Raw genomic sequence first — 116,372 nt, 5'->3', positions numbered from 1 at the left:
TAAACTCTAGCAAGCTATTACTCGGGTATAATACAAAATGAACGCAACCGTGCTGGCGTCGGAGTAGTTCATTTGTTACTTCAACAACACTGGAGAGGATCAGGCTCCAGCTAACCCACCAATTAGGAAAATCTGATTCATTGTAACAATACAGATACGTAAACTCTAGTAAGCTGTTACTAGGGTGTAATACAACTTGGAGGCAACCGTGCTGGCGTCGGAGTAGTTCATTTGTTACTTCAACAACACTGGAGAGGATCAGGCTCTAGCTAATACGCCAATTATTAACAATTGATTCACTGTAACAATACAGATACGTAAACTCTAGCAAACTGTTACTAGGGTATAATACAACTTGGAGGCAACCGTGCTGGCGTCGGGGTAGTTCAGACAACAAGGAAAACTCAACTATGGAACCGGAAATATCTTGCACTGGGGTAGGTCTTCTATATGAAACTAAATATTTATATATTTTATTGATCAGAGCAAGAAAATAAAATTAAAATGTGGCTTAAAATTCATTCAATCAGAAATGGTCGTATATTATTAAAACCGTTTTTTTAACCACGAGCAACATCTTAAATAACGTGTGCCGCATAATATGTCTACGTTCGTTTGAAAAAGATTACAGGAAATAATACATGATAAGTGTTATCACTAATAAGGCTATGAACTTAAATCTTGAAAATTGCTTACTTAGCCGTGAGTAATGTGCTAGTCTCATATAAAAACATTGGATTAGTAAAAGAAGCTGCAAAACAGTGCTATTGTATTTTAGGAGCTAATTCTATATGAAAATAAAGAGATAATAACAATGATTATAAAACTCCAGGTCACCGTATACAATTTTCATGGCGTTTAACTACTTCAAAATGTATGTACTTACATCGTAAGGATTCTTATTTTGTAATATGCACTGAAAGTAAATATTTATTTGTGACTTATTATAATAAAACCATTGTTTTTGAAAAAAATTGTTTCAAAATTTAAAAAAGTAATGTATATATACGTGCATTAATAAATATTGCCTGTAAGAGTTAAACGTTAAAGCTCCAAAGAGATTTCTTTCCCAGATAACTATTTCCAGGAAAGGCGTTACAGGAGTATATTTTATTATGAATTGTGAACGAGAACAACAGCTAAGAACGTTAACTTCTATCTATATATATATAAATGAAAACTGTTCGTGTGTAACAGCATCACTCACAAACGGCTGGACGGATTCGCCTAATTTTTTTTTTAATTTGTTCGTCTTGATCTGTAGAAGGTTATAGGATACTTTTTATCCCTTTCCCGATTCAGGATTCCGCCCCACTGGTTACAGAAATACCCGTAAGAAATGCATTGCAGCAAACATATGTTATTAAGTGAAAGAGTCTTTTCAAATTTTTAATCAGCTGTTCTTTGTAAACATATATAATGCGACAAAAAATATATTTATATATAAATTTCTTTACACTTATAGTTTTAAAGCATAGAGTAAGCTTAAGAGAAACGACAAATTTTGTTTAAACTGTTTCTGCAATCATAATATATAAAAATGAATGTTTGTGTGTTTGTCCTTTATAGACTCAGAAACTATTGGACCGATCACTATGAAAATTTGTATTTTTCTATGTAGAAGGTTTATACGCAATGCCCATTGATGTAACTAACCACCAGGATGTACTGCAAGATATAAAAGTTATCAAAGCGCCTGCACATTATAAACTGCAATTACAACACAGTAGTTACTTATATTAAAATATCCAAACACTATTTGAAGGCAAAGAAATATACGGGCAAAGCTTAAGAGACGCGTGCGAAGCCGCGGGAAACAGCTAGTTGAATATATAACAACACCTCGTTAACAACACCATAGCTATTGTAAATGATAAAATTACGTTTAATTCAACGCACAATATTTGCCTAGTCTTGTGAAAGTTGAGAAGATGATATTGCTTGGTCTTTTTGTTCGCGCTTCGTATGGCAAAGTCGATCGCTGACAGGATGTGCATACAAAATATTACTATAGTATTCTGAACACTGGCGATGTCTATGGCTGACAGGAGGAGCATTTTAAAATATTTCTTGGCTATTGTGAGCATCATTTAGCGATGTCATGGATGACAGGATGTGTACAAAAATATTTATTAGCTATTGTGAGCATTGTTTGGCGATGTCTATGGATAACAGGATGTGCACAAAAATATGTATTAACTATATTGTGATCATTGTTTGGCGATGTCTATTGATGACAGGAGGGTACATATAAAATATTTATTGGTTTTTGTGAGCATCATTTAGCGATGTCATGGATGACAGGATGTGTACAAAAATATTTATTAGCTATTGTGAGCATTGTTTGGCGATGTCTATGGATAACAGGATGTGCACAAAAATATGTATTAGCTATATTGTGATCATTGTTTGGCGATGTCTGTTGATGACAGGAGGGTACATATAAAATATTTCTTGGCTTTTGTGAGCATCATTTGGAGATATCTATGGATGGCAGGATGTGCACAAACTATATCTATGAGCTATTGTGAGCATTGTTTGGCGATGTATATTGATGGCAGGATGTGTACAAAAATATTTATTAGCTATTGTGAGCATCGTTTGGCGATGTCTATGACTGACAATGCGTGCAAACAAAATATTAGTTGGCTATTGTGAGTATCGTTTGTCGATGTCTATGCCTGACAGGATGTGCACAAAAATATTAGCTATTGTAATCATTGTTTGGCGATGTATATTGATGGCAGGAGGTGCATACGAAATACTGCTTGGCTATCGTGAGCATCATTTGGAGATATCTATGGATGGCAGGATGTGCACAAACAATATCTACGAGCTATTGTGAGCATTGTTTGGCGATGTCTATGGATGACAGGATGTACACAAACAATATCTATGAGCTATTGTGAGCATTGTTTGGCGATGTCTATGGATGACAGGATGTGCACAAACAATATTTATAAGCTATTATGAGCATTGTTTGACGATGTCTATGACTAGTAATATGTGCAAATAAAATATAAGTTGGTTATTGTGAGTATCGTTTATCGTTGTCTATGGCTGACAGAAGGTGCATACAAAGTATTTCTTGGCTATTGTAAGCGTCATTTGGTATTTTACTCTGGCTGACAGGATGTGCATACAAATAGTCTTTGAATTTCATCGTCTTAAGATGTTGGTCAGATAGCAATCGACAAAATTCACGAAAATTCTATTAAAATATATGACTTAGACTCAAAGACGTTATGTTGTTATTGGTCCAATTTTACTCTATTCGGAATATATTAACTGCACAAAATATTTGAAATACTCACTGAAAGTAAACTTTAATGGAACATGTTTAAGACTAAATTAATTTTCAAAAGAATGATCAATCACTACTTACCTATCGCTACACTAATGTAGAGCCAGGTTTGGTTCGGTTTTTGTCGATCTCTGATGCAGTTGTCTGAAGTGCTTCCTGCCAAGATACTGCACTCGTCCATGTTAGTATCTCTTCTCAGTCTAGTCCTTTGAAATACAAAATTCGTAAAGTGTATACTATATATATATCAAGGAGATAAGCTTGAAACAACATGACCGGTTCATCATACGATTCCTACGTTGGGGGGGGGGGGGGAGGGTGAGGCGGCACCGCGGCGCTTGTGTTTATACATACATGCCAGTGAACATTGCGCAACGGTGGGATTAACTCGTTCATGTTGTTAAAATAAAATGTGCAACATTGCTATTTTTGTCTACTTTGTAGGTTTTGTTTATATAAGTGATATTCATTCACAGTTAATTTTGAATGAATTAACTATTGAATTAATCCCAGCCCTGCACCCTCATGGAGTTTCCTCTGATATCTGTTACTATTGTAATGCAAATCAATATTTACAAAGAAAGTAATTGAAAAGAATTTGCTATGACTATTAGGCTGTACTAGTAGAATCTTCAGTGCCGCTGTTGCCATCCTCTGTATGTGAAATGATTATTCCAAAAAGTGTACTAAAACAAGCAGAAATTGTGATTAAAAGCTTTAATCACGGATATAAAACTGTTTTAAATATGAGTATGTGGAAAAGGCATCAAAGAAAATGCTGCAACCCCAACAAAGAACTAAATCTGATCTCTTTACAAATACCAGAGGCCAGATACCTTTCCTTTTTTCAAAAAATATAATATTTAATTTTTTATAAAACATGTGGCGTATTGTATTTTAAAAACCTCTTCCGTACAAAATATCACTCTAAGATCAACTTACCATCTGGTTACAGTTAGGAACCAAAAATTGAAGATCACACTCTAGTAAAAATCAAGACACAGATATATAATCAATTTTCAAAATCCTACACAAATGATCTGAATATTCTCAAAATGTTTATCATAGTATGGTTTGTCGCCAGCGAAATCACTGCGAAGTATGTATTGACAAACCCGCTACCTTTCGTCTCTACAGATTAGCTGATTTAGCATCTTGTGTTTTAAATTTTTTCATTTGTAAAATCTGTTTAAGTAGCCTGAGAATTGAATACATTCGAAGTTAACTGTAATCACATACAAATCAATAACCAAAGTGCGTATAATACCTTTTCCTCACGACAAATCAAGTAACTAACGGTAAAATGCTCAAAGGTTAAACAAGAGCGACAACCGTGTCTAGATATTAGGTTGTCGTTAAAATAAGTGATTATACTAAGGCATACCCAGTAAAGAAACTGGGCAAAATGAGCAAATATCAAGAAGTGCTCATTCATAGAAATGTTTTGAAATTATTACTCCTCTATTTCGTAACTTTGACGAACATAGATTTTGCGGTTTATAACTAGTTCTCCGCAAGTAGTGAGTGAGGCAGTTGCTCTGACACGATCGTGCAAGAAGAGTGAGGACACTTGTTTTTGTTAAACATTATTAAGAAGAATTACACTTCTGTCAAATTAACATTTATGTTGTCTTCTTATAAATAAAAATTAGGCTCTAAATGTGTTGCTAAGAGCTGAATTCGTAAGGGGATTTTACCAATTTGGCTACTTTTCAAATATTCGGTGAAGTACGAATTCTTATAAAAACAATTAAAAACTGTATCGATATACTTTTTAATTCGGAAAAATAATATATTATTGAAGAAAAATAATTCCTTCTTTAACTGAAACTAAACGGCTGAAGTTCACGGAAGAGGCAGAAAGATTTATTTTTATTTTAGAGTCTTAAAAGTAAACAGTTCTTCTTATTTCAACCTTTTCTGTAGCTGAGTTCATTCGTACAAGAAAAATAGGATATTTATTATAAAAATAAACGTTTTACTTCAAGAAAATATTAGGAACACAGTTAATCAGTAGTGTCTAAACTTTAACCACAGGTGACGGATTCAAACAGTTTAAACACTGCTGTACTGTAAACTCAGATATGCTTTTTGTCCTAACTAGGCTTCTTCGTTTAGTCCTAATTGCCCTTATATCAAATCAAATCAGATTTGTATTGCCACATTCTATAACGCATTATAAAAGTCAACTTTTACTATCTAAAGTTTTTTTCATACACCCCACAATAGATCTCACTCAAACATACAATTTGCAAATTGACATACATACATTCATGCATTCGCCAATAATTCCCACTTCCGGTGACGGATTCAGTCAGCCTTATTAATTGATGGTCTCCCAATCATATGCTTAAAACTCGTCTAAATTATAAAAGTTTTGTCACACTAAAAAGCGTTTCAAACTAGTTTTTAGTACATTGGGCTTTGGAGCGTTTTTTTATTGATTGTGGTAAGTGTTCATAAACCACCGTTCTGTGTTTACCAGTTCGTTAGTTATCCCTGCCTCTAGTCTCATACTCTTGAATGTCTCGGACATTCGTCATGGCATATTTAGACATACAAAACAGAGTTGTTTCCAAGATGTAGAGACTGGGCAGCGTCAACACAGGCAAAGTTTTAAGGCTTCCTTCCACGACTCTCTATATTTCAACTGAGCGATAATGCGGATCGCCTGTTTTTGTACTTGAACACTCTCAGGAATTGATTGCACAAGCTCCTCACAACACCAGACTGTAAGTGAGATGTGAGTAAATCAAGCCATAATACGCCATCATCGGAATCTGACTAAAGCAGTATTCGGCTAGAGACCTCAAAACATAAATGCCTGAGGCCAATCTGAAGAAAACGTGATCGATGTGATTATTCCAAGCCAACTCTCGATCTAGGTATATTACCGGGAATTTCGAGCAGTAGACTTCTCCCAGCATTGTGTCAGCGAACATAACATCTGGCTCGTCATGCCTGTCCACTTATCGCAAAGCAAAATTTAGAATGGATTTTGCAGATTGAGGCTGTTCAAACGTTGGACGCAATTTTTGACCTCAACAAAACTCTGCTGTTCCAGAATCAATTTTGATTTGCTAGTGAAACAGAAAATCGTGTCATTAGCATACTGTACAAGTCTTCCGTGCAGAAGTGCTGAACCTATGTCATTGACCATAGCATCAACTATAATGACTGAAAGTAGATGTTTTTTGGTCGAATAGGGTTCTGAGAACTTCATATGTGCTGTATATATTATTCATCGAGCAAAAAGGCAAACTACTTTTACACCGTAAATACTATAGGCAAGTAATAAATGTAAACAGACAAAATAGACACATTTGAAAGTAGCGGCCTCGGATATATATATATATATATATATATATATATATATATATATATATATATATAGAATATATATTTTGTACTTCAAAAAAACAAACTTTAAACGAAGTATTTCCAATTCAATAGATGTTTTCGACTCGTAAATAGCCCAATTATGAAAAAAAGTTATAGGGGATTTTTGTCTGAGTTTTCTGCATTCCAGTACTGATCAAGCAATGTGCACTTAATGTTGTATTAAATTAAAATGTTAACCAAAATTTCCGTCTCTGTGACGAACTTCAGCTGAAACATCAAAGAAGGTTTAAAAGTGTGAACAGCTGCTTCATCAGTTAAATGTTTATTGAAAAACATAAATATTAACATTATTTTTACAAATTATAGTGTTCTGAGAAATGTTTCTGAATTTTCTCTTCCAATAAATCTTCCTTGGACTTTAAATAATATTTCGCAACATATTGTGAGAATATTCGTAGGTGTTAAAGTAGTATGTATTATGGTACGGCGGCGGTACATGGAACACAATGTGGGCCTGGAAAGCTACTGAGCTGACGTCATTAGTTCATCAACCAAGTGAGGTTGCGTAGAATGACTTTCTTTCAACGCAATGAGCAGTGTTGGAAAACTATCCAAGGTCATTGTTCCCTGCGAGTTTACACAGCTGTTACACTGAATATAATATTTTTGAAAAATACAATGAGCTCATTTGAACTAAATATTAAACTTTCACTCACCGCACTTGCTGACGAACCACCTACCAAGACTGTGAGCGCTTTATGGAAGATAAACCGATAGCACTGATCAGTACAGCCATCGAGTACAATATTTATGTACGCATCACATGCTCATTGATAAGATATGCAGGACACTTGTACGTTCTGGAATAGAAAAAATATTGCAATGACACAGCGTAGGAGGAGATAATTCAATCATTTTAATATCGTATCCGGATTTAACCGCTTTTCACGCTGTTGGTTTATATAATACGTTCACAAACATAAGATTTTCCAGGCTCCCCGCCTTATCTCGTATATGAGCTGTTGTCGCAGGTTCGGTTCCACTTGGTCTCTGTGACGCAAACGGAAACTTTACTGACATAAATTCGCTGCAGTACAGACCAGTATTTATTAGCAGGGACTAAGACTACTCAGTAATACTAATACAATGTTGTTATGTTCAGGTCTTAATGTGACGACAACATTAATATTTAATAATTTCAGAATTAGAAAAATTCATGGACAGTTTACAGGGTTTACTTTGAGAACATTACACATCAATATCGAACATAAATTTACTAAAATGCATTCAAAAGTAAGACAGGTTAGGTAATCAAAGATCTAAGTGAGATGAGGATTAAATACTTGCACAGTGAAATGAACACAGAACTGTGGACATTTTTTGTTGTTCAAACTATGTTATATTAAATAAGATACAGCAAATTAAAAATCCATTTATTAAAATAAGAGTAAAACCCGGTTCATGTTCAATATGTTATATAAATCATGGGGTCTCTGTATCTTAAATATTAAATAGCTAAGTCTTATAAATATTTGAATTTTTTTTTCTTTAGATCCATAAATAATGGAGTCATAAATTTAAAATAAATGTTTAATGGCAGGAAAATTAAAAGAACTGGCGGATCGAGCTGGGCAATACACTTTCGTACAAAGTTTCAACTTAAATAAACTTTATATATATATATATATATATATTTATTATTGGACGAGGCGGTTTTTAAAGCTGGAAGTAATGTTCCGTGAAATTGTGTACTACAAAATATCTTTCTACAAGGATATTTGCAATGGGCCTATCTTGTGTAATACATCTACTTACAAATAAGTAACTAATTAAATTGAGTGTCTGGGTCAGATGACATTATGACACACTCTAAGCCCAGTGACTCCTCTGCACTATGTATTATGTAACGTACAACTTTATCCATCTAATCTTAGCCGTGTCTCTTATGGTTAACAAAATCCTTCAGTGTGATTAGATTTGGAACACGCTGCATAAATATTCAACTTTAGATTATTTTGGTTAATTTTCGATTTTATTGCTTTAAATTAATTTGATGTATTTTTCGTAATTAATTAAACGCAAGATTATAATTCTACAAGGTAAAGATTTTTTGAAGATAAAAATTATTATTATTTATTTAACCTGAAGATATGTCAGCGGAATAACATGTTTTTACTCCAATATTGTTATCTAAACTTTGAAAACCGCGCTTTTTGTGGTTCGCCAACCCTCATTGACACCAATTGATAGGCGTTACCAATTAATAAATTCTGTTACGAAAAATCTTTCACAAGGGACAGGTACAAAATAAATGAAGACCCAAACAATGTATAAGGTTGTATAAATAATTCTTATTTATTTGATTTACAATTGTTTAATTATAGATAAAATACAATATAAACACACTTTATATATATGTATATATATATATATATACACATATATATATATATACATATACATATATATATATACATATATATATACATATGTAATGGTAGCACATTCACCCGGCAAGTGAGAGATCCGGGTTCGACTCCCGGCGGAGCAAGTACTTTTTGCGATTCAATGTTTATTGAAATTATATATACATATATATATATATATATATATATATATATATATATATATATATATATATATGTCCATATGACATAAAAATGTCCATATATATATATATGGACATTTTTAGGATCCCTGGGATAAATATAGGTCTATTATTATTTCGAACGTCCCTATGGGATAGACCAAACTGGTCTCTAAAGTAGCGGAATATCCCTTTTTGATCTTTAAAATTGTAGAATTTTAATTGAAAGATAAGTAATCATTAGTTTTATGTAGACATTGTTTTATGACAGTACAACCACATGTTAAATTATTTAATGTTGACGACTATGTTAATAATAGTAGGCCTATATATGTTTCACGATCAAAATGCAACTGACACTAAACAGCAGTTGACACTTTCAAACTTTCTTTGATGTTTCAGCAGATGTACGTCAAAGATACTGACACATTTCTTAATTTTACATTATACGGGCTTGATAAGTTGTAATGAAGATAAAAAAACAATGATACTTTACAATTTTTCCAGACTAAAAGATGTCAAATTAACTGTAAATACTTGGTTTAAATTTTCTATTTTTAAATGATATTAAAACACTATTAAAATTACTCTATAATGAGGAATCTATGAATGTGTACGTGCAAGAATCGCAAGACCAGACACTAAGCAGTGTTTTTAACAAATATGTTTGAGACCTATGTATAGATTTTATTGATCGCTGTTATAATATGTTCTTCTTGATTACAGACTGGAAAGCCTTTAACCCATTGAGCAGGAATAGCCAAAATCCTACACGGTGAGAAAGTTTTAATGTTCTTTCTTGATCCCAGACTGGAAAGCCTTTAGCCCATTGAGCAGGAATAGCCAAAATCCTACACAGTGAGAAAGTTTTAATGTTCTTTCTTGATCCCAGACTGGAAAGCCTTTAGCCCATTGAGCAGGAATAGCCAAAATCCTACACGGTGAGAAAGTTTTAATGTTCTTTCTTGATCCCAGACTGGAAAGCCTTTAGCCCATTGAGCAGGAATAGCCAAAATCCTACACGGTGAGAAAGTTTTAATGTTCTTTATTGATCCCAGACTGGAAAGCCTACAGCCCATTGAGCAGGAATAGCCAAAATCCTACACGGTGAGAAAGTTTTAATGTTCTTTCTTGATCCCAGACTGGAAAGACTTTAGCCCATTGAGCAGGAATAGCCAAAATCCTACACGGTGAGAAAGTTTTAATGTTCTTTCTTGATCCCAGACTGGAAAGACTTTAGCCCATTGAGCAGGAATAGCCAAAATCCTAGACGGTGAGAAAGTTTTAATGTTCTTTCTTGATCCCAGACTGGAAAGCCTTTAGCCCATTGAGCAGGAATAGCCAAAATCCTACACGGTGAGAAAGTTTTAATGTTCTTTCTTGATCCCAGACTGGAAAGCCTTTAGCCCATTGAGCAGGAATATCGGCAATTCTACACCCTGGGCTAGTCTTTATGTTCTTACTTGATAACAGACTGGAAAGCCTTTAACCCATTACTCAGGAATAGCCCAAATCCTACATGCTGAGAAAGTATTAATATTATTTCTTAGTGTCAGACTGAAAAACCTTTAAACCGAAAGTGCAGGAATACCATCAATCCTATACGATGAGAAAGTTTTCATATTTTTTCTCGATTGCAATACTGGACAGACTATGCCGGTGGTTATCTATTCGCCTAGATAATTTTGGCACCATGATCGACAGTTGTATAGATTCTCCCTCTTTTGGTTATCTGCATCCCATGTTGCTGGTCAAGTAACGGAAAAGAAAATTTACAAAAAGTACGATGTACATTTTAGTTCAGAATCGTTCATGTATCCTAAATTGTGACAGGTTCCTTAATTCTTTCGAACCCGTTGACAGGGAAACAGTTTTATGCATGTGCAATGCCACTTATGATTTCATTTATAAAATCATACATTTCGATGTTTTGAGAATTCTATTTTTAAGTATCCCTTGTACGCAGCGTGAAAAATGAAAAGCAGGAAACCCTCAAGAAAACAATGAACTGTTTTCATATTAATGTTTAATGCTAAGGTAATTTTAAAATCAATACTTAGCTAGGGCCGGTTTAATTTGTATCTGTCTCTGAATCAGTTGTCAGAAGTTCTTTCTGCCAAAATACTGCAATCGTCCATGATATCCTTTCGTCAGTATAGTAATTTAGAAAATAAAGTTAATGCAGTCTATACTATAGGAAATAAGCTTGGATATAACACGACATGTACGCGACACCGCAACGCTCTGATCTTACATTCACACATGCTCAACAGTAAACATTGCTCAAAGTGAGATACATTGAGTTACTTGTTCGTGATGTTAAAATACATCATTGTTTCTTTATCTACTTCTCTACGTATCTTGGTAAATAAAAGTGGTAAATATTCACACTTAATTTCAGTGAATGAAACTTTGAATGAATTCTACCTTTCCTCCCGCATTTAGATATTATGTTATTCACCATGTTCAAATTTTTTATTTGTTTTAAATATTTATACCTTTCATATACCTTATCCAGCCTAAAGTCTGTTGCCACTCGAAACGTTGTAATCGCTCGCCACTTAGCTGGCAGACAATGTAGCCTCTATTCCAGTTGATGTGGCCGTTATTGCTGTTTAATATTTATAGGCTACCTTTGATGTACATTATCCAGCCTAAAGTCTGTTGCCATTCTAAACGTTGTAATCGCTCGACACTTAGCTGGCAGACAATGTAGCCTCTATTCCAGATGATGTGGCCGTTATTATTGTTTAATATTTATACTACCTTTGATGTACATTATCCAGCCTAAAGTCTGTTGCCACTCGAAACGTAGTAATCGCTCGCCACTTAGCTGGCAGACAATGTAGCCTCTATTCCAGTTGATGTGGCCGTTATTACTGTTCAATATTTATAGGCTACCTTTGATGTACATTATCCAGCCTAAAGTCTGTTGCCATTCTAAACGTTGTAATCGCTCGACACTTAGCTGGCAGACAATGTAGCCTCTATTCCAGCTGATGTGGCCGTTATTGCTGTTTAATATTTATACCTTTGATGTACATTATCCAGCCTAAAGTCTGTTGCCACTCGAAACGTTGTAATCGCTCGCCACTTAGCTGGCAGACAATGTAGCCTCTATTCCAGTTGATGTGGCCGTTATTACTGTTTAATATTTATAGGCTACCTTTGATGTACATTATCCAGCCTAAAGTCTGTTGCCATTCTAAACGTTGTAATCGCTCAACACTTAGCTGGCAGACAATGTAGCCTCTATTCCAGCTGATGTGGCCGTTATTGCTGTTTAATATTTATAGACTACCTTTGATGTACATTATCCAGCCTAAAGTCTGTTGCCATTCTAAACGTTGTAATCGCTCAACACTTAGCTGGCAGACAATGTAACCTCTATTCCAGCTGATGTGGCCGTTATTGCTGTTTAATATTTATACCTTTGATGTACATTATCCAGCCTAAAGTCTGTTGCCATTCTAAACGTTGTAATCGCTCGACACTTAGCTGGCAGACAATGTAGCCTCTATTCCAGCTGATGTGGCCGTTATTGCTGTTTAAAATTTATAGGCTACCTTTGATGTACATTATCCAGCCTAAAGTTTGTTGCCATTCTAAACGTTGTAATCGCTCGACACTTAGCTGGCAGACAATGTAGCCTCTATTCCAGCTGATGTGGCCGTTATTGCTGTTTAAAATTTATAGGCTACCTTTGATGTACATTATCCAGCCTAAAGTCTGTTGCCATTCTAAAAGTTGTAATCGCTCGACACTTAGCTGGCAGACAATGTAGCCTCTATTCCAGCTGATGTGGCCGTTATTGCTGTTTAATATTTATACCTTTGATGTACATTATCCAGCCTAAAGTCTGTTGCCATTCTAAACGTTGTAATCGCTCAACACTTAGCTGGCAGACAATGTAGCCTCTATTCCAGTTGATGTGGCCGTTATTGCTGTTTAATATTTATAGACTACCTTTGATGTACATTATCCAGCCTAAAGTCTGTTGCCATTCTAAACGTTGTAATCGCTCAACACTTAGCTGGCAGACAATGTAACCTCTATTCCAGCTGATGTGGCCGTTATTGCTGTTTAATATTTATAGACTACCTTTGATGTACATTATCCAGCCTAAAGTCTGTTGCCATTCTAAACGTTGTAATCGCTCGACACTTAGCTGGCAGACAATTTAGCCTCTATTCCAGCTGATGTGGCCGTTATTGCTGTTTAATATTTATAGACTACCTTTGATGTACATTATCCAGCCTAAAGTCTGTTGCCATTCTAAACGTTGTAATCGCTCAACACTTAGCTGGCAGACAACGTAGCCTCTATTCCAGCTGATGTGGCCGTTATTGCTGTTTAATATTTATAGGCTACCTTTGATGTACATTATCCAGACAATGTAGCCTCTATTCCAGCTGATGCGGCCGTCAGTGCTATTTTTTCTTTCCTTAGGCTTGCGAGCAATAAATTAACTAAATACTATTAGCAAGTAATTGTGAGAATTAATCAGTTTTTCACCTTCAAGTATACTGTGCACAGTAAAATTTCAAAAAATTTTCTGTGCACAGAAATCATGGAAAATGTAAAAAGCTTGAGTGTGGAATCACATATAGAGTTGACAGGTGTATCAATCTCTTTTCTTAGAATTAATGTAGTTGTTATCTACAGACCTCCAACTGGTAATTTTTCAATTTTTATAAATAGACTAAATGAATTATTTTCTTTATCTTGAGTCTTCTAGTTATAGCACAATTTTATGTGGAGATTTTAATATACCCTTTCACAATCTGACTAATCAAGAGTGTGTAACAGTTAATGACCTGTTTTTCATTTATATAGATTTGTAGCTCTTATAAAAGATTTCACAAGAATAACATCCACTGGTAGCAGTATTATTGACAATATTGTGACTAATATGGACTCTAATCAAATCTTGCTGATAAAAAATCTTGACATATCTTTTTCAGACCATAGAGCTCAAGTAGTATATTTTAATATTTCACCAGGTGTGCCATTTAAAAAACACATTCAAATAAAAAAAACGTTATTTTACAGACAATGCTTTTTGCTACATTTACAAAATTTAATGCAGTGGAGAGATGGGACCAAGTTTTATAATGCTACTGACACAAATGAAAAAATTTGCTACATTCTTCAAGAATTTTTTAAGTATTATTTTGATATAGCTTTCCCGCTTAAAACAAAAAAAATCAATGTTAGAAAGAAACAGCCACAGAGATGGATAACTCCGGATTTAAAACGTGACCATGAGAACATTCGTTTTTTACTCTCCTTATCACGAACACCTGAAATCGAACAAACAATTAAATGAGAGGAAACGTGAGTTACAAATTGAGTTGACAAAGCAAAGCGATCTTTTCATGATAATCGAATCATAGATTCAAAAAATCGTTCAAAATCAATTTGGAAAACAGTCCAATGATACCTTGAAATTGAGGGCCACAAAAAGATAAGAAAAATATTGAACTAAGTGTCAATGACAAACGAATAAGGAATTGCAATGATGTTGCAGAGTATTTTAACAGTTTTTTTTCAGGACTGGGGCGGCAATCCCTATCACAGCCTAGTGGGGCTTACAACCCTGTGGATGGTAATCACCGCACGCTTGAATAGTATGTATCTTTCTGAGGTGTCAGTTTTTCAGAGGTTGAGACGGCGGTGAGACGGCTGAGGAGTACAAAATGCCGCTGGAGTGGATGAGATTCCTTGCACAGTGTTAAAGAAAATTTTTCCTTCTATAAGTGTTGTATTCTCTCACATTTGTAATTCCAGTTTATCTTCAGGTATATTTTCCAAACCTCTTAAAAAATCAGTAAAATCATTCCAGTCTACAAATTTCACAGTAAACAACTACCAGAAAACTATAGACCGATTTCAATTATATCGTCCTTCTCAAAAAATTCTTGAATCAATAGTCTGTCAAAAACTTGTGGCTTTCCTAGAAATCAACAACATTCTCTCTACTCAGCAGCATGGCTTCCGCCAAGGGAAATCCACTACATCAGCCATCTTCAATTTTATAAACGAAACTATCGCTTTCTTTGGACAATAGACTTCATTCCCTTGGTGTTTTCTGTGATTTAAGCAAAGCGTTTGATTCCGTTGATCATATATATTCTCCTTGGAAAACTAGAAAAATATGGAGTTAGAGGTCACTCTTTTCAATTCATGAAGTCGTATTTGTCTGATAGGAATCAAACCGTCCAAATCCATGATGGCCAAAATAAAGTTTTTCTCATCATATAGAGCTGTTACTTGTGGTGTTCCTCAAGGCTCTATTCTTGGTCCTGTATTATTTCTCATTTATGTAAACGATCTTCCAAAAATTTCAACAGACCTCAAAGTTACGATGTTTGCTGATGATTGTTCTTTTCTTGTTTCCAATAAATCCCCACATTTGGCTATATCGAATTCAAACATCCAGTTGCAAAGTTTAAATCAGTGGTTCAATAAACTTAAATTAAACATCAGCAAAAGTAATATCATCCAGTTTCATCTAGGGAACACAAACCAGTTTAATATCCAGGGTCTTATCAAACTAGGAAGCGAGGAAGCCAACCAAAAATCTCAGTTAAATTTCTGGGTTTATATATCGATAATAGGCTCACATGGGGCGGCCACGTGGAACAATGTCTGCAAAAAGGCTTCGAACCATGGGATTTGCTCTCAGCCGTCTCGCCAAGGTCTGTAGCCAAGAGGTTCTACGAAACAGTATATTTTTCTCACGTTCAATCGATTTTGAGGTACGGGTTAATGTTCTGGGGTCCATCCAGTGTAGTTAAATTTTAATAGAGTATTTGTCCTCCAAAAATGGTGTTTGCGAATCATCTCAGGACGTAGGAGATTCGAAACTTGTAAACCTCTTTTCGGTGAATTAAAAATACTTACTCTGGCGGGTCTGGTGGGGTACGAGCTATGCTCTTTTTGTTAAGGGCAATCCAAAGCTTTTTGTAAGCAATGGACACTACCATCAGTATCCGACCAGATCAAGAGGGCTGATATCTGTGGCTGAACATAGTACTAGCGCATTTGAGAGGGGTCCATACCACTTGGGTGCAAAAACTTTCAATGCATTGCCATTGAATATTAAAAATGAGCAAAATCTACGTTTATTTAAAAAAAACTAAAGACACACTTTCTTGATAAAATGTTTTTACTGTGTAAAGAGATTTGTTAAGTTAGATATAGTTTTAGTATTTTTGACGTGTAATGTAAAAATGTATTTTGCATTTACGAATAAAGATCTTGAATCTTGAATCTTGAACTGTTATAACTCATTTACGACCATATAAATAATTAAGCACCGCGGTTACATTTCTGATGGGAGCGTTTGCTCTTATAAACCCCGTGCGTTTCTTGGGTTATTGAGGATAATTAATTTTTAATCATCTCTCAAATACAAAAGTTATATTCTATATTGAAATTTGAAGAAGGTTTTTTTAATGTTTTAAGAGGGAGGAATTTTGTAAAGAGTATTGATGCTGCAACTCTGCCCCGTAAACGCTATTCGTGGATAATATTTTGAGCTATGGTAGGTCAGCCCGTCAACTTTGTGGTTTGATATTTAACATATTTACAGTCCGAACACTCAAAACTCCTTTCTTAGTACGCATCTAGAATCTATAATGGTCATTCACTCAGTCAGTCAGTCAGTCAGTCACACAGTTAATGATAGTCACAGCGTTACGGTAGGTCATGATGAGTCGCGCGATTCCCACGCCAGACTTTACATTAGGTTTCTGGAAAGTTACTGAAGAGATAAAATCAGTTCATGACCTTGCGAATCAACATTGTTATCACAGTATTTCTGCCACAATGATTAACGCTGAATAAATTACCGGGACCGTTTTCTAAAGCTGTTCTCGCAGCGAATGGACAGTTTTTACATGAACTATAATTTTATATAACTACTATTTTATCTTCCTGTGAATAAAAATTAATCACGAAATGTGTTGCTAACAGCAAATGTCGCGAACAGTTGGAACAATTCACCTAATTATTTTTGTAACTTAATAATACATTAATGGTGAAATCCGAGGAAGGTTTATATGAAGAGAACAATTGGAAAAGTTACCTGGAATATGTGTGAGTTCTGAAAAACTGTAATATTATGTTTCATGGTCCAATTTTAGCTGACACTAAATAGCTATTAATTGCCACTTTCAGCTGTTCTTCAAAATAACTGAAACACTTTTTTTACGATTAAATAAAAAAAAAATTAAATATACAGAGTTTATCAGAAGCACCTTGGAAGTATAATGCCAATATTGAAAACTAATTTAATGTATATTTTTTACTTCAGATACATGTAGTCCGAAATATTTATTTCGTTCAAAAAGCGTCTACTTCCTGCTCTTGAAATGTACTTTCGGTTTAAGATATTTTTCGTGCCATTGTCGAATTCGCCTTTTTGTCCCGATGCAGACAATATACATACAAGAGGAGGACTTAGAAGCCTAATACCGTCTGGGGAAAACCTACCATTCTGATATATATTCATAGGGAGAATCCTCATTAAATCTATGTCACATTTCAAAATAATCGTTTATATGGTTTTGATTTATAAAAGTCCTGTTATATTTCAGACTGTAGTCTGGAAAAGAATGAACCATTTCTCTGTTTTCCTTACGTCACAGTTAAAATGCCATATCACAACATAAAGGAATACCACTAGTTTTAGTACCATGCGTGAAAACATCACAGCTTCGATCATAGGGTTGGTTTTACAACGATTTACAATGCGTTAAATTGTTTTAATTTATCACTGGCACAATCTAAAGTAATAATTTTATATTCAATTAATGTTTTATATCGGCGTATATAAATATATATTTATAAGATATATATATATATAAATATATATATATATATATATATATATATATATATATATATATATATATTGCTTATGCTTATGCTATATACTGTATATAGCTTTCAACTTTAAGCTTATGTTTACAGGGCAAAAAAAAAGAACAATTACGTTATTGGTATATCGAAATATACCTTGGGTTCAATAAACCTGTTGTTTTAATTTATCACTGGCACAATCTAAAGTAATCCAATATTATATAAAAAAGTCTATTCCAAAACGTTTATCTATACGAGCCAAGAAGCTATGCAGCAATGATATAGATTCCTAAAGTAATTGAAAAATTATGCAACACTTTTATACATTTTTAAATTACCCACAGAAAAAATTTTAAAAATCAAATAAACAAACCATAAAACTTCCAGCAAGCTCAATTATAAAAAACATAAACTAAAGATTATTACCACAGTTTTGTTCCTCGGACTAACAAAATTATCAGTATTATGGAAAATTGCCCTAATGTCATACTTTCCCTCTCAGATACCAAACTTTTATGGCTAAAGCACCTAGGTAATATTCGAAAACCTCCAAATTTGAAAATATAAACTTGTCCAACCTAAAGTACCTTAAGTTATACCTAACCAGTATGGCGTTACTCCAATGGAATGTGAGCCGTGCAACAAACACAGTTGCTTTCTTGCAAAAATTATGAAAAAACTCTAGGGGAATTCAAAAGTCACGTAAACAGGTTTAACTTATCCCATCATTGGAAAGTAAACCTGTGACTCTAAGAATGTAATTATTACCAAAAGTTAATTGTAAATTTTGTGACACAACATACATTTGGGACCAAACCATCTTACCACGTAGAGTCAGAATAACAAGGGCAACAGAGATTTGAGATTATTCACTTAAAGACAAGGAAAAAGCATAAAGACAAGGGATAAGCATTGGCGCCAAACATGCTCGCTGAGCACAAAAAAAAGACAAAATTGAAGAATGTTATAACCTTAAAGGGAATTAATAAGGTCTTCCTTGTCATGAAGAAAATTTCAAATAGATTAAAATTAAAAAAATCTGGAACAAGCACATTCAATTACTTTTAAAAATCAAAATACCAAATGGTCTAAATTTAAGGATTTAGATTTTAACTTTTCCAAATTTCCATCTGTGCCATTTAATGATATATCAGCTGGGTTTTTGAAGATGTTTTAGTTGCGTATTTACATTTTTGCGTTATTTTATTTATTTGTTGTGTTTCTTGTTTCTTGTTTTTCTTCATTTATATTATGCTTCCTGAAGATCGTGGGTAGTTTAAATCCCACGAAATATATAGAAGCCTTTAATCTTAGTTTTTCATTTTCAATAAATGAAATAGTATATATATATATATATATATATATATATATATATATATATTGCTTATGCTTATGCTATATACTGTATATAGCTTTCAACTTTAAGCTTATGTTTACAGGGCAAAAAAAAGAACAATTACGTTATTGGTATATCGAAATATACCTTGGGTTCAATAAACCTCATACTATAGTAATAATAATAAATTATGTCAGGGTTTGTATTCACTTTAAAATAATCAACCACTTATCTTCTTAAGAGATTACTAATTTGTTTTACTTTCGATTATTTATCAATGTATTTTTAACAAATAAAAATGGCTGAGCTGTCAGCAACAGATCTGGACCGTTTGAGCCAAACACGGCCACGAGCGACGAACTTTAAAGATTTAAGTTAGAAAATGAAATAAAGTTTGGAAACATAATTCAAAAGAAATAAACAAAACTGACTCTGATTTATTATCGCACTACATTTAGTAAATATTTTTTTGGCTGTTCATAGTTACTAAAATAGTTACTAGATCTTGAAATATTTCGGTCTCCACCTCGAGACCGACATATTTCAAGATCTTCATTTGTTTAAAAGAATTTTTAACGTTAATTGAACTGAAAAAGCATACATGTATTTAATATCTAACTTTCAAACAATGAAGCTATCGTGTAAAGGGTTGATCCAATGCGAATGTCGGGTTTAGTTCCATTTCACTTTCCGCTTTGTGCAGAACCTTAAATATGACACTATAACAGATTTGAGCAACACCTCTTTATCTAGACTACACTGTACGGGTTACCAAACAGACCTCTTTTGTAGTCTAGGTGTGTCTGATGTAGAAACGTTGCAAGGAATTAATCTTGAATTTTTTGAATCTTGATTTCAGACGCTGCACGAAACTGAATTTCAAATGGAGCAAAAAATAAACATTCGAACTATTCAATCTTTGTATAACTATACGATATTGGTTACGTAAGCCTACAAATTTAGAAGGCTATAAATATCATTCAGCAGTGATGGGGTCCCCATTCACTACAAGAAGGAATTTGTAAGTTGCAGACCAACCAACTTGGACTTAAATGATTCTCATTTCTCGAAGTAAATCTAAGCATTATCGAAAACTATACAATGTATACGGCTTGGGACGAACGACCAGTCGAAGACAGCTTTCCAGAAATGTAGAAAAAAATTTTGAAGTCTACAACTATAAACTTCTGAAAATACTAAGTAATATTAGGAAGATTCTACCTGAGCGCCATATATCAATATTTATGGAAGTGTTGTTTCTAAATAAAGTTCTTGCCATTCCTGCTATTTAAAATAACATTACAACTTTTTCAACGTGTAGTATTGGTATTCCTTATTTCACTGTCTGATATTTATGCTAGTATGTTCGTATCAGTATGTTGAAAGGAGTAAATTTAATTATGATAGACACATATACATACATATCATCACATTTACATATTTATCACTCTACGTATATACAACTCTTTATTCAGAACCTTAATTTTATACATATCATACTAGCAACAGACCATTTAGCCATACTAACATCCAATGATTCTCTTATATTGTAGGTTCGGCTGAAAATAACCAAATTATTATTTTTTTCACTCAGGAAGGAAGCTGAGGAAACCTCTTACTTATTGCATTGTTCTAAAAAGGTCCTTTGTTCTTGCTTCCGGAGTGACAAGATATTCAGGATTGGTCGGGGGGCAGGGAGCACTTCCTCTCGAGTTCCTATAAGGATAACAGACAATTTAACTCAGTCATGTCACCTTGGAAGTAAGGGAGGACGGCTCTATACAATCCTCTCCAGTGAAAGCGATCAGGTGACTCTTCCTCTCGAGATTCTATGAGGATAACGGACACTTTATCTCGGTTATGTCACCTTGGAAGTAAGGGAGGACGTATTTATACAAGCCTCTCCAGTGAAAGCGATCAGGTGACTCTTCCTCTCTCTTTCTATGAGCATAACGGACACTTTATCTCAGGCATGACACCTTGGAAGTAAGGGAGGACGGCTCTATACAAGCCTCTCCAGTGAAAGCGATCAGGTGACTCTTCCTCTCGAGATTCTATGAGGATAACGGACACTATATCTCAGGCATGTTACCTTGGAAGTAAGGGAGGACGGCTCTATACAAGCCTCTCCAGTGAAAGCGATCAGGTGACTCTTCCTCTCTCTTTCTATGAGCATAACGGACACTTTATCTCGGTTATGTCACGTTGGAAGTAAGGGAGGACGGCTCTATACAAGCCTCTCCAGTGAATGCGTACAGGGGGCAGCACTCCCTCGTGTAGATTTAACTGGTAAGTTTGCACCGAACGACCACAACCACTTACTCAGACCAGAGTCCGGTAGTATATAGCGATCGTCACACCACAAACAAGATGGTGGTAAACAATAACAATGTGATTGTTGGATGGTGACATTTTCCACAGTTATGTGTTACAAAATGTATAACACTACGTGCAATGATTGAAATCTATCTTATTCGCCAGGTGTGAAGACAATTATTACATATCCATGTACTTACTTACTTACTTTTTCAATCTAGATAATTTCAATACTATTCGCACTGTTTTATTAGATATAGGCTATCTGTTTTGTTCGGTTCTTTAGACTTAAGTTTTTCACTTTCCAGAATTAGGAATCAAAACCTGTGTAAATATAAGTATAAAATGTAGTTCTAACAGAGAATGTATAGGCGAGATAAATTACTATTCCAATTTAAAGTGAACGAATAATTTAATAATTGAATCGAAAATAACACAAGAAATTGTGCTAAAAGAAAAACCGTCAAAAAATTGTACACTATTTTTAGTTCAAGGGTATAAAGAGGAACGAAGCTACGAGGAACAGTACATCGCGGGATTATCACTTTTTGAAAGGACATTAATCGCAGATGATTACATAAAATCTGTCAGCTCTCGGTTGACATCAAGCATTATGGTTGCCGATTACTGATTTCTCGTAACGATGAGCCGTGGCCAATGTACGAATATCTCCTGTTAAATTAATGTTTTTAAATTCAAAACGTAGCGTCTAGACGAACTGTTGTGCAATATTTACAAGTCTGTGTGCATATGTCGCGCCACCTCAGCTTGTCGCCACCACTAGTCTGAACAGCAACTGGTTCACATCGGATAGTTTTTACCACCATTTATATATCTCTCTTTTTTAAGTGTTGTCATTACGTTTATTCCATGATATCTCTTGGCATGTGTTTAGAATAACCCATTAGAAATCGTGTCTGCTTCTGAACAATCAATACTTAAGTTTATCAGTATGCCATATAATTATAGGTAATAAATTAATACTTGTTTATTTGGCCGAACCGTTTTCTATCTGTATTTAATAGCATGGATTTGCAAATGGGCGAATGTGAGTGCACAGTGAAATACAAATATTGACAGTAACATTCCATAAATCATGGACTTGTAAACTTTCACCGGTGACAGAAATCGTCACTCTAGGCTTGCGATGACCATGGACTTACAGATGATATGCACATATAGTATTAGATAGACTCTCAACTACTCACTTTGATGAGAGCTTTACGAATCTTGAAGGAAGTTTTGGAATATTCGAGTTCCTTTCATTTTCATTGTTCAATCCAATTGATAACCCCATTCGCTATTTAAAGTTTGTTATTGACAGTGGGGGATTTTAAAGGATTAGGATTTTGGACACTAGACATATGCCGTATGTTAAAATATAAATATTTACTTTTGTAACATGTGATGATGACAAATGTTCGAAATACTACTATCCTCAAATTCTCTAAGTATATTACTTTATAATCTTTAATTTTTTATTTTGATGAACTATACATAATCATAATAGATTTATTTCAGTTCTAGTTGATTCAATATTATATTTAGGAAACACCAGATTTTTGTCAGAATCGTACTTTAATTTGATAATTACTTCAGTGTCTGTCTTGTGACAACTCCCAATGACTCTAGACCAACCGAATTCAGAGAAGTGACAGTTGAGTGACTACCCTAAAGCTCAGATGGAAGTGGTTCTCTCTTTGCTCTGATTTCACTCTTCCGTCCCTTTAAAATTTCTTGGATTTCATGAAATGACAGACCGCTCGTCTCTTCCACACAGATCGCTACTAAAACCACGGTGAAGAGGCTGAAACCCGAGCATGACAGGAATACCACGTCCAGTCCTAGGAGATCAGCCAAGTGAGGGAAGAACTTGGTCACGAGGAAAGAGGCTAAGCCGCAAGTTGACGCTACAACTGTGGAAGCGTAGGACTTGACGTTACTAGGGAAATATTCTCCAGATAAGGCCCACGGTATGATAGAGAAACCTGTAAAACACACATTTCTGTGAGAGCGGTAATGATTGTATAACCACTCACGCCACAAAACTGTGGAAGTGTAGGACTTGACGTTACTAGGGAAATATTCTCCAGGTAAGGCCCACGGTATGATAGAGAAACCTGTAAAACATACATTTCTGTGAGAGCGGTAATGATTGCAGGGCCGGATCTATCATTTCTTCTAGGGGGGGCAAGCTTGACTTTTGGTTCTCCCCCCCCCGATACCAAACTATTTACCATAAGTTTTACTACTATATGCTTTGTATATGGGGTTGAAATAAAATAAAACTTAGGTTGAATAAGAAAGTGTTATTTTAATGAAATAGAAATGTCTATTTTACAATTTTACATGAATCCAAAACAATACAATTGTTTTAGAAAAAAACAATAATAACAATTATAGAATCTTTATCTTCCGAGCCTTCTTTGCTGCAAATGTGTTTAATTATCTGATCAAAATAAATCAAAGAAGCCCTTTCATGTTCAATTGATACAATGCTTAAATTAGTTAGTCTTTGCTGTTTCATAGAATTTCTTAAATAGGTTTTTTATAAGCTTCAATTTGCTGAAACTTCTCTCTCCAGATGCTACAGAGACTGGAAGCGTTAGAAAGATTTTAAGAGCTACATATATGTTTGGATAACCCTCTTTCAACTTGCTCTTATGCAATATTTTGAGCAAAGATTGCTGCTGTTGAGTCTTCCAATCCATCTTCCATATTTAAGGCATGAAATTTAAAACTCTCTATTTCATTCACAAGCTCTTCTTCATTTAAGTCACTGGCATATGTTGTAGCTAATTCTTTTTGCTTTACTTTTCAAAGTTTTAACATCCATTTTTTTTATTTGATCCCCACACAAAAAATTAAACTTATCAGCAACGATTTTTAACGCATCATATCTGTTAGTTAGCTCACTAATAATTCTATCACATATTTGAAAAAGTGATCTTTTTGAAAAGCTCTTCTTCTTCTTCAGTAAAATTTGGCCCATCATCTTCATGTGTGTCTCCTGTCATTTTCTTTTTCTTTTCTCTTTCTTGTTTCCTTGTACTCTGCTGTTATGCCCATATTATTAGCTAAAAATGTTGCCTCATCAATTGCCTCTGAAACAGTTAAATCCCTAGTTGAAGATAATACATTTAGAAGACCTTGTATGTTTCTTGCAGCATTGTCTACTGTTGTGTCCTCTCTTTGTAGAAACTTGCTAACTCTATCCATTTTTCTTGAGGACTGAATACCAAAAGCATGTCATAATAACATATTCAAACCTTTTCATGTTTTTAAGTAGCGATTTAGCTTCAGCTCTTGTTTCAGGAGATGAGAACTCATGGGTAGTTAAGTCTTCAAGAGAAGAGAGCACTTTGTCCATATGTTTATAAATAACCTCCACAGAATCAATCCTTGCTGACCATCTTGTTTTACTTTCTGATTTTAACGAAAAGGGGAACATGTTGTTTTAAAACTTCCCACCTTGATGTAGAGCCATGAAAGAAGTTGTAGAGGCTGTTTATAATACCAAAATACGATTGTGCTTCAACACAGGCCTCTGCTGAATGAACCCCAACTAAATTTAAGGAATGGGCTGAGCATGGGACAAAGTAGGCCAGTTTGTTCTCTTGCACAATCCTTGACTGGACACCCTTGTATTTCCCAGCCATGTTTGCTCCGTTGTCATACGACTGGCCCCTGCAAAACATCAAGTCTAGACCATCTTCTTTGAGCTTTTTAGCAATGCTTTCAAAAAGCCCCTTGCCTGTTTTTTCACTCACAGTAAAAAAATCTAAAAAGCTTTCACATACCTCTGGCCCTTCGTCAGTATATTTAATGTAACGAACGACTTCAGTCATTTGTTCATTTTTACTTACATCAGGGGTACAGTCGAAAATCAATGAAAAATATTTAGCTTTTTTATGTCCTGAATTATGTCTTCTCTAATTGCATTTGCAATGAGATCAAGAAACTCATCTTGTACTGTGTGAGAAAAATAGCTGAGCTGCCCTTTCTTATGGCGACCAATATGCTCACGCAAGGTCTCATTATAGTGGGAAATTAAATCTATAGTGTTGAGAAATTTTCCACTATTTGGATCTGCAAAGTTACAAGTTTCGTTGTCCCTCTGAATGCACTACCCTGTTTTTGCCAAAAATAAGACAGCATCTAGTATACAGCGTAGTACTTCTCTCCAGTGGGATTCCTGCTTTTTTTATCTGATCCTGCAACTCCTTGTCGATCCCTCCTTTACCAAGTGACGTTTCTAATGCTTTCCATGAAACAAAGGTTTTCTTATGGTACTGGGAGTTTTCATGTTCTGGCAATTTGTCACTGAGTTTTTTCCAATTTGTGAATCCCTCCTTTCTTGCTAAAAAAACGAAATTTTTGATTCATTTTATGTGTTCAAATGACGAAAAAGCCTGCATGGAACACAGTACAAAGCATTCATTGTCTCGCTGTAAGCCAAATAAGATCTTTTGACCTTTGAAACCATTTTTCAAAATTTTGTAAAACCAATCTTTTGTAAGGTTTCGGCCCTCCCTACCGCTTTTACTCAAATCAGGATTATGATCATCGTTTTCACATCTCCTTTGTATGATGTAACATCTTTGTTTGTCACTAAGCTGAGTTGGCCAAGTTCCAGGGTCATTAAAATTAAAATTGTACTCACATTCACTCTCCTGTTCTTCATGGTTAGGCCCTTTTGAGTCTGAAACTGAAACGGCTTCTGAAATGACGTAGAAGAGGCCCAAAAATCAGTAGCATGCGAAGTATGTGGTTTTTTCACAAATAAAGTCATTGTTGTCTTCTTCCTCTGCACAAACGTCCATGAGATCTTCTCCTCCAGCGTTTTCTTCTCCCACCGCATCCTCTTTGAACAGACGGTTTATTTCTCGTTGCTTCAGGTTCGGCTTCGTCTGTAAGCAACAGACATAAATGCACACATGACCAAACATTTTAATTTTTTAAGTAGGTTACATGTACAACATAAACAAATTATTACATTGTGTAACGTTTTATAAATCATGTAGGCCTAACTAAAAACGTTACAAAAATATAATGTTGTTAAATAGTGCCAATAATGCTAAAAAACATGCTATCTTAATTGGGATACTATTACAGTACTAGCCTACAGCCTTTTCGATATATTAATTGTTTTAGTAGTAAGGGCCAAGGGGATATTATTACAATCAATGTAATGTTAACATTTTAGTACGTATGTTACCGTATTAAAACTATCGTTTAATAAGAAGCATTTTATGTATATGTTTTTTAATGTATTAGTTCTGAATATTTAAATGTGTTTATGCTACGCAAGGTGTGGTGGGCGTCGGCCGACGAATGTGAACGGGAGAGGATTTTCATTCAGGCAACGAATCTATAAAATATCTATAAACTAAAACTATATTTACAATTAATGATCTATAACCACTATTTTTAACATTAAAACTGAAGTTTGTTGTTATTATGCCGCTATGGCCTATAACTGTTTTGTACTCAAAATGAATCTTAACAAATTAAAATACAACAAAATTAGTTACCTTGGTCCTTGATATTTTGCAACCATGATGACATTAAAGTTGACGATTTCGCGGCCTCTTGTTGTCTTGCTTTAGCTTTCTTTCTGTGGAAACACCCTGATGGGTTTTTTTTCGACATGTTGATCTATGTTAGTCACAGGTAGAATATTCATACAACTGCGACATGAAATCTAACCTAAAACTCATCAAAAGTTCACGCTCACGTCAAGCGGGAACACTCACGAGTCACTAGTCAGGGGCGGGAGCGGGGAGACTTGCGCTTGGCGCTTTCTAGTCCTAGTCAAGCCGTAGACAATGTTGCCAACCCACAGCCTTAGTTATGAAAATACCCTGCCGCTTTAAAGATATTTCTTACTAGGGCCTATATTCTTTTGGTTTGCGCAAATATAGTTTACTGAAGTAAGAAATTGTATGTACGTAGACTATATTGTGCTATTGACACTTGACAGTAGAAATGGTAAATGTTTTTTTTTTTTATGGTGGCCTCATCCCATCATTTGGCGCCCCGGCGAGGCGCCCCCCCTAACTCGGCGCCCGGGTCACATGCCGCCCCCTGCCCTCCCTGGATCCGGCCCTGAATGATTGTAACAACCACTCACGCCACAACTGTGGAAGTGTAGGACTTAACGTTACTAGGGAAATATTCTGCAGGTAAGGCCCCACGGTATGATAGAGAAACCTGTAAAACATACATTTCTGTGAGAGCGGTAATGATTGTACAATCACTCACGCCACAACTGTGGAAGTGTAGGACTGACGTTACTAGGGAAAATATTCTCCAGGTAAGGCCCACGGTATGATAGAGAAACCTGTAAAACATACATTTCTGTGAGAGCGGTAATGATTGTACAATCACTCACGCCACAACTGTGGAAGTGTAGGACTTGACGTTAATATGGAAATATTCTCCAGGTAAGGCCCACGGTATGATAGAGAAACCTGTAAAACATACATTTCTGTGAGAGCGGTAATGATGTACAACCACTCACGCCACAACTGTGGAAGTGTAGGACTTGACGTTAATAGGGAAATATTCTCCAGGTAAGGCCCACGGTATGATAGAGAAACCTGTAAAACATACATTTCTGTGAGAGCGGTAATGATTGTACAACCACTCACGTCCACAACTGTGGAAGTGTGTAAGACTTGACGTTACTAGGGAAATATTCTGCAGGTAAGGCCCACGGTATGATAGAGAAACCTGTAAAACATACATTTCTGTGAGAGCTGTAATGAATTGTACAATCACTCACGCCCACAACTGTGGAAGCGTAGGACTTGACGTTACTAGGGAAATATTCTCCAGGTAAGGCCCCACGGTATGATAGAGAAACCTGTAAAACATACATTTCTGTGAGAGCGGTAATGATTGTACAATCACTCACGCCACAACTGTGGAAGTGTAGGACTTGACGTTACTAGGGAAATATTCTCCAGACAAGTCCCACGGTATGATAGAGAAACCTGTAAAACATACATTTCTGTGAGAGCGGTAATGATTGTATAACCACTCACGCCACAAACTGTGGAAGTGTAGGACTTGACGTTACTAGGGAAATATTCTCCAAATAAGGCCCACGGTATGATAGAGAAACCTGTAAAACACACATTTCTGTGAGAGCGGTAATGATTGTATAACCACTCATGCCACAACTGTGGAAGCGTAGGACTTGACGTTACTAGGGAAATATTCTCCAGATAAGGCCCACGGTATGATAGAGAAACCTGTAAAACACACATTTCTGTGAGAGCGGTAATGATTGTATAACCACTCACGCCACAACTGTGGAAGCGTAGGACTTGACGTTACTAGGGAAATATTCTCCAGGTAAGGCCCACGGTATGATAGAGAAACCTGTAAAACATACATTTCTGTGAGAGCGGTAATGATTGTATAACCACTCACGCCACAACTGTGGAAGCGTAGGACTTGACGTTACTAGGGAAATATTCTCCAGGTAAGGCCCACGGTATGATAGAGAAACCTGTAAAACATACATTTCTGTGAGAGCGGTAATGATTGTACAATCACTCACGCCACAACTGTGGAAGCGTAGGACTTGACGTTACTAGGGAAATATTCTCCAGGTAAGGCCCACGGTATGATAGAGAAACCTGTAAAACATACATTTCTGTGAGAGCGGTAATCAACCACATGTTACCTCTGCTTATACTGTATGTCAGGTACAGTACGTTAAGTAGCTAGTCGTTACATTCAATAATTATCCTGTAATTCGATAGGCTTAATATTGTGGGGGAATGAATTTTTAATTGACGCTTTAATGATTACGTAAACAGTATAATATGTTTCGATAGCATACATGATGTTTCACTATCGGAAAATATGAATTATTTAGTAATTTTTCTAGTTGTTTTATTTTTCACCCTAGGGCCTGGTATCAGACCACGACAAGTATAGTCAATAATGTTTACACGATTTCATTTTTCCGTGCCCACACTCGGTTTATTATTTCTGAATGAGCAATTTCTTTTGTCGAACCAAGCAAGAAGTTGGCCGACTGAAAGCCCGTCCTCTTCCCTATTGTCCTTGGACCATTTTCCCAAAAAAAAAAATATATATTTTCTTCAAATGGGTTTCTGTTTGAAATGTCAGTTTAATTAAATCTAACATTTTTGTTCTTGTTTTATTGCAGTAACCTATTTATATTTCCCTTTTCTGGCATACTTCGATTTTCATTAAACACTGCGGTTTGATTTTTACATAGTTCCATTTTCTTGAAGTGTCCGTAATAATGTTTTCTTGTTTGTCATTCTTGACAATATTTCATGTTAACTTTTCTGTTTAAACGTAAAATCCCAGCCTCATAACAAATTCTAACTTAGTAAACGTGGAGTATAAAATGTTGGTAATAAATGTGGTATGTATTTTATATACTTTGAACCATAGTTTAAACGCTCTATTTATTGTTCCGTGTTTTGTGTTTATATATTTTAGCTATGGGCGGGGAATGGATTTTGGTATTAGATATACCTAGCTTTAAGATTTTTCCAAATTATTTTCTATTTAATTTTTTTTATTAATCCTAAATTAATTTTTCAGAACGCAGTTAAATCGTAAGAGTAACTTGTCTCCTTGTCGAATTTCCATAAACCTTCTTACGATTTAGTGTCAGTTATTTCCCTTATTTAGTGGACAATGCTAGGATTTCGAGGTCAGTCCACATATAAAATATAGAATACACGGTAAGTTGTATTTAATTGTTCTGTCGAATCTTAACAAGTAAATCATGCGGTTAATCCGCAGTGTGCACACCCCACAATTGACAGTTATGTTTAACGTATCATTTTTTAGTTATAAATATTTACAAAGTAAAATCTTTTAATATAAAACTGTACAAATTCCTAAACTAAACTTTGTAAAAAGTTATCAATATTAATAAAATTTAAAAGCCAACTTTTCAATTTATTCTCAAATTTGTTTCTATTTTTACAATTTGTTATTTAAAAAAGTAATAGATTAAAAAGTTTTGGACCCAAAATAGAAAAAATATTTTTGAAAATTGATTTATTTATCCTTTTCCTTATCAGTCAAAATTTATAAACTATGTCTTAGAGGCATTCAAGAACATTCTATTATTTTCACACCATTTTCTGATTTTTATCAAATCTTCTCTAATATGATTCCAGATGTTTTCCTATTGTTTTTCAGAACATGTAATCGCAATATCATCGGCAAACCCCATGATTTTCCCATTTAATGGTAATCTCAGCAAGTAATTTATGAAAATTAGAAACAACGTTGGACCAACAACCGAGCCTTGAGGGACTCCTATATTAACAATCTTCGCGTCACTGAATGCATTTGATATTTTAACTGTCTGTTCTCGGTTTTCAAGGTAAGCTGCATACCATTTCAGAGTTCTATATATTACCATTTCAGAGGGACTCCTATATTAACAATCTTCGCGTCACTGAATGCATTTGATATTTTAACTGTCTGTTCTCGGTTTTCAAGGTAAGCTGCATACCATTTCAGAGTTCTATATATTACCATTTCAGAGGGACTCCTATATTAAAAATCTTCGCGTCACTGAATGCATTTGATATTTTAACTGTCTGTTCTCGGTTTTCAAGGTAAGCTGCATACCATTTCAGAGTGTTACCTCTTATTCCTATGAGTTCTAATTTTTTAATAAAATCTTATGGTTAACCAGGTCAAAGGCCTTACAAAAATCAATAAAAACTGCAGCTGCTTTATAGTTATTATTAAAACTAACGTATATTTGTTCTAAAAATGTTAATATGGCTCCTTGTGTGTTTTTCTCTTTGATAAAACCATACTGATTAGGGATAAAGGACTGTTTATTGTTTAAAAAATCAATCAACCTCTCTTTCATGCATTTCCCTATAATATTGGATATTACAAATAAAAGAGTAATAGGTCTGTAATGTTGAATCAGGTCTTTCGAGCCTTTCTTATGAATGGGCACAAAAATTGAGACTTTCAGTTTACTTGGGAAAACACCACTGCTAAAGCTCAAATTTATAATTGCTGCTATAACAAATCCAACCCTTTTTATACGTTGTACAGAAAGAAAATCGCATTCAGTTGACTTTTTATTTTTTAAATTAATAGCTATTTGTAACACTTCTTCCCTAAAAACTGGCTTTAAGAGTAAAGAATTGTGGCAATTTTAAAAACCAGAAGTATTAAGACATTGCCCCCAGATAGGCCTGACTCGACTTTGCCCGGTGCAGACACGAAGTATTCATTGAACATCTGTGCCATTGTATTGTATCAGATACTGTGTTTCTCTGTTCATCTCTTATCTGGGCTATCGCTTATTGATCCTTCTTATCTGTAAAACTATGTATCATTATACAATGTTCAGTGTGTTCAAGTTACAATCAATTAGCTCAGACCGATACTTCGAGAGAAAATATAACTATCGCTCGCGTGAACGTTGTCACAGAAAGACAGAACTGATGATAATCGTTGCATCAGACAAGCAACAAGCTGCATCGTGATGTTTGTTACAGTACATTCGATGTGGATTTGTTTGATGCTGATTGTACAGTAGCAAATAAATAAAAGACGCTGTAAGCTTCGTAACTTTTATAAAGAGAAGAGGCCAGGTGTACGTTGAAAAACTAACTAAACACAATAGAACAATAACTGACGCTGAATGCTTCAACTTCAAACGCGGCTTAGAATCTCTTTTTGTTGTTCACGTTCATTCCATGTGGACTCTAGTCAAATGAAAGTATAAATAAGACAAATTGATCAATTTCAACTTTTAATCGCGGATTCGAATTAAATTATTCCCAACGTTCTTCGTAACACGACGACGGAAAATTTCTAAAACTATTTCATTATCCGTTTAAACTTACGTCACGATCCCATCGTAATCGACGTTTACGTCCATCCAACTAAGAAGAATAAAAGTGCATTAAGGTTTTCCTTTTATACAAGCACATTTAATAGTTATTAATTGCGATTTTATATCTTACCGGAGTTCATGAAGAGAATGTAGACAACAAGGCTCAGTAAAGGGAGCCAGTTCACAGTGCTCAAGTCGACTCCGTTGTTCTTCACCCACAGAAACACGCCAAGGCTTCCCTTAAAACAACAGCAGTGCTACATCTGAGAAGGGGTAGGGTACGATAAGCGGGCCCGGTTTTTTATATCGAAATTGGCAAACGATATTACTTAATCATAACCATCGATACAATCAATCGATAATGATTAATTATTTTGAACAATTAACTTAAATAATCTATATCAGCACTTTATAAATACTTAAAAAAATACAAGTAAGGTAATATTTCAATTTTATAGTCTATAAGTAACATTTGATTATTAAAAATGACAGTCAATTTTATAAAACTACACGTCATTGCTTTGGAAGATGATAAGACATGTTTTTCATGACTTCAACATGTTGGATTCGTGCGGAAAAATCCATTATGTGAAATTTGTGGGAAAGAAGCAACTGTAACTGTGAGAGGAGCAATTAATATGACCGTCTTCAGTTTTCCCAATTCTGGTTATAATAATTTGTTTGATCACTGTAAATATTAGATCCATATTTTAATTTAACACATATGATTGTTATTGAGAAATATAGATACTTTATATGGATTAATAGTCTAGGATTTGAGATGCGAATATTAGGTATCGATGATTGCATTCTTCGATATAAAAAAAATCGCGTCCGCTTATCGTACCCTACCCCTGAGAAGTATTTTAAAACCCTCATTTATGGAAATTGCAGTCGAACAAATAGAAGAAATGTTTTTTAAAACTTGCACTAATGTAACTTTCAAAGTTTAATTGTGACCAAATTACTATTCAATGTTGTATCATTTCTCCTTATTTATATTAACATGATGTAAAACAACATTTTCCCAACGTTTATGAATATTTACCGTTCCGAGGACCGCGCCCAGTGCGGACACAATGAGGGTCTTCTTGTAGCCGAAGGTCCTGACGGCAACCGGACAACAGAACGCAGCTACTGTCATGATGACGCCGATCGCTATAGAGCAGATGCTGCTGGGCAGATCAGTCCCCGTCATTTGGAAGATCTGTTCTGTGTAGAAGAAGACAGCAGTTATACCGGAGAGCTGCTGGAGGATGAGAAGGCCACAGCAGATGACGAGGGCTCTGCGGTTAGCTCTGGAAGTGACCAGATCTCGGATAGATCCTGACTCGACTGTGCTGTCCTGGACTGTTTTCTGCAATAGTGAGGTCATGAACTACCTTAAAATGTGGTGACATTATTACCAAAACGTTGTCTGAAGCATTCGTTACCAGAATCTGATCAAGATTGCAGATTATTGGAAGTTAACCGTATACTCAAGATTTTTGAACATGCAACTTTATCTTTATTTTGCATTTTAAACTTAAGCTACATTTCATTCATTATCCATTTATTCAGTATAATAAGTTATGATATTTTTATGTTTAATTCAAAATGTTGTCTATGTCAATAATAATAAATTATTACCAGAAAAAACGTGTTCACGCCAAGTATGGATTTTGGTGTATCCGACAGTTAGGGGGTGCTCCCCAGACTTACCTAACTCTGAAATTATTACCAGAAAGAAAAAGGTCACGCCAAGTATGGATTTTGTGTGGTATTGTGCATCCGACAGTTAGGGGGTGCTCCCGAGCCTTACCTAACTCTGAAATTATTACCAGAAAGAAAAAGGTCACGCAAAGTATGGATTTTGTGTGGTATTGTGCATCCGACAGTTAGGGGGTGCTCCCCAGACTTACCTAACTCTGAAATTATTACCAGAAAGAAAAAGGTCACGCAAAGTATGGATTTTGTGTGGTATTGTGCATCCGACAGTTAGGGGGTGCTCCCCAGACTTACCTAACTCTGAAATTATTACCAGAAAGAAAAAGGTCACGCCAAGTATGGATTTTGGGTGGTATTGTGCATCCGACAGTTAGGGGGTGCTCCCGAGCCTTACCTAACTCTGAAATTATTACCAGAAAAAAAAAGGTCACGCAAAGTATGGATTTTATGTGGTATTGTGCATCCGACAGTTAGGGGGTGCTCCCCAGACTTACCTAACTCTGAAATTATTACCAGAAAGAAAAAGGTCACGCAAAGTATGGATTTTGTGTGGTATTGTGCATCCGACAGTTAGGGGGTGCTCCCCAGACTTACCTAACTCTGAAATTATTACCAGAAAGAAAAAAAAGGTCACGCCAAGTATGGATTTTGTGTGGTATTGTGCATCCGACAGTTAGGGGGTGCTCCCCAGACTTACCTAACTCTGAAATTATTACCAGAAAGAAAAAGGTCACGCAAAGTATGGATTTTGTGTGGTATTGTGCATCCGACAGTTAGGGGGTGCTCCCCAGACTTACCTAACTCTGAAATTATTACCAGAAAGAAAAAGGTCACGCAAAGTATGGATTTTGTGTGTTATTGTGCATTCGACAGTTAGGGGGTGCTCCCCAGACTTACCTAACTCTGAAATTATTACCAGAAAGAAAAAGATCACGCCAAGTATGGATTTTGTGTGGTATTGTGCATCCGACAGTTAGGGGGTGCTCCCGAGCCTTACCTAACTCTGAAATTATTACCAGAAAGAAAAAGGTCACGCAAAGTATGGATTTTGTGTGGTATTGTGCATCCGACAGTTAGGGGGTGCTCCCCAGACTTACCTAACTCTGAAATTATTACCAGAAAGAAAAAGGTCACGCAAAGTATGGATTTTGTGTGGTATTGTGCATCCGACAGTTAGGGGGTGCTCCCCAGACTTACCTAACTCTGAAATTATTACCAGAAAGAAAAAGGTCACGCAAAGTATGGATTTTGTGTGGTATTGTGCATCCGACAGTTAGGGGGTACTCCCGAGCCTTACCTAACTCTGAAATTATTACCAGAAAGAACGTGGTCACGCCAAGTATGGATTTTGTGTGGTATTGTGTATCCGACAGTTAGGGGGTACTCCTGAGACTTACCTAACTCTGAAATTATTACCAGAAAGAACGTGGTCACGCAAAGTATGGATTTTGTGTGGTATTGTGCATCCGACAGTTAGGGGGTGCTCCCGAGCCTTACCTAACTCTGAAATTATTACCAGAAAGAACGTGGTCACGCCAAGTATGGATTTTGTGTGGTATTGTGTATCCGACAGTTAGGGGGTGCTCCCGAGCCTTACCTAACTCTGAAATTATTACCAGAAAGAACGTGGTCACGCCAAGTATGGATTTTGTGTGGTATTGTGTATCCGACAGTTAGGGGGTGCTCCCGAGACTTACCTAACTCTGAAATTATTACCAGAAAGAACGTGGTCACGCCAAGTATGGATTTTGTGTGGTATTGTGTATCCGACAGTTAGGGGGTGCTCCCGAGCCTTACCTAACTCTGAAATTATTACCAGAAAGAACGTGGTCACGCCAAGTATGGATTTTGTGTGGTATTGTGTATCCGACAGTTAGGGGGTACTCCTGAGACTTACCTAACTCTGAAATTTAAATGTAAATGGGTCTGATGACCACGAATAACCTCAGGAAACATTTAGTTATATTATTTTTATCGTAGTTAACTTTTCTTACTTTTTTATTCTGCCTATATTAGTTGTAATATTGATTATACAATGATTTATTTTGGAGGTTTGAACTAAAAAATATATTTACTTACCGACCTCTTTAGTCTTTTTGTTTTAGAAGGTTTTCTTGTATTTGTTTAAAAAATAAGACTTACATACAGTTAAAAAATACACACTTTCTATTTGTTATTCGAGCACATACATAATTATCTACGAGCAAAGAATTGAATAGAAGTCACCACTAACAAGCCTTGCAGTACCTGTAGGTTCTGGAGTTCCTCAGAAACAAAAGACATTGGTCTGTTTTCTCGGAGCCAGATGAGCGTTTTCCGCGCGTGGTTGACCCGGTTCCTCATAATCAGAAAATACGGAGATTCAGGCAGAAGAGGGAACAACAGGAAGAAGAAGGCGCAGAGCCCGAGCATTATGTAGTGAAGGGTGGAGTAACCGACAAACGGCCCAACAGAAAACATCAACAGGCTCCCGAAACACAAAAATATTTGGCTTAAGGTATTCAACACTCCACGAACAGAATCCTGTAACATAGAAGACAAATGTTGCTAATAAAAGTGAAATACACTCCGCATGTGTTAGTTTACTGTACGAACTGACACTAAAGTTTCACTAAGTTGTTTCTTACACTTACCAACATATGCTTACACTTAGTGTACTCTTATACAATGTTATACTTAATTGCGAGTTCTGTATGTACTGTAGCATGTGAATACAGCAATCTCAAATAACTTAAAAACCAATTGAAATGGATTATACAAAGAGGATAAATAACGGTTTTGTAATGCTTGACATATTATGATCAGAATAGAGAATTTATAACTCATTTAGGCAAACACCAAATAGTTATGAAGATGGAAGTAGTCAATCTCAGTCTTATCTAGAAATGACAAGTAGGTATTTTGTCGTTTAGTATCAATGTGATATATTTAATAAAAGAAACGATAAAGAAATCATACAAAGGCAACTATGGTGAGGAAGGTGCAGTGACAGACCTCGGATATTTCGGCGATGTACACGGGCAGGACAGAGAAGGCGACCCCACAAGTGGTGCCGCAGAAGAACCTCCCGACAGACAGAAGTGTGACGTCACTGACCACGGTCAGCAGGAGGTAAGACCCTGTCATGATGGCCATGCCGAGCCCTACAGTGCCCTTGCGACCCAGGAGGTTCAACAAGGTCCCGGAGACGAAGGGCCCGAAGGCCATTCCCAGGGACACCATGGAGGCTACAGTACTTCCCTCGTGGCTAGTTAGCTCGAGTTTCATCAGCACCGGGGAAGACCACGCGAACACTGTCCCGCAGATGAAGAATACCACATTCACTGAAAAATGGGCAAGACAAGCATTGATTACTATCCAAGCGACTTTCATGGTTTACTGTTCATAAATTATTAGACAATCTCTGTAGGAGATGGAACCTCTGTCAATTAAATTCAGTGTATTATATACGTGTCTAACTGTAACAAAACAGAGTGACAAAATACTCAGTACGGGCTTAACTGAGGATATTATGCTCGCGTCCTTCTCACATACAGTTATTTAAACAGAAATCGTAGCATCTTCGGAAGATGGGAAACAGCTCTATCGTAGTGTAAAGGATACATACATCACATACGTTTCAACAGAATGACATTTACAGTTGAATCCGATGGCCAACCATTGCCATCCGAGTTCCGAGTACAACCACTAACTTGAGCCCAACATAGCGAATTCTAAGACTTTGGTTCACTGAGAAAAGTCAAATATTTGATTGCTTCTAAGATAATCTAATCGATTTTTGTTTTTGAAAATATTTTTTACCATTACTTTTTTCACAGCTTTTCAAGATAACTTCTCTGGATATATAAAAAATATAAATTTACTGACCACTCTGTGAAAAATTACACACACTTAAAATTGTAAAATGAGGCATTTTGTAATCAGGTCCAAATAAAATCGGCTGTTAAATTTTACCATCATGTTAAAAAGTTTTAAAAACTATCGTGTTTTTATTGGTAAAATATTTAAGTTTGCTAAGAAAAAATTTTAGAAATTTATAGAATTACATATCACTCCTTAAAGATCTAACTCTGGCACATACTTTAAATATTTCACATTTTTACGTCCAGCCGTTTTTATTTGGGCCTGAGTATAATACTGCCTACATTTCCTGCTTGAGATTCCTTTAATTTCATTTGGATTGATAAAACAGTTTTTTCTTTTTTTTTCTTCCTTTTCTATCAGAGAAATTATCTTAATAAGCTATAAAATTAACATAAATCAAAGTTTTACGAACAAAAGATCGATTGAACCGCCTTAAATCAGTGTGTTTAAATAATTATTTTTATTGCATAATTTTATTTAATAATAATAAATACAAAGTACAGTTCCAAAGACTACGCAGAATTGAATATGATGTAATGATTAAAATAGCACATTTCATTGTATTTGCAGTCCCTGAGTTCTGAAGTATGGTTTCTATTGTTATTTTGTTACTTCTTATTTTGTTACAAGTTAACTCCGGATAAAAATTGTATACATTAGATAATCTAAGAAATGATAACAAATGTTAAACTTACAGATCAAAACGCTGAGGTAGAGGTGAACCCTTCTGGCCTTTGGGCCCACAATCCTAGTATCGATCTCATTCCCTTCACCCAAAAATCTTAGTTTTGCTTTCTCCATGATTATTACACACCAAAACTGTTCAAGTTAGGTCAGGTTCAAATATAAAACTAGAAAAAAAGAAAGAAGATTTCTATAAGGCTAGTGATATCATTGATATTAAAGATAGAACACATTTTAACTTTATGAAATGATCAAATTATGTACGACAGAATTTTTTTATTTAAACTATATTTTAACAGTAAAATGTGAAGTTGACTCTTACACAAACACTATAAGACTGAGTTACTTATGTATTCTCAGACACGTTGTGTAATAGTTTTCTGAAGAATAGTTCCACACGCGGTTATATATTCAAAGTGCGTCAGTAGAGATTTAAAGTATACGAGTAAGAGTACGAGAACATATCATTTAGTGTACTGAAGACGTTTTACTAGTCAAGGTATCTGTGTCACCGGTGATGTCAACTAAATTTTTATACGAAAATTTAAAAGGAGAACTTCACATATTATTGCTTAAAGTTAAAATTATTACTGCCATCACCTATTTATAAATATCTAAGAATATGACCACTAAAATATTTATTTTTATTCAAAGTATCAAACATTTTCTATGAGAAAAGTGGAAACAGGAACGACAGAGTTTACCAAAGAACAAGAGGTGAGACACTACGGCTGTTCCTGAGACCGAAGATAAATAAGTCAATTTTCAAAAAAAGTTTTTTCGTTTTTGAGTTAAAAATGTTTTAATCTTTTGCCTTTTCAAATAATAAATTGTAAAGTTGGCTTTTAAATTTTGTTAATATTGATAACTTTTTTCAAATTTTAGTTTAGGAATTTTTGCAGTTTTATATTAAAAAAGATTTTAATTTTTAAATTTATAACTAAAAAATGTTATGTTTAAATAAATGTTAATTGTGGGGCACACTGCAGATTACTCGCACGATACTTGTTAAGATTCGACTGAACATTATACAATTAAGTACAACTTGTGTAATAATGAACAGTGTGCTAATACGACTTAAGAAATAATCTTACTCTGATGGACAATAGAGAGATTTTTTTAATATAAAGTTTTGAGTGACTTATTTTAATTAAAATTGTAAACGACTTTTTTGAGATGGACAATAATTTCTCTGATGATTTTTTTTAAATATAAACTTTTGAGTGACTTATTTTAATTAAAACTGTAAACGACTTATTTGAGATGGACAATAATTTCTTTGATGGACAATAGAGTGATATTTGTTATATCTAAACTTTTGATTAACTTGTAAGGTCCCAAATTTTGAAGTGTTTTTTTTTTTGGGTCAGAACAGTGAAATACTATATTGTTTTACATTAAATTGTATCAAGTGGAAGCGAGAAGATAGTTTTAATGTCCTGGCTGTAGTAAAACTCGCACGGCGCGCTACCGTCGCGGACGAGATTGCCGTAGAATCCGCGGGGGGCGCTGTTAAAGATTGTAGCTGCCGCCACCTAGAGCGCGGTAGTCGACTGATAAAGGGACTGGCGAGGGCCGGCGAGAGGGTTTTCGATACGGAGAAGCGTGATTATCGAGGTGAAGGACAGTACAGCGAGCAGAGGACATTTTCAGACAACTTCAATTTCATTTGACAGGTAACTATTATTCCGAGTTTAATTAGTTATTTCATTATTCATGGTGCAATAGTTGTAGTAAATTTCTGTTTGTTTTGCTTAGCTTGGCTTGCAATATTTAACGTAAATTTTCTTTGCACGTTTTTCACTCTGCATGTGCAAGAATTTTCATGCATATTTTCATTGAATTTGTACGCATATAGAATTAAGTACATTGTAGTAATATTTAGTTATCTTCACCATTAGTAACGGGTCATAACGATTAAACGCGATTAAATTAAATTGTTTTTCGATTAAATAAAAACTTTCGTTTATTATTAGGCTCTCGGACTGCTGTGAAAATCGGTCCTGTCTAAAATTAATTTAGGTTTCCCTAAATTTCCGATCTGCTGTCACAAGCGGGTCATAACGATTAAACGCGATTAAATTAAATTGTTTTCGAGTAAATAAAACTTTCGTTTATTATTAGGCTCTCGGACTGCTGTGAAAATCGGTCCTGTCTAAAATTAATTTAGGTTTCCCTAAATTTCCGATCTGCTGTCACAAGCGGGTCATAACGATTAAACGCGATTAAATTAAATTGTTTTTCGATTAAATAAAACTTTCGTTTATTATTAGGCTCTCGGACTGCTGTGAAAATCGGTCCTGTCTAAAATAAATCTAGGTTTCCCTAAATTTTCCGATCTGCTGTCACAAGCGGGTCATAACGATTAAACGCGATTAAATTAAATTGTTTTTCGATTAAATAAAACTTTCGTTTATTATTAGGCTCTCGGACTGCTGTGAAAATCGGTCCTGTCTAAAATAAATCTAGGTTTCCCTAAATTTCCGATCTGCTGTCACAAGCGGGTCATAACGATTAAACGCGATTAAATTAAATTGTTTTTCGATTAAATAAAACTTTCGTTTATTATTAGGCTCTCGGACTGCTGTGAAAATCGGTCCTGTCTAAAATCAATCTAGGTTTCCCTAAATTTCCGATCTGCTGTCACAAGCGGGTCATAACGATTAAACGCAATTAAATTAAATTGTTTTTCGATTAAATAAAATGTTCGTTTATTATTAGGCTCTCGGACTGCTGTGAAAATCGGTCCTGTCTAAAATAAATTTAGGTTTCCCTAAATTTCCGATCTGCTGTCATAAGCGTTTCATAACGGTTAAATGCGATTAAATTAAATTGTTTTTCGATTAAATAAAATGTTCGTTTATTATTAGGCTCTCGGACTGCTGTGAAAATCGGTCCTGTCTAAAATAAATTTAGGTTTCCCTAAATTTCCGATCTGCTGTCATAAGCGTTTCATAACGGTTAAATGCGATTAAATTAAACTGTTTTTCGATTAAATAAAATTTTCGTTTATTATTAGGCTCTCGGACTGCTGTGAAAATCGGTCTTGTCTGAAATAAATTTAGGTTTCCCTAAATTTACGATCTGCTGTCATAAGCGGGATATACGAGCGGTCGCTATTAAGATAAATATATAGACATAGCCTTAAATGATTGCACATCTTATTACGATCATTTTATTTAGCGATTTATAACCCGATTGTACTGAATTCTCGTGGGGTAAGCTTAGGTTGTCCCGCAGTGACGGAATACCAATTGAGCGTGGGTTGGTTACTTGTATACCATGTTTCTGTTTCCGTATACGTAATTTTAAAATCAAATCGGTTCTTTGCCCCTTAAAGTGTTGGCGATGATGAGCTTGTGGCTCTAACCACTTTAACAGATCTTTTGAGATCTACTTGCTTTCTGAGTCAACACTTTATATCCGAAATACACAACTCTCCAGACCCCTGGGAAATACCCAGCTAACTGCAACTATCCGCGTAGGCTACAAAACGGTTGAAGTTTTTGCACCCTACTAAAAACTAACGTTACAAAATGGCGCCCGAACAGGGACGGGTATAGTGATTGTACGAGTGTAATATTCTTCGAACGTAAAAGATAAACTTTTAGTAAGAGGTTTAGCGAGATAGTGTTTATAAAATGCTTCGACCAACGGGGTTTTGGCGACTGTGCGAATACTTTTTCGCTCAAATGCACGTTCTACCAAAGGGTGGAAACACGAATAGGCCCGAAAAGTCAACAACAGACTCAGAACACCAAAAACAAATACCTACGATTGTGACTACTAGTTCCTCTGAAAATACTAGCGAATCACAAATTAAAGGTATCGAAAAACGAGATTTGGGTTTGCCACTGTTGACTTCGAAGGACCAAACAACAAAGGCGTTTTCCACGACTAGTTATTCCCCTTCTGAGTTAGATCCAGTCGTGGGGTGGATATACAGACTCACGAAAGCCCAGTTAATAACTGAAATGCTAAAACACGACTTGGACACCGAGGGTAGGACGACAGATTATCTAAGAAAATCTTTCGTACAGTTTCTTCGCTCACAGCCGGACAGACGAGATGAGGCTGTAGGCGGAAGAGAATCCTTTGGCAACGACCCAGTTGGGCCGAATACCAGTGAAGCAGAGACTGATAAAAGAAGCCGAGAGTTAAACCTGAGGGAGATACTCGAGGTTCCACCCGATACTAGTGACGACGAAGTAAAGAGGCTTTTAGTTTCACTGAAGACGCGGAGTAAGGCCAAGTCCAACTGGGATACTGGACACGACTATGCGAGTTATGCACCTTACGATGGCGCAACAAGATCTGTGTATACCGATGCTTTTAAACTTCCAGCTCTGGCGACAAGTCAATACATTGCACCTGGGATTTCTCACGATTCTCTTAGGCGGCATGTAACGCACTATTCTAACGAAAATCAAAGATTGAGAGATGAGCACCTTTCCCGACAGCCACATGTCAATTCCGCTGAGATATGCAACACAATTAGAAAGTGGAATTTACATTTCGACGGAGAGCGAAATCCAGTGTCTTTTCTTGAAAGACTTGATGAGCTGATGGAGGCTTATAATGTATCCGGGGGCGATCTGATAAAAGCACTCCCTGAATTGCTAAAGGGTACCGCTTTACTGTGGTATCGAAATAATAGAGAGTTTTGGGACAGTTTTGAAGATTTTCGTCAAGATTTCGAGCTAAACTTCCTTCCGGTAGGCTATAAGACGAACATGGACGATGAAATAAAACGTAGAACACAAGGTGACAGTGAACCCATCAGGACGTTTGTAGTGGCCTTGAATACGTTGATGCGGACGAAGAGGCGGTATGACGCCCGTAGATAAGCTTGATAGGTTATATGCAAATATGCACCCGAAGTACAAGCTGAGTTTAAAGAGGCAAGACATACGAACGATTAGTGAACTCATTTCTTCGGCAGAACACTACGAGATGTATATCCGAGAAACTCACTTATATCGGCCACCGCCAGGTCCAGCTCAGTCCCTGGTGCCTGAAACCGCATATAGCCCCAAAAATAAGAATTTAAAAACGTTTGGTGTTTCAAATGTCACCAATAAGGCAGCGGCTGATACACTCAGATCACACAATGAACATCCCAATCGAGATCAACGGGAACATCCTCGGAAATCAATAAATAACGAAGAAAATAAAGTGTTTGAGAGGACGAATAAATTATCTGGTAGGCCGGAAATGGATACTAGGGAAGGACAAAAAGTTGTAAGAAGAGAAAGTATAGCCTCTCAGAGAAAACACAACTATCCCGAAGAATACTTCTAGTTTTGTATGTTGGAACTGTGAGAAACCCGGTCACATTTTTAGGAATTGTCGCTTCCCGAAAACCCTAAAATGTTACTTTTGCAAAGACCCCTGGTTTTAAAACTACGGATTGCAAATGCAACTTGGGAAACGGAGTGAGGGCTCAGGCGAAAGGAGGTCACCTGGAGCCCCGCAAACGAATTTAAGAACCTCCGCTGAATGGCAGCAGTGGGTAAAATATATAGCCGAATTCACCAAAACCTGTCCTGCCGAAGTTCGGAATAAAGGACATAAGACCGTACGTACCCGTATTGTTCTGTGGGATGTTAGTATGGGCCCTGGTCGACACGGGGGCAATGATCTCCCTTGTGAACGATACAACGTATGATATGCTAATGAGTAAAGGAGCGCGGATTACGACTGAAAAACTTCAGATTCAAATGGCCGATGGGACAAAAACCGAAGCAAGGAGAGGGATCGAATTTGAAGGAAGTATCGAAAACATACAACACGCGTTTAAGTTGATTAACGTCTCAGGTCTTACTTCTCCGATTATTTTAGGCATGGACGTAATAGCGCCATTAAAACTAATTGACTTTAAAAAGAAAAACTATTTCCAGAGAAGAGTACGGCGTAAATAACTGTGAGGGGACAGCTATAAATGCTATTGTCACGCTAAGCGAGGAGGAAGAAGAGGAGCTTAGAGAGTTTTTGGAAAACGAATTAGCGGAGTTTAAGGATTCCCCTGGTCTTACCCACATAGTAGAACATGTGATTAAATTAAAGAACGACGAACCGATTAAACAGAGATTTTATCCACGTAACCCCGCAATGCAGAAAAGTGATCAACGATGAAGTTGATTCAATGTTGGCGGACGGGATAATCGAGAAATCGAATAGTCCCTGGAGTTCTCCAGTTGTATTAGTCAAGAAACCTTCCGGAAAATTTAGGTTTTGTGTGGACTTCCGAAAGGTAAATGCAAAAACCGAGAAAGATGCTTATCCCCTACCTCAAATCAACTCTATCCTAGAAAAACTCAAGGAAGCCAAATTTATTTCCACGCTCGACTTAAAATCAGGGTATTGGCAGGTGGGTTTATCGAAGGAAAGTCGCGCCATAACCGCTTTTACAGTACCAGGAAAAGGACTCTACCAATTTACGAGGATGCCGTTTGGTTTGCACTCAGCGGGAGCAACGTTTCAACGACTTCTCGATACCATAATAGGCCCGGAATTGGAACCCAAAGCTTTCGCCTATCTAGATGACTTGATTATTATTTCATCGAATTTCAAGGAACATTTAGAATCTCTGAGAGAAGTATTTCAACGTCTTCGACGAGCTGGCCTAAAGCTTAACCCGGAGAAGTGCAAGTTTTGCCAGACACGCTTAAAATATTTGGGACACGTTATAAACGATCAAGGAATATCCACAGATCCAGATAAGGTGTCCGCTATCTTAGACTTTCCAACGCCGAGGAATATAAGAAACCTCCGAAGCTTCTTGGGTCTTGCGAGTTGGTATCGCCGATTCATATCAGGTTTCGCGACTCTGACGGCGCCACTTACTAAACTGCTGAGAAAAGCGGTTAAGTGGGATTGGACAGCGACTCATGAAGAGGCTTTCGTCGAACTGAAACGCCGCCTAACAAACACCCCTATTCTAGCATGCCCAGACTTCAGCGAACAATTTGTCCTACAGGTAGATGCGTCTCAAATAGGGTTAGGCGCCACCTTGAGCCAGAAGCGAAAGGGTAAAGAGGTGGTTATAGCGTATGCCAGTAGACTGTTAACGGACGGGGAAAAGAAGTTTACGGTCACTGAACAAGAGTGTTTTAGCTTTGGTATGGGCGGTAAAAAAATTTAGACCTTATATCGAAGGGTACCATTTCCTCGCAATCACCGATCACCAAGCACTGCAATGGTTAATGAAGATACAACAACCAACCGGTCGGTTGGCCCGCTGGATCCTCGAGTTGCAGCAACACGATTTTTCAGTCCAGTACCGTAAAGGTGCTTTAAATAGAGTAGCCGATGCTCTTTCGAGAAACCCTCCTGAAAGGACTGATCAAACAACCGAAAACGACGAAGTTAGTGATCATTCTCTGAAGGTGTTTGTAATAGAAAGCTCAGAGAAGGAAAGTAATTCAAATTGCGGCGACTATCTCCCAATGTCATGGTATGATAACCTAATACACAAAGTTAAGAAAAATCCCCGTAGTTTCCCTCGGTTTACCATAAGAGGAGGAAAACTATACAGATATATTCCCTACAGAGGCCCAGGAGAGGGGCGTCAGAAGAGTTTGGATTGGAAGATGTGTGTTCCCGAGGAGGAGAAAAATCGAGTACTTGAGGAAACTCATGATAAGGAAACGGCTGGGCACTTCGGCTATCGAAAGACAGCCAAAACGAATTGCAGAAAGATACTACTGGCCGAGATGGCGGCAAGAAGTCCGAAATTATGTCGCTTCATGTGAGACGTGCCAGAAATTCAAGAGTGAACAAAAGAAACCCGCCGGAATAATGAAATTTAGACGACCAAAGGGGCCTTGGTTCGCAGTTTCGGCGGATTTGATTGGGCCGTTACCTAGATCAAAAAGAGGTAACACTTATGCGGTGGTTTTCCAAGACTGTTTTAGCAAATGGGTAGAAATAGCACCCATAAGACTTGCCAACGCTCGCCAAGTATGCAATCAATTTAAGGAATTGATATTACTTAGGTACGGATCACCTGAGGTACTTATAGTAGACAACGGAACACAATTCACGTCGAAGATTTTTAAGGAACTAGCTGAGGATTGGGGAATCGAGGTCAATTATACTGCTCCATTTTCACCTCAGTCGAACCCGGTAGAGAGATATAACCGCGTTGCTGGGAACGATGATTGCCCAATACGTTAAGAATGACCATCGAGAGTGGGACGTGAACATTTCAGCGTTCAGATACGCGATGAATACAGCGGTACATGGCAGTACAAAGTTCACTCCCGCTATGCTTAACTTTGGCAGAGAGCTGAAGCCACCGAAATCCCTATCCGGGTTTTTTCGAAGAAGGGAATGATAAACGACCCCTCTCAACAGGCCGATATCCATGAGGAAAGGTATGATCGATTTCAACGTTTATACGAGAGATGTCATCTGAACCTAAGGGCAGCTTATAACAATCAAGCAAGGGTATATAATTTAAGACGACGAGAAGTAACGTATAACGTGGGCGATAGAGTCCTAAAAAAGAAATCACGCTCTTTCTTCAGCCGCTAACGCTTTTGCCGCAAAATTAGCTCCAAAGTACATAGGACCCTTTAAAAATCGATTCTAAAGTAGGTTATAACATATACCGTATAACCGATGAGGTCACGGGTAAAAATAGTAATGCCCACGTAAAAGACTTAAAAAACGTTCATTCGTTAATGTTACTGGTGGTGAAGGTACTGGCTAGCTGGTTAGTAAACTGCTTTGCATGATGCTTGTTTTGTGTGGCTTTCAGGTAATACCTGTGGTTAAGAATGAAGGGTCTGAGGAAAACTAATCACGGTTAACCAAACCGAAATCGATGTTTTAGCGGCGAAAGACACATTGATGAACGACGTCGTCATTGAGGGCCCTACTTACGAATTATAGAGAGACGGAATTGGTACCACAAAGTGTGTCTTCCATCGATCTATATGTTCGATACGTTCTTCTTCAAGGACTGGAAGGAGAAAAGATACCAGGCGGTCAATAACCGGTTTAAGAAAGAAGATATCTTTTCAAAACGATATGTTATTCGTTCCCGTACACCTCCCAGACCGTGGTAGCAGGGGACACTGGATCTTAATCGTGGTGATGGTCGAAGAAAATACAATCACCGCGTACGACTCTTGCGGATGGAATAAACGAAGCGGAGAGAGGGACAGTGCGAGATTTCCTGACATACGAGGCCACGAGAAGGAACCGGAAGGTAGAGGCATGGAAAACGGTAGACGCACCCAAGGATATCCCTCGACAAGAGAAACTCGTACGATTGCGGCGCCTTCGTGTGTATGTATGCGGAGGTGCTGTCAAGGAAGGCACGATTAGAAGGAAAAAAAGCGAGTGGAAAATCGATCCGGAAGAACATCGCTTCGGTCCTCCGAGCGGGGCGTGTTGGCGTCGAGGGACTTTCGTTACGCCGAGCCGGGCGATATAGCGGATATGTTTCCTACGGTTCGAGGACAAACTAGCCTCTCCCCAAAAGAAACAGCGACCTCACTCCAGGGAGAAGCGAGTGGGTCAGTAAAATGATCCAGTACTGGAGGATCTGCTTCGAGCGGCCGAACTCGGATATCCATCCATGCGGCACGTTGATCTGTTCGGCCCTCTTTAATCGACCTGGACCGTCTCACCCGGCCCCGATGGAGGTCGACGTGGAGGAAGATTCCGCAGCAACGGATGACCTCATTGCCCTTATCGACGAGGCAGTAAGGGACCTAGACGTGGAGCCAGGGAACCAACGGACGAATGACCATGAAAGAGAAATGAAAGTCGAGTCCGATAGGCCGGTTTTCTCCATGTCTATCAATCGCGGCTTCGGACTCTTGGGAAATGATTGATTGAAAGGACTGTGCGAAGAACGAGGAGACGATACGGTGAAAGATATCGAACCGAGGGAGAGTATTGAAATGGAAGCCGAGACTTCGTCCCTGAAACAGAGTGGAACACCGCGAGGAGAATACGACGGTGAAACACGCAATACAAAGGCGACCGAAAAATGTAAAAGGAAAAAGAGACATCCGAAGAGAATAAGAATATATTCCGAAGATGGGAAGTTCAAGAGGGTAAACGTAAAGTACCTACATTAAAAGGATGCGATGAAGGCATCCGTATAAAGTTTTTCTGATTGCGAAGAAGCAAGATAAATTTTTAGTTACCTTTTGTTTTTGTTATTTGTCAAGGTTGACAAAACATACTATAGGAAATAAGTTTAAATTTGGAGCTGAAGGAATACTTATTTTAGTTTAGAAGTTTTATTTATGTTATTAAAGTAAAAAGAAAGTTCATTTTGAGTAAAACAGAGTTCTTTTTCTTTTTCCGTTTCTTTTTTTTTTGACCGAACTAAGTGGGGGGTGTAAGGTCCCAAATTTTGAAGTGTTTTTTTTTTGGGTCAGAACAGTGAAATACTATATTGTTTTACATTAAAATTGTATCATAGTGGAAGCGAGAAGATAGTTTTAATGTCCTGGCTGTAGTAAAACTCGCACGGCGCGCTACCGTCGCGGACGAGATTGCCGTAGAATCCGCGGGGGGCGCTGTTAAAGATTGTAGCTGCCGCCACCTAGAGCGCGGTAGGTAGTCGACTGATAAAGGGACTGGCGAGGGCCGGCGAGAGGGTTTTCGATACGGAGAAGCGTGATTATCGAGGTGGAAGGATCAGTACAGCGAGCAGAGGACATTTTCAGACAACTTCAATTTCATTTGACAGGTAACTATTATTCCGAGTTTAATTAGTTATTTCAATTATTCATGGTGCAATAGTTGTAGTAAATTTCTGTTTGTTTTTGCTTAGCTTGGCTTGCAATATTTAACGTAAATTTTCTTTGCACGTTTTTCACTCTGCATGTGCAAGAATTTTCATGCATATTTTCATTGAATTTGTACGCATATAGAATTAAGTATATTGTAGTAATATTTAGTTATCTTCACCATTAGTAACGGGTCATAACGATTAAACGCGATTAAATTAAATTGTTTTTCGATTAAATAAAAACTTTCGTTTATTATTAGGCTCTCGGACTGCTGTGAAAAATCGGTCCTGTCTAAAATTAATTTAGGTTTCCCTAAATTTCCGATCTGCTGTCACAAGCGGGTCATAACGATTAAACGCGATTAAATTAAATTGTTTTCGAGTAAATAAAACTTTCGTTTATTATTAGGCTCTCGGACTGCTGTGAAAATCGGTCCTGTCTAAAATTAATTTAGGTTTCCCTAAATTTCCGATCTGCTGTCACAAGCGGGTCATAACGATTAAACGCGATTAAATTAAATTGTTTTTTCGATTAAATAAAACTTTCGTTTATTATTAGGCTCTCGGACTGCTGTGAAAATCGGTCCTGTCTAAAATAAATCTAGGTTTCCCTAAATTTCCGATCTGCTGTCACAAGCGGGTCATAACGATTAAACGCGATTAAATTAAATTGTTTTTCGATTAAATAAAACTTTCGTTTATTATTAGGCTCTCGGACTGCTGTGAAAATTCGGTCCTGTCTAAAATAAATCTAGGTTTCCCTAAATTTCCGATCTGCTGTCACAAGCGGGTCATAACGATTAAACGCGATTAAATTAAATTGTTTTTCGATTAAATAAAACTTTCGTTTATTATTAGGCTCTCGGAACTGCTGTGAAAATCGGTCCTGTCTAAAATCAATCTAGGTTTCCCTAAATTTCCGATCTGCTGTCACAAGCGGGTCATAACGATTAAACGCAATTAAATTAAAATTGTTTTTTCGATTAAATAAAATGTTCGTTTATTATTAGGCTCTCGGACTGCTGTGAAAATCGGTCCTGTCTAAAATAAATTTAGGTTTCCCTAAATTTCCGATCTGCTGTCATAAAGCGTTTCATTAACGGTTAAATGCGATTAAATTAAATTGTTTTTCGATTAAATAAAAAAGTTCGTTGGGGTGGGGGGGGGGGGGGGTGGGGGGGGGGGGGGGTGGGGGGGGGGGGGGGTGGGGGGGGGGGGGGGTGGGGGGGGGGGGGGGTGGGGGGGGGGGGGGAAGACAAAAATTGATGACACTTGATTTTAACTGGTTTGTTGTCAAGTTCTGTGAAATATTGAATGCATGCATGCGTTTCAATCCCACAAAAGATTTGATTTCCAGGTCTTGTTTTGAATTGCTTTTGAAACAGAGAGTCAATATGATTGCACTCAGCATGTTTCAAAGTTAATGCATTTTACCATTTCCTCGTTGTCATCATGGTTTCCTCTTAAGAACAATGTTAAAATATTTGCTAACACTCAGCTAAATCCCTTAAAGTGGCATGCACTATTATCTAGCTCTGTGTTTGCGTATATGGAAATGAAGCGTCATGCGAAATTTCAACTTTAAAGGATGTTCGTTTACGAGGTTATCGTGCAGACAGATAAACAGAAGGACAGAAGTTTTTTCAAGCCCTTCAAGTGATAGGCTTCGTTAGACCCTAACCAATTATTTTTTACAGTATGCAGCTGTAAGAAGATAACTTCCTCAAATTAATTAAACGCCTTTGCGTTTATATAACTACTAGATAAATTCAATCAAATACACATATTTAGATTAAAACGTTAATCGTGCGTTGTCAATTAACTGACTTCAACTCTCGTTTTAGACAGTTTCTGTAACATCATAATAAGTTAAGCTAAATATAATTACAAAATGGAAAAGTTCAACATTAAAACCGTACAGTTAAAATTAAATGAAGAGAATATCAACCATTTGAAAACTTCGAGGTAGTATTATAATAGGTCTATGTGCAAAACTAAGATGTCAGGGCGCGTTTAAAGGATGACAATAGGGGAAACCACGTCGCTGTTTGTTATGACTTGAATATGGATACATGACTGGAAAGACTGGTAATAACGACCTTCCCATATACTTTCGTAAATGTAGGAACCAGAGAGATAGGTTGATAATTTGATATCTAAGACTGATCATATTTTTGTGTAGAGGATGTACTGTAGTATACATCAACTTCGAAGAAAAATGTCCCGATTTCAAACACTGGTTTATGAGAATTGACGAAGGAGAAGCCAGAGCATTCACACAGAACTTCAGCAGAGAAGCTGGGACACATGCCGTCCCAGCCACTAGAGCTTTTTCTTTTGAGGCAGAGAGAACCCTACTCTCTACAAGTTTTGTACATATAATGTCTACTACTTGTTATCACGTGATATAAGTAGGTTTAGATTAGGTTTTCGTGAATATTTTTATAGTATTATGAAGGTTAAAGATAGCCTTAACGACCTCACGTGATCTGAGCTTGGTTTTGGGGGGAATTTCGAGGGACTTTTGTTAATTCTCGCCAGAAACCCGCACTTAAGATCATTGAAATTTCCGATAGGAACTTTCCCAAACTCAGACCACTTCCCAGATCGTACAAATTTTTCTGTCACTTCTAGTAAAAAAAGAAAAATATCCCTCGAGATAGTATCTAAATTTAGCTCAGCACACGTGGGCTCTCCTCAAATTTTATATTTATGATACTTACGTACCTACTTAAAATGGTCTAATAACAATAATACAAGAGATAAAAAATAGATAGAGACAAAATGGCCTCCTTACTTGTTTGACGAGGCAGACAACAAGAACCGATCATCATAATGAGTAAGTAAAACCAAGTGTGTTCTTTTAATAATGCAGTTATTTAGGTCTCCGGCAAGAAAACTCTTCCGAAAATAATGACCTTCGGATAAAAGCAAAGTACCGTCACCGCTTTCTACTATCTAAGTTACTGACTTAGCACTTTAGAATTCTGATATGTTGTGTTTATGTATTCTTGTGATCCTCCTGTAGTTTTGTGACTGTGTCAACTAAAAGAAGGAATTAATACTTAGCTGCTTCTAACTTAGTTCTTTAATGGAGTGCCTTAGACATTTTGTTAAAATATTGATACTATAAATTATTGCAGGATAAAACAAATTCTTACGCTTCAATTGACAAATATCAAGTAAATAAGTTTAATTACTACTCTAGAATTTGTATGAATATGTATGAAAATACTATTGTCTTTATGACTAATGTTTTCTAGTGAGACCAGAAAATTTTACTTTCTCAACTCTCCTTTCGTTGTATAAATGTGTTCTTGTTTTTGTTGAAGCCTAGAACTTACTAAGAACACATTTAAATATATAACAAAACAAACTCACAGATGAACACACTGAGGTACAGGTGAGTGCGACTGGGTGGGGACTCCCAGGTCTCTGTCGTGTGAACGTCTCCTCCTAAGAAGCTGCGGTGTTCTCCATCATCGGTATCTTTTCCTCCTCTTCCTTTCTTAGCCGTGTCACCGTCTGACATAACGATTTATTTAATACAAAACTACACCAGGTATCTGAATAAGTAATTTTAAATAGTCCTGAAATGGTAGTTAACTTACAATAAATCAATTTGGGGTTTAAAGGTGCTCGTACTGTGGTGATGCTACACGTGACTTTCTTTGTTTGTTTCGTACTTTGATTCCATATACTTTGTACTGTATTATTTCAGTAAACGACTATGACTATGTTCAGTAAAAAAGAGGTTTCTCATCTGTTTCACAACACATTCACTTCAATAAAAACTAAATGAAAATGTGTCGTGATATTGATTAATGGATTACGTATCTGAACCTAATCAATATAAATCTTCTATCCATTAAAATGCCAAAAAGTTTTCATTTGCTAAAATGTAAATGGTATTTTGAACGAGAGATTGTTATATCAGTAGAATCCTTTGAAACATTTTCGGAGCACTGAAAGATTGGTAGGAACTTTTGCTTAACTTCAAACTTATATTAACTCGAAGGTACTTTAGATCAAATGTTCAATTACTTTCTACAATATAAATTGGACGTAAAAATAAATGTGGCCAGAAAATGCCCGTGTGTATGTGTGCATATGAAATAAATTGAGTGTGAAGTATGTGGTTGCAACGGGATGCAGCATGTAAATATTCCACAAAACTGCGGAATGTCCAGAATATTGTTTCATTTTACCTTTTAACTAAAAACCATGTTTTAGCTGGGAACCAAAAATGTAGTAATGTTTGTGATATTGAATAGAGAAGAGGAATATTATTGCGAGTAATTTGAAACAACCTATTTATATTTCAGTTACTATTAGTGTTATTAATGACACGTGTGTACCCCATTTTGAGTTTGTATCGAATATCCGTTTTTGTTTAATCTCGTTTGTTAAATAAAATAAAATTTTAATAATTCAAATTTGGTTTGAATTAAATAGCCGCACTTGGTATATTTTATCAAACTAATTAAACTAATGTTATTTTAATTTAATTGTTTTATTACTTGTTATAACCACTTTTAATGCTAAATATCTTTACTTACTCTCAGGCATGGTCTATTCTGTACACACAAATCACATTAGCAGGTTGGCACTTTAAGAATGTCGACGTCGTACAGAAGATAAGAACCGGCAACTAGAACTACAGCAAAAGTCACACAAGTATCGTTACGTGTTCGGAAAGCTGTAGAATGAAACACGGACAGTCTGACAATAAAACGTGTTTGCTGGCGATAGACTCCCATTAACAACGCAAATATACAACTGTAACTGATAATGCGATAATGGTAACTAGTAACCTTCATACAGAAGATAACTGTGCCACCCTCCAAGAGGTCATCGTGAAGATAGAAACCGTGTCAGGAGAACTGCATGGCTGTCAAAGTCAATAAGAGTTTCGTTGTGTATTTTAGGTCGAGGAAAATTGGCCTTGATTTCCAGTACAAGTTTCTGGATAGCGCGATCAAAAAGGTTGACACCTTTCGTGACCTTCGTGTGCTTTTCACGTCTATTTTCCCAGGAACACAAATCGATGGTGTGTGTGATATATATATATATATATATATATATATATATATATATATACCATGTGTTACAAATGTAATGCATACTGAAGGCATTTTGGAAACTATGATAAATTTATATAAAAACTAGATTGTAAACATTTAATGGAAAAACTCTGACAGTAATTCAATGAAAAATTACTTACATTTTTGTAATTGGTTAGCCAAATAGCATGTTAGTTTCAAATCAATAATTATTTATCATATAAAATAATTAGACACCCTATTTAAATTTGACTTTAAATTTCATTAAGACTTTGGAAAATCGAGAAAGTCGTTCTCAATCCCCACAACATTCTTCATGTTGTATGCAGAAAGTAAGGCGTTGGAAGACAGGCAGGTCACCACATCAGATGTGTAGATATTGAACAAATGGGACCTAGATGAGAACCTTGTGGCACTCCAGATGTTAACATGTCGGAAAGGGACACTGTCGAGCCTTGTACCAGTAAGGTACGAGGAGTAAGTACCACTCCAGGAGAGACCCTTGGACTCCATCTCCATATCCTCTTAGCTTGTTTAGAAGAACTCTATGGTACTCTTTGTCAAAGGTCTTCGAGAAGTCATTAGAGATGATGTCGACCTAGTTATCTCTCCCAAAGCCTTCCTGGATGTCGTCTTGAAAAACACAAGATTGGTCGTTACCAACCGCCCAGGGAAAAGAAAACCATGCTGAGAATCTGGAACTATTGACATGGGATTTTAGATCTGACAAGGATTGGATTTTGGATTGACATGGGATCTGGAACTATTGACATGGGATTTTGGAACTATTATAAGGATTTTGACACTCCTGGAATCTTTATACCGCTTCGATCCTATTAAAACTACGCCACACCACGTGTTGCTTTAGTTGCAGGCATATACACAGACACAATCATACAGGTCAGATATTCTCACAATATTTACGCTCAGCCCAATTCCATGGTTGGACATGCACCATCATAGATAATGTTCTGCAAATACAGAAATGCAATTTCAATCACTCTTTATAGGATACAAATGAAATATTTTTATACATATCTTGCTCAATGGAAAATTCATATTTTTAAAATTACGATAAGTTTCATCAGTCCTTCAAAACACGCTCGAGGAGCGAATGCTGATAAATACAAAATACAGTTCAGGAGTTGATTGAGAAGCAGTTTTCAGGATTTACCGCCTGCTTCATTCCCTATAACTTGTCCGTGTGCGTCACTGACAAGCTCACCTAAAACACTGCTAATATTAATAATGTTTGTTACGTTTAGACTGTACAGAATTGAGTCTCAATCATCCATACCAAACTATACTGAAAAGTATTATTGTTTGTATTAGCTATCCTAATCATTCACCATAAATTGAATATTCTCTCTACTTTAGATCCGGATTAAACTTCCAACTATGTGTCCCAGTGACTTTAATAAACTTCTCAGCCGAATTTTGTTTTTTACGATAGATAATTGTGAAGAAAACAGGATTTTTCTGAATATTTGCCATCATTTAGTGATACGATACAACCAGTAACACTACGTTCCGAGATCTTCAATCTACCCGAAGAAGAGATATCTTCTTCGGGTAAACGAAAAAACGAATGCGTGATTACAATATCTAGGTTAAATTTTTTAAAAATACCAGAGCGTTGTGACACACCTGTCAGGAATGACAGCGGCTGTGTTCTGTGTCTATTACATGCACACTAACTCTAAAAGATGCACTTATTACACTGATTATTAAAACCGAACTTCAGAATTCAGGTCTCAATAGGTCCGCACTCACCGGCCAACCAAATAGAACTGAGTAGTGCACTTTATTCACCAAGAGATGTTCAAACCGTTGTATATTTTTCGCCCGTTTAATACCATCGTGTAGCCTATTATCGGCTTGAAACCAAATTATGACGGTATATGCTTAAAAGCTACATGTTGGATATTTCTTGGCAACAATTAAAGTACTACGTTAGTTACAGAAGTAGAAATAACAGTTAGTAAAGTAAACGTTAACTAAGGGGCAAATATATTCCAGAAGCTGGCCGGATAATTTTGTCATAGTTAACGACGACACTGATGTCTAGTGCGAATGTGCCACCTTCATTGAGAACGGCACATTCAAACTTAGGAAGTTTCATTAGTTCTACAGTTTTCTATAAATTACTTGGACTGGACTAATGCTCAGTGGAACCAAGTTTTGCGGCCAATTCATCTGCGTCCTTCAGATGGGTGTGAATGAGTGTATGGGCAAGAGATTCATACACAGTATAACATCTTCTAGAGATAACTCTATCGTTGTATGCGGTAAGAGTGGAATAGAACAGAAATGTCTTTATTGAAAAGTTAGGGCCTCATGGCCTTTCTTGGTGGTTTTTGCTGTATTTACAGACCAAACGGTCATATTCATACACAATAGTACTCGGTCAAGCACTCCTGGCATTATTTCATTGAGGCTGGAATCACTGCCTTGGATTTTCCTTCACGCTGTCCAGTTTCAGTCCCTCGACCACGTCAGGGAGACCGTTACAAGAACAGTCAAGGATCGTGCGATTCCAAATTATTAGAATTTTGACTTTAAGAAGTGTTTTATTGTTTATAATTTATATAAGAGGCCAAGGTTATAATTTGGTCTTTGGGAACGTAGTTTAAGTTCTTAAAATTGTCAATATAAAACTATCAATAGTTAACCATTTTGTATCATTTCTAGTGGCACGTTATTTAACAAAAAATATCCAGGGATCACGATTAGGATAAATTATTGTTCTAATCTTCTTGCCAAAAAAAATATAAGCAAAAAATGTTAATGATATGTCAAATTTGAAGTATTTCAGATGTTTATAATTAAGATATAAAATTTCAAATGAAGGAAATATGATTTTCCGGACATTTGCATCAAATCAGTAGCACTAATTTTCGAAATTGAGATTCCTGACTTGTGCGTGTCACAACGCTCTCATTTAGCAGATCTCGAAAGTAGTGTTACTGATTATTTGTATCATTGAACGATGGCAAATGTCCGGAAAACTCATGTTTTTTCCACAATCCTCTCGATTCCATAACGGTCTGTTGTTCATCAACTTCTCAGCTTTTATGTTATTGTGCTATCGTGGTAACTGTCAATATTAATTAATGCAAACGATTTACGTCAGTTAATATCGGATTTGTAATGTAGTGTAATCTGGCAATAGATGTGGTGGAAATTTTATTAAATGTGATATATTTCTGATTCAAATTACTTTGTTGTGTAATGTGATTTATTTGCATTAACAAACTTCACTATTAAAGATGGTAGGAAATAATGTTGACTCAACTGAGGAAATGTAATTTAATCGTAAACGATAGTGATGAACGACTAAAATGTGAATTTTTTTGCGCAAATTGGTTCCATACTGCTTGTGTGAATCTAACCAGTGATGGATATAAGAAGAACAATGACCCAGCCCAAGTTGTCAGGTGGTTTTGTGAACCTTGTGCTACAAAGCTCGACATGTTTTAGGTAGGCTGACGAATCCTGAGAACATTCTAAACTTACATGCACCAGTCGATAAATTAGAAACGATATTAAAATGCGATATAAATGACATTGTAGGATGAAATAAAAGAATTGATTTAGTTTCGGATGAAAAGGATCGCTTAAATCATAATTTAAGGCTTGGAACTCAAAATGGAATATGCTACTGCTCGTGTGGGGATGTTGAGACCGGGCTCTCAACCTATAAATTCTTTTAAATAGGAGTGAGTAACGAAGACAAAGTGGAAGTGCTTGACCGAGAATTCTGGGTTGAGGGAGAGTTACTTAAGGAGTTTGTCCGTAGAAGACGTAATATCAATAACAGGCATTTTTTGTCAGTGAAATAAGCTTAGGTCCTAGTGAAGTTATATCTAACCAAAATTTTCGTGACTGTGATGTTAGTATCTTATGCTGGAATGCACGAGGGCCCCTTACGAAGTTGGATATTGTCGATTCGCTTATGAGTAAATTAGCCATACAGGTTTTATGTTTAACTGAGCATTGGTTGGCTGCTGATAAGATGCTACCATAAATATAAGTGGTTTTAACCTTGCTGCTAGCTTTTGTAGGCTGCCAAATTGACGTGGCGGTTCTGCTATGTATTTTGAAAATGACATTATGGGTAACCTTTTTTTAATACTCAACTAATCGCAAGTCAATGAGTTTGAATTTTTTTGTATTTTATTTCATGTTATAAAACTGTGATAATTAGCTTATATAGAGTACTCGATAAAAGGAAAGAAGTCTTTGATTTTGTGTGTTTGTGTTTTTTTTTTTTAATAGACTGCATGACTTTGTATTTGAAGTGACTGTAGCCTAGCTATGTGCATATACTCATGGCCGATGACAACAACATTAACATAAGTTCAGATGTATTGACAAAATGGTACACAAATGAGTTCTATTCTAGAACAAAAGTTGGTATGCCTAGATTGTTACTTGTAAGAATGTAGACTGCATTGAACTGAAAATTAAGTATTCTGCATTAAAACGTTTGTATAAGCATAAACTGCAAGAAGCAAAACATAGCTTTCATTCTAACATAATTGAATGCTCTACCAATAAGTCTAAAACAACTTGGTCTGTGGTAAAAAGCATTTCTAGTGTACAATTTCAGCCCAAGGTTACTCGTACGTATACTAATCTAAACAATCACGATTTAATGACCATTTTATAGATAAAGTCAAGGAAGCAATTAGCAACATACCAGCTAAGTAATACAAGTTTTCCTTCTTTTTTACATTCTGCATATCAACTAAACTGTTTTTTTAATTCTCAATTGTTTCTGTAGAACACATTTTCTCTGTGATCCATAAACTTAGTAATAGTAAGTCACTTGATGTCGATGGCCAACTCACGTATTCTTAAAGAAGCTGCCTATTATCTTTGTGAACCATTAGCTTATGTAATAAATTCTTGCATTAACTATTATATATTTTCTGCATGTTTCAGGTATGTAAAGATTGTACCTGTCCATAAAAAAATCCAAGTTCTGACTATGGTAACTATAGGCCTGTAAGCATTATTAGTGTGGTATGCAAGATTTTCGAGATCATACTTAATCGTCAGATTGTAGCATATCTTGAGTCTAACTCTTTGTTCAGTAGCTGTAAATATGGCTTTAGATCTAACCATAGGAGAATTGAAGTTATATTATCTTTTATTTAAGTTGTTGATTAGAAAGTTGCCTCAGTGTGGGTGGCCGACTTTGTGTTCTTACGAGAGCCTTTGACACATGTACTCACATATTACTTCAAAAGCTCGATTACTATGACTTCTGTGGTTCTGGTGTCTCTCTCATCAAGTTCTACCTGAACGAACGTTATCAAGCAGTTTGTATTAATAGTGTCTTGCCTGATTTTTGTCCTTATGGCTTGGTTGAGAATGGTGCCCCACAGGGCTCCGGCCTATCATTAGTTATCGTGATTCACCTTTCAGGGAATTGTCTAAAGTCCTTTTGGACATTTTAATACCATCGGAGAAACTAGTAAGTTTTGATATTGAAAGTCTTTTCCCAAATGTAGCAGTTCCAGAAACTCTCGAAATCGTTGAATCAAAGAAACAAAAATTAAAGGAAAGAACTAAACTTCCCATGCCAGTAATTATGGAACTGTTAGAACTATGTATTCAATGCAATTATTTTGAGTTAGAGGGTAAAATTTACCGTCTAGGTGAGGGAATGGCAATGGGTTCTTCACAGTCTCCTATTTTAGCCAATATCTTTATGGAGGAATTTGAGCAAAAAGCCTTGGCTTTTAGCTCAGTTCAAACCGAATATTTGGTACAGGTATGTAGATTATGCCTTTGTTGTTTTTCCTCATAGAGACACTGAATTGAATGAGTTTTTTAATCACATTAATGGTATTTCTCCTTCCATACGTCTCACAATTGAATTAGAAGTTCAAAACAAGCTACCTTTTTTGGATGTGTGTTTATTAAGAGATAATAATGTCCTTAAGATAACTGTATTACGAAAACACGAACTCAAATTTACTGGTCAATTTTCTATAAACAGCTATACTAATCAAATGTTATACAACTCGTATTTGAGTTTATAACCTTTTACAATATTAATAGTTAAGTTCTTATAGCTACATACTTATATGCTCATTGTCAACCTTTTTCGTTAGTCAGAAACTCCGCAATACCGTTAGTGTTTCTTGACAAAAAAGTTTCCTTAATCCCTTCCCCGCTCTCCTGCCTCAGCCGCTCCGGCAATGAATTGTAAAAACCTAACTCCATTATAACGAGCTCATTTCCGAAAAACGTGATCCTATCTTTTGGATTTCTAAGATTTAGTTCATTACGGATGTTGGTGCTCACTATAGACGGTAGTGTCAGAAAGATTAATATTCTTTCGAACAAACAAGCTATATGTAAAACGTATTCGGCGGGGAATGTTAAGAAATTTCTCTCTCTAAATAGCTCTCTGCATGAAACAGTCTGCTTTTATTGAATATGGTTCTTAAAGCTTTTTTGTAATTTAAATACATATTTTGTTTTTGTATGTTCTTGGCCGCCTCAGAACGAAAATTCCAGAATTAACTTTTTTAAAGACTTTTTCGACGTGGGCTTCAAACTTTAGATGCTTTTCGAGAACAATTCCAATGAGTTTGTTCTCTACAACTGGCGTCAATTATTGATTTTCAACAATAAAAGATATGGAGCCACTATATTTTTTCATTCGGTTATGCAAAACTCAATTGCTTGTTTTGCCTCTATATTCAAAAGCAGACATATACATTAACTTCCATGTCAGATTTGTTTTTGGCCGATATATGTAAAGAGATGTCATCTGCAAATAAACACACGCCCTATTTGAAATGCTATTTGGCAAGTTATTTATAAATATCAGTAAAATTAGGGGTCCAAGTTCCGAGCCCTGAGGAAACCCCCTGTCACAATCTCAGTCTCTAAGAAATTATTATTCCCAACCTTAGACAACCCTTATTGTCATGGAAGGGAACTTGGACACGTTGGTACCTTTCTTTGGGATAAGAAGCAATCCGCGATTATGTTACAACCCCTCAGACCAATATGATGTAGCTTGTGTAGAAGAAGTCTGTGGTCGACCATATGAATGGCAATTGATGACAAGAGCTGATTGATGGCCTCCACTGTAGATTTTCCTTTGATAAATCCAATCAGATTTTAAGACAGGATTTGATTCTTATGAAGAAATGCAGTTTCAGAAATATGTTTTCCATTGCCTTAGATAAAAAGGATACCAAAGAGATCTGTCTAAAATTCTCACTCTCAACGTTACTCTTTCTCTCTTTTGTAAAGAGTTTGCACTATCGAGTGTTTTAAAGACCAAGCTGGAAAAAGATGTTAATAAGATAAACCATAGTACTGGAAACCAAGTCACTTGTCTGTTTCAGGATGTTTGAGGAGATTCCATAGGCGCCAGCGGAGTTTTTGTTCCTAAGAATAAAACCTCCTGCCTAACTTTTGTCTCAGAGGTTTGCAACAAGAGCAATGTGGCACTGCATAACGCCAGGTTCTTCTCGTAGCCACTTGAAGTTACAGTTGATGCTTGTACGAGTATGTCCAGCCCTTTTCCAATTTAATATGACTTAATCATATTCTCGACAACGTAGAGATCATTTACAATCCCTCCATCAGTTTTTTTTAGACAGATGTCATTGTTAGTTTGGGCTAACGATTGTGGTTCTTATCTTTTATTATGTTCCTTATGTTTTCGTTTTATTTAGGAAAGTTTTATTTTATTTTTTATAAATTCGGATTTGGCTTTATTTATTTCTTGTTTGTACTCTTTATATTTTACTTTATACTCTAAACAAAGGGAATGTGAAGATTCAAGATTTTTGTTTTTGTATACAGGTCTTGTAAACGACCTTTGAACTGTGCAATAGTTCTACTCAAGGGAACTCTTAACAATGAATCTTGATATTTTTTTTCCATTTAATAAGAGGGAAGCATATCTCATAATAGTACCTTATTGTGTTTAAAAAAATATTAAATCTTGAATTAAAGTCATGTTTACTAAACAACTCCTCCCAAGTCTCTTTCCTGAGATAGTATCTGAAGGTTTGAATGTTATTGGGGGAAAATCTACGAATTTCTCGAAACTTTGAGGTGGTTTTATAGTCATTTTTTAGCAGCTGGATTACAGGCTCCTGTCCGAAAAAGCCGTATCAACGATTCCTACCATAGCTATTTTATGTGTAATGAAACTCGGTTGCTCCACCGTGCTTAGAGATCGTGTCTATCGCATCGTAATGCACTCAATTGTACACCCGATGAGACAATGAGACTCTGATGTCGAAACTATGTAAATTTTTCGTTTTGAGCCTTTTCGTCGTTGACTTGGATCTCTTCGGGTGAACATGACTCCAGATTCCAGAAGTCAAGTCTGAGACAGCGTCAGAGACCAGAAGCTTCAATAAAATGAAAAAGATCTGGAGCTAAAATAAAAATTCAATTTGAAGACAATAGTATAACTTTAGAAACCCAGGATAAAGTGTTTAGCTTTAAAAAGGATTTTTGTTATCTTATTATTATGGCCCAGGGCGGTGTTGCCCCGGTAGTCTGGCGGGCTAAGAGCAGGACTAGCCGCACTACTTAACAAAATTCTGTTCAATAAATTCTGTGACACTAAACGCTTTAAATTGGCCTTAAAAGCCCAAGATTATAACTTTAAGATCTACATTTATTGATCAATCCCGCCGACTTTTTTCAACCGTCTGGTCAAGAGTAAAAGTTAAGATGGTAATTTATAAATAAATTTACAGTTACCTGCCAGATAGTAACCTTCTACATATGTTGAATAGAACTTTGGTCGTGATCGGATTTAAAGTTTCCGAGTTGTGAATATTTGGAAGTTTCCGTTGGGTTAAAATTAACTCCCATAATTGTGATTCTGCTAGTTATTTTGTTATTAACGTTCAAGCACGAGTATGTGTACTTTTTGATCCGATAGTAAAGCGATTCACGCGGAGACTGGCTAAATTATGCGTAAACATTAGTTGTACCGCAACGACTCGACCTTCTACAATTTTGCTGCCCTTGGCAAACGACCCCCCTTTCACCGTCGAACTGCGACTCTGAAAATTATACTAGTTTCAATGTAAATGTATAATCACGTTTTATTTATAAAAAACAATTATTTTTGCGGTTTTTTGTAGTACCAACATAGTACAACAGTTGGAGAAATCAAAACAACTAAAGATAAAAATAGGCTGATTTGTTATACAAAATCTACTTAATAAACATTTAATCGATTAATTTATGAGAAGTAATTTGTCGCCTAATGGTACACGAGATCGCGTTATATCGTTTGGCTGCGCAGCACCTCTTTCCTCTTGCGGCTGTTCATGGTGGCCTGGATCTCCTCGAAAGACATGCCGCTGGTGTCCTGCACTACCAGCAAGACGAACACCACGACCAGGAAACAGAAGAACGAACACGCCAAGAACAGGAACTCTATGCCGATGAGCACGGTTAAGGTCGGGAACAACTTGGAGCTGATGAAAGCTGTGACACCTCCAGTTGAGGTGACGAGTGTAGAGGCGTAAGGTTTCATGTTGTTGGGGAACAGCTCTCCTGACAGAGCCCATGGCACTGTGGCAAACCCTGTGGCAATAATAACCCTGGGATTTTTAAATAAGAATAGACTTATATTCATACCAGAGGCCATAAGAATGCTGTCGTGTAAAAATTGGATACAATTGGTTGAATAGTTTACAAATAAACCAACAAAGGCACTTTCGCATTTATAATATCACAGGATATATTATGTTAAGATGAACATTAATTAGGTAGGTAGACTATAGCAGACCGCACAAAAATGAGCGTGTCACCCACGAGTGTGGATAACGTATTTGAATCCCCCATCTACCCCCGCAGCAAACAATGTTCCCAGTCTGAAGTGTATGGAAAATTATTTTACGGTCTCAACATCTGTTAAATAAACAAGTATTATATCATCTCTTTCGTATAGACTTGTGATGAAGCTCCGGTAAAATTGGCCGAAACAACTGGTCTGGGTACGCGCCTGAGTATCATTACCTGTAGCCGTAAACAAATAAACGTACATTTGACAGATGGAGGTCAGCATCGATTTGGTAACCCTGCTACAAACGACATTGGACTGCTTTGGTGCGGACTGCTATAGTTATTTTACAACAATGCATGAGTTTAGTTTCTCACTCAAAAGGAAAGATAGATGAGTACTAATAGGCTTTTCTAAACTATAAGCATTGAAACTCTTATAAAACTACAACAATAGTGTATGCATAATAATGTAAACAAATGAGTACAATCAAATTACCTGCATTAAAGAACAGGATATAAGTTACGACGCTTAAAAGAGGCAGCCAGCTGACAGAGTCAACGTTGAAGTGGTTGGCTTTGAGCAAGAAAAATATCCCAAGTGATCCCTAAACATTCAGACAAGAGATGCGTATTATGATTACTAATAACACTACTAAGGGATTATAGCTTTAAATTCATGTTATCTCTTCTCTGAAAAATAATAATTTTACAATAAAGCTGTTCAATGTTTCTTTTCAATGTATTATTCTTGTTCAGCCTCATTCTATTATTTAATAGAAAATTAAATTAAACTATTGTGGCAAAACTGACAATTAGTTTTATTGTTAGAAAAGACAAAATATGAAATATTATAAAACTTTTTTATAAATATTGTGAAAATATGTTTTTCCATAATTGTTTAGGCGTATGAACATAAACAAATATGTATAAGAGTGTCTATAAAACCCTTTAAAGGAATTTAAACAAACATTTAGTCAAACGCCAACAAGGCAGAAAACAATACAATATGCACTGGCAAGTTACAAGCCGAAAACCTTCCTTCTCTAATCAATACAAGCACGGAAGCAGGACAGCATACAGTAGTAAGGTACAAGTCTAAAACCTACCTTGTCTAAACAAAACTAGCACAGAAGCAGGACAGTATACAGAAGTATGGTACAAGTCTAAAACCTCTAAAACGCAAACATAGCACAGAAGTATACATTAGTATGGTACAAGTCTAAAACCTACCTTGTCTAAACAAAACTAGCACAGAAGCAGGACAGTATACAGTAGTAAGGTACAAGTCTAAAACCTACCTTGTCTAAACAAAACTAGCACAGAAGCAGGACAGTATACAGTAGTAAGGTACAAGTCTAAAACCTACCTTGTCTAAACAAAACTAGCACAGAAGCAGGACAGTATACAGTAGTAAGGTACAAGTCTAAAACCTACCTTGTCTAAACAAAACTAGCACAGAAGCAGGACAGCATACAGTAGTAAGGTACAAGTCTAAAACCTACCTTGTCTAAACAAAACTAGCACAGAAGCAGGACAGCATACAGTAGGTAAGGTACAAGTCTAAAACCTACCTTGTCTAAACAAAACTAGCACAGAAGCAGGACAGCATACAGTAGTAAGGTACAAGTCTAAAACCTACCTTGTCTAAACAAAACTAGCACAGAAGCAGGACAGCATACAGTAGTAAGGTACAAGTCTAAAACCTACCTTGTCTAAACAAAATTAGCACGGAAGCAGGACAGCATACAGTAGTAAGGTACAAGTCTAAAACCTTTCTTGTCTAAACAAAACTAGCACAGAAGCAGGACAGTATACAGTTAGTATGGTACAAGTCTAAAACCTTTCTTGTCTAAACAAAACTAGCACAGAAGCAGGACAGTATACAGTAGTAAGGTACAAGTCTAAAACCTTTCTTGTCTAAACAAAACTAGCACAGAAGCAGGACAGTATACAGTAGTAAGTTACAAAACCTTTCTTGTCTAAACAAAACTAGCACAGAAGCAGGACAGTATACAGTAGTAAGGTTACAAGTCTAAAACCTTTCTTGCCTAAACAAAACTAGCACAGAAGCAGGACAGTATACAGTAGTAAGGTACAAGTCTAAAACCTTTCTTGTCTAAACAAAACTAGCACAGAAGCAGGACAGTATACAGTAGTAAGGTACAAGTCTAAAACCTTTCTTGCCTAAACAAAACTAGCACAGAAGCAGGACAGTATACAGTAGTAAGGTACAAGTCTAAAACCTTTCTTGTCTGAACAAAACTAGCACAGAAGCAGGACAGTATACAGTAGTAAGGTACAAGTCTAAAACCTTTCTTGTCTAAACAAAACTAGCACAGAAGCAGGACAGTATACATTAGTATGGTACAAGTCTAAAACCTTTCTTGTCTAAACAAAACTAGCACAGAAGCAGGTACTATACAGTAGTAAGGTACAAGTCTAAAACCTTTCTTGTCTAAACAAAACTAGCACAGAAGCAGGACAGTATACAGTAGTAAGGTACAAGTCTAAAACCTTTCTTGTCTAAACAAAACTAGCACAGAAGGACAGCAGTATACAGTAGTATGGTACAAGTCTAAAACCTTTCTTGTCTAAACAAAACTAGCACAGAAGCAGGACAGTATACAGTAGTATGGTACAAGTCTAAAACCTTTCTTGTCTAAACAAAACTAGCACAGAAGCAGGACAGTATACATTAGTATGGTACAAGTCTAAAACCTTTCTTGTCTAAACAAAACTAGCACAGAAGCAGGACAGTATACATTAGTATGGTACAAGTCTAAAACCTTTCTTGCCTAAACAAAACTAGCACAGAAGCAGGACAGTATACATTAGTATGGTACAAGTCTAAAACCTTTCTTTCCTAAACAAAACTAGCACAGAAGCAGGACAGTATACAGTAGTAAGGTACAAGTCTAAAACCTTTCTTGTCTAAACAAAATTAGCACAGAAGCAGGACAGTATACAGTAGTAAGGTACAAGTCTAAAACCTTTCTTGTCTAAACAAAATTAGCACAGAAGCAGGACAGTATACAGTAGTAAGGTACAAGTCTAAAACCTTTCTTGCCTAAACAAAACTAGCACAGAAGCAGGACAGTATACAGTAGTAAGGTACTACAAGTCTAAAACCTTTCTTGCCTAAACAAAACTAGCACAGAAGAAGGACAGTATACAGTAGTAAGGTACAAGTCTAAAACCTTCCTTGTCTAAACAAAATTAGCACAGAAGCAGGACAGTATACATTAGTAAGGTACAAGTCTAAAACCTTTCTTGCCTAAACAAAATTAGCACAAAAGCAGGACAGTATACAGTAGTAAGGTACAAGTCTAAAACCTTCCTTGTCTAAACAAAATTAGCACAGAAGCAGGACAGTATACAGTGGCAAATTACAACTCTACAACCTTACTTCTCTAAACACCAACAAGCCCGGAAATAGTACAGTATGCAGTGGTAAGTGCAAGCTACGACCTATTTAGTTCAGCTTTAGGAAACGTGTATCACCTTACCGCTTCTCTTACGTCAGATGACCACAAGGAACTCTTCTTGTCTAAACACTACTAGTCTGCTCCAAGTGTCGTTTCTAGTTCAGTTGCTTTCTTGCAGTATATCATTCTTGTAAGGCAATGTACGCTAAAGTGTTTTTTTTTTACTTTAAATATGTAACAATCACTCATTTAAGTGAGTCAACAAAGAAGTTGTGCTGTTCCTTAAGTGTAATTCGTAATAATTAATATGAGTTTTATTACTGTTTGAAGGGTAGGAATTGTTTGCTATGTATAGCACTAATATTACGCCAATTAAAACTAAAAACATCTAGCATTGATCAAGATAATGCAGCCGTTGGAAGAGCTTAGAGTCCTGTAAATGCAGTTACAGCATTACGACAAAAGTTAAACTATCGTGAATATGTATCCCCAACAGTATTTAAGGCTCGAAATATGTTACAATACTGTGTTAAACATTTGTCAGGTGTTTTTAATCAACCATTTCGCAACATGTAATGAACATCTACAATATTTTGGAACTGAAAAAGAATAGTAAAAAAATTTTAGATATCTGCACAGTTTCGGGTATAGATCTTGTATCTTGAGTATTTAAAAGTATTTACGTCCAAAAAGCGGTCCAGCAGTAGAACTAGCTTCTACAAGTCTTCTGTAACAAGTCTTGTATAATTAGTCTCATGACAGTAAATTAAACAGTGACACGTAAAAGCCTCGTCTAAACCATCCATTTGACATTTAATTGTTTTGAAAAAAACGTTTATTTTATTATTTGGACGTTTTAAAGACCTACCATTCCCAAGACACATCCAGAAGTAGAAATCAACAAGCTCGTTTTGTAGCCGAACTTCTGCACGGTGACAGGACTCAGGAAGGACGACACACACATGATGATTCCGATGATGATGGCGCAAGTGCTGCTGGAGATGGTAGTGCCTGACATCTTGAAGATGGACTCCGTGTAAAAGTAGACTATAGAGATCCCGGAGAACTGCTGGAGAGCCAGAAGGATGCAGCAGATGGACAAGGCGCGACGGTTACCAGTGTTCGTGAACAGCTCCAGGACAGACCCGGGCTCTGCCTGACTCTGCCGCACTGATTTCTACATCAAGTCATGAGTAATATCGAGTATCATTTTATTTGCTTATGTCTGACTAAAATTATCTCTGTTTCGTTTATCTCTTTTTCTCTCTGTTTAAATGACTTTTGGTGGAGCCGACAGTATAATGAGGCAATTTTCACAAAGGTCGTGGGCAAAAATATGACGTTGAAATGAGATGGTGTTCGCTTTTAATCGAATACCGCATTAATAAGGGAACATTATTTACTTATACAATATGCCTAATTGCTTTCTATACATACAATCGTGGAAACATTGTTCAAAATTGGCTGAGATACGAAAGGTGTGTTTCAAGTATCAATGCACAGCTTTTTAATATAACAGCTTTTTTGCCAGTGTTGTTTATCCGTATAAAATAGACAATTAAAGCAAATAAATAAATCCAATAAAAACAAGCATGTAGCCTCCTTTATTTATGAGACAGATTTAAAAGATAAAATTGGCAAGAGGAAACAACAAGTCCAACATCAGTATCAATAATTGTAATTTGTATTATTCTGCCCAAAACTAAAATACTAGAAATCTTGAACGTTTTTCGTTTATAATAATATATAATACATAATATATATATATATAAACGTTATAATATATAAACGAAAACTTACCGAGTGCCCTAACAGGTCTTATTGCACATAAAGAAGCTATGGTAGGGTTAACGCAATGTGAATGTTGAGATGAGCTCCAATTTACATTCCGCTTTGTGCATCTGATGTGTGAAATGATGCAGTTCATGAGTTCATTTCGAGCTTCTTCACCGCCGACATTTTTGTCGCTTCAGGTGGACGTAGACTCTAGATTATGTGACAGAGTTAGATCTCAGACACCGAACCAAGCAGAAGTGGAAAAGGAGTCGGATTCAAAATTAATAGGTCCTATTAATAGTTTGTCAAATTTTAAATATTCTCAAAATAAATCATCGTTAAGGTCTCCAGTGTGCACCAAAAGGCCAAAACTTCCCCTTGTGTGACATCCACTAACAATTTGAATACGCCAAGGAGAACAGCACAGTCCCCTAATATATTTAATTTGTATGGCATTAAAAAGCAATAATGGTGAAGACATTTAATATAATTTAATAAAAATCAACACTAATTTCTGTTACTTTGACTTTTAAATTGTATATTAATTCACAGCATTTTAATAATTTGTTACTTTTAGAATACCTGAATCGACTGAAGCTCCTTTTCGACGTAAACTTTGGACCTTCCCTGTCTCAGCCATGCGAGGGCCTCTCTCGCTCTGTGCTCTTCGCCCTTCATGATCAGCGCATACGGTGAGTTGGGTAGATATGGGAAGAGCAGAAAGAAGCAAGCGCACATCGCTAGCAAGATGTAATGTAGAACAGCGTAACTGACGAAAGGACCTACAGCGTAAACTACGAGACTTCCGAAGGAGAAAAAGGTCTGAATGAAAGTATTTAGAATACCTCGAACAGAGTCCTGAAACATAATGTTCCAATAATAAAATGTGCAAGAATACTTCTACTTACTACGGCACAGTGGTGTAAGCGACATTAAAGTTAATATAACTTATAACATGTTTCAGCCTACCTCAGCAATTTCGGCGATGTAGGTTGGCACAGCAGAAAAGGCTACAGCTAATGTGATGCCGGCAAGCAGTCTGGCCACCACCAGAAGCACGACCTGCTGAGTCACTGTCAGCAGCAAGTAGGAGCACGTCATGCTAACCATGCCGAGGCCCACGGTGGACTTACGGCCCAGGACTTTCAGCAGAGCTCCGGACAGGAAGGGTCCTAACCCCATTCCTAGAGCCACCATGGAGGCGACCGTACTTCCCTCTTCGTCTGACAGATGCAATTTCATCAGCACTGGTGACGACCAAGCGTACGTGGTTCCGCATACCAGGTATACCAAGTTCACTATACCGGGAAACGTCATGACGTCATCATTTACTTGACATTTTATAAACCATCAAACTGCTGATATAAAGCTATAATAATATATATGTAGAGCGACATATATTAATAAATAAGCTATTTAAGAAAAAAATACTCAACAAATATAATTGAAAATAGTAGCCATTATATAAAGTTACTCTGCGAGTTTTTAATATATAATTAATTTTATGTTGCTCTTTTAAAGTGTTCAGTGAATGTTATAGATAACTAAGGCATGTCAGTGGCTTTCTTGACTACAGGAGTAGTAAATAGAAAAATAATCAGTATATTCAGTAATTTTATGTTTGGGAGTCTTGGGCGGTGAAGGTACGTAATATTTACCTAAAGGTTCTCTTCAATAAGAATGGTTTCTACCTAAAAGGTACCTATTAAGCACATTCATGTTAAAGTACAACAATAACAATAAATATCACTCATTACAACTCGTACTGTAACTACAGCAATAAAACACTGACTAGCATTTGTTCTTCCTTCTGTGTAATACTTAGTTTAGATTTTATCCTTAAAGGCCCATGTCGACCAAAAGGGTTAAAATAACCTTAGAACCGCAATGAAGTGTTCGGTCGTTTGCCGTAGTTCAGTGACACAAAATATTAATAAGAGAGATCTGCAATCAGATAATTATTTAACACATAACTACAACCAGTACACAGTAAGTACACACAGTACACAGGAGTATCAACACAGAGGAGTATCAACACAGAGGAGTATCAATACAGAGGAGTATCGACATAGAGGAGTATCGACACAGAAGAATATCAACACAGAGGAGTATCGACACAGAGGAGTATTGACACTGAGGAGTATCGAAACAGAGGAGTATCGATCGACACAGAAGAGTATCGAATCAGAGGATTATCGACAGCGAAGAGTATCGACACAGAGGAGTATTGACACAGAGGAGTATTGACACTGAGGAGTATCGACACAGAGGAGTATCGACACAGAGGAGTATCGACACTGAGGAGTATCGACACAGAGGAGTATTGACACAGAGGAGTATCGACACTGAGAAGTATCGACACAGAGGAGTATCGACACTGAGGCGTATCGACACAGAGGAGTATTGACACAGAGGAGTATCGACACTGAGGAGTATCGACACAGAGGAGTATCGACACTGAGGCGTATCGGCACAGAGGAGTATCGACATAGAAGAGTATCGACACAGAGGAGTATCGACACTGAGTAGTATAGAAACAGAGGAGTATCGACTCTGAGGCGTATCGACACAGAGGAGTATCGACACAGAAGAGTATCGACACTGAGTAGTATCGAAACAGAGGAGTATCGACTCTGAGGCGTATCGACACAGAGGAGTATCGACACAGAGGAGCATCGAAGGACTTGACAGGTTGTAATGCAAACCCTTTTGCACAGACGGGTAAACAGACTTATCTTTGTGCCTTTGACCCCAAAATCAACACAAAATCAACACAGTTCTCCCTTGGTCCAAGAGGAAAGAACTATACACTCCATTGTAACCATCGAAACCATATACTCTTTCCATCAAGAGCATCGCACGTACCAATGGACGAACATGGACAGCAACTTATAAAGGAACAGTCAGGACTTTAGTTAACTATAGATAACCGTTTAAATATTATAATGTAAAGTTCAAATAGTTGCTCTAGATTAAGTACGAGTACTTTCTCCTCGTAAACCTATTAAGTGAAAAAGGTTAATTTGAGGTCACGCTTGTCAGAAGGCCACGTTGCAGCTATTGAGATCTCATTGTGAGCAAGCCGCTAGAGAAGTGTTGATATTTGGGGCTGATACGAGGTTATATTGTAAATAGTAGACTTTTTGTGAAGGAGTAGGAGACAATTTATTTATACGTGTAAATTATATCAGAAACTTAAATTGACATTTCCCCCAATCAAAGTAGTCCCCATTTATCTAAAGATTTGTTGAGCCGTAGCACCAGCTTTATAGATCACACATTAAAGAAATCTGACATCTGACTGACCTTTACACAAGCTACCAACAGATTCGTTTAACATGTCTTCACATTCCAATCAATTTCCACTAAGATATTCCCTAAGCTTTGAACAAACTTAACGTCTGATGATACTATATCAGGCCTTTATGGTGTTTTTTTTTCCCTCCGAAACAAATTTTAAAAGTCACCATAAGATCATGTTGAACGAGTGCAGTTAGTTAGGCTATAAGCTTTACTTATGTCACATGTAAAACCCTCATATAATTACACTGTTTTTTTATAAATTTATTCTGCTATTTTAACGCTGTTATCATAAGACCTATGATATCAATGTAAAACTTTTCATTGGCACTTTGATGAGTCCCATAGTTTTCGAAGTATTGTGTGGTCAAATAATAGACGTACAGAATTACAAATAAAAATAATTTTTCTTTCCTAAGGCTCAGCCATTCGAATATTTATTAAATAATTATGCTTTTTTCAACAAGAATTATACTATATACTGAAAACTATAAACTGAAACTACTACAGGTGTATATGCCTACTGCAGGTGGTGAAGGTTTCAAATAAAATCTCAATGTTACCCTATTGATGCTTAAAAAAATAGTCAATGCGAAAAACGCTAACAAAACTAAAAGGTGCACATTGCTCAATGGACGGTTATGGTGTTTAGTTGGAGGCACTCACTTTTGTAGCTTTATTTGTATGTAAAAAATAAACTGAAGAAGCCACTAAATCCATCACACTGATTTATATCGAAATTAGATCAATGGCCTTTTTATAGTGTGGATGTCACAGTACCGACCTTTTGTGGCGTAACTCTGGTTTGTGGGTTTAAAAATAAACTGAAGAAGCCACTAAATCCATCACATACTATATCACACTTACTATATCTCGAAATATATATCGAAATTCAATGGCCTTTTATAATGTGAATGTCACAGTACCGACCTTTTGTGGCGTAACTCTGTGCGTATTATATCGAAATTAGATCAATGGCCTTTTATAATGTGACTGTGTATGTTTAAAAATAAACTGAAGAAGCCACTAAATCCATCACACGTGATTTATATCGAAATTAGATCAATGGCCTTTTTATAGTGTGGATGTCACAGTACCGACCTTTTGTGGCGTAACTCTGGTTTGTGGGTTTAAAAATAAACTGAAGAAGCCACTAAATCCATCACACGTACTATATCGAAATTAGATCAATGGCCTTTTATAGTGTGGAATGTCACAGTACCGACCTTTTGTGGCGTAACTCTGGTTTGTGGGTTTAAAAATAAACTGAAGAAGCCACTAAATCCATCACACTGATTTATATCGAAATTAGATCAATGGCCTTTTATATAATGTGAATGTCACAGTACCGACCTTTTGTGGCGTAACTCTGGTTTGTGGGTTTAAAAATAAACTGAAGAAGCCACTAAATCCATCACACGTATTATATCGAAATTAGATCAATGGCCTTTTATAATGTGACTGTCACAGTATCGACCATTTGTGGCGTAACTCTGGTTTGTGGGTTTAAAAATAAACTGAAGAAGCCACTAAATCCATCACACGTACTATATCGAAATTAGATCAATGGCCTTTTATAATGTGAATGTCACAGTACCGACCTTTTGTGGCGTAACTCTGGTTTGTGGGTTTAAAAATTAACTGAAGAAGCCACTAAATCCATCACACTGATTTATATCGAAATTAGATCAACGGCCTTTTTATAGTGTGGATGTCACAGTACCGACCATTTGTGGCGTAACTCTGGTTTGTGGGTTTAAAAATAAACTGAAGAAGCCACTAAATCCATCACACGTATTATATCGAAATTAGATCAATGGCCTTTTATAATGTGACTGTCACAGTACCAACCTTTTGTGGCGTAATTTGGTTTGTGGGTTAAAAATAAACTGAAGAAGCCACTAAATCCATCACACTGATTTATATCGAAATTATATCAATGGCCTTTGTATAGTGTGGATGTCACAGTACCGACCTTTTGTGGCGTAACTCTGGTTTGTGGGTTTAAAAATAAACTGAAGAAGCCACTAAATCCATCACACGTATTATATCGAAATTAGATCAATGGCCTTTTATAATGTGAATGTCACAGTACCGACCTTTTGTGGCGTAACTCTGGTTTGTGGGTTTAAAAATAAACTGAAGAAGCCACTAAATCCATCACACTGATTTATATCGAAATTAGATCAACGGCCTTTTTATAGTGTGGATGTCACAGTACCGACCTTTTGTGGCGTAACTCTGGTTTGTGGGTTTAAAAATAAACTGAAGAAGCCACTAAATCCATCACACGTATTATATCGAAATTAGATCAATGGCCTTTTATAATGTGAATGTCACAGTACCGACCTTTTTGTGGCGTAACTCTGGTTTGTGGGTTTAAAAATAATCTGAAGAAGCCACTAAATCCATCACACGTATTATATCGAAATTAGATCAATGGCCTTTTATAATGTGAATGTCACAGTACTGACCTTTTGTGGCGTAATTTGGTTTGTGGGTTTAAAAATAAACTGAAGAAGCCACTAAATCCATCACACTGATTTATATCGAAATTATATCAATGGCCTTTTTATAGTGTGGATGTCACAGTACCGACCTTTTGTGGCGTAACTCTGGTTTGTAGGTTTAAAAATAAACTGAAGAAGCCACTAAATCCATCACACGTATTATATCGAAATTAGATCAATGGCCTTTTATAATGTGAATGTCACAGTACCGACCTTTTGTGGCGAAACTCTGGTTTGTGGGTTTAAAAATAAACTGAAGAAGCCACTAAATCCATCACACTGATTTATATCGAAATTAGATCAACGGCCTTTTTATAGTGTAGATGTCACAGTACCGATCTTTTGTGGCGTAACTCTGGTTTGTGGGTTTAAAAATAAACTGAAGAAGCCACTAAATCCATCACACGTATTATATCGAAATTAGATCAATGGCCTTTTATAATGTGATTGTAACAGTACCGACCTTTTGTGGCGTAACTCTGGTTTGTGGGTTTAAAAATAAACTGAAGAAGCCACTAAATCCATCACACTGATTTATATCGAAATTAGATCAACGGCCTTTTTATAGTGTGGATGTCACAGTACCGACCTTTTGTGGCGTAACTCTGGTTTGTGGGTTTAAAAATAAACTGAAGAAGCCACTAAATCCATCACAGTGATTTATATCGAAATTAGATCAATGGCCTTTTTATAGTGTGGATGTCACAGTACCGACCTTTTGTGGCGTAACTCTGGTTTGTGGGTTTAAAAATAAACTGAAGAAGCAACTAAATCTACCACACTGATTTACTATATCGAAATTAGATCAATGGACTTTTATAGTGTAAATTTTACGGTACCCACCTTTTGTGGTGTAACTTTTTATTTATTATAAATTTTATTTTTTTATATTTATTTATTATTATTTATTATATAGGCCAAGATTTTTATCTATGCCTTACGTAATACTAGCAGTTATTCACGGCTTCGCACGCAATTTCGTAGGCTTTACGTGTGTACGAGCACATGTGATTTAATTGAATTATATTTCCGACGCAAATGCTGAATTTTTTGTCGCTACGATCTGTTAAAAAGTGTATATTTGTTGCAATTTTAATTTACTCCGGACTCAGTATTTTTTTCCATAGTTTATTTTGCCTTGTTTCCCGATCAAGAAAATATACACATACACAGGTATGAGAGGACTGCTTTTGTCAACAGATAATTAACATGGGTTTTATAACAGTCTTTAAATTTATAGTAAAAGTTCGATAGTCTAAAGTTTTTGGTACCTGCCATACAGTACTGACCAAGCACTGCATATTTACGAGTAATATTCGCTGAAATGAGCAATTAAAAGTATATTTTTACTAAATCTTTTAATTTTTATTTACTCTTGGCTTCACAGCGATTGCAGAAAGTGTTAAAATAAGAAGTTTTGTCACTATCAAGCTTATCTATATGCTTTAACAATATAAATGTTTAACAGTCAGAACAAGTGCAGTTATTTTAGCGATCAACCTTGGAACGGGAGAAAATAAGCTGAATATTTGTAATACCGTACCTTAGTTTCCGGTTCTAAAAGTTGTCCCAAAAGTCTCATATAATTTCGTTTCTGCGTAGTTAGTGTTATTCAAGGTCAAAGATAAACAAAAAAAGTTGTTATCTTTTATTATCTAGGTTTCTATTGCTTAAATTATATTATTATTTATTACAAAAATTGTATAGCATATTATTAGGAACTTTTTTCATACGCGCAATCGTTTTTGAGATAGAAGGCGGTGATCGCTCAGCCATAGGCTACGTACTGTGATACAAGCTCTACTGTGAATATCTGTAAATATTACCTTGAATTTTATTCCTATTATTTATAATTTTATACACTTTATTTAATATTATTTTACATATAATCAATACATTCATTTAATAATACTTAACTACGTTATATAAATAAACACATTAAATCAAATACTTATTGTATATCTTAATTTATGTAAAGCAACTTTTAAGGAGACAAATTATGAACTGTTTATTTTTAAATGTGTAGGTTTTTAGATATTATATTATACTTATTATATATAAATAATTAGTATATATTTTTTTATAAGATTATTTTATTTAGTATATTATTTTTTATTTTTCTATTTGAAGAATAAGTTAAGAATTTACCACAATTGTAATGAACTGTTGTAAATTTACTGTATACACTTGTAATTTGTAACCTAAATTTACCCGAATGCTTGGCAAACATTCAAACGTATCAGCTAAATTTCCTGCCTTATGTTTGCTTAAATTAAATTCTTTCATAATGCTTGTTTTCTTCTTTTACAGATTTTAGTTTTTTATCTTTTACCGAAGAAAAACTAGTATGCAGTTCATCTTCATAGTCACTGCCAAATCAGCGTTTTAGATCAGTGTGATATTCTGTGTTCCTCGACGAAAACAATGTCTGCTCAGATGTCCCGACCTCCCGCAGATATAACATTCCGCAATATATTTCTTGTCCGTGATGCAATTGCATTCAAACATATTGTAGGCGCTGTATTCCTACTCTGATCTCTAGGTAGCTCATTGTTGTTTGTTGTAAGTTACGCACAACTAACTGTTGTTTTCACAAATATATTGTAGGCGCTGTATTCCTACTCTGATCTCTAGGTTGCTCATTGTTGTTTGTTGTAAGTTACGCACAACTAACTGTTGTTTTCACAAACATATTGTAGGCGCTGTATTCCTACTCTGATCTCTAGGTTGCTCATTGTTGTTTGTTGTAAGTTACGCACAACTAACTGTTGTTTTCACAAACATAAATTTTGAAATGGTTTCGGTATTAAGCCCATTTGCACAATTTTATAATTTCTAATTCAGAACAATTACAACAAAATTAAAAATGCACTCTTAATTCTTTTATGTACAGCCTTAAATATTCTCCTAATTTATGTGGCCTATTTATAAAATCCTTCCCTATGTTTTCTAATATTAAATGTGATATTAATAATTTAAAATACACACGATTTACCTCAATCACGCTTATTCCACTGTTATTTAATAATTTATCAAGAAAGCAGCACTGTGAAATAATTGTACAGTAAACTCAAAATTTCATTATCAGATCATTTTGTTTTCTTCATTTTGTACAAATATTTTATGAATTAAAAAAACTACTCGCAGGTAATGGTGAACATCTACTGGCAATTGGAGGCTATATTTAAAAAAATTTAAAAACATAGCTTTTATCCCTACCACTAAAAATCGTAAAGAAACCCATTGTTCTTTGTTGCATCCCATTTCACTAAATAGGCCGTTACAGTGTAAAGTTTGCGGCACTCAACTTAGTAACTTAGATTATAGAAACAAATGTCAGAATCTACCAAAAATCGTAAGGAACCCCATTGTTCTAGGTTGCATTCCGTTTTAGTAAATGGGTTGTTACAGTATGAAGTTGGCGGTACTTATCTTTGTAACTTAGATTACAGAAACAAATATCAGAAACCACTAAAAATCGTAAAGAAACCCATTGTTCTTTGTTACATCCCATTTCACTAAATAGGCCGTTACAGTGTAAAGTTTGCGGCACTGAACTTAGTAACTTAGATTACACAAACAAATGTCAGAATCAACTGAAAATCATAATATATATTTTAAACGATCACCTGCAAGGGCTGGTAACCCTCCTATAATTGCGCTCTTGTAAAGAAGATTCTGGATGGATTTTATGTGCAGATAAATGTTTTAAACTATCAAGTGCAAAGGCTGGTAACTCTAAAAATACTGCGCTGTTGTAAAGATGAGTCCGGTTGTTTTTTTTTTTTTTTTTTTTTTTTTTTTTTTTTTTTTTTTTTTTTTTGCTGAAATAAGACGGTTTTCTCACAGTTGACTGCTTCTTTATCAATAAAATTCCATCTGGTTTTAACGTGTAGTTAAGAATTTTAACGTTTATTTCCATGGCTGGTTAATCACATATAACTGCTATGACGTAAAGATGAATCCGTCAGGTTTTGACGTGATTCGTACTGTATAACAATAAATGATGAAGAGGGGATGTCTGGTAGTGTTCAGACGCGTGTACACACCCGACTACAGGGGTGTTTTGATGACCTCGAAAAATACCAGCGACTCCAGAACCTCCTCCTCTTCAAAGTGTTGGAGAAGACGGGAGAGGACTCAGACCACATTGTGGTGGAACTCTGCCGGGCAAAGCTCGGTGCGGACCTGCCGGCTACCGCTATTAATGATTATTTTGTAAATATTTCATTAGACCGATCTGCAGCTTGCCATTGTACAGCTGAGCTGAGGGCTGCTCCTCGGGAAGGGAATTCGAGTATGACCAGCATCGCGGTCGGAGCCGTGATCTACGTCTATTCTTTCTGACCAGTCACACTGTCTACTATAATGAAAATCTAACTACCACTACATATGTATAGAAAATCACTGATGATTTCAGATCGGCAATGGATAACAAACTAGTGATCATCTTAATACTCTTTTACTTTTATTTTCCAAGGCCTTTGGCTGCGTATATCTCCTCCCTCCCTTCATCAAATTAAAGAAGTATGGTTCCTCCTTACAGACTTACCTCAGTGGACGTTAGGAATGTGTGAAGGAGAGGATAAAATGTATGTCTGGTAAACTGTTACGAGAGGATTTCTACCAAGGCTCTGTGCTTACATGACATGAAATATATTACTTCAATCGTATGGCATTTAGTATTCATCGTTACGCCGCGGATTTACAAACATACGTTTACTGTTAACTTAACGAACTTGTCACTCATGTGTCACTACTAAACTTCGACATTCAAGCGATTAACTTCTGGGCTAAATAACATGGTCTGAAACTGAATAAAAGTAAGACGCAATCAATATTACAAATCATAGGTACCTCGAAACTGATTAACAGTATCAGCCTTGATACCACATCGAAGTTAAAAATGAACAGTCGCTAACTAAATTACCAGAATAAACTTCAGAATCTTGGACTGACAATTAATACAGCCCTAAAATGGGCTATGTTACAATAATATGTAATAAAGTCTTTGCTGGCATTGTGATCAGTGATTTGATTGCTGAGCAATCGGACAGACTTCAGCGTGCACAGAATTACTTTATTCAATTTTTAATAGGTCGTTTACTGTTCAGGCTTGTAGTCTTTGGAATGCTCTTCCTGATGATATTAAAAGTGTTGAGGTTCGTGTGTGCTTCGAGGCGAGGGTCAGGGACTTGTTACTGTGGTGGGGGGGGGGGGAAATTGTTAGCTTCTTAGGTTATCTTTGACTAAGAATTAGCCTGTATTATTAAGTTCATGAGTTATTTTATGTAAATTAAGCAAATCTGTTTACATTTATTATAAAGTATAGTATGTTAACCGTGTACATGTGTATGTATTCAATTATTGTAAATGTACTGTATATGATATGAGGTTGAGTGGTACAGGGGGTTTGACAGCCCTAACCTCACCTCTTTAATAAAGGGTCTTTCCATTGATTTCCTGTCATCAATTGTAAGGGCGGATTACTCACAGATGGCTGCACTGGTGTAAAGATGAGTCCGGCTGATTTTGGCGGTAGAATCCATGATCTAGGACGAATAGTGGTGTATGATCTCACTAGCTCGACTGTAAAATACACCATGCTACTTACTGTCTTTTGTCGGCTGTAAAACTGTTTAAGGCGGCAACATAAAGATAACACGTATTTGATAAAAGTGTCAAATCACGTTTTAGATAGTAAATTATTGTAAAGTAGCTAACACATGTCGAGTTGCGGAAGATTTTTAGACTTATTATAAATTTTACTGTGTCATTGTATATGAACATTGAGAAATGCCTCCCACCATATTTGTGTTTGTTCTCAATCACTTCATACGATTCAGCATAAATTACTGTATTATAATGATTATAGTTTGATATATTACAATTGCAATATTGTTACAAACAATGAAACAGCCAAATAACACAAAATTAATTTACAGTTGTTTGAATAGCGTTAACATTTATCTTCGTCAAGTCACATATCCAATTAATTGCTAACGAAATACAATATTCCTGCTGCCTAATGCGTAAGCTTTTACAAGTAATAGGTAAATAAGAGATTACAATTTATTAATTTAATAACGGGACTAAATTTGTGACTAGTTCACTATCACTTGAACAAATTCATACTACTGGTATCTGTTTGCATTAAATACTCTTCTACTTCGACGTCTATCATAAGAACTATTTCTTTCTTAGAACAAAGTCATCTACCGATCTAAAGAAATCAAGTTAAGTGTTTATACAATCCACATAGGCTCTCGACTGTAATAAATTAAAATAATGTGGATTGCAAAATGCGAACAAATCCTGTCCATTTCTTGATAACAATTTTGGAATATATGTTTATTTAAACAACAAATATGACGTTTCCAACACTTATGGTAAAGTGTCATAATGCACGATTGAAAATAAATAACAACATACAGATAACAAACGGAGAAATTCAAGTAACGAAAATAAAAGATGGAATATTTTGAGTTAGGTTTGTAATAAAAATTATAATACCATGAGCTTAAAAATAAATATAGAGCAGTAACCAATGCAAGATCTAGGTATACATTAAATGGGGAACGGATTTAATACACTTTTTTCGCCACTAAACTACTCAGATAATATGGGATTGTATTGTCCTATGGAATAAAACTACAAGTGATCCTAGTTGTTAATAACTACAATAAATTCAACTACTAGAAGTTACTTATCTAAGTTAAGGTGAAAGGTTAATTTAATACTTTGGGAGGAAATCGGATAGTTGGTACCCTGCTGTCTTATCCCATTTAGTGACACGTAACCAAGTGTAGACAGCAATATAGTATACAGTTTGATCGTGAGTTACTCATCGTGAGTAAAAAAACTTTAGGTCAACTTTTTATTATAGCGTTTACAAAAAACATTACAAGATAAACCGGACTTTGTGAAACACTACTCTTTAAAACTGAAAAGCCAGATTGTGTTGGCAGCTTGTAACTCCCTGTTTATAAACGATATTGTATAAAAGGTTGGCTGGAACAAAACTCACTCGAGGTCCCGATGCTCGTTACAGAATGGCAAAAACTAACTCCCACTTTTGACAAATAATAAACTTTCAGACGTCAGACCTGAAGGGGGTCGTCTTAAAATTCAATGTATTTACTATAGAGACCCCTCCTTGCCACAATATAAAATAAATATATAAGCCAGCATTTTTGAGCTGATTTTAGTTTTTGAGATTTTTTATACCAAAGTTAAAATCGAACCATTTACATTTTCTTGGAGAATCTAGAGTTAAAATATTTTCTTTCATAACCAATTAACTTAAAAGTACGGAATAAAATTTCAAAACAAGATACAGTTTCCCGTCATTATATTAAAAAATTACAAAGCCCAGTGAAATTCCTCTGTTACGTGTGTAATTTTTCAAAAAGGCCAAAAAATAATTCGAATTAATACTTAAATTACTTTTCCAACTAAACCATTCAAATTGAACTTCAAAAAGTATTTATTACAAGATACAATTAACCAAATAACAAATATTCGAAAGTATTTTATGGTATTTTTCTATGTTACCTGCCTTTTGGGCTTGGAAAATCTATATTTTGATATTAATTTGAAAGATTTTCCGAGCGTTTTTTTTTAATGGTCACGTTACAAAGGTCTTGTGATGTCCTGTGTTCAGTAAAAGTAGTCTGTATTGTTAACTTGAAAGATACTTTAAATAATATTACTTTCAAAGGAATAGGTTATTTTTTTAAATCAGATCTTCTGGGTAAACACAATTTTTAGGACATTTTTCAATTTTATATTTGTTCTGATTTTGCTCTAAAATATCTCAAAAATAAAAAAGAGCAAGAGAAGAGGACGTTTGGTTTGTACCAATATTCTTCTTTCACATTGTATTCTAAAAATGTATCACAAGAGGAGGTTTACCATTTGAATTTGGAGTTATGGGTGAGAAAATCTCTCATACATTTTAAATTTATCAAAAGATACCCACTATTGACCAGGAATCATTGTCCTTAAGTTTGTTTTATCTGTCCGCAATATTCCAACAATTAGCAGGTACCACACATGTTTTAACCTTTATACTTACGAAATGTTAAGGCATTCGCAGAGACAAAGTGACAACCACAAGATACCCACATACATTTTCTACTACTGTTGCCACCAAGTCATTCTTTTCTACTGTAGTGTAATGTAATTAAATCAAACCTAATTGTTTTTTCATTTTCCAACATGTTAATCTCAGTATAATTAATTACCACCAAATTTTTATTTTCAAATACAAATAGATTAATGTACATTCTGTAAAACAGTTTTACGATGCTGCATATCTGTTTTCACTCGACCATTCAGCATGTCCTGGATCTCCCCAAAAGAGAGGCCGCTCGTGTCTTGTACGACGGCGGAGACGAAGAGCACGGTGATGCAGCAGAAGCAGGAACAGCCCAAGAAGACAAAGTGTTCCCCTACCAGGTGGATGAGGTAAGGGAACAGTTTGGCGGTGAGGAATGAGAGACAGCCGCAGCTAGTCGCTATCAACGTTGTTGCATAGGGTTTCACGTTGCTGGCGAACAGCTCCCCGGACAGAGCCCACGGGATATTAGAGAAGCCTGAAAAGGGGAATAGTCAATATTATAAACAATATCACTGTATAATAGCCAATATCCGGTAAGACAATATCCAAACACGTATAAAGCGACTATTCTGTTTTAGATGGTGGGTATTCAGATTTCACTTCAGCAGAAACACATATAAACGTCTGCCTAACGAAATTAAAGGCAACTCAGTTAAGGGACTCCATTCGTTCATATACTGTATATCCAACTTTGAATTAACGGTGCTTTTTTACACTTTTCCCAAATATTACCAAATACAATAAAATGTAGTTTTTTGATAAGACTAAGATTTGTACATTAGCTACAGTAATAATATTATCAGCCCCTGTAATGTTATAGTTTTATTAATCTTGAATCCCTAAAAAAGTTAAATTTGTTATAATGAGCCAATTAAATAATTTTTTCCTATTGGGCTTTATGAACACATTCTTGTTATCAAACACATCGTCAAGAATTTGTTTTCACCTTATTCAGAGTGATATTTTTGGAGAAAATAGTACTTTCCGAGGTTATAGAACTCTAATGTAAGCCTATGTTATCCAAACATCAAGTAGGGTATATAAAAAAAGGTTTCGTTTCACTGCAATAACAGTTAAACCTCATTTAAGTTACTATAGTGGGTACTTTGGTAGTACCCGGAGCCCACTCTGTCCCTATCTAATATTTATTATTAGGCTGTATAAGTCGGTAAATACATAAGTACATATTATAAATAGAGAAAGTTAAAATATAAATGTGTGAGCAGAAGCCTAAAGCAAGTTTAACTTATCAAGAACTCAACTGACCTGTATTGAAGAAAAGAATGTAGACTACGAGACTAACTAGAGGTAGCCAACTGATAGAATCTACTTCAACATTGCTCGACTTCAACAAGAAAAACACACCAAGGCTTCCCTGTAACAAAACATTATTGTAGACAACTGATTGAATCTACCTCAACATTGCTCGACTTCAACAAGAAAAAACACACCAACGCTTCCCTGTAACAAAACATTATTGTAGACAACTGATTGAATCTACCTCAACATTGCTCGACTTCAACAAGAAAAACACACCAAGGCTTCCCTGTAACAAAACATTATTGTAGACAACTGATTGAATCTACCTCAACATTGCTCGACTTCAACAAGAAAAACACACCAAGGCTTCCCTGTAACAAAACATTATTGTAGACAACTGATTGAATCTACCTCAACATTGCTCGACTTCAACAAGAAAAACACACCAAGGCATCCCTGTAACAAAACATTATTGTAGACAACTGATTGAATCTACCTCAACATTGCTCGACTTCAACAAGAAAAACACACCAAGGCTTCCCTGTAACAAAACATTATTGTAGACAACTGATTGAATCTACCTCAACATTGCTCGACTTCAACAAGAAAAACACACCAAGGCTTCCCTGTACAAAACGTTATTGTAACTGAACACACACCTGCGTTTGGTTATTTATATAAAAATTGATTATTTTCAACTACGTGTTACTAAGTTGCAGGAAACTATCTGAATTGACCCGTTCGACGACCGCAGTCTAGGTCGGTTTAAGGTAGGCCTATAAACCTTTTAATATTCCAATATTTTGTTGTATCTCTATCAATATGCTTTTATATTTACAGGTATTTTCCTACTAATCGAAACATAATATGTCCAGAGTAATGACAAAAACTCTATGCAAAATGATTAATTATTTCTCCTACTATACTCGAAAGGCTAGAAAGATGTAATTTCTGTCTGTCTGTATGCACGATATGATATCTTAAAAATTAACTGAATCTATACACTTCAAATAGAGTAAAAGCTTTAGTTCTACATGAAAAAAATATTTCGGTTATGTTGCATGATACTCCATGTTATCAGGTCAAGCGTTAGTGCACATTTTTAATCTGGTCTAATGGGAAGAAGATGAACGTGGTGGGCGGAGTTTTAGGATAGACGGCAAGTCTACATGAGTGATGCGCCTAGAAAGGGCCGTCCACTAATGCCCTGGGACGTCTCAGCTTGTGCAGTCCAGCAAGGCCCTCACGGGAAGACCAGGCCCTGTTGTGATCCCTCTCCAAGGAATCAGCCGAGTCAAAGAGGTGCCGAGCTTACGCCTTGATGTAGCTGTTTCCTGGGGTAGCAGCCAGCTGGTTGAACCACACAGGGCCGGTGTAAGTGATGGATGGCCTTACGATTGAGGTGTAAAGGAGCATCTTGGTGAAGGTGGTAAACGGTGAAGAGCGGCGAAGACTTGGAGCAAGAGACATAAAAAAACGTCCGACCAGTCCGGATCCTGCGGCTTGCAACAACGTTTGTCTAGAGCCGCCTGGTCAGCACCATCCCGCGATACCTTGTTGACGTAGTTCACCGGAGTCGTCACCCTAATAACCGCACCATAGTCCTTCCAGGTGAAGCACGGACTCACATTTACTTTGTACTTGCTAATCATGATCCTTATCATAAAACCAATGATTTGTTGACTTTAAATTTTTCCGGAAAATTTATTTCTAAATAGGCAAGAATGTATAGGCATAATTGAAGCCTATCAGTATTACTCTTAAGGTGGTACATCTTCTCTTTTATCTGCCGGGGGATGTAAAAATTCTATTCCTGTGATCGAACATTGTCTATCAGTCCTCATGACATCTCAAAAACGAAGTGTGCTATATACTTTTTTGTGCAATCGAAGGGACACGTGGTGTGGCGTACTCCTAGGCTATTGCCACACAGTAACTGTGTTCCAACCACATTATTAAGTGTCCCATATAAAGAAAATATTTGTTTACAGTTATCTTTAGCGTAATAAACAGATTTATGTGCACTTACATTATAGATAATATGTATAACTCACGTTAACTACTTTATTACTCTACTCACGATACATAATGATCATTCTAAACCTAGCAATCCTTAGGTTGCCTGTGTAAATTACGGGGTTAATGCGAACGTCTTAGTAAACAAGTGTTATTTGCGAAGTTTCAGCATGTGAATTTAAGTATCGAACTTGACCTAAAACACGAACCAATTTTTAATTAAGTGTAGCACGCAATTGTAGTTATACGTGTAGTTAAGCCAAAGTTATAGGTTTTGTTTACACATAACAATGGTAAATGTTCTAAATCCAACATCTATTCAAGTCACGTGAGTGAGCGCAGTACACGCCAAGATAGCTTGCTCACAAGATAGTTTTTTTCAGATAACACTATAATCTTGTTTTCCCCGAATATTTCAACCTCTGTGGAGAATCTGTAGTGTGACTTGTTAAAACTTATACGACAAAAAACCGAAATTACTCTACAGCTATCAATGTTATTGGGACCAGTGGTAGTAATTGGTTAAACTTCAGCCAATCACGGCACAGTTCCGCCCTCTTCCTATACAATCGGATATGTATTACTGAAAGTTTCAGGCAAAATAACTAAACATTGCTCAGATCAGTGAGTTCCATATATTGCAATAATGTAACTGTGGTAACAGTGTTTGGAAGCTGTGTGAATCTGAAATTTAGATCAGAATCATACACCGGTTTCGTAGACCTAAAAGCTATCACCTATCACTCTAATTATCGTCTTTACATTTTCATAGTTTAAAGCTGTCCGTGCTTAACTGGTTTCATTTTTAACCTAATAAATAATGTTTACCTTAAGAGGTGTCTATAGTAGCGGCCATGTCGACTTTCACCCCATAAGAGCGATGTTAAACCTTAAGCACTTTTACAACCTTATAGGAGATGTCTCATTTTAATAATGCGTCCAAACGCATTTTTATTTTTCGATAGTTTTATTTATTATTCAAGGAAAGATTTCATTCATTTTATTACTTCACCATTTCAAAAATGATAAACTTTACAAAATTAAAATAAAAACTGAAACTCGTTTGGATGCTTATTAATAAGATTCTCAATATTTGATACCTGCCATAACGCTACGATAAAAAATAAGGGCCCCAAAGGTCCGCGAGGCCTAACATTAATCAAATGGAAAGAACTCGAGGTCGTTCCATTCTTAGGAATATATTTCTGGTTTAAGAAGCAGTTTTATAAAAGAGGCTTCAGGATCTAGTGGGTGAGGTTTTGACTAAATGTTTATTAATTATCGGCCTCATCTTGTTTTAAATTGTAAAAAACACATAGAAATTATCATTTAAATTATTAATTTTAGGTTCACATTTTAAATTTGGTAGTGAGAACGCAGTTGAAACTATAAAGACTTTATCAACATTCCAATGTAGACGATCTGAAACTGTTTATTTGGTAGTGAGAAAAACGCAATGCCTAACCTGAAGGGAGAATTATTTTGCCATGTATTAAATGTAAGCATATTATATTCATTTATAAAATTTTTCAATTCTCGTAAGTTCAAGAAACTTTTCATGAGACCGATTTTCATTCCTAGTATTTACACATAAATTATAGGTATCATTGTTTATAACTGAGCTAATACATACCATGCCCAAAGCTGTCCCAGAAGCAGCCACCAGTAGAGGTTTCTTGTAGCCAAAGTTCCTGACAGCAACAGGACTGATGAAAGCAGATCCTGTCATGAAGACTCCGACTACTATAGAACAAGTGCTGGTGGAAATGTCTGTGCCGGTCATCTTGAAGATCAGCTCCGCGTAAAAGAAGACGATAGACATACCAGAGACCTGCTGAAGAGTAAGGAGTCCACAGCAGATAAGGAGACCACGGCGGTTACCTCGGGACGCAAACAACTTTCTCATGGAACCTGACTCTGTCTGGCTCTGGTGGATTGAGCTCTGCAACAAACATTTATAGCTTCACGTTAACTTAATAAATCCCTCATTCTCAGCTAAAGATAACACATACGCAATTAAGATAGATTTTATGTACAAATACAACCTATTGCAATTACCCTCATCGTAGCAACTATCAAAGATTTCTGCGTAACTTTTCCTTCACACAAACCCCATAACTGAAAATCATCCCCTGTTTAAAAGTTTGTGTATGTGCTATATAACGCGGCTTGTGGAAACGAAAACTGCCCCCAAACAAGTTGAAACATGTTACAAAAATTGATCTTATAAATATCTCAGCTGAGATCTGTCCAGTACTAGTTTGGTACGCTATTCGTTTCAGAATAGCGGCCGTTCAAACTTTAAGAACTTCCTTTCATTACAAACCCAGAAATTCTCAGTCGTAATTGGGGGCAATACTCCAGGGGTCAGAAGAAAAGAGTCTGGATGGGTAAACCGAAGGCTCAGATGAAGAGCTGAGTCAATATAATATAAGTTGAGACTAAACAAACACTCGGTATCAACTCAGCCCAGACCAAGAATAGAATATGAGGAGCATACTGGGATTTCTCTAGCAGCAGAGGATGGATTACTCTAAAGAAACGAAGGTACCGCTTTGATTTCTGTAGCGGTGGAAGTAATAGAGGCACTCGGATTGCTCTAGCACAGGATTGCTGTATCGCAGGGCCAATGATTCCAGTGGGTTTTCTTTAGCGGAGGATAAGATAGAAGCTACGCTAGTATACGATAGGTTAGGAACAAAGGAACGTCAGTAATAGCGGAAAGCGAAAAAATATCTAGATCATGGGGAAAAGTGCTAAAGGGAAATCCTACCTAAGGGAAACTGTCACTAGTTCACAGGCTGAGTTAGGAGCGGAGAGGATTAAGTACGGGGACGAATAAGAGTCGTTACAAAATCTACGGATAAAACAAAGGTGTCCTGGAAATATTTTGTAGTTAAAATTTGTTTCGAGATATTGATTACATGTAAATGCCATAAGATTTATTTTCAAGTACTGACAATAAAAATTATGAAACACGCTCAAAAATTGTTTATTTGGCTAGCTTGGTGCACCATTCGTTCCATTATGAGGGCCGTTCAAAGTTTATAAAAAGTCACAACTCTGAGGTATGAAGATATAGGGAAAAATAGGTGTTCTGGAATACTTATAACATTTCATAGACTTGTCACTATAAACATTAATGTTTTGTATTTCGAACTATTTTTGAGATATTGAGTACATAGGCAATAAATAGCATGAGGATAGATTAATAACATTTCAGGTATCACAAAATCTACCTATGTCGTCTGAATCGGAAGGAGTATTTCAATTAAGATCACATCAGTTTCACTAATGCATTGGTCGTCTTGAGGACAAAATGAAATGTTTACTACCTGTATGATCTGAAGTTCTTTGTCAGCGTAAGAGTCAGACCTGTTCTTCCTGAGCCAGACCAGGGTCTCTCTTGCTCGGGTTACTTCATGTTTGATTACCAGTGAGTGAGGGGAGTCAGGCAGATAAAAAAACAGCAGAAAGAAAAGTAAACACATCCCGAGCATCATATAATGGAGGGCGGCGTAACTAACAAATGGCCCGATAGAGTACACCAGGAGACTGCCGGAGCAGAAGGCGATGTGACCTTGAGTGTTCAAGAACCCTCTAACTGCGTCCTGTAACAAATTGAACATTGAACAAATACAGGGCGTTTTCAACAATAACCATCGTATTTAAGCAACTAGGCATTTGGGGGGGTGGGGGGGGGGGGGGGTGGGGGGGGGGGGGGGTGGGGGGGGGGGGGGGTGGGGGGGGGGGGGGGTGGGGGGGGGGGGGGGTGGGGGGGGGGGGTTTTTATAACAATCCTTTCTAGAAATAATGTTAAATAATTAATTTTTACTCCCACCAACCAACGAGCAGAAGGCTTGAAGGATTATCACACAAATTACAACCATCCAAAACTTGTAATTTATATTGATAGCAAATTCAGACATTAAATAGAAAAAATAAAAAAAAATTAAAAAATTTTGTAACCTTTGTTAAGTTATTATTGATAGTTCAAAATTCAGGACAGTAATGTAATCTATACGTGTTTAGATCATATTAAGTTATATACATTATATAACCTTAGATAAACAAACATTTGTTTCCAACACTCATTTACATAATACTAGGAAATAAAGGAAATGTTAATAAATTATTGTATGTCAAAAAACCATTTAAAGTTCATCTTGGTTTAATTTATCTCTTTAAAAATATATAATTAAATTGAAAAAGCTTTCAATCTATATATATAACATGCGAATGTTTGTTTGTATTGTTCCGTTATAAAACTCTGGGAACCAATGCACAGAAACATCGTGATAATTATTTGTAACAGTGATTCTACACGTTCCTGGGAAGTAACATAGGCATAACATACTAGAGTAAATTTTGGTTCCAATTTAAATAGTTTATTTAATTTTAAATTTTTTATATTATAAATCGTTGTTGGGATGTTTAGAGTATTTTATATTTGGATCCGACAGGACTGCGCTAACGGACACCATAATACAAAGCGAACTTGATACTATAACAGTCTGTTTAATACTTTTCAGCTGAAGTTCATCCAAAGAGGCCAGAAACAATTTTGTTTACACTCTCTAAAAATTTAGAAAACTTTTAATTGTAAAATGTGCTTGATCAGTACGTGTAAAACAGGTCGGCATAGAAGACGTCATTGCCTAATATTTAAAATTCAGATTTGCACCAATGATCAATAACTAATATATAAAAATGAATGTTTGTGTGTTTGTCCTTTATAGACTCAGAAACTATTGGACCGATCACTATGAAAATTTGTATTTATTTGTATTTTTCTATGTAGAAGGTTTATATGCAATGCCCATTGATGTAAACTCACCACCAGGCTGTACTGCAAGATATTAAAGTTATCAAAGCGCCTGCACATTATAAACTGCAATTACAACACAGTTACGTATGTTAAATAGCCAACACTATTTGAAGGCAAAGAAATAAACGGGCAAAGCTTAAGAGACGCGTGCGAAGCCGCGGGAAACAGCTAGTTGTTATATATCAGTAAGTAAGTGTTTTCATAAGTTTTATATCTGGTTGTTAGGCAATCCCTTCTATTCGATAGATGAGTTTTTTTTTATGAGAAACAAATTAATTGTATTGTGATGATCTGTGTTAATTAGCACAAGAGAGTATCAATATAATTGTTTAATGTGTGTTATTTTAAACTTGTATTTGAACTTTTTACTGCACTGTTTTGTACATTTATTTATTTTTATAAAAGTACATTTATATGCATTGCTGTAATACAGTTAATACATAACAATGTCAATTCTTGTACAAGTTGTATGAAAAATAAATATGTATTTATTCAATTTATTTTTTTATATGCTAGCATTAGAAATCTGAAGATCTTTAGTTTTTGTATATCAAAATCTCTTTTTAATTAAAATAATGAAATATCTTTGTTAGCAATAAAATTCAATTCAAACTTTTTACAAAAAACAATTGAAATTAAAAACTATAGTTATCAGCGTGTCCATAAAGTATTTGGAATACATGAACAATCTTAATAGTGATTTAGGAAAAAGTCATTATTACATTACATTAATTTTTAGTATGTGTCCATAACATAAAAATTACTTTTATTGTAATCAGTTTTGAGTTGTGGTGGCCATCTGTGATCTACCATGGATTTAAAATTAATATTTCAAATACAAGTCGGGTATATCATTTAAAATTTTTATTTTTATTCTGTGTTCAATGATGAAAACTATTAGTCAATATTTAAATTCTTTTAAAAGTTTTTAATAAAAATGCAACTTTACCACCCAAGATGGTCATCAAAATTCAAACCTGACCAAATTAAGGAATACATTTTTTATGCATACATACACTAAACATTAACTGCTAATTTTAAGCCGCTATTAAGATTGCTCATTTATATTCAATACTTTGTGATCATATTGCATTATTTTAATTATAATATATACTTATGTGTAAAATTTATGGTGCTACAGATTTAAATGTAGCCTTATCAAACAAAAAATTTGAAGAAATAAATTATACCTTGAGCATACAATCTTTTTTGCAATAGAAAATCTATTTAACTCTAATAATTAACAATTATAAATTTCACCATCAACCAACATATAATTTTAGTTTTCTGTTTTACTTCATGATAAATTTGTCTGTTCTAACAGAGCCAAAGTGTTATTATATAGTATGCGCTCAAAAGATATTTAGTTGATTTTGAGTATGTATTTTAGTTTACTTTTAATGTGACAAACTAATTGAAAGTAATCTTAAAGCTAATTTTATGTAAATAAAATATTAATCTTTTCTTGTATTGTTAAACTTATTAGTAGATAGTTTTATTAAATTTTAAATCATCCATTATTAACGTATCATTATTAAATAGGATTATTCAAAAGAAATTAGAATTTTAATTTGTATTATAAGTAATATAGCAATGGAATTGATTTTTTTAACAAGAACATTTTTGTAGAATGCTGATGTTTACTTGCTGCATTGTAAAATGACCTTGTGAGTGCTTTGTAAGTCTTACAACAATTACCTTTTATTAATGTGAATCAATAAACATATTATTTTCATAGACTATATTTTGAACAACACAAACTATATTAAAAAATACTGTTCTAAAAAATGATGCAGTATATTCAATTGGTGAAGTAGTCTATGTTTTCCATTACTTTCATGAGGTATTACCATAGAGCTTTTAGCAGACAGTCTTTCAATAAAGATACATTTTGATATACCTCAGAGATCAATAATTAAATTGAGGTATTCTGAAACAGAATATAAATTTAAATATTGTATTATTATCATGGTTTTTTTTTAATTAGGAAAGATTTAGATTAATTTAGTAACAGATAACAGCAAATTTAAATTATTAAATCCACAATTTAGAGTTAGTAGACATTCTCTTTTGTTGCGTATTATGAAATATCTAAAACTGTGTTATCTTTTCAAATCATCAATTGTCAGTAAACAAAGGACAAGCACTAGTGTTACAATTAAGTAAGAAAAGTAAACTTTTATCCTTGAAATTATACAAAATAACATAATTTCTAAAACTAAGAAGATGAAATTAATTAGCTATGGGATCTTCTATTTGGCCTCAGATTGTGGTAAACATTATTAATCATGATTACGTGTGTTTCTTGTTGTTTAAGTTATAAATGAATACATTTTATTCAGAAAGTAATCTTTTACATAGATTTTGTATACAAAATCAGCCTATTGCATGTGCTATACTTATGATAGTGCTAAGAAATATTTCTATATAACTTTACAAAACATGACCTCTAGAACCCAAAACCATCATGTATTCATAATGTTTTACATACATCTATGCTATATAATGCGGATTGTGGAAATGATAACCCCAAACAAGTTGAAACTTGGTACAAAATTAATCTTATAACATCTTGGTTAGTTTTGTTGGCCAGCTTGGTAACACTATTTTACCCCATTATTGCTGCCATTCGAACTTTAAAAAATCACAACTATGTTATTTATGAAGCTAGAGAAAAAGAGTGTTCTGGGAATGCTTATAAAATTTCCTACACTTTCTTGTTTAAAAAAATTTGTTTATATCTCAAATGGCTTTTGAGATATTGAGTAGTTGTAAATCGCATGAAAATAAATTAATAATATTTCAGTTGTCATAAAATCTACCTATTTCTTCTGGCTGAGCTGATAGGACTATTTATTTTAAGTTTTCAACGTAATGGTAACGAGGGTGGGATAAATGATTATCATCCGTTACATCTTCCTTTGATTTATGACTCATGATAAATATGAGCAAGATATTTGATCCTGTTCTTGAAAAACTGACATTTATCTTGATTTATTCATAAGTTGTGTTGTTTCATTCTTTTCAAAACCTAACATAAACATAATGCTCATACATTGTAAGTGGGGAGTGTTGTTAAATTGTTTGTAAACACATAATTAATTATGATAACATGTTTTTGTAGTTTGAGTTATAAATATTAGATGAATACATTTATTCAGAAAGTAATATTTTTTATTTTACGTTTAAGACATAACAGCCTCCTTGCTGATATACATAGTATATGCTAAGCAAGCGAGATAAAGACTGATACCAACTCATTTATAAGCAACTTAATTTAGTGGTTTATTTATGTAGATGATGTCTCATGGTCTCCAAAACCAATTATAAAGATAGCAAGACATATATCTGTGTGTCATTTTAAATTAATTAAAGATGCAGTAAATTAAATTGATTATGAATGAGAATCTCACAAGAAGTCTTGAGCTGCAGTGATTGTGACAGCTATTATATTTGACAAACCAGTAGAATTTAGTTCAAGAAGAAAAGATTTCAAACATTGAAATAAATCAAATGTGTACAGACAAATGTAATTTCTTATAAAAGTATAACCACTTTATCACAAAATGCAAATTGTATTATAGGTATAATTGTTATAACTATTTTTAGATGTTTTTGCAAAGTGGAAACTACAATAAATTTAAATTTTTTCTACTTAGGGGTTGTTGTAACAGAACTGAAAGGATGGCATAACGCCAAAGCATGTATTGTATTCCATTTCATAAAATTATAAGAAATAATTATAAGGGTACAGTTAACTTTTTGTACTAAATAGGTAAATAGGTAATTTATTTGGAACTCAAAAAAAAAATTCAATTTTCATTAAATGAATGAAAATCTATTAGTTTGTATTGAACTAATATTTGGACTTTATATGAACCATTTCTTAGATTAAATTTCAGTACTGGTGTTGAAAGATATTTCTATTGTTTATACTCACGTATTTCTATCTGTTGGTCATCATCAGAGACACAGAGCCAGGGACAGACAGACAGACAGACACACACCAGCCAGGCCCTCATGTTGGAAGCTCACTGCAGATTAGGAAAGTGGTCCTGTCACTCCTAGCTGATATACTACTTTCTAACCGACAATAAAGAAAGCCTGCCTCATTTGCCTAATCAGATGATGCCTTCAGAAACAAAGCAGCAACCGACCAGTCAGCCAAGCGACCAGTTCATAAAAATATTTCCGTAGAAAATGTGGGCTTCATTTTTGTTCTAGTGTCCTAATGAGTTGCCATCAGCCAAACGATGCTAGATAAATAGAATCTGAGAGTCATTAGATACAGGATACGCGATATTTGCACAGAGAAGTGTTCTTGCCCATTTCCTGTATAGATATTTGTTTGATAAATTATTTAGAGGGAATAAATTGTAACTGGTGTGTGAGTACCTTTGACTATTAATTATTTAATAGTTTAGCCTATCATATTTTAATAACACATATTATTGTTTCTGGTCCTGAAAAAGTCAGTTTTTTCTTGATCTCAAAGAGTAAATGAAATAAAATTGTTCTGCTATATATTACTCTTACCTTCAAATTAGTTTATCACACGACAGTTGGCAGTGGTTAGATACCACTTTTGACCTAATGCCTAGAACCTGTAACTAGAGTTTTTGCTTGTTATATTATGATAATGGAAACACTCCTTATGGCACATAGACTTTGCTTGCACCTAATTGAAAGAATGCATCAGACCATGATATCAACTAAATTATGAATCAAAATCTCTTATAAAGATATTCAAAGGTAGAAAACTGGTTTTTCCATGATTTCGTAATGTTACATTTACCTTCTTGTGTAATGTACAGGGTATAAGAAAATCTACAAAAACCAGCTATTTAATTGTTACTTTATTGAAAAGCTTATGGAAATCTAAATGTTACCCAAAAGAGGTGAGGACCTATCCTTCCAAAAACCTATAAAGTTCAGTTCCTAATAGCTTCAGTCCACATTAAAAATTATTTACATTTTGAAAATTTAAAAAAATATAACTAAAAACATATGAAATACAACCATATGGTTTGCATTGTACCAAATAAAGGTACCGGTAGTAAAAAGCAAACTTTTTGTGTATGAAGTACAGCTTTATTTGTAGTGGTTTCAATTCTTTAAGCTAAAATAACAATTTCAATTGTTTTAATGCATTTTATTTCTCCAGCAAATTGTAATAGGACAGTTTACCACAGCTAATACACCTTGAAAAGTTCATAGACTCACCAACATTTTACAGGTGCTCAAACTGCTTCTCATCGTTGACAATGCAAAGTTCCACTAGTCTAGTAGTTGGTCTTATAATACTTCTAAACCATTCACTACAAAGGTAGAAGTCCAAACAGGTAGATCTAGAGAACCCTATGTGCATTTATCATGAAAACTGTTCACTGAGTGCATTATGAACAGAGATAGCATTATGTGGAGGGAACACATCACAATGTACTGCAGCCACATATGTTGTCTAACTTCATTTGGAAGACTATCAGTAGGTTAGAAAACACACACATACATTGTTAAGGAAATAATATCTCCATTTAAATTCCTTCAAAATAGTGGAGGCCAACTATTCTGTTCCAATATTACCACAGTAAATATTCAATTCAATTCAATTAGTTTTCAATTCAATTCGTTTATTGCCGTTAAATAAACATATGTTACAATAGGCTTTGTCACATTAGTCAATTAAATGGTAGCACAATGATACAAATAAAATAGCAGACATTTGACTTCAGTGAAAATTTGATGTAAGATAGCTTGTTGTTTGTCAATGTGTCTTAAGTCTTAATCTAAATATAACAATTAACAATATATAACAATTAACAATATATAACAATGAACAAATATAACAATTAACAAACATAACAATTAATAAAATTAACAATCAATAAATACAACAAATAATACAAAATTACAAAATATGAGAATAAATTATGATATATAAATATTACACCTAAAATATTATGTCATCTAATGAAACATTGTAGCATTCGTCTAAAACTATAAAAAGCTTTTTTAAAAACCATTTTCTTTAAGAACTAATTTAAAACTATTTACAGACAAAGACTTTACATTTAGAGGTAATTTGTTAAAAGCTTTATGCAAATATGTATGTAATTACTTTTTGTCTTACTTAGACGTACAAATTCTTCATCAATAAGGTTTTTATTTCTGGTGTTATATACTTGTTTACTGCTTCGTAAATTAAATTCTGCATAATGGTCTTTAACATACATTAATTGATTGAAAATGAACACACAGGGTAACGTTAGAATACTCAGATCAATAAAATGCGGTTCTACATGATTCAGTGTCCCCAATTCCCACTATACATCTAATCGCCTTCTTTTGCCATATAAAAACCTGTTGAGCCCCAGAGGAGTTTCCCCAAAGAGTTGTACCGGAGTATAATAGGTGACAGTGAAAAAAAGAGTAGTAAGCATTTAAAATAAGTTCCCTACTGGTACATGTTTTTAGTTTCCTTAATAAGAAAAGAACTTTAGCCAATTTTTTACACAATTGATTTGTATGTTCATTCCAACTAAGCTTGCAGTCTAGATTTATTCCTAGGAGTTTAACAGATCTATTTTCAGTGTTTTTAAGCCCAAAAACATTCTTTCAGTCTTATTTTTATTAAGTAATAATTTATTATTTTCAAGCCATATGCAAGACTTATTAAATGTGGTTTCACTGTCTTCGAGTAATATATTAAGATCTTTTCCTGCATTTAACAATGTTGTGTCATCAGCATATAAAGCACAATTACTGGATAAGAAACTTGGGAGGTCATTAGTAAAAATAATAAAAAGAAATGGCCCAAGTACTGAGCCCTGGGGAACCCCGTTTAATACTTTTTGCAGGCTTGATTGTTGTTCACCAGTTTTAACCATTTGATATCTATCCATCAAGTACGACCTTAATAGATTTAGCTCATTTTGCACAATACCGTAAAATTCAAGTTTTGTCATAAGAATATCGTGAGACACAATGTCAAACGCTTTACTTAGGTCCAACAAGGTTGCATGAGTATAATTTTTTTCTTCGAATCCTTGAAATACATAGGACACTATATTTTCTATAGCATTGATGGTTAGAAAGACCTTTCCTAAAACCATATTGACTTGATGATAGAAATCTATTTATTTCAAAGTACTTATTGAGTTGTTCCTTAATTATAGCTTCTACAAACTTTTTGACATAACTGGGACTAGTGATATTGGGACGATAATTACTTTGAGAGTAAATATCTCCTTTCTTAAAAACAGGTAATTGTAATGGCAATTTTTCAGACACTTAGGATAGATACCCTCAAAAAACATCCAGTTTAATCAAATAGGCCAGAGGACATAGCAAAAACACTGTAACATTGCTTTAATACATAGTTTGATAAAACCATAAAAAATCTTCGGACTTTGAACTACTGAGTTTTTTAATACATCTTTCTACATTCAAGTACAGTTACATCATTCCATTTAAAATTATTTACAATGTTAACATGTGTTGTTTCTAGCATTTTGTCTACATTTACAATATTGGCTGGGTTTGAATTTGGTATAATATCATTACAAATATTTACAAAGTAATCGTTAAAATTTTCAGCGGAGAAAGGAAAAACTATGATTTTTGTTGCTGCTCTCCCTCCCCATTTCTGAATTTATGACCTTCCAAGCTGCCTTACACTTGTTGTCAGAAGTAGTTATAAAAATTATCATTGGCTCTCAACTTTGCTATTCTAATTTCATACCTATTACATTTTTTTTAATCTAGCATTAAGCTCCTTTGTACACTGTGTTGGTTTTAGATTTGTCAAAATAAAGTAAAGTAGATTTTTTATATGTTTTAATTTTTGGAGTGTACCAGTTTTTAACAGACCAAAAATCTCTAGGTTTTGATTGTTTTTTATTTTTTATAGGACAGAATTGGTTATAAAGATCAGAGACAGCCTCCAAGAAAAATTGAAAAGCTGTTCAACAGAACAAAACTTTGACAGTTCACCAAGCCAATTCTAATCTGCTTAACCTACTTATAAAACTATTTACAGAATAATTATTCAAAGGTCTAAAAGTACTCACTGTTGTTTGGTCCTTGCAATTATTTATTATAATTTCCGGTATTGATTTTCAAATTTAATATTAAGTTTTAAATCCTAAATGATCGGAGAGATGTGGCTGAATTATTTCACATGAATATTCGTCATTATGTTTGTTTGTAATAATGTTATCAAGACAGGCATTTAATCGAGTTGGGGTTTTTGTTTAAACAATACAGGTTATGAGATCTTAACATATTCTGAAAATTAATTATTTTTTTTATCTGTAAAACGAATATCCAAAATTAATGTCACCAGTTATAACCAGATTACAACTCTTAAATTTGTTACATTTATTCAAAAAGAGAAATCAGATTATTTAGAGCATCATTGAACACTTCTATAATTGAATCTGGTGTTCTATAAACTGTGATAACAATTAGTTTTATACTGGGGAAAACAACTGATGCTACTTCAAACATCTTTTCAAGACTAAATTGCTCTACATTTATTGGTTCATAATCATATACAAAACTATTACTAACATATAGATACTCCCCCATGTCCTAAATTTTTTCTACAATAATTGGCTGCCAAATTATACCCATTAGGCAAGTAGAGATCCACCTCCAGAGGAGCAAGCCAATGTTCATTAACGGCAAATTATATCATATTTACCTTCATTTAAAAATATATCTAATTCATTAACCTTATTTCTAAGACACTGAATATTTATATGAAAAATTGTAATGCTATCAGAAAATTGGTGTATGTTATTGCAAAGTCTTATGGTCTTCAACCCCTCTTCTGACAATGTGAAGTTTCCCGCTGGCATGGAGGAGAACATTAGTCCAATTGGGTTTTGTAGCCCTGGATCGAGGTTGACATCGATTCTCCGGTGATGTGTCTCAGGGTCTCCCATATCTTCATTGCCAACCATGTCTTTCCTACTGAATTAAAATGCATACCATGTGCAGTATGCATGTATCTCCCATCTCCCAGCTGTACTTGCTTCTAAAAAAACTCACATTATCATAATGGTCACTTAAAGCTTTTAGTTTCAAATTTGTTTTCTTAATTTCTCTATTCACACATGACCAGTCCGGTAAGTCATATCTTTGAGGTAAATCCACTAAAATCACTTTGTTATCAGTACAAAGGTCAAAAGTACTTTTTATACTGTCCCAATACTTCATGTGCTTCGTTTCTGGCAACATCATTGGAACCACAAACAACAATCAGGATGTCTTCTTTATCCGTTAATTCTTGTTTTACATTCTTCTCATTTAAAACCTGTTTGGTACGGCCTCCAGGTTTAACAAAACCAACAGGCTGATAATTTTTAAAGGTTGGTTTTTTTTGCGTTTGTTAATATGCCAAGATAAATCCTTACCATGACTGTCTGCACAAATCAAAATTTTCTTGTCAGAAAAACGTTATTCTTCTTCAGGCTGCCACAGAGTTTGAGCTACTTTGGGCATCTTTCGTCCGGGTGTCAAGAGATAAAAAACGATTTTCTGAAAAGAAAACATCATCTTTGTTTTTGTTTGGATTATGGGGGTTCGTCAATGAATAAATTACTTCTCTTCACTATCTGGGCTTATGAGTAGAGTTTGGTTTGAATGACTTACTTGAGTGTTGAGTGTTCTTAAAAACTAGATATTTGGTAAACTGTAACGTTCATTTTTCTTTTTTCCAACCAAAAGTAGTTTTCCTCACATTTGCTTTTGAACTTCATTCATTGTTCAAATCATTTAAATTTATTCCTTCCTCTTTCTGCAGTAGAGTTTCTAGTTGAATAGTTTTTTGATTCCTTACAGTATTAGGATTTCTTTAGATATATGCCTGGCTTACCTCTTAACATTTAGTGTTCTTAACATAATATTTACATTTTCCAGTTCTTCCCGCAATTCTTTATTTGCATTTATTAGTATCTGTTTTTCACTGTTTTCACTTAACAAACAAACTCTCACTTTCATCAATTACAATTGGATTATTTGTTTCTAATATTTCACATTGAGTCTCTTGTCCACCATTTAATAACTGCTTCATAACTACATTATTACAAGACCATTCAGTGTTCACTTTGTTTATTTGTTTAAATTCCTTAAGAGAAAGTGTAGTGCATTTAAGATGGTACCACTTCAAACATTGATCTCTACAAAGGACAGCTCGACAATTGCCACTAACGTTTTTGCCACAATTTCCACATGGATATTTGACTTCCTTTTCTTTCATTACTTTCATGTCTAACAAAAATAAAATTCAAGTTTAATATAGTAATAAGAAAGTAAAATGTATATATTTATTTATTTATGGAAATATAATAATAATAATAAAATAAATATATTATCACAAAAAATTTATAAGGCAAAAAGTATAATCCCTCAATGAGATTTGAAACTCAGGTCTTTCACTCCAGATGTCTAGGGACTATGTCAGTGAGCTACACTGCCGATAAGAGAATGTTTGCCAAATAGTCACTTGTATCAGTTGTCAACCAACAGGACCCTGAACAGGTCCCTTTGTCAAAAACCTGTCTCTCCAAATAGAGTATTCTCAAGATACAATACAATACAATACAATACAATAAAAATCTGTGGCTAATTTTTTTATTATGTTAATTAAATTAAAAATATCAAAATGTTCCACACTTTTTGCATTAGAAAGCTTGGTTTAACCTTGTTAGTGAAAACCACAATCACTCAAACTAGTTTATAGGTTAATTGCTTGGTCAAAAATAAAATCTTTGATAGTTAATTATTTTTTTGAGATCCAAGTCAAGTCTATATATTAAGTAAAAATGTTAGAGTATCAAATTACTTGTCTTAAATTAAAATGTACTCACAACACACTAAACATATAAAAAATCACACTGAAAAGGGAGCTTCAGCACAGCACAGCACACAACAATCAGCAACAATCACAACAAATACTGTGATTGTGGTGTTTTGAGAAGTTCATCAAGAATGAGCCAATGATAAAAAAGCCTACCTCCATTTCCTGATTTACCACTATCTTGTTTCGGCCATGACAATTTCCATTTACTATTGGCCTCTGGTCAGTTTTTAGTGGTTGGTTGGTGATTACAGATCTATTGTGACCTGTATTCTTTAGTTCGGTTTCAATAATTAGTATTTGGATTTATTAAGTTTTAGAGATAGTGTGGGTGGAGTTGACACACAATATGCTTGTTGTGATATACTACATATCTACATGATAGTGCTTCACTTGACTCAAATGCATTTGGCTTTCCCTTACACAATTGAAATATTCTCTCTTATTAATATGGAATAAGACCACTTTCAGTATTGATTATAAAAAGGGCTGCTTGTATTTTGATTATCCCCTCACATCATTATTGTTTGTCAAATAAAGTAATGACCCCCATAATAATGAAACTTCAACAAGGTGTGACACGACCAGTTATCAATGGCTCTTTATTCTTATATGACTCTCGAAATGTAAATTTTTCTATGTACATTTTTTATAGCTGACAGAACTATTTTAATAATTATATATTTTTTATAAACTGTATTGTATTTTAATAATATTATTTTATATATTTAAAATTATTGTATATATGTTAAGAAACATGTTTTAGTTTGTGCATACTTGCTTGTGTGCTTGGTAACCAAATTTAACCAGTTGGATTAATTGTGTTTGAATGTTAAGCATCAGAAGCATGCTGTAGTCAGGCTGCAGTACTTGTCACCAGATGGAGAGAGGGGGATAAAAACCTGGCCACACAGCAGTTACATTGTCTTGCTTGTATGTTTATAATACTGTACTATATACCAAACAATCATGTGTGATTTTCCATAAGTGAAACTTTGTAAATGTTTGTAGATTCAAACTTTAACTATAGGTCAGTACTGTACTTACACATTGTGCAGTACTCTCACTATACAATCTGTGCTTTACGGGTTAATTTTAATTTTTTTAAATTCTATTACTACAAGGTGAATTCACCATTTCTTTACAAAAAACAAAACCGTAAGTTTATTTAACAAATCTACTGCGGTGAATGTATCTCAGTACTACTTGTTCCAGCTGTCTTAAAAGTAGGACATGTCATCACACTGAAGGTTCACTCTTATAGTTCAATGTTTCATAAACAAAATGTCAAAGTAAATATAACGTCAAAGTTGAGAAATACAAAAAATAAAAGTTTTAAAACAAAATGTTTCTTCTGCTTGGAACTTGTTATTTTGAATAAATTATAAAATATGTTTCAAAAGTAGGGAAATATCAATTAATAGTTAGTGAATGTTCTGAAATATTATTGTCAATGAGTCTTAAATTTAATCCTGAAAATTCAATCCCAAAAAGTGATAAATGAAATTCAAGTACAGAAACAACACTTAATGGATATATTGAAATAAATAGTTGTATAGTGTCCTTTTGGTTACACTAGGTTGTTGCAGGTTAAAGAAATTATAGCTAAAACTGAGAAATATTTTTTTTTATAGTTGATAAATTATAGTATGCGATACAGTACAAGTAATTAGTTTAATTTTCTCATCAGACCATGACCATGACAAGTTTTTTTAGTATTTTAACTTGTCCAAATTTTTAATAGTTTGTCAAAGAAAATATTCATTACAAGTGGGTTGTAGTAATGCATGATATGGTAATATTATAGTTTTACAAAAGTCAACATTATTAACCAATTATTATCAGTTATAGGGTATATTCTTTTGTGGTCAAAGATCTGAGCTGATTTAAAAATAATTATGTCTATATAAGTCATAACAGCATACTCAGAAAAAGTAGAACATTTTTGGGTTGTATAAATTATGAACCTTTGATTTTCTTCTTTATTTGTATAAATTATAATTATAAAATAGTACAAAAATATAAAAATAGCAATAAAACTGCACCTAACAGAACAGTATGTTTAAACACACATTTACCCACCCAAGATTGCTTTGAAAATGTGTGCATGTATTCCAACAGTGTGATAGTATTTTACATTACATTAATATACAGATAATTATTTTCCAAAGTACTTCTTAAGCAGTTTTATTTACATTACTTAGTGTCTTAACTACCTCCTCTACCATGTTAATGAATATAGATAATATATTATTTTCTGAATTAAATAAATCTTTAATTCCATGTTCACTTTGATTGGTGTTCACTATCGTAGTATCTAAGCTGATAGAGTCTGTAGCTTTAAACTGATCTTGCTTTACTGTTCCAGTGTCTTTGAAGTCTGTAACTTCTATTGCTTTATTTTCATTTTCGCTACTGTCAGAGTTTAACTTAGTTTCATGAAATCTAAATATTTCAACACTATCTGGATTTGTTTTATTGTACTGTTTTGCTAATTCAAGCATTCTGTCTATACCAGTTTTGTTCCTCGCTGCCTTTAGGGTTTTACGGAGCATTGACCTAAAAGCTCCTTCATTGGGATTATGATCAGCAGTATTATTAGAAGGATGCTCTTTTATGAGTTCATTTGTTAAAAGTGCCTTCATTTCAATCTCATTTCTTTCAATAGCATTTTTTGTAGATCTTCTTGATCTAGATATTTTGTTTATACTTCTTAGCAGTGGCAATTGGTTAAATATAATTTCTGTCTCTGGTATTTGTTTTGTTAATCTGTGTACAGTGCTTTTTGTATGAACAAGCGGTAACTTCACTATTCTATCTTCCAAAAATTTCCCCAAAATGTTATTTTTTAAAGAATTCAAACTGTGCTTCTCATTTTGTTGTACATCAGTTTTCAATTGTATTTGGTTTATGTGTTTGTAAAACTCTTGACTGAAGGGCATTTCTCTTTTTGTAACAAGTTTGGTAATATCTAGGTTTGGCATTTGATTTTTAGGATGGGATAAAAGTGATAACCTTTGCCTAGCTTCCTCTAGTCGTGCTTTTAAAGCCTCTAGTCTTTCTCTGCGTTTAGTTGAAAGCAAATCTTGACGAATACGTGCTGCAATTAGATTTGTCGGTTTTGATCTTCTACTTAAATTATTACCTTTACTAGCTGTTGTACTTGAGTAGGTAGCCTGTCTAGAAGAAAGTTTTGGAATCGTTGTAAGGGAAATTGCAGGGGTGTTTGAGGCTAACGTTTTAGTGGGTTTCATCTGAGAAACAAAATTGTTCCTTTGTGTTTTGTAATCAGTGATAAATTTATTGAGTTGTGTTGAGTTTGTTGCTGATAACGGCCTTGTTAAAACAACATCATGAGAAATTATTTTTGATGAATCGTTATTGTCTTGTTTAATTTTCTCAGACGTTTTATCAATTACTGAGGCTGTGTGTGAGTTCTTGTCTTCATGATGGCTAATTGTTACGTTAGGTAATAAATAAGTTGAACTTAAATTAGATATACTGTCAATTGTTTTTAGATGTTGTGGTGGTTTTTTTGGGACTGCTAAATCCATACGGTTTAACGATGAATTTGTTGTATACAAAAATTCTGATTGTAGTTTTTCTTGATTTTGTTTTAAGATCTTTTCAGGAATTAAATGATCTGAATTATTTTTACTTGAATTAATGTCTACATGTTCTAAATTTTCAGTTTTATGTAATAGCGTTGTGTTGGTCTGTTTGTTGCTTTTCGTTTCTTCTTGTACAGATTTTTTAAGAACTTCTGTTTCAGGTAACATTTCAGTTTGATTTCCTTCTCTTGATGTGTCTTTGACCGATAGTACAGGAACACCAAATCTGTTGTTGTTTTGTTCTAAATCTTTCAAGAGCTGCTCACCTTCGTCTGTTAACTCCTTGAGATATGCTGACATTCTTGACTCTTCCGAGTAATCAGGTTTTCTTAATAAATCTTCTTCTTCTGTTACAGTTTTTTTAGTATTGGGTTGACTTTTTTCTGAATTATCAATTTCTCTTTTCTTCCTTTCTGACATTATACCAGATCCTGAGTACCTTTGACCATCATTATGTGATTTTAATGCTTGAAATAATGATTTGTGAAAATCATCAACTATTTCAGTACCATCTGTTAATTCAGTTTCATCTTTACCTTTGATTTTGAATGGAGGAGATTTACCAAGTAAACCTTTTTCTGAACAACATTTTGTGTCCTCATTCAATATTTTTTTGCTGTTCTTAAAAATTTGAATGTTTTTGCCAATACTGCCTACAGTATCATAGTATTTTTTTATCTGCTCAGTTGCACTTTCTACAATTCCAGTGTCCACTTTGTGATCATTATCTTTCTTTTTTGTTACCTTCAATTCACTATCATTTTTTTTGCACTTCGTTGATTCTTCAGCAGCTGAGACAACAGCCTCGTTGGGATCTTCTACATCTTTTATAAAAGAATTGGAATCAAGCTTTAAGTTTCTTAAGGTTTTGTAGAATTCACCTGGAAGATAATGAATATTTTCTGATTCTTTAGTTTTATTAGTTTTGGACTGTGTGCTTTTAAAACGTCTTAACCAATTCATTCTCTTTTGTAATGTTGAAAGCCTCATATGTTTTGGTTCTGTCAGTGCTACCACTGTGTCATTGCTTTCAGATCTTTTAACTCTTTTATTAATATCGTCCTTTATATCTTTGTATGACAATGATCTAGGTGAATAGGTCTGTTTTAAAACTACTTGTTTAGACGACCTGTTCTCAATGAAATTCATAAATTCATCATATTTTAAAAGAAAATCTATCAAAAACATCCATTCTTTTTGAGTAGTATCATCAGTTGAATTATACAAATTAGATAACCATGCACTATTTCCGATATTTACTTGTTGGTTGGTACCAGAGATGTTCTCTTCAGCTAGTTGTGTAGATTGTTCTGACTCATTTGCTTTTTCTTCACTATTTATAATGGCTTGCATCCTTTCTTTCATAGTCTCTTTAAGTTGATCTCTCATTTTGTTCTCAAAGTCATTTCTACTATGATCAGTTTCAAAATTGTAATGCTCTACATTTTCGTTTAGCTTTATGGGGAACTTAGAATTGCCACGGGTCTTTACATCAGATTGCGTCTGTACTGATTGTTTCTGTGAGTTCAAGAGCTCTCTGCCCATAGACAGTTGGATATTCTTAGAGAGATAGGGCAGACAAGCACTGGCTCTCACATCTGGTAGAATAATAAAGAATACACTCTGTGCTGGGATAGTTATAGGTGTGGTGGTACCATTCAGTACTATGTGTGGAGACAGTCTAGGTAAGGCTTCTTCGACCATATGCAGTGGTTTTCCATTCAATAGTGTGCCCCTATAACACAAAAATCGTGTTGTATTCAAAGTTAAAACAATCAATAAAAGCCTGATACTGATTCAGTTGTTATTTTGGTTTTTATTCGGTCACTGTTACTGGTTCATACTAAATGTAAAAACAGTTGTGATATTGAAATTTTGCTTTTATTTACACTGTTAAATATCTCTTTATTTTTATATCAAAACTGAATGTAGTCACTAACTCTTCCACTCACTTAATCCATGGAACAAGTTTTGTACTCAGTGAAATACTCATGTGTTACTGTACTCTGTGAAATATATTTCCACACGAACTAGGCAGAAATTTACCACAGTTGTTAAACCATAAATACCAACCATCAACAGGAAAACTATTTTTGACAGATTAAAATATGGCGATAAAGTTTTTATGCTTAAAATTTGATTTCGATAGTGGAAGAATTGTGAAGGTTACAGGATTTTTTGGATATTTACCATTGATCAGTGAAACAAAGTATCATTAATACTATGTTTTGAGATGTTCGTAAAGTTTTGTTTTGTATCAGATATGTTTTTGTTTAGAAGTCAAAGTACTTTTAATAGTTAATAGTTTATTTATATTCCTTCAAATCTAGAAATATATAGAAATATATAGTTTATATTATAGTGAAATCACAATTAAATTCTAAAATTTCCCCAATTGTTGGACTCAAGTTAGTCCTATTCCTATTGAATAGGATAATGAATATAATGAAGTTTATTCCACAATAATTCAAATTTACAAGACATGGCAATAATGGAATAATACTAACCACTGTTACCAGTAATTGTGGCTAGTTAACAAATTTTCAATACATAATAAATATAACATATTTGAGTTCAGTTCAGTACACTGTACAATTAAGGTTGACGTGCAGCTTTGCAGTGTTTGTGGTGTGTCTTGATGTGGGGGAGGCGAACAATACATAATATAAGATAAGATAAGACAGTTACAATTTTTTACAATGAGCATAGACTTGTTTGCAATGGATACACCATTTAAAACTACGATTACAGAGTTATTTGATTTTATATATAAAAGTACACAGTTTAATATTAAATACAAATACAAAGGCAAACAGATACAATACTCTAAAACCTGTTCCATAACATCAGGTTTTACTATAATACTTAATTAATCATACGTATAATTTTAACAAATATTTTCCTGTAAACAAGTAAGTTCTTTTTTATCTAAAAGCCATATTTTTAGTTTTTTTACAAAAAAGGTTTATATTTTCTATTTCTTTAATTTCAGTAGGCAACTTGTTAAAATACTTCGGTCCCAGATATAAGAATGATTGTTTTATTATAAACTTGTTTACTTTTGGTAACATAAATAGTCTGAGTTTATTACTACGCATATTATAGTGGTTCCTTGAGAACCCTCTGTTGCCACTTCTGCAATAAAAAAGTCGTAATGTTTTAAAAGTGAACAAATGTTGTATAGGGAGGATGTTAAGGTTTTGGTAAAGAGGAAATGAAGATACTAATGTGGACTTTTTAGAATAATGCGTAAAAACATATTCTGTGTTCCCAAGTTGTCGATAACTGTCTTTGACCCACCTGCCCAACAGACAATGCCATACTGCAGTCTAGAGTGTATTAGTCCATAATACAAACTACGCAGCAAGACTACGTCACAAAAGTTTCTTAAAAAATAAAACTTACGTAAGTTATATTTTATTTGATTATGCAAAAGGTTTCCATGTGCTTTCCATGTTAGATTTTTCATCAACATTTATACCTAGGTATTTAAAAGAGCTTACTTTTTCAATAATTGCACAGTTACAGTTCAACATATTATTACAGGTATCGTTATGGTATCTTATTGGAAAACGGAAATCGAAAGTTTTGTGATCAAAATTTATATATTTTGTTTTGTTTGTATTCAACATCATTTTATTTACTTCACACCATTGTTTAATAATATTAAGGTCGTGAGATATATGAGAGTAAAGGTTGTCTTTAATTTTATCAGAGTATACAAAAGCAATATCATCTGCAAAAGCAAATATGTTGCCCTCAAAATCCCGATTCAGTAGATCATTTTATGAAAATAATGAATAGATTTGCAGCCAAAAACAGAGCCCTGAGGCACTCCGGCCTTAACAACCTGGGGTGAACTTAAATGATTACTTATTCGCACTTGTTGGGTGCGACCCGTGAGAAAACTTGAAAACCAATTTAATGCTACACCTCTTATACCAATTGCCTCCATCTTTGATAATAAAATATTATGATCCACAAAATCAAAAGCTTTTTTTAAGTCAACAAAAAGTGCAGATGTCTTACAACTGTTATTGAAGCTGTTGTATAATAATGAAACAAAATCTATCAGCGCATCTTCGGTTGACTTTGCCTTGCGTAAAACCAAATTGCCTATTGTTTTGAAAGTTTATTGTTTTTAGATATGTTATTAGTCTTTTTTTTCATGCATTTTTTCAAAAATTTTTAAAAAAAAACTGATAATTTCTTGGGTAAAATAACTATTATTGGCCTGTCAGGTATAATGTTTTCCAGCTATACACTCATACGGCTCTTGTAGATTGTTATATTACAATAGGTGAGGGTGATCACAGACAACTGTGATAAGGATTGAATAGGCATAGAAGTTGGAAAGTTTGGTAACTTCTTGTACTGAGGGACGTAACTGTATGTGTTGCTAGAAACGTAAGTGCTGAAAAATGAAAGTGGCCCGAAAGAGAATGTAAAAGGAGAAAAGGATTAGATTGTAGAAGTTACATAAATCTAACCAAACAACAAGGGTTTGAAGGTGTCAGAGTACAGAATGATTCATGATAATGGTCTTTGCCACTTGGTAAAGAAATTTGCAATCAGTAATTTGTGTGTATCATTCCCTTTCCTGATTTCTTCTTCAGATTTACAGGAACGGTACAATAAACAGCAATTGTTTCAAGCATGTTTAAAGTAAAAATCAAGGAACACTCACCGTTCCTCTAGTCCATCTGTAGTGAGGACGTATAAGTGAGCAACGTCCTGACGTGTAGGGACACCTAGCATGAGCTTTGCAGTGTCTTGTCGGGTGTTCACTCCCCACACCACTAAAGCACCGGACTTCTGATGAGATGTGGAACAGTGAACAAACGTTGACACAGATGAGTCCTCAGACATCAACTTTGAGTCGAGCACTGTGTTACCCACAAACCTGTGGTATAGAGCTGACACCCAGTAGTCCTGTAAAATATATATATTGTCAGATGTTGTGGAACAGAGAACAAACGTCGACACAGATGAGTCCTCAGACATCAACTTTGAGTCGAGCACCGTGTTACCCACAAACCTGTGGTATAGAGCTGACACCCAGTAGTCCTGTAAAATATACATATTGTCAGATGTTGTGGAACAGAGAACAAACGTCGACACAGATGAGTCCTCAGACATCAACTTTGAGTCGAGCACCGTGTTACCCACAAACCTGTGGTATAGAGCTGACACCCAGTAGTCCTTTAAAATATACATATTGTCAGATGTTGTTTAACAGAGAACAAACGTCGACACAGATGAGTCCTCGGACATCAACTTTGAGTCGAGCATCGTGTTACCCACAAACCTGTGGTATAGAGCTGACACCCAGTAGTCCTGTAAAATATACATATTGTCAGATGTTGTGGAACAGAGAACAAACGTCGACACAGATGAGTCCTCAGACATCAACTTTGAGTCGAGCACCGTGTTACCCACAAACCTGTGGTATAGAGCTGACACCCAGTAGTCCTGTAAAATATACATATTGTCAGATGTTGTGGAGCAGAGAACAAACGTCGACACAGATGAGTCCTCAGACATCAACTTTGAGTCGAGCACCGTGTTACCCACAAACCTGTGGTAGAGAGCTGACACCCAGTAGTCCTGTAAAATATACATATTGTCAGATGTTGTGGAACAGAGAACAAACGTCGACACAGATGAGTCCTCAGACATCAATTTTGAGTCGAGCACCGTGTTACCCACAAACCTGTGGTATAGAGCTGACACCCAGTAGTCCTGTAAAATATACATATTGTCAGATGTTGTGGAACAGAGAACAAACGTCGACACAGATGAGTCCTCAGACATCAACTTTGAGTCGAGCACCGTGTTTACCCACAAACCTGTGGTATAGAGCTGACACCCAGTAGTTCTGTAAAATATACATATTGTCAGATGTTGTGGAACAGAGAACAAACGTCGACACAGATGAGTCCTCAGACATCAACTTTTGAGTTGAGCACCGTGTTACCCACAAACCTGTGGTATAGAGCTGACACCCAGTAGTCCTGTAAAATATACATATTGTCAGATGTTGTGGAACAGAGAACAAACGTCGACACAGATGAGTCCTCAGACATCAACTTTGAGTCGAGCACCGTGTTACCCACAAACCTGTGGTATAGAGCTGACACCCAGTAGTCCTGTAAAATATACATATTGTCAGATGTTGTGGAACAGAGAACAAATGTCGACACAGATGAGTCCTCAGACATCAACTTTGAGTCGAGCACCGTGTTACCCACAAACCTGTGGTATAGAGCTGACACCCAGTAGTCCTGTAAAATATACATATTGTCAGATGTTGTGGAACAGAGAACAAACGTCGACACAGATGAGTCCTCAGACATCAACTTTGAGTCGAGCACCGTGTTACCCACAAACCTGTGGTATAGAGCTGACACCCAGTAGTCCTGTAAAATATACATATTGTCAGATGTTGTGGAACAGAGAACAAACGTCGACACAGATGAGTCCTCAGACATCAACTTTGAGTCGAGCACCGTGTTACCCACAAACCTGTGGTATAGAGCTGACACCCAGTAGTCCTGTAAAATATACATATTGTCAGATGTTGTGGAACAGAGAACAAACGTCGACACAGATGAGTCCTCGGACATCAACTTTGAGTCGAGCACCGTGTTACCCACAAACCTGTGGTATAGAGTTGACACCCAGTAGTCCTGTAAAATATACATATTGTCAAATGTTGTGGAACAGAGAACAAACTTCGACACAGATGAGTCCTCAGACATCAACTTTGAGTCGAGCACCGTGTTACCCACAAACCTGTGGTAGAGAGCTGACACCCAGTAGTCCTGTAAAATATACATATTGTCAGATGTTGTGGAACAGAGAACAAACGTTGACACAGATGAGTCCTCAAGACATTAACTTTGTTTCATATCTCGTTATAAAATTTTATGTTTTCCTGCTAGGTTGCATAGGTTTGTGAAGTTGGAATAAAAGGCTACTTTCGTTTGTCAATTACACGTTCTCAACTTTTATACGTTGTAAAAAAAGATTCATGAAGTTCAAATTTTTTTTACATGGGTTTGGATGAGCTGTTACAAATTGTTTATAAGAATAGTATACCAAGTGTTGCTTTGTTTAATGGAATTATTATTAATGTTGCTATACTCTGCTCTCAGATAACTAATGATTTAGAACCTACGAAATGTTAGTAAATTTTACTATTATTTCTCATGTAAAATTTTAAAGCACAAGCATCACGTTCTGTATTTTTTGTAATTATTTTTATTCTTGTTCTTTTTGAGATTTGTGGAAAATAACCATAGAATCAAGAAAACAAAATGTGGCGGAAATTTTGTGTAAAAAATTCAATACTACCTTTATACTATCATACACTTGATTTGAATTTGAATAACTTAGTGGTTGAAACGTGCACTGTGGCCATTGCACAAAAAATATCCCATGTTTTTATTCAATCAAAGTCAATTGCCATAAAAATCATAAAGATTTTTGACAGTCATGTTTACAGCTGTAGCCAAGTCTGCCTCCATGCTAAGAAAAAAAGGCTAACCTTCCAATTTGGTAAAGGTAAGCCTGTTCTTCGTACCTCATCAAAACTGTCATGTCAATATATACTTGTATTACTTACTGGTGTTGGATAGAGCAGGTGAACTGGTCTGTGCAGGATTGTCTGATAGCCAAGTACAGCAGCTTGGCCCAGCTTCAATGCCCACATTAGTGCATCTTCCGTATGCTCGGACTCCACTGTAGACACAATAAACAAGTGTTCCCATAGTGTACTCTATATTATACTACTGTACATACATAAACATTAAAAGTAATGTGGAGTTAAAATATATTTTGTATTTTATGTTACGGACATGTGAAATATTTTGAAAAATACTGTAACCACAAATGTGAAATAAAGTAAACTGATAATTTACTATGATGTAAACTAACTGTAAATGCAGAGGCACAAATACTGAATCAACTGATGATTTTTATATCAAAAATTATAATTTTATTATAAGTAAATTAAGTATACAGTTAAACAGAAAAATATAAGATGTGAGACAGCTCTGCCTGGTTGTTATCTCAGGTTGTTGTCGACTGTCCGTGCAGTCGCCCAAGTACAATTTAGAATGATTTTTCACCGATTTGCTTTGGATGATGGGTTCGAACCATCACCAGTTGGTTTGAACCCTTATTTCTCTCTGACCCTGTTGAATGAATTGTGTTCAAGGATAAAGAGCACAAAATGGTTACTAGTATCATCATTTGTTGTTGAAAGTACTTGCTGTTTCAAATCTTTTGGATCTCTTCAGGCAGGTCTAGACCTCAGATTTCAGGGGGTCAAACGTCATCTTCAGATGGAATAACTTCAGTGGTTTCGAAAGAATCTTAAAGTGGAAGATGATTGGAGTAAGAGTTACATTAATTAACCTTCCCCACTAAAAGCAATGGATTATGTGCAATCTATTAAGTCTTTTCCAGCTTGCTGCTCTTACTGAGAGAGTCGATAGTAATTACATTTTTAATAAGGTTTTTGAACTGTAAAAACAGCTTATTTTTAGGTCATATATATTAAATTCCTCTAAAAAAGACAGTTAACAAAACCACTTCCCATACAATCAATTTCTCCATAAAATGAGAGTAAACACAAAAACAAATCTACAATAATATTATTGAACATATTTTAAATCGTCTCAAAAGAGTATGACCACTTACAAATTTTGTTTAACAGAAAATTTCTCTACCCATTTTCATGTGGATCCAAGTTGCCTACACATATTTTTAGATGGTTTCCTTACATACATACTAATCACTAATAATTAGATGTGTTCAAAAACTCACCAAACCAAATTTTTTTCTCTGATAATCCTCTACTACTTTCCAACTGCATTTGTGTATTTAAAAACTATTTTTCTCACAACGTTCTGAAGCTTTCCCAATCGCTCAAAACATCTCTGTAGATCCTCCTTGCAAAGTGATTTTGGTTTTCACTGGAAATCGAATAAATTAGTTACCTAAAGTGTTTGTGATTGTTACTTCAAAAATTAAGAAGACCTACTGTAATGGTACTGTATCTTATAGCATGATAAAAGTTACTTTCAAGATATCTGTGTGTATGATTAAAGTAGTGTTTTTGTTATACACCATTATTCTTAGATCAAAAAACAAATTGTATATCTTTATATAAGAGATTTTGTGAAGTAAACATGTTCCCTTTTAGCTACTGTAGGAAAAATAGTTATAGTCCAATAATGTGTGTCTGTGAAATTCGTACAAGTTTAAACAACATCAAATTTAAAGAAGCAGCAACATGTTGAGTTGCAAGCAGTACAAGCTTGCAAGTAAAATCGGAAGACAGAAATGCATGGGGGTGGGGGGGGGGGGGGGTGGGGGGGGGGGGGGGTGGGGGGGGGGGGGGGTGGGGGGGGGGGGGGGTGGGGGGGGGGGGGGGTGGGGGGGGGGGGGGGAATAACAATGTTTAATACTACATCGCTAATGTTGTATTCAGCAGGTAAAAGTGAAAATAGATGTTTATATCAGGGGACCAGCATGACCCCTATTGATTAATGTTTGTACAGCCATGTTTCTAATAAACAAAAGTAGCAATTACATATAACATTATGTATCATCATTGATCATTCATACAGAGGAAAAATCCTGTCTTATGTGTACCTTTTCCCGATCATACAACTGTTGACGCACACCATTTTTCTTCTTTATACACTGGACCATTGGATTTTCATTTCTCTCCACACTATCAGATAGTTCTAGTTTGGGGTGTCTTCTAGGTTTTGATCATATTTTTACATGAAATCACTAATTAATGTACTAAACAAAATTTTAAGGTGTGTGTATTCCAATGAACTTTTAAAAAACAATTCAAATGGAATACCAATTTTATGAAAATTTGATTGAACTTCGATTGATCTATCTAATATTCAACACGAAACAATAAACCCAAGGCTGTGCTTAGAAAAAAGATAATTTACAATTTTATTGCAAAAAACCCTCGTACAATGGGTGCAAAAAATGTTATAATAGATCTGCCTTCTTAGTATTCAATCAGACGCCACATTTAACTCTAAATTTAACCCTCCATCAGGCGCTTAAAATTAGAAAACGCGCATCATGGCGCTCCACGGAGGGTTTCCTCCTGGTTAGCGAATAATTT

General features: G+C 35.3%; 3 protein-coding genes across 4 annotated transcripts; all 3 read right to left on the bottom strand.

Moving 5' to 3' along the window:
• Positions 1 to 23,121: 23,121 nt before the first annotated feature.
• Positions 23,122 to 81,179, bottom strand: LOC124360963. The gene is made up of 13 exons (XM_046814999.1): positions 81,004 to 81,179; positions 70,669 to 70,997; positions 70,282 to 70,557; positions 68,792 to 69,100; positions 64,995 to 65,103; positions 64,007 to 64,297; positions 53,025 to 53,168; positions 38,896 to 39,027; positions 37,331 to 37,659; positions 36,584 to 36,859; positions 33,678 to 33,986; positions 32,760 to 32,868; positions 23,122 to 23,741 (listed from the first exon to the last, which is right to left on the bottom strand). Exons 1-13 carry the CDS (start codon positions 81,056 to 81,058, stop codon positions 23,425 to 23,427), a joined length of 2,985 nt encoding a protein of 994 aa, XP_046670955.1. The 5' UTR covers positions 81,059 to 81,179; the 3' UTR covers positions 23,122 to 23,424.
• Positions 81,180 to 83,747: 2,568 nt separating this feature from the next.
• Positions 83,748 to 90,536, bottom strand: LOC124361419 (facilitated trehalose transporter Tret1-like). The gene is made up of 4 exons (XM_046815468.1): positions 90,243 to 90,536; positions 88,541 to 88,849; positions 84,898 to 85,006; positions 83,748 to 84,106 (listed from the first exon to the last, which is right to left on the bottom strand). Exons 1-4 carry the CDS (start codon positions 90,534 to 90,536, stop codon positions 83,787 to 83,789), a joined length of 1,032 nt encoding a protein of 343 aa, XP_046671424.1. The 3' UTR covers positions 83,748 to 83,786.
• A 14,027-nt stretch (positions 90,537 to 104,563) lies between these two features.
• Positions 104,564 to 115,469, bottom strand: LOC124359051. Of its 2 annotated transcripts, XM_046811450.1 has the most exons (4): positions 115,043 to 115,207; positions 113,838 to 113,953; positions 110,898 to 111,142; positions 104,564 to 107,945 (listed from the first exon to the last, which is right to left on the bottom strand). In XM_046811450.1, the coding sequence occupies exons 1-4, from the start codon at positions 115,089 to 115,091 to the stop codon at positions 104,777 to 104,779; spliced, it is 3,579 nt and encodes a 1,192-aa protein (XP_046667406.1). In that variant the 5' UTR covers positions 115,092 to 115,207; the 3' UTR covers positions 104,564 to 104,776. The 2 variants fall into 2 exon arrangements, with proteins under 2 accessions (XP_046667406.1, XP_046667407.1); XM_046811451.1 differs by lacking the exons at positions 104,564 to 107,945; positions 110,898 to 111,142 and adding an exon at positions 112,144 to 112,764 and having other exon boundaries at positions 115,043 to 115,469.
• Positions 115,470 to 116,372: the final 903 nt, after the last annotated feature.

Source organism: Homalodisca vitripennis, chromosome 4 (genome assembly GCF_021130785.1).
Source record: "Homalodisca vitripennis isolate AUS2020 chromosome 4, UT_GWSS_2.1, whole genome shotgun sequence".
NCBI classification, from domain to species: Eukaryota; Metazoa; Arthropoda; class Insecta; order Hemiptera; family Cicadellidae; genus Homalodisca; species Homalodisca vitripennis.
Note: the sequence above shows the minus strand (reverse complement) of the source record. Positions and strands in the feature narration are given on the sequence as shown.

Excerpts from the sequence above, each read along its gene's own strand:
- LOC124359051 (XM_046811450.1), bottom strand. The coding sequence starts at position 115,091 with ATGCAGTTGGAAAGTAGTAGAGGATTATCAGAGAAAAAAATTTGGTTT. Across the intron at positions 111,143-113,837 it reads ACCTGCTCTATCCAACACCA|GACTACTGGGTGTCAGCTCT; the intron begins GTAAGTAATACA and ends TATATTTTACAG. Across the intron at positions 107,946-110,897 it reads ACAGATGGACTAGAGGAACG|GGGCACACTATTGAATGGAA; the intron begins GTGAGTGTTCCT and ends TTTGTGTTATAG.
- LOC124360963 (XM_046814999.1), bottom strand. The coding sequence starts at position 81,058 with ATGGATTCTACCGCCAAAATCAGCCGGACTCATCTTTACACCAGTGCA. Across the intron at positions 70,998-81,003 it reads TTACACCAGTGCAGCCATCT|TGAACTTGGTATACCTGGTA; the intron begins GTGAGTAATCCG and ends TTCCCGGTATAG. Across the intron at positions 36,860-37,330 it reads ACATCGCCGAAATATCCGAG|GATTCTGTTCGTGGAGTGTT; the intron begins GTCTGTCACTGC and ends TCTATGTTACAG.
- LOC124361419 (XM_046815468.1), bottom strand. The coding sequence starts at position 90,536 with ATGTTCAATTTGTTACAGGACGCAGTTAGAGGGTTCTTGAACACTCAA. Across the intron at positions 88,850-90,242 it reads AAGAACTTCAGATCATACAG|AGCTCAATCCACCAGAGCCA; the intron begins GTAGTAAACATT and ends TGTTTGTTGCAG. Across the intron at positions 85,007-88,540 it reads CTGGGACAGCTTTGGGCATG|GGAAGCCTTGGTGTGTTTTT; the intron begins GTATGTATTAGC and ends GTTTTGTTACAG.